Raw genomic sequence first — 144,179 nt, forward strand, 5'->3', positions numbered from 1 at the left:
TACCCTATGCCAAAATCTAGCTTTAACCCTAATCCTAACACCCAAAAAATAACCAGGGTTCAAAACTAACCCAAACTTCAACCAAAACTGAATCCTAAATTTACTGATAATCATAAGCCTAAACATGTTTAAACCTAATCACAACCCTATGATTAAAATTAATCCTAACACTAACCTTAACCCCAGCCCTACCTTAACCATAAGGATAACCCTAATCCCTAACCTAAACCCTAGCCATAACCCTAACCCTGAACCTAGTTATAACCCTAAATTTAACCTTAATTCTAGCCATAACCCTAGCTAAACCTAACCCTAACATTAAACCTAGCCATAACACTAATCCAGCCCTAATCCTAACTCTAATCCTAGCCATAACCTTTTTTTTCATATATGCAGTTTTTATTGTTCCTATTTTTCCATGATGCAGTTTAGTAGCTATAGGGATTCTGCTGCCCTTCTCCTGCACTGTATTCCTCTGTAGTGTTACAATAATATAGTCATATATTCTATTTTTTTTTATTAATTACACTTCATTATGTGACACAGTTTCATAGGCTCTGGGATTCTCCCAACCCCGCCCCGTCCCCTCCCACCATGCTAGATTCCTCCACCTTGCTGCAGTATTACAGTCCAAATTCAGTCAAGATTCTTTCTTTGCAAACATATACGAAGCATAAAGTCTAGCATCTTATTGTCCAGACAAATTTTAAATGATTTCTTGGGGAGACCGTCTCTGGTCTAAAGGTAGAGCTGGCAGAATATCATCCTGATCAATTGAAAGCCCCAGCACAACATCAACAACAATTTACAACAATTTGAAATTAATTGACATGCTATTGAGTAATCAATGTTAAAACCATGCAAGTTGTTAACCACATCCTGTGACTACTTTTGACATTTCAATTTTAGTTTATATACAAAACTGGCTGCTATACACTTTAAAGTGGCTATAGGGTACTATTCAGCCATCTCATGTCTATTTTCATTTTAGTATTTAGCAGTTTACAGTATTGAAGCATAATTTTGCTGAACTTGGTAGATTTTAGTCTGAATCTAACAAGGCATTTAGTCAACAGTTGAGGTGCAGATTAGTTTTAGGAGGGGTGTGCAGAGAAATCTTCAATACTGTAGCGAGGAGTAACTAATCTTTGTGTCCTACCTAGTAAGGATAAGTGGATCCACACTGATCCGTTTCCTGTCTGGTTCTACGCTTTCCTAGTTCTTCTCTGTCTATCTATTCTAATTTTTGAGGGGGGTGTGACTCCGGAACGACCCTGATGGTCATTGCAAGAGAGGGTGAGGATCCAAAGTTGGAACTAAGTAAGAACCAGAAAAGGCTCCTCTCCCTAGTCCCAAAGTAAATTTACTGCTCTTCTGTTTCTGCAGACCACTCAGGGCTCCTGGCTGTCGTTCCGATGACCTTGGATCCTGCGAGGAAGGATTTGGGCTTCTTCCATCCCATGTGGTACATCCAAATGGGGGGTGGATAACCTCAGAGTTCTTGGACTACGAATGCACTCAATTCCCCATGTTCTCTTTGCTAGCCATAACCTTAACTGAACCCTAAACATTAAACTAATCATTACACTAAACTTAGATGTAAACCTAACCCTAACCCTGAACCTAAAAAAATACTAATGCTATAATAAGCCTAACCCCATTTATAACCCTAAAACTAACCATACCACTGTCCTTAACACTAAATCAAATGCTAACATTAACCCTAAACCTATGCCTATGCCTAACCCTGGGCTTACTACTAAACATGATAATATACCTAACTGAGCTAGGTGTGACTAAGGAGCCTGCCATCAATCACAGGTAAAGGAACCCACAACAGTCTGGACTAGTTAAGGCAGCAGCAACTGAAGGTGCATTTTGAATAGGGTGTAGGGTGGGCTGTGCTGCAACGTTCACCAGCTCATACAAGGCCGGATGGAAGGCCAGACTGCGCCGGGCACTAGCCTAAACCCAATGGCATGTATGAGAACTGGGTCTGGGAGTGGATCAAGTGGAGGAACTTGAGAAACTCCCCTGGTGAGTCACAGCTCCCACTGGTGAGCATTTGGTCCAGACTTGGGGGTCGGACAAGCTGGGCAAAGTGGCTCCAACAGCTGGCCATTGTGTGAATTGGTAATGGAACAGGGTATACAGGGCAGGACTGAGCAAGCCTTGGCCCACAAGCAAAACTAGAAACCAGGAGGGAGTACAGGTAATGATGAGCTAGGCTCTTGCATCTACTGGTATGCATGGGGCAGGGACACTAAACCACAATGCCTAAGGCAGAGGTCGGGACAGGTGAGAGGCTAAACCAAGCTGACTTAGAGTAATCATTGGCATGCATGTGATCTATGGCTGGGAATAGGCCAGATTTGGAGGTATAAGGGGACATCCTAACTGGGTTGATGTTCCTACCAAGGGGCACATGGCCTGGAATGGGGACTGTGTTCTAATCAAGAAATGGTTGTAGTCTCCCTTGGCACAAGTGTGGCCTGGAACTGGATGCACCGACCCTGGCCAGACTCCAACACTGTCTAGTGTCCTGGAGGACCGAGGTAGATATGCGATGGACTAGGCAAGGTCTCCACCACTACTGAGCCGTGTATGAGCTGTAAGTGAGTATGGAGGAGCCATGGCTGGACTAAAATATCCAATAGTAAGAACCAGATTGGGTTGAAAACCAGTCAAGAAAAGCCACTGCTCCTGCTAGCACAGGAGGTGAATTGAATAGGGCTTGGCTCATGGACCCCATGGTATGTGCAACATCTGATATTGACAAAGGTTCTGATGGAGGAGCCTGACAACTCCTCTGGCAGGACACAGACCCGGCAGGTAAGTTCAAGAAACATGATAGGAATCAGCCCAGAATAGGCATGGAAAGTTTCCCACTGGCATACACATGGCATGGGTTAGGGGCAGACCAGGCTGAATCAGTTCACGTCATCCACTGTCAAATTTGAGCACCAGAACAGAGTGTGGGTTGAGCCGGGTTAGGTAACGACAAAAATCAGTGCACATAATGGAATGCCAAGGTGAGGCTGCCTGTACCAGATGTGACTTCAGCCCCCATCCAGCGTGTATGAGTGCCAGGAAGGGAGGGATTGGAGCCAGCAGGGGAATTATGGGGAGGTTCCCTTGCTGGACACATACTCCCGGTGGAGAGCATGAGCTGGGATGGGGGCAGACCAGACTAAGCAGGGCTACAACACCTATATGCTTCAAGTGGACTAGATCAGGGAAAAAACAGGCTGGGCTGATTGATCCTACTGGTGCAAACAAAATTAGAGTGGGTGAGGGTTGTTTGGGCTTAACCACAGCATCAGTTGGCAGAAGCTGGCACTGGGGGGCTAGTTTTGTCAAGTCAACCACAGAACCACCTGAAGAGTGCATAATCTGGGAGTGAGAGTCTTGGGATGGAAGTAGTGGGCTCCTCCTTCTTGGCTTAGCACTCCTATGGGTGAGCACAAAGCTGGGAAAGGGCCTGGGGTGGCTAGACAGAGAGACATCCAACAGCTATGTGTGGGCTGCATAGTTGAGCTGGTTAGATGGAACTAAGCTTCAATACCCATCTACATGTACGAGAGCCAAATGCGGTGTGGGACTGACTGGACTAGGCTTCTACACATACTGGCAAACCAGGGTAGGGGGTGGGCCTGGTGGGGTTATTGTGGGTTGCTCTGACTAGGCTGCAGCTCCCACTGGTTTATGCGAGGGCTGAGTATGTGCTGGGCAGAACCAGGCTGGATTGCAACACCCATTAATTCTAGTGGAAGTCAGGGCTGAAAACAGAACCAACCCAGCAATTGTAATCACCAGCTGATCCGGGAGATGGACTATGCTGAGCCCCGTACTTGCTAGCACATACAAGAATCTGGTTTGAGAACACCTCAGACCAAGTTGCTTTTGAGATCTCCCCAGTCAAAATACCGTACTTTGAACCCTAACCATGAAAAGACAGACAACAAAAGAAATCAATCAACCTCCTCAGATTTATGTTGACAGCAAACTACTGGGCAAATGGTGACTCTGATGGACTATGCTAATCAGTGAATTCTTTGATTACTTCATTGTGCTTGGCGTGGAAAGATTGGCAGGGATTCATAACTGGTGAACCATCAAAACCACTTGAGCAAGAATGTTGGATCATGCCCCACATCTGGGACCTGGGGTGGATGGGAAACTGGGTGTGGCTTCTCCCTTATTATCCCCCTTTAACTCAAATACATGAAAGAAACAGTATGGAATAATAGTCTTACCCACTTTCCTATAGCCCTTGAATCTTTTTAATTAACTGTGTAAAGATAGTCAAAAATATAATAAAAGAAGAAGAAAAATTGTCAATAAAGTAGTCACAGGTTGTAGTTAAGAACTTGCATTTTCTAACATATTGGTTACTCAATACCATGTCAATTAATTCCATAATGATATAAATTGTTGTTGATGTTACATTATGGCTTTTCATTGGATGGGATAATGTTCTGATACTTTGCTCTCAGACCACAGATGGTCTCCCTAAAAAACTGATGAATTTATCTGAACAATAAGATGCCAGACTCTATCCATGGTGCATGCTTGCAATGAAAGAATTATGACCTGATTTGAACTGTAACACTGCAACAAAGTACAGGAATCCACCATGAGGGGAGGGTAGCAGGATGGATTGGGAGAATGCCATAGGCTATGAAACTGTCATAAAATGAAAAAATTAAAAAAAGTAAACCTAATGCTCAAACTAGCCCTAACACTAACCCTAGACCTAAATTTAGCCCTAAACCTAACCCTAACCCAAATAATAGAAATAGTATTAGCCCTACCTACACCTTGAGCTAACTGTAACCCTAACCATAGCTCTTTTAAGCCTAGAAATAAAAAATCAAAGTACTAATCTGAAATTTACGAGAATACTAAGCCTAACCCTGAACCTAATAGTAAGCTTACCACTTGCCCTAAACTTACCCTAACCCTAAACCTAGATCTCACTCTAACCCAAGCAAAAAAGTTAATCCTAACCCTAATCCTAAAAATAACCAAAACCCTATCCCTAACTCTAAACATAAGAGTAGTCCTAAACTTAATGCTAGCCTTAATCCTAACCATAAGCCTAACCCAAACAGCAACTGTAGGGGTAACCCTCACCCTAACTATAGACCTAACCCTAAACCCAACCTTAACCTTAACAAAGGTCCTTTTGCCCAACCCTAGACCTAATTGTAATGCTAACCTTAACCCTAAGCCTAACACTAACCCTAAGCCTGAACCTAAACCCTAAATCTAAGCCTAACCATAAATGGAACAGTAAACATAACCTAATCCTATCTCAAACCTGATTTGAACCATACCATAACCCTAATTCTATCCCTACCCTAAACATAAATTTAGCCTTAATCTAGTCCTAATCTGAAGCCTAAACTTAATCATAACACTAACCCTCATCATAGATCCAATCCTAACTAAAACACTATCATAAGTCTAACCACAACCCTAATTCAGATACTATTCCTAACAGTAACACTAATTCTAACCCTAACGCTAACCCTAAAATAGTAATAAACCTAACCATAACCATGGCCTTAATCCTAACAGTTACTCTATTGCTAACCCAAACCATGTCCAGACCTAAACCTAAAAATATCCCTAACCTTAATCCTTAACATAAGCCTATGTCTAACCCTAGCCTTACCTTTGCCCCAACACTAACCCTAACCCTAAATCTAACCCTAACCCTAGCCCTAGCACTAACTCTAAACATAAGCCTAACCATACCAGTAACACTAACTCTAAAAGTAACCATAGCCTAACATTATTCAGAACCTAAGCTTAAACCGAACTCTAATGCTTTATCTAACCATAGCCCTAAGCCTAAACTTACCTCTAAGCCTAATATAATGCTAGCCCCAACTCTTACACTAAAGTAATCATAACTCTAACCCTAAAGCTAATACTAACCCTAAAGATAGCCACAAACCGAACCCTAACTCTAATCCTAACCTAAATATTAACCCTAATCCTAAATTTAACCCTAAGCCTAAGCCTAACACTAACCCTAAACCTAAGCATTACCAAAACCCCAACACTAGGGAGAAAATTATCAGTAACCATATACCTAACTCTAAACTCTAAGCATAGCCCTAAACCTAGCCCTAAAACTAAACCCAGCCCTAATTCTAATCCAAACACTAGCCATAATCTTAAACCTAAACCTTGACCTAATCCTAACCTGAACCCTAACCATAATCCTAATTCTAACACCAGTCTTAACTCTAACCGTGACACTAATCCTAACCCTAAAAATAAGAGTAAATCTAACCCTAACACTAACCCTAACGCTAGCCCTAACTCTAACCATAGATCAAACTCTAACATTAACCTTAATCCAAAACCTAGCCCTAAACCTAACCATAGCTGTAACTATAATCCTAACCCTAACCCTAAGCATAACACTAACCCTAACACTAACCCTAACACTAAGCATAGGCCTACCCTCAACATAAGCCTGACTCTAAACTTAACAGTAAACCTAAAGCTAGCACCAACCCTACTACTAACTCTAAGCATAATCCTAGCACTGCCCCTGGACCTAACACTAACCTTAAACCTAGCCCTAACTCTAATCCTAACCCTAGGCATAATCTTAACCCTAAGCCTTGACCTTAACCTAATGCGAATGCTAACCATGCCCTAACCCTAATTCTAATCCTAACACTCACACTAATCCTAACCCTGATCCATAACCTGATCATTGAACCTACCCCTAACCATAAGCCTAATCCTAACAATAACCCTGGTCCTAATCCTAATCAAAACATTAACCCTAACCCTAACACTAAAAAGAAGTGTGCTTATGGTTCTGCACAAAGAATGTTATAGATTCTAAGCTACACATGTTCAATTCTTTATCAAGAGGCAATTGGTTCAAGTGGTTTTCAGATAGCATAGGAAACAACCGATCTTTCGAGGAATTGTGCTGAATGCATGTTAAACATTGAGAAATTACAATGTTGGTGATTGCCACATTCTAGAATATATAGAATGCAAATTCTGATGGCAGAAGAACTCTATTTTGTGGTCTAATTTCAGCTAAAACATAGTTTGGGAGAGCATTCATTTCAACCACTTTTGTGGAGTATCCATCTAAATCAGAATTGTTGCAGCACAGAAAATGCTGTTGCATTCTATCAAAAATGCCCTTGGAAGTCACTCAGGGAATTGCACACGCCAACTGCATTCCTGGAGTTCAATTCCCTGACAAGGCTTTTTCTGCAGTTTTCATGTCAAGCATTCTGAATAAAAATTAGAATGTGATCTTGTATAGGAAAAAATTTGTGAAAATAAACATATCCACGGAGCCACACAGCAGAAAGCAGTAGATTCCCAAACTTACTATATATTCAGAACTATCTTCAGAGCCCAAGTGGTTTTCAAGTAACATTGGAAAGAGCTGCTCTTTCTCAAAGTCGTGATGAATGCATGTGACACATGAGAAAATCAGAGTAGTGATGAATACCACATTCTATTAGTAAATTTCAGAGCCCAAGTAGTTTTTATGTAGTATTGGAAACAACTGTTCTTTCCACATGTCATGTTGAATGCATGCTGCACATTGAGAAATCAGATCCTTGATAAATACCAGCTTATAGAAAATGCAGACAACATGCTATCATGGCCAAACAACTCTACTTGGAGCATGAATTTCAGCTGAAATCAGCTTTCAAATAGCATTTAATACAACCAAACTTTTTCAGAATTCATCTAAGGTTGGATTGAAGAAGCACAGAGAATGTTATTCTCTTTCAGTTTGCAAGATATGCAGATACTTGGAGGGCGGCACAACAGCTACAACCTGGACTTTAATTCACTCATAATGGCACTTTCATCTATTTTTCAGGGGAAGCATTCTGAATCAAGACAGAATGCCTCCTTTCGCATAGGCAACGCAGTCTGAAAATAATCACAAACATGGCTATTCCCTCTAGAAAATTGTACATTTTCTAGCAACTCATGGTCACCGATATCAGGAGAGAAATTTTCTTATCTTTCTTTTTTACATTTTATTATTATTATTATCATTTTATGATACAGTTCCATAGGCTCCTGGCATTTCTCTTATCCCCTCCCCAATTCACTCCCCCCAACCTAGTTCCTCTATATCATTACTAAAGTATAGTTCTTCATACACAGTCATATGTCCATCATTGTGGATATGGACAATGGCAGAGAGTCTAGCACCCTATTGTCAAGATATAGTAAACAATTTCATTGTAAATTCATCTTTGGAAGTAGAAATGTATACTATATTGTATCCTTACATCTGGTTGTTAGTCTCCACATTGTTTCCTCACAATTGGATGTTAGCCTCCATTTTACAGCTTCTGTACATCCCCTTAAATGAAAAGTCATAATACAAAATCAATAATAGAAAGAAAAATACAAAGTTACAATGCCATGAAGTTAGGAAGGTTTGGAAGAGGTAAATTCCTTTAACTTTTCTTTACTGTGAAAGAATTTTATTTCATTTTCAAAGACAATAGGAAGCTTTGCTGGATATGTTATCCTAGGCTGACAATTTTTTTCTTTTAGAATCTGGAATATGTCACTCGATTCTGTTCTTGCCTGTAGAGTTTCCTGTGAGAGATCTCCTGTGAATTTAATAGGCATTCCTTTATATGTCAACTGGTTTTTTTCATGTGCACCTTTCAGGATCTTTTCCTTAAGTTTGAATAAAGAGAGCTTAACGATCATGTGTCTTGGTGAAGATTGCTTTCAATCAAGCCTGTTGGGAGTTTTGTGGCCTTCCTGGATGTTGTTTGCCAATTCTTTCTCTAGATTAGGGAAATTTTCCTTTATTATTTCATTAAATATTTGTAAAATCAGCTTCTCTTTCTGCACTTTCTGGGACTCCTATGACTCTTATATTAGGCCTCTTAATAGTGTTTTTCAATTCTTGAATACTTTTTTGGCCTGATCCATCTCTACTTCCAGCTTTTTGTTTGCTTCCCCCTGGTGAAAGAAATATCTTCCAATCCTGAGAGTCTTTCTTCTGCTTGTTCCATTTTATTTTGGAGACTCTCCATTGTACTTTTAATTTGCTCTACTGTGTTCTTAATTTCTGATATATCAGCCTTGATTTGCCTTATTATTGCTATTTCATTTTTGAACTCTCGTTTGTGCTTCTCATTGTTGATCAGGTGCTTTATAATGAGTTTTCTGGATTCTAGTTTACCATGTTGTTGATGTCTTACTCAGAGAACTCTGAGGTTGGCATAGGGTTTTGCTCCTTTGCAGGGGAGTTTTCGATAATATTCATTGTGTCTTTGTCTGTTCTTTTGCTGTTGGTCATTGTACTTCTTATTAGGAAAGTCTTCCTCTAAGGGCAGGTTTCTCAGCTGTGTCATCCCCAGATCTACAATGCAATTTTACTTATTGCCATTGATACTTAGCTCTTTGCTTGCAGCCACTTGTGCCACTCCCTCCAGCGAGTTCCAGGTTTGGGTTTTTGTGATAGGTTTCCACCATGGTCTCCACAGCCTCAGCTCCTGGCTCACCACTCTCCACCTCCTGTAATATCATGCTAAGGTTGCAATGTTGACTCTGCAACCTTTCTCCCACTTCCAGTTGGAGCAGGTCCCAGGGTTAGAGAGACACCAGGTGTCCTTTATAGCTAGGTTGTTGTTGGTGCTGATCTTTTCAGAACCTGTTGGACATTAGGTCTGGGTCCACATGGAAGTTTTTTTGACTTGTACAATGCCACAGTTGGTATTATTTTCCTGTGGGACCAGTGCAATGCACAGAAATCAGTGAGTTCTCTTGAGCTCAGCACATGTGCAGTTCGCTGTTGTCCCCTGCAGTCCTAAAGCTTTTGCCACACTGTACAAAATGGCACCACAACTAGATTTCTTGATCTACTGGCCGTCAGATCTGAGGGCCGCCCAGAGCTGTCTTGGTTGGAACCTGTAGAATGCCACATTGCCTCAGTTCACTGAGTCAGAAATGAGTTCACTCCCAGCTCAGCCCAGTCCTTTTCCTTGCCTTTGCCTCTTACACAAAACGGTGCCCAGTTTAACCGTAGTGTCCTAACTGGGCTGCGAAATCCACCCTGTCCTCGCTGTCTGGAATCTGCTGCTCTTTCTCTGCTCCTGGTCAAATCAAACAGACCATCAGGATGGACAGTTCTTTGTCTGGATTCACCTCCCAAGCTCTCAGTGAAAGTCCCTTTCCACGTGGTTGCTGGTGGAGTTCCAGCTGCTGGTGGAGTTCAGACCACTATTAGCTGAATGTTGCTGCAGTATCAGTCACTGCAACACCACACTGCTGTGTCCATTGTTTTCTTGTGTCTGTCAGTCTCCAGGTACCCCTCTGCTATTGTTCTTTCATTTCCTATTTCCTGGAATGGGTCCTCTCTGCTTCATCCTGAAAATATATTTCTGTCCATTTAAATTTGCATTTACTCTATTCCTCCATCTTGATTCTCTTTCCAGAGGGAATTTCAGAGGCCAAGTGATGTTTCAAGTACCATTGGAAACAACTGCTCTTTGCACAAGTGCTGCTAACTGAGAACTACATATATGGAAATAACAACGTTGTTGATGGCAAATTTTAGAGGATGTGGATTGTATGTTCTGAGAACAAAGCAATATTATTATGAGCATGAACTTAAGCAACATTAATATTTTCAAAGAGTGCTAAAAGCAACCACTTCAGTAAACTAAATCTGTTAATCAATGACATGGTGTCATATAAACAGCACAGATATTACACTGGCAGAAATATTCCATTTGAGTCATTAAACTCATACACCATCAAGCGGACAAGAAATTTTCCTGGAAACCCAGTTTTGTCACATTTTGTCTAATGCCATTACAGAGTACTATATTGAAATGAAACATGATGAGCATCCCACACAAAACAGGCTTGTAGATTCTTGCTCAGATGCTCAGAACTCAACACTCAGAGAGACCATCAGTGAACAAGAGATTTTCAGCTGTCATTGCAAACAAATGCTCTGACACAATATATTTCAGAATATGCATTTCTTACCAAGAGAAATAAATATGTTGATGATTGCATAGTCTGTAAGGCTCACTGCAATGTTTCAGTGGCAGAATTATTCCATTGGTGTCACTAATGTCACATACCATCAGGCTTGCAAACAGCTCTCCTTGAAACCCTGTTTTGGCATGTTTGTCTACTGTCCATAGAGTACTGTATTGAAATGAAGCAATTTGAGCAGTGCACAAACTGCAAGGTAGTAGAATATTGATAAGTGCATTAAGAGCTCCACACTCAGAGAGAAAGTCAATGGATAAGTGATATTCAACTTGCATTGAAAGCAGCCACTGTGGAAGCAAATAATGCTGAATGTGCATGTGATACTTGTGAAATCATTTATTGGTTTTTGTAAGAGCTGCTTACAAGTTGAATGATGTGTGAAAGTGGTTTCCCGCACAAGAGTTGGTCTAGCACAAGAACCGCACTGCTGTTTGATCTTGAATATATCCTTCACCAACATGTTGAGTTCCCTATAGCTACTATGTACATAGTACAGTATGTGGTGCCAGAGGATTGATTTTAAAGGTTAGCTAAAAATTGCTTTTGTGCTGAAGTTCTCTCTGAATGCAATATTTGTAGCATGTGAATGAGCATCTACATCATTATTTTCTGTTGGATACTCAACAAGCTTCACTTCAATAGAGTGCTATTTGTGAAATTTACATAGATTGACAAAACTGGGATTCCTTGAGAGCTGCTTGTAAGCCTTATGGTGTGTGAAGTTAGTGGCCTAATGGCGCTGGTATATGATAAGTACCTCACTTCTGATTCACCTTGAATATGTCGTTCAACATCATGCTGAGTTACCTATACTTAAATTGTTCAACAGGAGTAAGTGGTGACAGAGCATTTGTTTTGAAGGCTCTAGCTGAAAATAGCTTTGGTCCTGAAGTTGTCACTGAATGTGGAGTTTGTAGCATGTTGAACTTCCAGCTACATAATCGCATTGTGTGGGATGCTCAACAAGCTTCATTTCAGTAGAGCACACTTGAAGGGCATTATGTGGAGAGTGATAAAACTGAGGTTCCATGAGAACTACTTGTAAACTGGATGGTGTGTAAAGTTAGTGACCAAAGCAGATTTTGTATACCATAACAACCAATCTGTTGATTATGCTTGAATAATGTGTTCATCAACATGCTGATTTAGATATATTTAATATTTAGATTCTATAATATGTGTTGCCAGAGCATTTGTTTTGAAGGATAGCTGAAAATGGCTTTGGTACTGAAGTTCTCACTGAATGTGTAGTTCATAGGGTTTTAAATGAGCAGCTCGGGCATTCATTTGTGTGGGAGGCTTAACAAGCTTCTTGTCAATACAATGCACTTTATTTGCATTATGTAGAGTGACATAGCTGTGTTCCATAACAGCTGTTGTAAGCCTGGTGGTGTGTGATGTTAGTTACCAAAATGGAGTTGTTCTGCCACTAGAACCACTGTTCTGCTTTACTTTGAATATGCCATTCACTTATATGATGAATTTCCTATGCTACTATGTACTTAGTGCAATATGGCATTGCCAGAGCATTTGTTTTGAAGGTTAGCTGAAAATTGCTTTGGCGCAGAAATTCTCTACTAATGAGCTGTTTGTAGCATGTCAACTGAGCTCCCATATCATTGCTTTGTTTGGGATGTTCACCAAGATTCATTTCAGTACAATGTGTGTAGGAAGTGGGAGCATAAGTAAACAAGGGAGTGGTTCACAAACTAGGGACACTTGTTCTTGTGTCTAACCTTGGAAGGTCAAGTGGCAGACCAAAATCCACAGAGTTATCTCTCCTTTGTGCTGCCTTCTTGTTTAAAATTATGGAAGAAAGCATCCCTGGCCTCAATGCCCTCTTTTCTTATTATTTCTTTTAGTTGTAAGTAACATACTATAGCATACAAAGCTGCTGTGTTAATGTCCTCTCTCTTTTTTTAATTTTTTCTAACATAAGAATAATTATTCTAAGAATTGCCAGCTTCACATAAGATAAGGACTAATGAAAGCCTTTTTGTAACTTCTGTGTTGGTTTGGGGTATAAAAGTCTCTGTATTCTAAAGTAAAGAGCATCATCCTGAAAGTGTGGATGATGGCTGCAGTATAGAATGATAGAATCATTTCTCTGTTAAGCTTCTTCATGTTGTCTGCTCAATTAATCCTGACATCTGGAGCCACAAACAGGGATCTGAAGAAAGCTGGGAGAAACTGAAAGGAAAATGGAACGCTCAAGTTAAGCAAGCTTTTAGATTATTATAAAGCAAGATTTTGGAATTTCATAATGGACAACTCATCTTTAGTTAGAAAGCAGTATATAGATCTGCTTCAAGGATTTGTTGCAGGAATAGGGGCTAAAGTCAACCGCAATACTTAAAGAAACCTTAGTTTGTGCTGAGTCATAATTGCTAACTGATTTCACCCTATAGGAAAATGTGTGCTTAGCTGCAAGATAGGATCTAAAATTTTGAGGGCTTAAACAAGGGAACAGCAGAGAGGAGAAATGATTCCTGTAAAAGTCTGGACTCTATGCTTTTTAATATCAATGGAGTCTTAAGTCTTAACTCTTTAATATCAATGGAGTCTTAAGTCTTTAAGTCTTTTTCTAGAAAAAATAAGAAAACAGTCAGATTCAGATGGGTCCAATGAGATTTTCACTGATATGGACCATAGACTGGAGTCTCCACAAGAAACAAAAATATGCTAATTCTCAGAAGAAAATGCAGAGAGAAAAAGAGAAGGCCGTTTCCTCTACTATCAAAGTTAGAGAAGAAAGGGAAAAAGAAAAGTGTGTCTAGCCTTGTGGTAGAACAGGAAGCCTCAAGTGTAAGCTCTGCATCACTCTCTTGTTTTATGGCAGTTCAGAAAGGGAGTCAGATATTATGCATTCTGATGATGACTCTGAAGGGGAGTCAGATATTGTGATTACTAAAGCTCAACATAAAAGTTTGCAAAAGTTAGAAAAGGAAATAAATCTGATATGCAAAAGAAAAAGAAATGGAAGCCTACAGCTACCGCAGATATTATGATTACTAAAGTGGAGTAGAAAAGTTTATTAAATAGATAAGAACATTAGCTGAAAGATTGGATAAAGTTGAAATACAAGAGAGGAAAATTCAGAGCCTATGGTTCATAGGTCAGTGAAAGCAGCAAATAAAGTTGACATCAGACAGAAAAAAGAACCAGTGCCTACAGTTCCACAGCCATCATGTATCCCTGCTGCTGCTGTCTCCTCCACCAGCTCTCCCCACCCCCTGCCTTGAAGCAAGTATCACATGCATACCCTGTAATGTCACATATGTACCCACAGCACAAGCTGATCCACAATACCCTAATGGAATTAATCAATATCAGTGGAATGAATGGGATATCAATACATTTAAGTGATTTAAGAAAGCCATATCTTCATATGAGATCCATTTCACCTATACTTGGTGATTGTCGGATAGACTGTTGCATGCTCAACAAACGGTCCCTTATGATTCGGAGTCTGTTAAAAACAGTACTTGAGTCGGGAGACTATATGCAATTTAAGACGTAGTGGGAGGAAGAAGCCAAAAAGTAGGCCAAGAAAAATTAAGAAAACAATATTGCAATTACCATGAAACAGTTGCTGGGGATTGGACAATGGCTGGGAGTTGAGGCACAGTTGATATATGATGATCAAGCTACTAATCAGGTCTGATAATGTTGCATGAGAGCCTGGGATGAGATTGAGAAAGCAGGAAAAGCTCATCATTCTTTTGTGAAGATGGTGCAAGGCCCTCAGTAACCTAATGTAGACTTTATCTCATATTTACAGGAGGCACTGCAGCAGGCCATTTCACACCCAGATGTCCAATAGCTCTTGATGCATACCTTAGCTTATGAGAATGCTAACCCTGATTGTTAGAGAGCCCTCTGATCTATTAAAGCAGCCAGTGGAAGCGTAGGTGATTATGTGAGGACATGTATAGATATTGGCTGTGAAGCATACAAGGCTAATTTTTTGGCTGCTGCGTTAAGCACTGGTTAAAGCAAAACATGCTCAAATGTTGCAACTGTGGCAGATTGGGACATATGCACAAAGATTGTCAGAAGTGAAACACATAGAGATCTGGTGAGCAGGGAAACCTTAACCAGATCAAAGACAGGAACTTATTGGACCTTGTCCAGTGTGTAGAAAAGGATTTCCCTGGACTAATGAGTGTCATTTCAGATTTGACATTATTGACCAACCTCTGAAGGGAAATGGGAACTGTGGGCCATCGCAAGGACCCCTTTAAAAAAATATCAATTCCTATCCTGAAGGCTTACCCAGTCAGCAATGGCTGGGAACAGACCCAACTGTTTCCAACCTGTGACATGCAACCAGAGGAAGTGCAGCATTATACCTGCCAATGAGGGAAAGGAGGACATTAAAGCCAGAGGAAGAAAGAGTAACTGTTCCTACATTAATATGTGGACCATTACCCTCTGAATCTGTGGGACTATTGTTGGGTTGATGAAGCATGATGATCGCTGGCCTGGTCATAGCTACTGATGTCATAGATGAAGACTGTAAATGTGAAGTTAAAATCATGGCTCATGCTGAAAGAGAAGTATGCTTGCTTCCTGCACAGTGTTTGCGGCACAATTGCTTTTACTGCCCTATAAAAAAGAAAAAGTAATTAATAAAGTGTGAATTGGGAAATTTTGAAGCATCAGTAAAAATATTTATTATCAGACCTGTATTCAGGAATGCCACCCTCAATTTACCTTGAATATTAATCAAAAGTGATTTAAGGAGCTTATTGACACTGGAGTAGATGTTTCTATTAAAGCATTGAATTTTTTTTTCAGCAGGGAGAAAATGCTTTATTTTTTAAAAATTTTTATTCATTTGTTTTAATTGTTATTAACATTGTATTATGTGATACAGTTTTATAGGCACTGGGGATTCCCCCCACCCCTCCCACAACCCTTCCCCCATAGCGGATTCCTCCACCTTGATGCATTACCACAGTTCAAGTTCAGTTGAGATTCCTTCATTGCAAGCATATACCTAGCATAAAGTCCAGCATCTTATTGTCCAGATATGTTCAGTGGCTTCTTGGAGAGACCTTCTCTGGTCTGAAGGTAGAGCTAACAGAGTAAAGTTCCGGTCAGTTAAAAGCTACACCAAAACATCAGCATCAATATACAATGTTATGGAATTAATTGACAGTATTGAGTAAACAATATGTTAAAAATAATGCAAGCTAATTCTTCAAAACACCTGGGTTGAAACAGTATCAATGACAGGTTCAAAAAGTAGCAAACAACCAAACAAAAGTTACAGGTTAAATCAAGGCAAACATGTGGTATCTAACCTTTTGGGATTCGCTCATTTCCCTTAGCATTATAGTTTCCAGTTGGGCGCATTTAGCCACAAAGAACTGCATTTTGTTTTTTTTTAATAGCTGAGTAGTATTCCATGGAGTAGATGAACCAAAGCTTTCTTATCCAATCTTCTGCTGATGGGCATTTTGGTTGCTTCCATGTTTTTGCAATTACTGATTGTGCTGCAATGAACATAGGGATGCATGTTGGTTTGTCGTGAAACAGGTGTTTTGGATATATTCCTAGGAGTGCTATTGCTGGGTCATATGGTATGCAGATTTTGAGTTGTTTGAGTGTTCTCCAGACTGATTTCCATAAAGGCTGTACCAATTTGCAGCTCCACCAGCAGTGGAGTATGGTTCCCTTTTCCCCACATCCTCGCCAACAAGTGTCGGTGTTCTTGTTTATGTGGACCAATCTTACTGGTATTAGGTGGTACCTCATTGTTGTCTTCATTTGGATTTCCCTTATTGCCAGGGAGCTGGAGCATTTTTTCATATGTTTGTTTGCCATTTGGACTTGTTCTTTTGTGAAATGTTTGCCCATTTCCCATGCCCATTTCTTGAGTGGCTTGTTTGTTTTGGTATTTTGTTTGTTTTGGAGTTCTTTGTATATCCTGGAGATTAGCCCACTATCTCCTACATAGTACACGAAGATCTTCTCCCATTCTGTGGGTTGCTTTTTTACTTTGCTGATTGTTTCCCCTGCTGTACAGAAGTTTCTTAGTTTGATGAGGTCCCATTTGTTTATTCTGTTCTCAACTGCTATTGATTTTGGTGTCCTTAGAAAGTCAGGACCTACTCCTAGGTCTTGTAGGGTATTTCCAACATTTTCTTCCAAGAGTTTGAAGGTTTCTGGATGTAGGTTTAGGTGTTTTATCCGTGTAGATTGGATCTTAGTGTATGGTGATAGATGTGCATCTCTTTTTGTGTCTGCAGGATACCAGACAGTTGTCCCAACAACATTTACTGAAGAGGCCTTCCCATTTGCTTGGACTACTGTTGGTGTTTTTGACAAAGATTAATTGGCTGTATCTGTGTGGGTTCCCTTTTGGTGCTTCTATTCTATTCCATTGATCTTCCTCTCTATCTTTGTGCCAGTACCAGGATGTTTTGATAACCACTGAACCACTGCTCTATAGTATGTCCAGAGGTAAGGAACTGTGATTCCCCCTGCTAATTTCTTGTTCTTTAGGATGGTTCTAGCTATTCGTGGTTTTTTGTGTTTCCCGATGAATTTTTGAATCATTGTGTCTAGTTCTATGAAGAATGTTTTGGGCAATTTGATTGGCATTGCGTTGAAAGTGTATATTGCTTGTGGTAGTATAGACATTTTTTTATTACATTGCATCATGAGACACAGTTTTACAGGCACTTTGATTCCCCCCTCCCCTCCCCAAAACCCGTTCCCCGCCCCCCTATGGTGGATTCTTCCATCTTGTTGCATTACCACAGATCAAATTCAGTTGAGATTTTTTTTCCATGCAAGCATCTACAAAACATAGAGTCCAGCATCTTATTGTGCAGATAAGTCCATCAGTTTCATGGGGATACAGTCTCTGGTCTGAAGGTACAGCCAAAAGAGTATCATCCCAATCAATTGAAAGCCCTGATATTACATTAGTAACAATTTATAACGTACCAGAATTAGTTGATATGATATTGTGTAGCCAGCATGTTCAAAGAGAGAGAGAGAAAACAACAACAACAACAACAAAAAAAAGAGTACAAGTTCTGAACCACATCCTATGACTTCTACATTGACATTACAATTATTAGTTTATATACAGCTGGGTTCTATACACCTTAAAATGGCTATAGATTACTACTCAGCTGTCTCATGTCTATTTTAATTTTACTATTTAGCAGTTCATAGTGTTGAAGCCTGATTTTGCAGAACCTGGCTGTTTTTCCGGTAGTCTAGCTCTATAACTGTAACAAGACATATGTCAACAGTTTAGGTGAACGGTTTTAGGAGGGGTGTGCAGAGAAATCCTCCATACCCTAGTGAGGAGCAACCAATCTTCCTGTCCCACCCAGGAGTTATAAGTGCATCCCCACTGCCAATTTGCTGTTTCTAAGCTTTCCTCGCTGTTCTCCATCTATTCTAGGTTTTTTTGTTGTTGTTGTTTATTTGTTTATTTGTTAATTTGTTTTGAGGGGTTTCTGGAGCAGTCCTGATGGTCATTATGAGACAGAGTGGGGACCCAAAATTAGAACCAGGCAAGAACCAGAGAAAGCTCCTCTCCCTAGTCCCGAAGAAAGTTTACTGTTTTGTTTCTGCGGACCGCTCAGTGCTCCTGGTTGTCGTTCCGATGACCTTGGATCCTGCAAGGCGGGGTATGGGCCTCTTCCATCCCATGTGGGAGACCCAAATGGAAATGGGTGACCTCAGAGTTCTCGGCCTCCGAAGGCACTCCAATTCCCCGTGGTCTCCTTGGCGATTGGGATGTAGTCCTCGGAACTCGTACTGATAGTCCTTGGTGAGGATCTAGGAGTCTTCAGAGTTGGGATACAAGCTTCCTCCTGTCTGCCTGCTCCACTCTGGTGTCCCCCCCTGCTCTGTGCATATGACCTCCTGTTAAGAGGTTGTTGGGATTGCTCCTGATTCCCCCCATATGCCTTCGTAGTTTTGCTATTGTCTAATGCTGATTTGAGTCTGTTGCCTATGAGTTACCAGTTATGATGCTGATAGGTTATACTTCCCATCTTCCTCACACCTTCTTGGGTGATGTAAGATTTCTCTGCTCTCCCTCCCCCTTTCCGAGTAGCATAGAGCCTTACAATTTTACAATTCTTTGATGTAGATCAGAAGCAGTTTCACTCATATTGATTATTGAGTCATTGATACTTCAAAATATCTTATTGCATAAGATACAGGCTGTTTGGGGTTGAAATAATATTACTGTTTCAGATTGACATCAATTCATAACAACCACATCAACAACAACAGCAACAACATCGACAACAAAGTATATCACCCTGAAAAAAGTAACATCACTGAATAGCCAACACATGCATGACAAAAAGGCAACCCAGAAGTCTCTTGGGAATAATGGTGCCAGCATATAATTCATAAGCACGTGATGAATTCTACTAGAGAATAGAGATTATTTGGAAGCAACCAAACTGAAATAAAAACATCAAAAAACCAGCATAGATTGGACTGTTGGAGTTACCCTTTCCATGTTGGCTTCCTTATATGGGAGAGAATATATGGTATTTGTTCTTTTGTGATTGACTCATTTCACTCAGCATAATGGTTTCTAGTTGGGACCACCTGGTTGTAAATAGAATAATTTTGTTTTTCTTAATAGCTGCATAATATTCCATGGGGTAGATATACCACAGTTTCTTTAACCACTCTTCTTTGAACGCACATCTGGTTTGTTTCCATGTCTTTGCTATTGTAGATTGTGCTGCTATAAATATAGAGTTACAGATCCCCTTCTCACATGCAGATTTCACTCCTTTTGGGTATATTTCTAGGAGCGGGATAGCTGGGTCATATGGCAGGTTTATTTGCAATTGTCCCAGCACGCTCCATACTGATTTCCACAGTGGTTGTACTAACCTACACAACCACCAGCAGTGAAGGAGGGTGCATTTTTCCGCGTATCCACACCAGCAGGTGTTGTTAGTTGAGTTCTGAATGTAGGCCAGCCTCACTGGAGTTAGGTGGTACCTCAATATGGTTTTCATTTGTATTTCTCTTATGGCTAGGGAGCCTGAGCATCTTTTCATATGTCTGTTAGCCATTTGAATCTGTTCTTTTCAGAAATGTCTGTTCATTTCTTTTGCCCATTTTGTTACAAGGTGTTTTTTTTTTTTCTCTGTCCCTGGGTTTCTGAAGCTCTTTGTAGATCCTGGATATTAGTCGCCTATCACTTGTGTAGTATGCAAAAGTTTTCTCCCATTCTGTTGGTCACTTCTTCACTTTATTAATTGTTTCCTTTGCTGTACAGATGCTTTTTAGTTTGATGTAGTCCCATTTGTTCATTTTGGATTTGATTGCCTTTGCTTTGGGCGTCTTTTCTAAGAAGTCTATCCCTGTTCCAATATCTTGGAGTGTGTTTCCTATGTTTTCCTGTAATAGTTTGATGGTATCTGGATGTAAATTTAGGTCCTTGAGCCAGTTAGAGCTGATTTTTGTATAATGCGACAGGTGTGGGTCTTGCTTCTTTATTCTGCAAGCTGCTATCCAGTTGTCCCAATAGCATTTGTTGAATAGACCAGGTATTTTACCTGGATTGTTTTCCGTTTTCTTGTCAAAGATTAGGTGAGTATACATGTGTGGATTTCCTTCTGGTGTTTCTATTCTGTTCCACTGATCTTCTCTGTTTCTGTACCAGTACCAGACTGTTTTGATAACCACTGCTCTGTAGTATGTCTTGAGGTCTGGAATTGTGATTCCTCCAGTTTGATTTCTACTTTTCAGGATAGCTTTAGCTATTCGTGGTCTTTTGTGATTCCAGAAGAACTTTTGTATCATGTTTTCTATTTCTGAGAAGAATGTTGTTGGGATTTTGATTGGGATTGCATTGAATCTGTATATTGCTTTTGATACTATGGTCATTTTGATAATGTTGATCCTGCCAATCCAAGAACATGGTAATGTTCTCCATTTTTCAAGGTCTGCTTCTATTTCCTTTTCAAATGATTTATAGTTTTCATCATAGAGGTCTTTAACGTATTTAGTTAGCTTAATTCCTAGGTATTTAAGATTCCTCTCCTCTATTTTAAAAGGGACAGTACTTACAATTTCCTTCTCAGCCGTGGAATTATTTGCATTCACTTGCGCCATCAATTTGTGTTCATTAATTTTGTATCCTGCCACTCTGCCAAAGTCTCTTATGAGTTCCAATAGTCTGTTGACTGAGTCTTTTGGCTCCCCTATGTAGAGAATCATGTTGTCTGCAAACAGCAATAATTTCAATTCATCATTTGCAATTTCTATTCCTTTAATTACTTTGTCTTGCCTAATAGCTCTGGCTAGGACTTCCAAAACTATATTGAAGAGTAGCAGTGACAGTGGACATCCTTGTCTAGTTCCAGAATTTAGCGGAAAGGCTTCCAATCTTTCCCCATTTAGTATGATGCTGGCATTGGGTTTTTCGTAAATTGCTTTGACTGTGTTGTAGAATGTTCCTTCTATGCCTATCTTATTTAGGGTTTTTAACACGAAGTGGTATTGGATTTTATCAAATGCCTTCTCTGCGTCTATTGAGAGGATCATATGGTTTTTATTTTTCAATTTGTTGATGTGGTGTATCACATTTATTGTTTTGCGAATGTTGAACCATCCCTGCATGCCTGGGATGAATCCCACCTGGTCCGGGTGAATGATCTGCCTGATGTGTTGTTGGATCCTATTGGCTAGTATTTTATTGAGGATCTTTGCATCTATGTTCATCAAGGATATTGGTCTGTAGTTCTCTTTTTCTGTTGTTTCTCTCTCTGGCTTTGGTATTAAGGTGATATTAGCTTCATAGAAAGAGCTTGGGAGGATTACCTCTTTTTCTATTGCTTGTAAAAGCTTGTGTAAGATTGGGGTAAGTTCCTCTTGGAATGTTTGGTAGAATTCAGCTGTGAAGCCAACTGGTCCAGGACTTTTCTTGGTTGGGAGGGCTTTAATTACTGATTCAATCTCAGTGAATGTTATTGGGCTGTTTAGATTGTTAATTGCTTCTTGATTCAATTTTGCTGGATTCTATGTGTTCAAGAATCTATCTGTCACGTCTAGGTTTTCTGATTTGTTTGCATATAGTTGCTTGTAATAGGTCCTGATGATTCTTTGTATTTCTGAGGTATCTGTTGTTATATCTCCTTTCTCATCTCTGATACTATTGATGCATATTTTCTCCCTCCTTTTTTTGATTAGTTGAGCTAGTGGAGAGTCTATTTTGTTGATTTTCTCAAAGAACCAGCTTTTTGATTGATTGATCTTGTGTATAGTTCTCTTGGTCTCTATTTGGTTTATTTCCTCCCGTATTTTGACAATTTCTTTTTTCCTACTAATCTTGGGATTCCTTTGTTGTTGAGTTTGTAGTTCTTTTAGTTGCAAGGTTAGCTGATTTACTTGGTGCTTTTCTAGTTTCTTGACATAAGCACTGATTGAAATGAACTTTCCCCTCAGCACTGCCTTGATTGTGTCCCATAAGTTTTGATAAGTTGTGTCAATGCCTTCATTTGTTTCAAGCATTTTTTTTTTTAATTTCCCCTCTGATTTCCTCTCTAACCCATTGCTCATTTAGTAACATATTATTCAGTCTCCACATGTTTGTAATTCTTCCTTGGTGTTTCGACTGCTTGGTCTCAAGCTTCACTCCTTGGTGGTCTGAGAAGATGAATGGTATGATTTCAACTTTTTAAAATTTGCTGAGGCTTGTTTTATGGCCTATCACATGATTAATTATGGAGAACGTTCCATGCACTGATGAGCAAAAAGTGTATTCTCTGTCTGTAGGATGAAAGGTTCGATAGATGTCAACTAAATCCATTTGCTCTAGAGTTTGGGTGAGTTCTATTGTTTCTTTGCTGAGTTTCTGGCTTTTTGATCTGTCCATTTGTGTTAATGGGGTATTCAGGGATCGTATTGTAGTTTATTTCTCCCTTTAAGTACATTAATATTTGTTTCACGTAGCTAGATGCTTTGGCATTTGGAGCGTAAACATTTAGTACGCTGATCTCTTCTTGCTGAAGGCATCCTTTGATCATTATTTGGTATCCTTCTTCATCTCTTTTGATGCTCTTTACGTCAAAGTCTATGTCATCTGAAATAAGAATGGCTACACTTGCACATCTTTCCTTACCATTTGCTTGGAATATCTTTTTCCATCCTTTCACTTTCAATTTTTTCTGGTCTTTGTTGGTGAGATGTGTCTCCTGTAAGCAGCACATAGTAAGGTTTTGGTTTTTGATCCAGTCCTCCAATCTATGGCGTTTGACTGATGAGTTTAAGCCATTTACATTCAGAGTTATTATGGATAAGGGGCAGTTTCGTCCTGTCATTTTGGCGATGTGTTGTTCTATAATTGAGTCGTTTGTTAGCCTTTTAGTGGGTTGTTCTCCACATTTTCCTTTGTTTCTGGTGGTTGCTATTTCTTTTTTCATTCATGGGAACATCCTTGAATATCATATTTAAGGCAGGTTTAGATGAGGCAAAATCTTGAAGTTTTTCTTTATTATGGAAGAATTTTATTTCATTTTCAAAGACAAAGGAGAGCTTTGCAGGGTAAGTTATTCTGGGCTGAAAATTTTTCTCTTTTAGGATCTGGAATATATCACTCCATTCTCTTCTGGCCTGTAGTGTTTCCTCTGAAAGGTCAGCTGTGAGTTTGATTGGAGCTCCCCTATAGGACACTTGATTTTTTTCCCGTGCACATTTAAGGATTTTTTTCTTTTTGTTCAACTGAAGAAAACTTGATTATCATGTGTCGCGGTTAAGTTCAGTTTTGGTCAACTCTGTTTGGAGTTCTGTGTCCCTCCTGTATATAATTTTCCAATTCTTTGCTCAGATTAGGAAAGTTTTTCTTTATTATTTCACTGAATACACCTCTAATGCCAACTTCTCTTTCTACACCCTCTGGAACTCCCATAACTCTTATGTTGGACCTTTTAATCATATCTTTTAATTCTTGGATACTTGTTTTAGCTTGACCTAGCTCTGCTTCCAGCTTTTTGCTGTTGCTTCATGGTGACAGGAAATATCTTCTAATTCTGATATTCTTTCTTCTGCTTCATTCATTCTGTTGTTGAGACTCTCCACTGTATTTTTAATTTGCTCTACTGTGTTCTTAATTTCTGATCTATCAGCCTTAATTTGATGTATTACTGCTATTTCTTCTTTGAACTCTTGTTTGTACTTCTCATTGTAGACCATCATCTTTGCAATGAGTTTTCTGAGTTCTTTGTCCCCCATTTTCTCAATGTCTTCCTCAGTTAACTCTGAGAGTGGGAGGAGATTTTGCTCTTTTGTTGGAGAGTCTTCAGTAACATTCACAGTACTTTTGTCTTGTCTTTTATCATTTGTAGTTGCTCATCTGTTTGACGAAATCATCTCTATGGTATATTACCTACAGGTCTATAAGTTGATTTTTATGTTCAATCAGTGCCCCAGATTTGGGAAACACAGCTGTCCTGACTAATTGCTTTGTCTGCAGTACTGATTTTTTTAGGCAGCACTGAGCTTGTCGCCCCCTGCTGGCCGATAAGTCAGAGTACCTCCTGGGGTTATTTTGGGTGGAGAGGGCGGTGTGCCTTGTATGGGCTGTTTTCCCTGTGGAGTCTGTGCAGTGCTCTAAGATGGTGGTATTTTTTTCCCCAGGTCAGTACTTGGGTGACTCAGCTGTCCTCCCTTCAGTGTAACAGTGTCTGGTCCAGTGACACTGTTATCTGAGAGCTGCTGAATTAACACATGCGCAGATTACCACTCCTCCTCTTGCAGCTTGTCAGTGTTTGGAGCACTTGCCACAGTGTCCAAGATGGCGCCCGTAGGGGCACCAGCAAAGTTGGGGGGGAGGCTGTCCGCCGTCAGCTCCAGGGACCACATCAACCCTGCAGGGAGCGAAGCTGGCGTTCCCCTCCCTGCGCAGATCAGTCCTGGATAAACATCCTGAAAGGAGCCTTTGTGTGGCTCTGTGCAGCTCTGTCAACTCCCCATTCTGTCTCTCCGCACAAGATGGCGTCCTGAGTCCCCTGCTCCATCTGCCTATTGCTGGTTCCAGTCACTCAGCTTGATTGTCAACGCTCGGACTATATTAACTTTCCTATCTCCCCACGTGGACCCAGGCTCTCACCTGGCGGTCACAATAGCGGTGTGGAGGCCACTGCTGGATGTTTGGTTGGCGCTGGAAACGGATTGCTAGAGCCTGGATCTCCAGGATCTGAGATACTACTCACCGAGTGCTGGTGGGTTCTTTGGTCCACTACAACACTGCTGTCCCATTTCCGCAGCTTCCCTGTGTCCAGGGGAGTTCCAGGTGCCCCCTGCTTACTGCCTGAGCCCTATTTTTTCCCTGAAATCTACTTATTGTACCTCTCCTTGCCTAAAGACTTTCCATTCCACCAAACGCGTCTGCACTCTCCGCCGCCATCTTAGAATCCCTCCGGTAGTACAGACATTTTAATGATGTTGAATTTACCTATCCAGGAGCATGGAATGTTATTCCATCTTTTGAGGTCTTGTTCAATTTCTTTTTTGAGTAGTTTGTAGTTTTCTTCAAATAGGTCTCCTACACTTTTAGTTAGATTTGTTCCCAGATACTTCATACTTTTCTCTACTAGTTTGAATGGTATCTTGTTGGTTAGGTCTTTTTCCATCTTGGGGCTGTTTGCATTCACAATGGCTGTTGATTTTTGTTTATTAATTTTGTACCCTGCCACTCTGCCATACTCTTGTATAAGTTCTAGCAGGTTTTGTATTGAGTCTCCTGGTTTTTCTATGTACAGGATCATGCCATCTGCATATAGTGAAAGCTTGACTTCTTCGTTCCCCATTTATAAAAGCATTGAATTTTTTACGTAAACAATAGGAAAAGGTCAAGGTGCCAGTTACATTTTCAGGAGTTGGACATTTTTTTTGAGTTTTGTAATATCTTTATTAAAGTAAGGCTCCTAAGTAGTAATGCAGCCAATTCCCTATAATGTAAAAGCATGTCCCTTTCCCCTAGCCACAGGTGTCCTTGTTTGTCACACTTAGCACAACGTGCCCTTGCCTGCCTTTTATCCAAAGGAATTCATTGACTTAATGCAGTGATCCCTAAAAGTCATTTGCTTTTCCATTTGATAAGAACTTTAATGGCCAGTGTTGTCCGGAAGGAAATCCTGTAACTACATTCAAGTAACTGCTGCCACCTGTCATTGGGCTGGAGCCCACCAGACCATCATAAATTGCCTGACCAGTTAGGAATCTTGAACATATGCCTTTCTCAGCCCCAATTTCTGTCCAGAAGAATATTCACCCCTGGCTATTTCGGGAGTCTGGGATTTAAGCAGTAGCTGCCTGGCTCCTTGCTCTTCTGCTGTGATAATGATCTATTGTCATTGATGGGCCTTCTGCTTGTTTGGTGAATAGACCCAGTTTAGGGGTTTCCCAATAATGCCTCCAACCAGGTTGGGGTGTCATTCAGCAACAGTAAGAGTCTTGTGGGTTACAACTTCAAGGGAACCTAGAAAGGGCTGTGATCTGCAAAAATGTTTCTACTAGCAAATTGAGACAGAGTTGAGAACTATAAAAACAGTCTTTTCTGAATACAGCAGCCAGAAAAGTAATCTTCAGCCATCATTAGCCAGATCTGTTGCTTAAGACTTTCTGTGACTTCTACTCTACTTCAAACAAACTCAAAATTCCTAGGGGATCCAGGAAGGTGATTTTGGTATGTCTTCTATCCTTCAGCTCATGGGATGTCTCTCTGGCTTTCTCACTTTGGTCCTGCCAGTTCTCTGATGACTCCTAACACTCAGCCTACTCTCCACTCTTCTGCATCTTCTCATATAACTATTTTTTCCCTTTCAGTTGGTTCATCTACCTGACTGCCTCTTGATCATCCTCTGTGCCTTGAATTAAAATTGTTTTCCTGTGAAAGGCCATCTTTGGCCAATCTATATTGTGAAAATTTCTCATCTTCAGAGGCTGTTTCTGCCTCCCCTACTGTTTTTATTTTATTTTTTTTTTATTACATCGCATTATGTGACAGAGTTGTAGGCACCAGGATTCCCCCACCCCTCCCCTACCCTCTCCCGCCATGGTAGATTCTTCCACCTTGCTGCATTACCACAGTTCAAGTTCAGTTGGGGTTCTTTCATTGCAAGCATATACCAAGCGTAGAGTCCAGCATCTCATTGTCCAGATAAGTTCAATAGCTTCTTGTGGAGACCATCTCTGGTCCACAGGCAGAGCAGGCACAGTGTCATCCCAACCAATCAAAAGCCCCAAAATAACATCAGCAACAATCTACAACATTATGGAATTAGTGGACATAGTACTGAGTAACACATATGTTAAGAAAAATAAAATAAAATTAAAAAATTACATTTTACAGGTACTATTTTTTAAATTGATGTCATTTCATCTTACATTCTTAAATTAAGGCAAACATGTGATATCTAACCTTTTCAGATTGGCTCATTTCCCTTAGCCTTATGGTTTCCAGTTGGGCCCATTTGGTCACAAAGAGCTGCATTTTGGATTTTTTAATACCTGAGTAGTATTCCATGGAGTAGAGGAACCAAAGCTTTCTTAACCAGTTTTCTGTTGATGGGCATTTTGGTTGCTTCCATGTTTTTCAGTTATTGATTGTGCTACTATAAACATAGGGGTGCATGTTTGTTTCTTGTGAAACAGGTGTTTTGGATATATTCCTAGGAGTGCTATTGCTGGGTCGTATGGTATGCAAATTTTGAGATGTTTGAGTGTTCTCCATACTGATTTCCATAGAGGCTGTATAAGCCTGCGTCCCCACCAGCAGTGGAGTATGGTTCCCTTTTCCCCACATCCTTGCCAACATGTGTTATTGGTGGTTTTTTTTTTTTTTATGTGGGCCAACCTTACTGGTGTTAGGTGATACCTCATTGTTGTTTTAATTTGAATTTCCCTTATTGCCAGGGAACTTGAGCGTTTTAATATATGGCGATGTAAACATGTATTTACAATTTTGAAGAACAAAAAGTAACCTTTTTGCCTTAAATAGCAGACATATGATTGACACTGTGTGGTTTAGATTTACTTCCTGAATTACATACATGTATTAACATAGGGGGAGGCTCATCTTCTTCAGCTTGGAGAATGCTGAGGTTCATGGGATATAAAGAAAGACAAGGATTAGGCAAATTTTTATCAGGGCCCACCGTTCTTTATCCCACAACAAAATAATGATCAAAGGAGAGGCCTTGGTTGGTCAAATTTAGAGTAAGAGTTAGTGTTCAATACACCTTAAAAATAAAATGGAAAACGAAGAAGCCTGTGTGAGCAGAGCAGTGGCCCCTTCCTCATAAGAAATTACAGGCCTTACAAACATTAGTACAAGAACAGCAAGATGCTGGACATATACAGGAATCCAGCAGTCTTTGGAATTCTCCCATTTTTATTATAAAAAAAGAAACCAGGAACGTGGAGAATGTTAACAGACCTGCACAAGGTTTTTTCTCTCTCTCTCTCTTTTTTTTTTTCAATTGTTGATAACATTGTATTATGTGATACAGTTTTATAGGTGCTTGGATTTCCCCCGCTCCTCCCACTACCCTCCCCCCATGGTGCATAAGCACAGTTCAAGTTCAGTTGAGATTCCTTCATTGCAAGCACATGCCCACTTTTAACTGACCGGGATTTTACTCTGTTAGCTTTGCCTTCAGACCAGGGAAGGCCTCCCCAAGAAGCCGTTAAATGTTATCAGGACAATAAAATGCTGACCTGCACAATGTTAACAAGTGCATTGAGCCCATGCGACCACTTCAGCCAGGTCTTCCAACACCTATGATATTTCCCCAAGGTTAGTAAATTATGATTATTGTTCTTAAAGATTGTTTTTTCATGATTCCTTTACATGCAGATGACAGAGTTATTTTTGCCTTTACCATACTTGTAGATAATCAGCTATCCAACTCCCCAATATCAGTGGACAATTCTTCCTCAAGGTATGCTTAATAGCCCTACCAAGTGTCAATATTATGTGAATCAGTCTTTGCAAAAATTGTGTGATGCTTTCCCTAAGTTTATGATAACTCATTTTATGGATGACATGATTTTTGCACAACTTGATGCTCATTTTGAAGTGATGATGAAACAGCTACTTGTATTTTTCAAAAATATGGCCTATGGTGGTCTCAGAAAATTCAATATGCAATTGCTTTTCAATATTTGGGATATAAATTACAGGAAACACAAGTGTTGCCTCAAAATCTCTCAATACACAGGGATAAATTAAAATGTTAAATAATTTCAAAAAAATGTTGGGAGACATTAATTGGCTTCTCTCCATGTTAGGTATATCTAATCATGATTTCTCTCACTTATTTCAGACATTACAAGATGATTAAGCACTTGATATTCCTCAATCCTTGGCACCACAAAGAGAGCAAGAGCAACAAATTATAGAACAACATTTTTCTATCCATTATTTAGATTGCTTGGATCCAACACAAAGTTTCCAGCTTATAATTAATCCTGCACAATATTCCCCCACTGTATATATTTTTAAACAACCTCAAATCATTACTGAGTGGGTTTTTTTTTTCACAATAAGTGTTCTAAGAAGCTTGTAATTTATGTAAAAAAAATTGCTATGTTAATTGGTAGAGCAAGGCTGAGACTACATCAGCTGTTTGGAGCTGATTTTTGTATGATAACTGTGCCTTTTTCTTTTACAACATGTGGAACTGTTTTTGTGTAGTAGCACTGAATGGCAAATTGCATGGAATTTTTACGCACTTTTGAAAATCAGTTTCCAAAGGACAAACGGATGCAATTTAAAAAAAAATCACTTCACTAATTTAGGCCCCATTATTTCACTATACCCTATTCCTAATTCTCTTACTTATTTTACAGATGCAACTAAGCAAGGGCAGATCAAATTTCTTTACCCTGGTCAACAAAAAATTGTACAAACAACTTATTCTTTCTGTTAACCAGGATGAGTTAGCAGCAATAATTTTTCTTTTACAGCATAATTCTTCTGCGCTCAACATTGCAACCAATTATCAATATTATGTTTTTGTAGTGCAACATATTTATATTGTTCTCATTTCTCCATCTTCCTTACCTGTTGATCAACTATTTATTTCTCTGCAGCAGATTTTATATGAAAGAGAGCATCCTCTTTATATCACACATATTAGAGCACATATTGATCTACCTGGTCCTTTATCTGAAGGAAATCATGCCACTGATCAAATGATTGCCACTTTGTATTCAGATGTCTTTGAATTTCATAATTACTCATATGCTAATTGGAGAGCTCTTAAAGCTTGGTTTAGTTTGACCACACAAGAAGCAAATGCTATTATATCACAGTATAACATTTAACAACAATTTAATACATCACATCCGCTTCAAAAAAGCCCTCAAGTCATTCATATTAATAGCATATTACAAATGGATGCTACTGATTTTCCTTCTTTCAGACATTTCCATAATGTCTTTCAGACATTTCCACCATTTCTGGCTTTCAATGAGCCACTCCCATTTCTTCTGAAAAAGCTGCTGCAGTTACTCAACATTTATATGAATGCTTTAAGGTAATGGGTCTTCCCTGTACTATTAAGACTGATAATGCTCCTGTTATCATAGCAATTCTTTTAAACAATTTTTACATCTTGTTAACATTAAACATGCTATTGGTATTCTTTACAATTCTCAAGGACAAGTCATAGTAGAATGATATCATCACATCTTAACCTTTAGTTATTTAAACTAAAAGGGGGAGACAGGAGCCCAAGGATGATTCTTAATAAAGCTCTATTCACTCTAATTATTTTTTAAATAAAAATCCAGAAAACCTTTCTCCTGCAGACATTCACTTCATTCTTCAGACCCAAATAGATACACATCCTATTTGGAATTGCCAGGAGCAAAAGGGAAATGGCAAGGTTTTGGGCAGAGTCTATGCTCTTGTCTTTCCAGATTCTCAGGAGCAGTGGTTACCAGATTGGTGGCTGTGATATCAACAGGAGCAAGAGGAAATGGCACAATCTGTAGCCATCAGAGGAGGAGATGAGAAAAATGACCATATCAACAAATGTAACTTGTCAGGCAACTAAAAAGGCAAAACTCCATACATGAGGTCAGCTAAAGAAGCTTACACAACTAGGTACAGATGTGGTGCAGAAGACAGGGCAAGACTTAACCCCTGAAACACTTTTCTGGCAATGTTAGTTATTACACTGGTGGCATCTACATCAGCTGACGTAATTATACATATGGGCTTATGTTCCACACCCTCCATTAAACAGGGCTACTACATGGTAGGATTCAGCTATACCTGTGTATGTTAATGATTCTAAATGGCTTCCATGTCTTTTTGATCAATGGGGGTCATTAATACCCTAAAAAGAGGTATAATTTCAGGAAAGTATGAATTAGAATATATATTACCAGGAAAATAGGAATTAGGCTCAGAAAGAATTCCAACAAGTATTGGGGCTGGAGATCATTGATTATAGCCTGAAAGAAGAGTGTGGATAACAACCTCAGAAACAAAACTAGTAAGAATACAGATAAAGTTCTTTTTCTTCTATCTGGTAGGGAGTTTGGTGGTACCATAATAAATGTCACTGGCTTGTAGGGAGTTCTGTGTAAAACAAGAATATTTAATTATGGCACTGATTGACTACAGTGGGTCTCTTGAACAGGTCCAGAAATCTGGCACATGATTATTATCTTTTATTATTATTATTATTATTTTAATTACATTGTATTATGTGACACAGTTTTATAGGCTCTGGGATTCCCCCAACCCCCTCCCGTCCCCTTCCCTTATGGTGAATTCTTCTACCTTGTTGCAATATTACAGTCCAAATTCAGTCAAGATTCTTTCTGTGCAAGCATAGAGTCCAGCATCTTATTGTCCAGACAAATTAAATGGTTTCTTGGTGAGGCCATCTGTGGTCTCAAGGCAGAGCTGGCAGAATATCATCCCGATCAATTAATATCAATAACATAGCATCAACAACAATTTACAACATTATGGAATTAATTGACATGGTATTGAGTAACCGATGTGTTAAAAAATGTAAGTTCTTAACCACATCCTGTGACTACTTCATTGACATTTCAATTTTAGTTTATATACAGAACTGGCTGCTATACACCTTAAAATGGCTATAGGGTACTATTCAGCTGTTTTGTGTCTGTTTTCTATTTAGTATTTAGCAGTTTATAGTGTTGAAACATAATTTTTCTGAACTTGGCAGATTTTAGGATAGTCTAAACTGGCTTATAACTCTAACAAAGCATATGTCAACAGTTGAAATGCAGAACAGTTTTAGGAGGGGTGTGCAGAGAAATCTTCAATACCTTAGTAAGGAATAAAAAATCTTTGTGTCCTGCCTAATAAGCTATGTGTGAGCCCAATTCCCCATGGCACTCCAATTCCCCATGGTCTCCTTGGCAGTTGGGATATAGTCATTGGTGATTGTACTGATAGTTCTTGGTGAGGATCCAGGAGTCTCCAGGGTTGGGATGCAAGCCTCCTCTTGTCCACTAGTTTCATTCTGGGGTCCCTCTCCCCCTACTTTCTGTGTATGACCTCCTGTTAAGAGGTTGTCAGGATTGCTCTTGATTCCCCTTGTATGTCTTTGTATTTTTGCTTTTGTATAATCCTGATTCCAGTCTGTTGTCTGTAAGTTATCTGTTATGATTCTGATAGGTTATACTTCACGTCTTCCTCACACATTCTAAGGAGATGGAAGATTTCTCTGTTCTCCCACCCCATTTCTCAGTAGCAAAGGGTCTTAAAAGTATATTAGGTTTTACAGTTCTTTGAAGTAGAACATAAAGTAGTCTGACTCACATTGATTCTTGTTTCATTAGTTACTTCACAATATCTTATTGCATGAGATATAGGTTGTTTGGGGTTGGTTGTAAATGGAATAACTTCATTCTTCTTAATAGCTGAATAATATTCAATAGAGTAGATAAACCACAGTTTCTTTAACCACTCTTCTTTGAACGCACATCTGGTTTGTTTCCATGTCTTTGTATTGTATATTGTGCTGCTGTAAATATAGAGTTACAGACCCCCTTCTCACATGGATATTTCACTTCTTTTGGGTATATTCCTAGGAATTGGATAGCTGGGTCATGTGGCAGATTTATTTGCAATTTTCCAACCACTCTCCATACAGATTTCTACAGCGGTTGTACTAGCCTACACAACCACCAGCAGTGAAGGAGGGTGCATTTTTCCGCGTATCCACACCAGCAGGTGTTGTTAGTTGAGCTCTGAATGTAGGCCAGCCTCACTGGAGTTAGGTGGTACCTCAATATGGTTTTCATTTGTATTTCTCTTATGGCTAGGGAGCCTGAGCATCTTTTCATATGTCTGTTAGCCATTTGAATCTGTTCTTTTCAGAAATGTCTGTTCATTTCTTTTGCCCATTTTGTTACAAGGTGTTTTTGTTTTGTTTTTTTTTTCTCTGTCCCTGGGTTTCTGAAGCTCTTTGTAGATCCTGGATATTAGTCGCCTATCACTTGTGTAGTATGCAAAAATTTTCTCCCATTCTGTTGGTCACTTCTTCCCTTTTAAAATTGTTTCCTTTGCTGTACAGATGCTTTTTTAGTTTGATGTAGTCCTGTTTATTCATGTTGGATTTGTTTGCCTTTGCTTTTGGTTTCTTTTATAAGAAGTCTTTCACTGTTTCTATATCTTGGAGTGTGCTTTGTATGTTTTCATTTAATAGCTTGATGGTTTCTGGTGTAGATTTAGGTCCTTGAGCCAGTTAGAGCTGATTTTTGTATAAGGCAACAGGTGTGGGTCTTGCTTCTTTATTCTGCATGCTGCTATCCAGTTGTCCCAATAGCATTTGTTGAAGAGACCAGGCTTTTAGCTGGATTGATTTCAGTTTTCTCATCAAAGATTAGTTGACTATACATGTGTAGATTCCCTTCTGGTGTTTCTAGTCCGTTCCACTGATTTTCTTCTCTGTTTCTGTACCAGTACCAGACTGTTTTGATAACCACTGCTCTGTAGTATGTCTTGAGGTCTGGAATTGTGATTCCTCCAGCTTGATTTCTACTTTTCAGGATAGCTTTAGCTATTCATGATCATTTGTGATTCCAGAAAAGTTTTTGTATCATCTTTTCTATTTCTGAGAAGAACGTTGTGAGATTTTGATTGGGATTGTGTTGAATCTGTATATTGCTTTTGATACTATGGTCATTTTGATAATGTTGATCCTGCCAATCCAAGAACATGGTCAGGTTATCCATTTTTCAAGGTCTGCTTCTATTTCCTTTTCAAATGATTTATAGTTTTCATCATAGAGGTCTTTCACATATTTAGTTAGCTTAAATCCTAGGTATTTAATATTTCTCTCCTCTATTTTAAATGGGACAGTACTTACAATATCTTCCTCACCATGAAATTATTTTCATATACTAGCGTATTAATTTGTGTTCTTTTATTTTGTATCCTGCTATTCTGCCAAAGTTTCTTATGAGTTCCAGTAGTCTCTTGACTGCGTCTTTTGGTTCTCCTCTGTAGAGAATCGTGTCATCAGCAAACAGCAATAATTTCAATTCATCATTTGCAATTTCTATTCCTTTAATTACTTTGTCTTGCCTAATAGCTCTGGCTAGGACTTCCAAAACTATATTGAAGAGTAGCGGTGATAGTGGACATCCTTGTCTAGTTCCAGATTTTTGGGGGAAGGTCCAATCTTTCCCCGTTTAGTATAATGCTGGCATTGGGTTTTTTGTAAATTGCTTTGACTGTGTTGTAGAATGTTCCTTCTATGCCTATCTTATTTAGGGTTTTTAACACGAAGTGGTATTGGATTTTATCAGATGCCTTCTGCATCTATTAAGAGGATTGTATGGTTTTTATTTTTCAATTTGTTGATTTGATGTATCACATGCATTTTTTTGATGATGTTGAACCACCCCTGTATGCCTGTGATGAATCCCACCTGGTCTGGGTGAATGGTCTGCCTGATGTGTTGTTGGATCCTATTGGCTAGTATTTTATTGAGGATCTTTGCATCTATGTTCATCAAGGATATTGGTCTGTAGTTCTCTTTTTCTGTGTTTCTCTTTCTGGCTTTGGTATTAAGGTGATATTAGCTTCATAGAAAGAGCTTGGAAGGATTGCCTCTCTTTCCATTGTTTGGAAAAGCTTGTGTAAGATTGGGGTAAGGTCCTCTTGAAACCTTGGTAGAATTCAGCAGTGAAGCTATCTGGCCCAGGACTTTTCTTGGTTGGGAGGGCTTTAATTACTGATTCAATCTCAGTGAATGTTATTGGGCTGTTTAGATTGTTAATTGCTTCTTGATTCAATTTTGCTGGATTCTATGTGTCCAAAAATTTATCTGTCACTTCTAGGTTTTCTGATTTGTTTGCATATAGTTGCTTGTAATAGGTCCTGATGATTCTTTGTATTTCTGAGGTATCTGTTGTTATATCTCCTTTCTCATCTCTGATACTATTGATACATATTTTCTCCCTCCTTTTTTTGATTAGTTGAGCTAGTGGAGAGTCTATTTTGTTGATTTTCTCAAAGAACCAGCTCTTCGATTGATTAATCTTATGTATAGTTCTCTTGGTCTCTATTAGGTATATTTCCTCCCTTAGTTTGATGATTTCTTTTTACTACTAATCTTGCGATCACTTTGTTGTTGTATTTCTAGTTCTTTCAGCTGTAAGGTTAGCTGATTTAATTGGTGCTTTCTAGCTTCTTGACATAAGCACTGATTGAGATGAACTTTCCTCTAGGCATTGCCTTGATTGTGTGCCATAAGGTTTGATATGTTGTGCTTTGATACCTTCATTTGTTTCAAGAAATTTTTTAGTTTCCCCTTTGATTTCCATTCTATCCCATTGTTCATTTGGTAACGTATTACTCAGTCTCCACATATGTTTGCAAGTCTTCCTTGGTGTTTCGACTGCTTGGTCTCGGTCTCAAGCTTCATTCCTTGATGGTCTGAGAAGATCCATGGTATGATTTCAACTTTTTAAAATTTGCTGAGGCTTGTTTTATGGCCTATAACATGATTAATTATGGAGAAAGTTCCATGCACTGATGGAAAAAAGTGTATTCTCTGTAGGATGAAAGGTTCGATAGATGTCAACTAAACCCATTTGCTCTAGAGTTTGGGTGAGTTCTATTGTTTCTTTGCTGAGTTTCTGGTTTTTTGATCTGTCCAATTGTGTTAATGGGGTATTAAGGTTTCCCACTATGATTGCATTGGAGTCTATTTCTCCCTGTAAGCCCGTTAATATTTGTTTCACGTAGCTAGATGCTTTGGCATTTGGAGCGTAAACATTTAGTACGCTGATCTCTTCTTGCTGAAGGCATCCTTTGATCATTATTTGGTATCCTTCTTCATCTCTTTTTATGCTCTTTACATCAAAATCTATGTCATCTGTTATAAGAATGGCTACACTTGCACATCTTTCCTTACCATTTGCTTGGAATATCTTTTTCTATCCTTTCACTTTCAGTTTTCTCTGATTTTTGTTGGTGAGATGTGTCTCTTGTAAGCAGCAGATAGTTGGGTTTTGTTTTCTGATCCAGTCCTCCAATCTATGGCATTTGACTGATGAATTTAAGCCATTTACATTCAGGGTTATTATGGATAAGAGGCAGCTTGGTCCTGTCATTTTGGCAGCATGTTGTTCTATGACTGATTCTTCTGTTAGCCTTTTAGTGGGGTGATCTCCACATTTGCCTTTTTTAGGTGGTTGCTATTTCTTTTTACTTTCAGGGGAACATCCTTGAGTATCGTTTGTAGGGCAGGTTTAGATGAGGCAAAATCTTGAAGTTTTTCTTTATTATGGAAGAATTGTATTTCATTTTCAAAGACAAAGGGAGCTTTGCAGGGTAAGTTATTCTGGGCTGAAAATTTTTCTCTTTTAGGATCTGGAATATATCACTCCATTCTCTTCTGGCCTGTAGTGTTTCCTCTGAAAGGTCAGCTGTGAGTTTGATTGGAGCTCCCCTATACGTCACTTGGTTTTTTTCATACGCACATTTGAGAATTTTTTCTTTTTGTTCAACTGTGTCATGGTTAAGTTCATATTTGGTCAACTCTGTTAGGAGTTCTGTGGCCTTCCTTATATTATTTTCCAATTCTTTGTTCAACTTAGGGAAGTTTTCCTTTATTATTTCACTGAATACACCTCTAATGCCAACTTCTCTTTCTGCACCCTCTGGAACTCCCATAACTCTTATGTTGGACCTTTTAGTCATATCTTTTAATTAATTTTTTGATGCTTTTCTTTTTTTTTTTTTTTAGCTTGACCTAGCTCTGCTTCCAGGTTTTTGTTTGTTTCTTCATGGTGACAAGAAATATCTTCTAATTCGGAAATTCTTTCTTCTGCTTGTTTCATTCTATTTTAGAGACTCTCCACTGTACTTTTAATTTGCTCTACTGTGTTCTTATTTTCTTATATATCCGCCTTGATTTGTCTTATTACTGCTATTTCTTCTTTGTACTCTTTTTTGTGCTTCTCATTGTTGACCAGCAGCTTTATAACAGGGTTTCTGAGTTCTTTGTCCCCCATTTTTCCAGTCTTCCCCAGTTATCTCTGAGTGTGGGTGAAGCTTTTGCTCCTTTGTTGGAGAATTTTCAGTAGCATTCATAGTGCCTTTTTCTCGTCTTTTACCTTTTGTAGTTGTCAATCTGTTTGACGAAATCATCTCTATGGTGTATTACCTACAAGTCTACAAGTTGATCTTTTTATGTTCAATCAGTGCCCTGGATTTGGAAAACACAGCTGTCCTGAATAATTGCTTTGTCTGCGGTACTGATTTTTTAGGCAGCACTGAGCTTGTCACTCTCTGCTGGCCATAAGTAAGTACCTCCTGGGGTTATTTTGGGTGGAGTTGGTGGCATGCCTTGTTTGGGCTGTTTTTTCCTGTGGAGCCTATGCAGTGCTCTAAGATGGTGGTGATACACAAAACAATTATCCCTTAATTGTGATTGGAATTTCACTTCAGTTTGTGTAACAACTGTCCCCTGGAATAAAAAAAAAAATTTTTTCCTTGGGATACAACTTAAAAAATCATGGCAATGTGACAGCTGAAATTGAACAATTACAGGTTTCAATTTCTGAAATTTTGACAAATAATAAAAAGAAATTTCAGGAGCTCATTTATTGGAAAGCATTGGCAAATGGTGTTTTAGACTTAGATCAATTTAATACAGTTAGTTATTGGGATTTGGTACTGCTATTTATACTTATACTAATTCTTGTTTGTTTATGATGTCTTTATCTAGTTTGGAGGTGGAGAAATCAAATGCAAACCATAACTTATCATCCAAATGCAGTCAATGTAATCGTACTTCAAAATATATTTTTAAGAATGAGGAAAATAAAGGGGCTGGGTGCATCAGTGGATAGGGGTTCAATTCTCAAGCAAGGAACACTTGGGCATCTGTCTAACCTTGGACCACCAACTGGCAATGTGTGTTGTCAGAGCATCTGTTTTGAGAGGCTAACTGAAAATGGCTTTGAAGCTGAAGTTCTCTCTGAATGTGGAGTTAAATGTGTTAAATGAGCAGCTACATCATTGCATTGTGTGGATGCTCAACCAGAGTGATATCCAAAAACTGCTTTAATTGCATTATGTGGAGATTGACAAAGCTGGGTTTCTGTGAGAGCTGCTTGTAAGCCTGATGATATGTGAAGTGAGTGAAACAAATGGAGCTTGTCTGCCACAAGAACCACTAGGCTGAATACGTCCTTCAGGAACATGCTGACTTACCTATAACACCAAGGTACATAGAGCAGTGTGTGCTGCCAGAATTTGATTTGAAGGTTAGAGGAAAGTCACTTTGGCATTGAAGAACTCTCTGAATGTGGAGTTTGTAGTTTGTGGAATGAGACACTACATCATTTCTTTGTTGGGATGCTCAGCAAGTTTCATTTCAGTATAGTGCACTTTATGTGAATTACTTGGGAAGTGACAAATCTGGGTTTCTGTGAGAGCTGCTTATAAGCCTGATGGTATGTAAAGTGAGTGAAACAAATGGAGTTGATCTATCACAAGAACCACTTGGCTGAATATGCCTTTCACAAACATGCTGAGTTTTCTACAGCATATATATATATGTATAGTGCCAGATCATCATTTAAAGGTTGCTAAAAATCACTTTGGCACTGAAGTTTTCTCTGAATATGGAGTTTGTGGAGTGTTGAATCAGCAACTATAGCATTGCTCTGTGTGTGCTGCTAAACATGGGTTGTTACAATACCATGCACTTTATGAACATTATGTTGAGAATGACAAAACAAGGTTTCTGTGAGAGCTGCTTGTAACGCTGGTGTTTTGCAAAGTGTGTGACCCAAATGGAGTTGGTCTAGGACAAGAACCATTCTGCAGATTCACCTTGAATATGCTCTTAAGCAGCATGCTGAGTTACCTGTGGCTAATACATGCCTGCAGCTGTATACAGTAATGGTAATTTTTTCTAAGGATAGCTGAAAATCATTTTGTTGCTGAAGTTCCCTCTGATTGAGGAGACTTAAGAGTGTCAAAAGAATAGCAAGAGCTTTGCTTTGTGTGGGATATTTAAAAAAAAAAACTGATTTCAATACAGTTTATTCTAAGGCTATTCCATGTAAAGTGCCAACATTGGTTTTCTCTGTGAGAGCTGCTGCTACGAATGATGGGGTTTGAACTTAGTGACCCAAAATCAGTTGATCTGCAAGAACCACTGTGATGTTTCATCTAGAATAAGCCCTTCGCTGACATAGTAAGAGAAAATATGTACATAGAGCTTAAGGTGTTGCCAGAGCCTTTGTTTTGAAGGATAGCTGAAAATGGCTCTGGCACTTAAGTTTCCTCTGAATGTGGACTTGGTAGCATGTGAAACCTGCAGTTGGAGGATTCATTTGGGTAGGATGTTCAACAAGTGTCATATCAATACAATGTGCTCAGGGGCATTACATGTAGAGTGACAAAACTGGGTTTCCTTGGGAGCTGCTTGTAAGCCTGATGATGTGTGAAGTTAGTGACCCAAATGGAGTTGTTCTATCACAGAAACCACTCTGCTGATTCATCTTGAATATGCTCTTCACCACCATGCTGTGTTACCTGTAGAAAATATGCACATGCATCGACACATGGTGCCAAAGCATTTATGTTGATGATGAAAATTGCTTTGGTGTTGACCTTTTCTCAGAATGTGGAGTTTTTGGTTGTTGAACATGCAAATGCAGCACTGATTTGTTTGGGATGCTCAGCAAGCTTCATTTCAATTTATTTTGCTCTGTGGGAATTATGCTTATAGTGATACACTGTGTTTCTGTGAGAGATGTTGAAAGCCTTGTAGTGTGCGAAATTTTTGACCCAAATGGATTTGTTTTGTCACATGAATCATTTTACTAATTCACCGTGAATATGCCCTTCACCTGCATGCTGAGTTAACTTTAGCTAATATGTATATGTAGCAGTATGTGTTACAACAGAGAGCATTTGTTTTGAATGCTAGCTGACAACTGAATTTGTCAATGAAGTTTTCTCTGAATGTCTAATTTTTTGAGTGTGAAATGATCAGCTTGAGCATTCGTTTGTGTGGGATGCTCAACAAGCTCTTCAATAGTTTGTTCTATGTACTTTAAGCTTAGAGTTTCAAACCTGGGTTTCTGTGAGAGCTGCCTCTAAGACTGATGGTGTGTGCCTTTAGTGATCCTAATAGACTACAGAAGAACTCTGCTGATTCGTCTTGAATATGTCCTTCATCTACATGCTATTTTACCTATAGCCAATATGTACATACAGCAGTATGTGGTGTCAGAGTATTTATTTTGAAGACTAAGTGAAAATCACTTTGACGCTGAAGTTCTCTCTGAATGTGGAGTTTGTAGCATGTGGAACAGCCAGCTACCACATTCGTTTATGTTGATGTAAGGGTAGATAATGAAGGCTTGTATCACATCCAAGCTTTGCCTAATTCACACAAACATGCACTTACAGATGCCCGTCTACTCCCTTGGGAGTTTGGTCAACTCCTTGGAAGGGGACCAGGAATCTTAAGCATGCTCCTGATAAAAATGAACAATCTGCAGCTGCATATCTTTCCTCCTGGGTCCCTGGGAATCTGGGTGGAGACATGCATAGCATGCAGGACAACTGGATTAGTGGTATGGCCTGTGGGGTGGACTGTCACCTTTGTTCAGAAATGGAAAAAAAAAAAAAGCCATTTCATCTAGCAAGCTATGTGCAAGTGCCTAACCTGTGGTTTGACTCGTGTAGATGAATGAGGAGATGAGCCCATGATATTTGGTAATGGCAGTTTCCTGATCCGTTGTTGAGATGTGGAGAGCCTAGTGGTAAATTTCCCCAGAAAGAGTCCCCAAGTCTGAGGAGACTCTCCTCTTTCATTCCTATCTCTGTCGTTTTGCTCTTAGTAAACTTTCTTTCTTTTTTTAATAAAATTTTATTTTGACGTTCTTTACATAGTTAATTAGGGTAAGAAGGTTCAAGGGCTACAGGAAAGTGGATAATACTATTATGTTTTCCATATTGTTACCTTCATGTTTAAAGGGGGGTATTAAGGGAGAAGGCCCACCCAATTTCCCACCCTCCCCAGGTTCCGGATGTAGGGCATGCTCTGAGGTTCTTGCTCAGGTGGTTTTGATATTTCAACAGTTGTGTATCGCTGCCAATCTTGTCACTCCAAGCACTATGAGGTCTTTGAAAAATCCACTGATTGACATAGTCCATCATAGCTGAGATAGTTGGTTGACCTGTTCTGTCTTCTCTCTTTTCTTGGTTAGGGTTCTGAGTCCAGCATTTTAATTGGGGAGATCTCCAAAGAAACTTCTTGTATGTGCTAACAAGTACAGGGCCTGGCACCGTCCATCGCTTCAATCAGCTGGTGGTTGCAATTGCTGGGTTGGTTCTGTTTTCACTCCCGACTTCCACTGGAAACAATGGGTGTTGCAGTCCAGCCTGGTTCTGCCCTGCACATACTTGGCCCTCACATAAACCAGTGGGAGCTACAGCCTAGTTGGAGTGACCCACAATAACCCCCACCAGGCCCACCCCCTACCCTGGCTTGCCAGTAAGTGTAGCAGTAGTCCAGTCTGTCCCACACCCCATTTCACCCCAGCCGCTATCTTAGTTTTATGTCCTCCTGTGGAAGTGGTAACCCAAGAGGGATGAGCCCACTATTTCCCTCCCAGGCCTCTCCCACTCCCAGAATCCAGCTGATGCTGCGTCTAAGCCCAAACCACCCTCGCCCACTTTAATTTTGTTTGCACCAGTAGGAATAATCCGCCCAGCCTGGCTTTTCCCTGATCTAGTCCACATGAGGCGCACAGGTGTGGTAGCTCTGCCTAATCTGGTCTGCCCCCATCCCAGCCTCTGCTCTCCTGCGGAAGTAGGTGTCCAGCAAAGGAACCCTCCCTTATTCCCCTGCCGGTTCTGCCCACTTCCTTTCTGGTTCTCAGGCTGGTTGGGCACTGCAGTCCCTTCCGGTACAGGCAACCTCACCTTGGCATTCTGTGTTGTGCACTAGTCTTTGTTGCGACCGAACCTGGGTCGACCCACACTGGTGCCTGGATTTGCCAGTGGATGATGTGGACAGATTCAGCCTGGTCTTGCCCCCACGTCTGCCAATCGTATGCCGATGTGTAGCTTTCCATGGCCTGTTCTGGGCTGTTTCCTATCATGTTTCTTGTGCTTACCTGCTGGGTCTGTGTCCTGCCAGAGGAGATGCCCAGGCTCCTCCATCAGAACCTCTCCCAATGCCAGGTTTCATGCTTACCAGTGGGTCCATGAGCCAACCCTACTCAGTCCACCTCCTGTCATAGCAGGAACTGTGGCTTTTCCTGATTGGCCTTCCACCCAATCTGGTTCTTGCTGCTGGATGTTCCAGCCCAGCCATGGTTTGTCCATACCCACACGTATGGCTCACACATGGCTCAGTAGTGGTTTGAGACCTTGCCTAGTCCATCGCACATCTGCCCTAGTACTCCAGGACACCAGGGGGTTTTGGGGTCCGGCCCAGTTTTCTGTATCCAATCCCAGTCCACACTTGTGCCAAGGGAGACTACAACTGTTTCCAGATCAGAACGCAGCCCCTCTTCCAGGCCGAATGGCTGGACCCGAATAAAGTGTTTTGAAGATATGAAAGTAACAACAACAAATCAAAATCCATGAGATAAAATTTCTGCTGATTTTGTTGGTGAAATGTGTCTCCTGTAGGCAACAAACAGATGGGTTTTGCTTTTTAATCTAGTTTAGTAATCTATGACGTTTGATTGAGCTTGAGCATTTACATTCAGGGTTAATATACATGGATGGTAATTTGGTCCTGTCATTTTAGCAATGGGTTTTTCATTGATTTAGTCTCCTGTTGTTATTTTATTGTGATGTTCTTCACATTTGCCTTTGATTCTATTTCTCTTATCTGTCAAAAGAACATCTTGAAGTATCATTTGTAGGGCAGATTTGGAAGAGGCATATTCTCTTAACTTTTCATGACTGCGGAAGAATTTTATTTCATTTTCAAAGACAAAAGGAAGCTTTGCTATATATGTTATCCTGGGCCTATAATTTGTTTTCTTTTAGAATCTAGAATATGTCACTCCATTTTTTTCTTGCCTGTAGAGTTTCCTGTGAGAGGTCTCCTGTGAATTTAATAGGTATTTCTTTATATGTCAACTGATTTTTTTTTCACGTGCACATTTCAGCATCTTTTCCTTATGTTTGATTGAAGAGAGCTTAATGATCATGTGTCATGGTGAAGATCGCTTTTGATCAAGCCTGTTGGGAGTTTTGTGGCCTTCCTGGATGTTGTTTGAATATTCTTTCTCTAGATTAGGGAATTTTTATCTTGTTATTTCATTAAATATTTGTAAAACTAGTTTTCTTTCTGTACCCTCTGGGACTCCCATGACTCTTATATTAGGCCTCTTAATAGTGTTTTTCAATTCTTGAATACTTCTTTTGGCTTCCAGCTTTTTGTTTGCTTCCCCCTAATGACAGGAAATATCTTCCAATCCTGAGTGTCTTTCTTCTGCTTGTTCCATTTTATTTTGGAGACTCTCCATTGTACTTTTAATTTGCTGCACTGTGCTCTTAATTTCTGATTACAGCCTTGATTTGCTTTATTTCTGCTATTTCCTCTTTAACATATTCCTTAAATTATTTGAACTCTCACATGAGCTTCTCATTGTTGATCAGGTGCTTTATAATGAGTTATCTGAATTCTGTGTTTACCATTTTCTCAATATCTTACTCAGTGAACTCTAAGGTTGCCATAAGGTTTTGCTCCTTTGCAGGGGAGTTTTTGATAATATTCGTTGTGTCTTTGTCTGTTCTTTTGCTGTTGGTCATTGTACTTCTTATTAGGAAAGTCTTCCTCTAGGGGCAGTTTTCTAAGCTGTGTCATCCCCAGATCTACAATGCAATTTTACTTATTGCTGTTTGTACACAACTTTTTGCTTGCAGCCACTTGTGCCACTCCCTCCAGCGAGTTCCAGGTTTGGGTTCTTGTGATAGGTTTCCACCATGGTCTCCACAGCCTCAGCTCCTGGCTCACCACTCTCCACCTCCTGTAATATCATGCTAAGGTTGCAATGTTGACTCTGCAACCTTTCTCCCACTTCCAGTTGGAGCAGGTCCCAGGGTTAGAGAGACACCAGGTGTCCTTTATAGCTAGGTTGTTGTTGGTGCTGATCTTTTCAGAACCTGTTGGACATTAGGTCTGGGTCCACATGGAAGTTTTTTTGACTTGTACAATGCCACAGTTGGTATTATTTTCCTGTGGGACCAGTGCAATGCACAGAAATCAGTGAGTTCTCTTGAGCTCAGCACATGTGCAGTTCGCTGTTGTCCCCTGCAGTCCTAAAGCTATTGCCACACTGTACAAAATGGCACCTGATGTGCCACTACTAGATTTCTTGATCTGCTATCTGTCAGATCTGAAGACTACCCACACCTGTCTTGGTTGGAACCTGTAGAATGCCACGTTGCTGCAGTTCACTAAGTCAGAAAATTGTTGACTCCAAGCTCAGTGTATGCTTAGACATTTCCCTAGCCTTTGTGACCTTACACAAAATGGTGATTAATTCAGCTCAGGAAGGCCAGATTGGGCTGTGAAATGCAAAGCCATTTGCAGCTACCCTTCAAAACAAAGGCTCTGGATGCACATATGGGTCTATGTGGATATTTGGTCTAGCCAACACAGCATGTTGGTGACAGGCATACTACAGAAGAATCACCTGAGTGCTTCTTGTGTGAGAACAACCGCATTTGGACAACTTCACATACCATCAGGCTTATAAGCACCACTCAAGGAAACCCAGTTTTCTAAACTTGGGTGTAATTCCAGTGAGCCATTTGTACTAAAATTAAGCTTGATGAGCATCTCACACAAAAGAAAGCTCCACATGTGTGTTTCAATGCTACAGACACCGCGTTCAGAGATGACTTGAGCACCAAAGGCATTTTAAGCTACACATCAAAGCAAAGGGTCTGGAAGCACATATTTGTCTGTGGAAGCACATAATTAGTCAAGGCAACAGCATGTTGGTGAAGGGCATATTGAAAGGCTTAGTGTTGGTGCTCAACCTCCTTGATTACATTATACTTGATACATGGCCTTGGATGAGAAGTAACCAAACAGGTTTTCCAGGAGATCTGCAAGAGAATGTGAGGGTATGTGAAGTTAATGATCCAAGTGGAGTAGTTTTAGCACTGAAAAACCTATGCTGTGCCTTTCTGAAGTTGCCATTGACCGACTCAAATAGGCCCAAGGTTTCACTTTGACTTTCAGGCATAAGTCCGTCCAGTGCAGTTGGTTTCAATGAGGCTGAAAATGGCATGGGCACTGAACTTCTCTCTGGATGTGGAGATCTTAGCACCTTGAGTGAGGATCTACATCCTTGTTTTCTGTAGGTGCTCAACATGATGTATTTCATCACAAAGAATTCAATGGGCAATGGACGCGAAGTGAAAGAACAAGGATTCAAGGAGATCTGCTGCAAAACCCAAGGTTTTAGTTTATGAACCAAGTGAAGTCATTTTGTCCCTGGAAACCTGGCCTGCCTCTTTTGGAAGGTGCCATTCACCAAAACACTGAGTGCCTTGGTATCACAAACACTTCCAGCAGTGTGTGCTGCCAGAGCAGTTGTTTTCATTTGGAGCTGAGAATGGCCTGGGCAATGAACTTATCACTGGATGTAAAGTTCTATGCATTTGGAGTGAGGATCTACATTGTTGTTATGAGTGTTTGATCACCGTGTTGGATTTCATCATACTTGCTTTATGGGTATGGGAAGAAAAACTGTCCTGACACTTTCCTAATTTCCATTTACCAACACACTAACCACGTAAGAATGTTATACACTTTCTTGCATATGTGCTGCCACTGCAGTTGTTTACACTGGTAACTGAAAATGGCTAGGACACTAAACTTGACTCTTGATGTGGAATTCTTAGCACCTAGAGTGAGGATATACATCATTGTTTTGTGGGTGCTCAACATGCTTGATGTCATCATAGAGGGTTCAATGTGCATTGGATACGAAGTGACCAACAAGGGTTTTCAGATGTTATGCTCAAAAAGCTGAGGTTTTAAGAAGTTAATTTGACTAAAGAGTAGTTTTAGGCATATGAAAGAACCGTGCTGCCCCTTTTGACAGTTACCATTCACCAACACACTCTGTGCCCTTGGTATCACATACAATTTGACGAACAGGTAATGCAAGAGTAGTTGTTTTCCATGGTAGCTGAACGTGGCCTGAGCTGAACTTGAATCTGAATGTGGAGTTCTTAGCACCTGGACTGAGGATCTGCATCCATGTTTTGTGTCATTGCTCAATATGTTTAATTTCTTCATACTAGGCTCAAGGCCATGGCACATGAAGTAGCCAAACACCGTTTCCAGGATATATGTTGTAAAAGTTGATATTATGTGAAGTTGATGAACAAAGTGGAGTAGTTTGGGCAATGCAAGAACTTTGTTGCCACTTTGAGAAGTTGCTATTCACCAACACACTCAGTTCCCTAGCTATCATATACATTTTCATGCATATGTGCCAGAGCGGTTGTTTCCAATGGCAGCTGAAAAGGCTTTGGGCATTAAATTTCCCTCTGGATGTGGAGTCTTAGCGTCTGGAGTAAGGATCTACATCCTTGTATTGTGTGCTGGCTCAACGTAATTGATTTCATTATAGTTGCTCAATCTTCAGTAGATCAGAAGTGACAAAACAGGGTTTGTAAGAGATCTGCTTGAAAAGATAACGGAATGTGAAAACCTAGGCTGAGATGATTTGGCAATGAATCACCTGTGGTGAAGATTTCCAAAGATGCCATTCACCTCACACTGAGTGTCGGTGTTTCAAATACACTTTCATCCTTATGTGCTGCTGAAGGAGTTGTTTCCAATGGTACCTGAAAAGGGCTTAGGCACTGTACTTCTCTCTGGATGTTGAGTTCAAAGCACCTGGAGTAATGATTTTATCCTTGTTTTATATGGGTGCTCTACGTGCTTGATTTCTTCATACTTGATGAAAGGGCATTGGATGAGGAGTGACCAAACAGTGTTTCCAGGAGATCTGCTACAAAAGCTGCTGGTATGTGACATAAATGAATCCAGTGGCATAGTTCTGGGAGATGGAATAACTGTACTGCACCTTTTGGAATTTGTCATTCACCAACAAACTGAGTGCCCGGTTTATCATTTAGTGTTTCAAACATACATGGTAGCAGAGTAGTTGTATTCAATGGCAGCTAAAAATGTCTTCAGTGCTGAATTTGTTTCTGGATGTGGAGCTCCTAGCGCATAGATGAGAATGTACACATTTCCTTTGTGGGAGTGCTCAGCATGCTTGATTTCATTAAACCTGATTAAAGGACATTGAACAAGAAGTGGCCAACCAAGGATTCCAGGAGTTCCATTTAAAAAACTGATGAAATGTGAAGTTAATGTCCCAAGTGCTGTAGTTGTGGCAACGGAGGACCTATGCAGTCTCTTCCAGAAGTTGCCATTCACCAACATACTAAATTCCCGAGATTTCATGAACACTGTAAGGCATATGTGCTGGCAGAGCAGTGGTTTTCCATGGTAGCTGAAAATGGCTTGGGCGCTGAACTTGTCTCTGGATGTGGAGTTGTTAGTTCCTGGAATGAAGATCTACATCGTTGTTTTGTGTGGGTGCTCAACATGCTTGATTTCATCATCCTGGTTACAACAGGCATTGGACAAGAAGTGACCAAACATGGTTTCCAATAATACTGCTCCAAGAGATGGCAGTATGTGAAGTTAATAAGCCAGGTGGAGTTGTTTTGGCACTGGAAGGCTTGTGCTGCCTATTTAAGAAATTGCCATTCTCCAACACACTGTGTTAGAGAGATAGAACATAAAGTTTCATTCATATGTGCTGCCAGAGCATTTGTTTTCTATGGTATCTGAAAATGGTTTTGATACTGAACTTCTCTCTGGATGTGGAGTTCTTAGTGATTGGAGTTAATATCTACAACCTTGTTTTTTTGTGGATTTTCAACATGCTTGTTTTTATAATCCCTTGCTGCAGGATATTTCAATGAGAAATGACTAAAGAATGTTTCCCAGATATGTTCTCAAAAAGCTGGTGATATGTGAAGTTAATGAACCAAGCAGAATATTTTTGGCACTGGAAGACCTGTGTTGCTCCTTTTAGAATGTTTCTATTCAGCAACAAAATGAATTCCAATGCATCAAATGTATTTTTACGTATTTGTTATGACAGAGCAGATGTTTTATATCATAGCTTGGATGCTGAAATTCTCTTTCCATTCAGTACTTAGCGCAGCTTGTGAGGACCTACATCCTTGTTTTGTGTTGGTGCTGATCACGGTTGATTTCATGTCCTGGGCTCAACCATCATCTGACAAGAAGTGACCAAACAACCATCCCTAGAGATCTGCATGAAAACCTAATGGTATTTGAAGCTAATGAACTAAGTGGAGTAGTTTTACCACTGGACGCCCTGTGCCATCCCTTTTTTAAGTTGATATTAACGAACACAGTCACTCAGTGAGGTATTAAAGAAACGTAGGCATGTATGCTGCCAGAGCAGTTGTTTTCCATGGCAATTGAAAATGGATTGGGCACTGAACTTCCCCCTGTGTGTTGAGTTAATAGTGCCTGGATTGAGGATCTACATCCCTGTTTTGAGTGGGTGCTCAACATTCTGTATATCTTCATCCTGGACTCCATGAACTTTGGACCAGAAGTGACCAAACAGGGTTTCTTGGAGAACTGTTTGAAAAACTGATGATATGGGAAGTTATGAGCTAAGTAGAGCAGTTTTAAAAGTGGAAGTCCTGTGCTGAGCCTTTTGAATGTTACTATTGAGCAACACACTCAGTTCCCCAGCCTTAAAACTCAGGTTCAGACATATATGCTGCCAGAGCAAATGTTTTCCATGGTAGCTGAAAATGGCTTTGGTGATGGACTTCTCTCTGGATGTGGAGTTCTTAGTGCCTGAAGTGAGGTTCTGCATCCTTGCTTTGTGTTGGTGCTGCACATGCTTAATTTCATCATCTTGGGCCCCATGGGCTTTGGACAAACAGTGAGCAAACCTAGTTTCCCGGAAATCATCAGAAAAGCTGATGATATGTGAACTGAATGAGCCAAGTGAAGACCTTTTGGCACTGGAATACCTGTGCTGCCCATTTTGGAAATTGTCATTGACCAGCACCCTCAGCTAGTCAGGTGTCACATACATTTTAAGGCATATGTTCTACCAGGGCACTTTTTTTCCATGGTAGCTAAAAATGGCTTGGGAACTGATCTTCTCTGTGGATGTGGAGTTGTTAGCGCCTGGACTGTCAATCTACGTCCTTGTTTTTTGTGTGCACAACATGCTTCAACTCATCATCCTGGGCTCCTTGGGCTTTGGATGAGATATGGCAAAATAGGGTTTCCAGGAGATCTTCTAAGAAAGCTGATGGTATGTTTAGTTAATTAGCGATGTGGATTAGTTTTGGCACTCGAAGACCTGTGCTGCCCCTTTTGGAATTTGACATTCAGGCACAAAATGAGGTACCCATTGCCCTAGTTACTTTCAGTCATATGTGCTGCCAGGGTGTCCAGTCCTGCAGTACTGTCAATGATCGTTGCAACCCACCTAAGAGAGTATGGGGGATAGAAGTCACAAGAAAGTGACAGCAAGACAGTATGTCTGATCAAGCTGACCAAGCCTTTATTTTTTACACAAGGTTTATAATCTGTGAGACATAATCTATGGTGTGGGGAAAGAGGAAATATGCTCAAGCTTATGGTTTCACAACTCTATCTGGGTAGCTTTTTCCCAGACCCCATTATGCTCACAACAAGATGACAGCAGACATGGCATATGCCAACATCTGTCATGAGCACCAAGGGTGATCAGAGCAGGGTGAGTTACTAAATGTCTTGTAAACCACAGGGTATCTTAAAACTTGGTTTCTCTTGCACTTTGTTAGCTGGTGGTTTCCACTGATAATTTTCTATATTGAATATGACTTCAATATTCCTTGATGATATGGCTCCCAACATCTCCCCCGATTCTCTAATTAATCAAAGGAAATTAAAAGTAATAATCCAGCTAGGGGTCCTAAAATGGTGGGCAATAAGGTAATTAGTCAAGGAGAAGAGGAAATCCAACTTTTATACCAACACTCTTCTTTCTCTCTCTCTCTCTTTCATTTTTCAAGACCTTCACAGACCTTTTTCATGCTTTCTTTAACTATATCTGTTTCATTCACATAAAAACAACATTCCTCTTTAAGGGTGGCACAAAGACTTCCTTGTTGGAGAAATACCAAATCTAAACCATGGCGATTCTGTAACACAACTTCAGCTATGGAGGAAAGAGAAACTGTTAAATCATCAATACCATGTTGTAAATGCTGTACATCCTCATCAATGGCTGCACTCAATCCAGCATAGTGATTTTGGGAAAGAACAAGAGAGGAAATGCTTGTGCTGGCACCAACAGCACTAAGTCCCAAAAGAACCGAAACAGTAAGGGCAGTAATTGGCTCATGCTTGGAGTGGGAGGGGGAAATAGGACAAGGTTCCCAAAACTGCAAAAATTCTTCAGAGGCATAATAGGACAAGCGAAGGACTAGCTGGACTGAAATACAAAATTCCTTATAATATAAAAAAAAAAAAAACTTGATAGGAAAGGCAGGGGGTGAGGCTGCCGGTGCAAGCCCACCAAGCGTCGCTGTGGGGAAGAAGGTATTGGGAATGGGCTTCTGGAATAATGGTGGAATTACATAAATAGGAACAGGAATCTAAATGGGAGGAACTATGGGAGGTAATCAAGCAAAGACCTAAACCAACCAATCAACACTGATCCACCTACCAGGGGAAGAGGAATTGGAATAGTAAAAAACATCAATCAATGCTATACCTTTATAAAACGGGGGACGGGCATTTGTGCAAAGCCAACAATCATTCATCAATTCATGTGAGGATTTCCGAACCATCAAGACAGTCTGATTAACCAAGGTTAGAATGAGATTTTTGGGAAGAAGGGCAGGGGGGTCAGGATGTGGGGAAGGAGACAATGGAAGGAATGGGGAGGGAGAATTAGAAGGAGATGGGGTAGGTTGAGGGATCGAGGGAGGAATGGGAGATTGGATAGGAGGTTTTGGTAAAGGGGACTTATATGCAATTACATTATTTGGTCCAATATTGACAGGATGTTCGGCATTAACAGGCTCTTTTAACAATTTGATAAAAAACAACACACCAGTATCTGTTCCTGTTTCATACAATCTAAATCCCCAATCACCGCCTCTCATCCACAACTCCTCTGTATCTCTGTATAGAGCTCTAGCTCGGGGAGTGAGGTGGATTTCTAGGGGGAGACACCAACCCTTTGTAACAGGGTTTTCTGCTTTACAAATTGCTACACTTTGGGCAGAATGTATGGGAGAATACAGATGACTCACAGAAACACTAAAGGGCATAGAAATGGAGGGGATTTCCACAGTGGGGTGACTGAAATTCTTTTTCACAGTTATAAAGTCCCATTCTGCTGGGGGCAAATTGCAAAGCCAATAGAGAGTACCCATAGTTTCACATCCCCAAGAAATGCAAAAGTAGTCAGCAGAACCGCCACACTTGTGGAGTAGGCAGCAGTCGCGATGACTCCCTGGGCACACATAAAAATCAATTTCTTGAAGATGATTTTGCCATTGGAAATTGTGGCACCCTGAGGTGTTTGGCTGGTTAGACAGTTCTGGAGCAACAGAAAGTCTAAGGAGATTACTAAGACTCCACCACTTGGTGGCTCCAAGGGCAAGCTTACACAAGTCCGGGGTGAAGACTTTTGGCCACCACATTCAAGAAGTAATCTGAGATGTTGACCAAATGACATCACGTCGCTCAGACAGCACAACCCAGGTATAATTCCATGGCTGATGAGGATTATGAGGCTGGGGCTTGAGACTGATGGCAATTATTGGTGAATACTGGATCAGACTCCACAGACTCCACAGGATCCACAGGTATAGGAGCAGCATCATCTGGAACAGAAGAAGAAGGTGTCTCAGAGAGGGAGTTGGCCTCCTTTCTGGACGGTGGTGAGTTAAAGGCTCTAAGAAGCTGCTCTGGCAGCCAGCGTGGCACTGCATTTTCTCTGTCCTACACGCAGGTGAAGCCTCGTCTCCAGATAAGCACTGGCTCTGGTCCTTTCCATGTTCCTGTGCAGGGATCCTTCCACATAGCTAAGGGATGTGAATCTTGGGTTGTGGAATGCAAATGTCGACCAGCAGCAGATCGATTATTATTATCTAAGGTTAAAAAATTTATAATAAAAAGGGCATGATTTAGTCTATTCCTAGGAGTGGGTGTCACAGATAAATCTGTGGAGAATTCTAACTTCTTGAGCATATTTTTTTAAGGTCTGATGTGTCCTTTAAATAAGTCCTTGTGGATTATAAGAAATGCCAATAACATGTTTAATTCCTAGTTGAGAGCAAAATTGTCAAAACTTACCTCCTGAATACCCTGGGCCATTATCAGTTTTAAGGCTGTTAGGTTTGCCCGTAACTGAGATGCTTTGTAGTGTGTGGGTAATAACATCTTTGGAGGTTTCTCCTGTAAGTTCTGTGGCATGGATGAACTCACTATAGATGTCCACTGTTACATGGACATATTTGAGTCTGCCAAAAAAAAATGGAAAATGTGTGACTTCCATCTGCCATCTATCCTTTGGAATCAAGCCTCGGGGATTAACTCCTAAATGAGATACGGGAGAACACTGAGCACAGGAGTTGCAACTTTTGACAATCTCTCTAGCTTGCTCTCTGGTAATTTTAAACATCTGGTGAAGTGTGAGCGCATTCAAGTGGTGTAAGGCATGTGCTCGGTGGGCCTCAGACACAGAGGGATTTAGGGTTAGGAATACCAGCTGCGTGGCAGCGTCTGCGTGGGCATTGCCTTCAGCCAAGTGTCCTTTGAGTCCTGTATGGGCTCTCAAATATCCTATTAAAAAGAGATCTCTTCTTTCTCTAATTAAGGATTGTATCTGAACAAAAAGCTGAAAAGCTGTGGAAGTGGTCTTAATATATGAAACTGTCTCTAATAAAGGAATGGAATGGGCTATATAAGCACTATCCATATACAAATTAAAATGGCTGTTGGAAACGTTTTAAAACCTGAAGCACAGCAAACAATTCAACTAATTGAGCAAACACATAAGGGGATTTTATTGGGAAAGATTGGCCGTGAATGACATAAGCAGCCATTCCATTTGAGAAACCATCTATAAAAATTCAAATTTCTTCTTTCAGGGGCTATTTGAGGTGACTTTGGAGAAAATTAAGGAATGATCCCTCACAAATTGTATTAAAGGGTCATTTGGATAATGGTTATCTATGGAGCCAGCAAAGGATGCAAAAGCAACACCCCATTCATTGTTTTGTTTTTTATTGTTGTTTACATTGTATTATGTGGTACAGTTTTATAGGCACTGGGGATTCTCCCACCCCTCCCATACCCCTCCCCCCATGGTGGATTCCTCCACCTTGTTGCATAACCACAGTTCAAGTTCAGTTGAGATTCGTTCCTTGCAAACACATGCCTAGCATAAAGTCCAGCGTCTTATTGTCCAGATAAGTTCAGTGGCCTCTTGGGGAGACCTTCTATGGTCTGAAGATAGGTCTAACAGAGTAAAGATCCGGTCAGTTAAAAGCCCCAACAAAGCCTCAGTATCAATATACAACATTATGGAATTAATTGACATAGTATTGGGTAAACAATATGTTAAAAATAATGCAAGTTCCATTCTTCGAAACATCTGGGTTGAGACAGTATCAATGACAGGTTCAAAAAATAACAAACAACCAAACAAAAAATTACAGGTTAAATCAAGGCAAACATGTGGTATCTAATCTTTTGGGATTCGCTCATTTCCCTTAGCATTATAGTTTCCAGTTGTGCCCATTTAGCCACAAAGAACTGCATTTTGTTTTTTTTAATAGCTGAGTAGTATTCCATGGAGTAGATGAACCAAAGCTTTCTTATCCAATCTTCTGCTGATGGGCATTTCGGTTGCTTCCATGTTTTTGCAATTACTGATTGTGCTGCAATGAACATAGGGATGCATGTTGGTTTGTCGTAAAACAGGTGTTTTGGATATATTCCTAGGAGTGCTATTGCTGGGTCATATGGTATGCAGATTTTGAGTTGTTTGAGTGTTCTCCAGACTGATTTCCATAAAGGCTGTACCAATTTGCAGCTCCACCAGCAGTGGAGTAGGGTTCCCTTTTCCCCGCATCCTCGCCAGCAAGCGTCGTTGGTGTTCTTGTTTATGTGGGCCAATCTTACTGGTGTTAGGTGGTACCTCATCGATGTTTTAATTTGGATTTCCCTTATTGCTAGGGAGCTGGAACATTTTTTCATATGTTTGTTTGCCATTTGGACTTGTTCCTTTGTGAAATGTTTGCCCATTTCCCGTGCCCATTTCTTGAGTGGCTTGTTTGTTTTGGTTTTTTGGTTGTTTTGAAGTTCTTTGTATATCCTGGAAATTAGCCCCCTATCGCCTATATCGTGTGCAAAGATCTTCTCCCACTCTGTGGGTTGCTTTTTTACTTTGTTGATTGTTTCCCTTGCTGTACAGAAGCTTCTTAGTTTGATGAGGTCCCATTTGTTTATTCTGTTCTCAACTGCTATTGCTTTTGGTGTCCTTCTTAGAAAGTCGGACCTACTCCTAGGTCTTGCAGGGTATTTCCTACATTTTCTTGCAAGAGTTTGAAGGTTTCTGGATGTAGGTTTAGGTCTTTTATCCATGTAGATTGGATCTTAGTGTATGGTGATAGATGTGGGTCTATCTTTTTGTTTCTACAGGCTATCAGCCAGTTGTCCCAACAACATTTACTAAAGAGGCCTTCCCACTTGCTTGAGCTGTCATTGGTCTTTTTGTCAAAGATTAATTGGCTGTATCTGTGTGGGTTCCCTTTTGGTGCTTCTATTCTATTCCATTGATCTTCCTTTCTGTCTTTGTGCCAGTACCAGGCTGTTTTGATAACCACTGCTCTATAGTATGTCCAGAGGTCCGGGATTGTGATTCCCCCTGCTAACTTCTTATTTTTCAGGATGGTTCTAGCTATTCGTGGTTTTTTGTGTTTCCAGATGAACTTTTGAATCATTGTATCCAGTTCCGTGAAGAATGTTTTGGGCAATTTGATTGGAATTGCGTTGAAAATGTATATTGCTTGTGGTAGTATAGACATTTTAATGATATTGATTTTGCCTATCCAGGAGCACGGGATGTTATTCCATCTTTTGAGGTTTTGTTCAATTTCCTTTTTAAATAGTTTGTAGTTTTCTTCGAATAGGTCTCCTACGCTTTTGGTTAGATTTATTCCCAAATACTTCATACTTCTCTCTGCTATTTTGAATGGTATCCTGTTGGTTAGATCTTCTTCCATCTTGGTGTTATTTGCGTACACTATGGCTGTTGATTTTCGTTCGTTAATTTTGTACCCTGCCACTCTGCCAAACTCTCGTATAAGTTCTAGCAGTTTCTGTATTGAGTCTCCTGGTTTTTCTATGTATAGGATTATGTCATCTGCATATAGTGAAAGCTTGACTTCTTCGTTTCCTATACGTATGCCTTTGATTTCTTTTTCTTGTCTTATGGCCTCTGCAAGTACCTCTAGGACTATGTTGAATAGCAGTGGTGATAGCGGGCACCCTTGTCTTGTTCCAGATCTGCAGTGGGAAGGGTTCTAGCTTTTCTCCATTCAGTATGATACTGGCGTTGGGTTTTTCATAAATTGCTTTGATTATGTTGTGGATTTTCCCATCTATGCCTACTTTGGCTAGAGTTTTTAGCATGAAGAGGTGTTGGATTTTGTCGAAAGCTTTTTCTGCATCTATTGAAACTATTATGTGGTTCTTGTTTTGCAGTTTTTGGATATGGTTTATAACATTTATGGATTTCCGAATGTTGAACCATCCCTGCATTCCAGGGATGAATCCTACTTGATCCGGATGAATGATCTGTCTGATGATTTTTTGAATTCTATTGGCTAGGATTTTGTTGAGAATTTTAGCATCAATGTTCATCAGAGAAATAGGTCTGTAGTTTTCCTTCTCTGATGGTTCTCTGTCCGGTTTTGGGATTAAGGTGATGTTGGCTTCATAGAATGAGTTTGGGAGGGTTGCTTCCTCCTCTATTGTTTTGAAGAGCTTGTAGAGGATTGGGGTTAGTTCTGTTCGGAATGTTTTGTAGAATTCTGTAGTGAAGCCGTCTGGGCCTGGGCTTTTTTTCGTTGGGAGATCCTTGATGACTGTTTCAATCTCTACCTCGGTTATGGGTTTATTTAATTCTGCAGTTGCCTCCGGACTGAGTTTTGGTAAGTGGTGGGAGTCCAAGAACTTTTCTATTTCTTGGTGGTCCTCAAATTTGTGGGAGTACAGTTCTTTGTAGTAATTTCTAATTATTTTCTTAATGATTGCAGTGTCTGTTGTTATGTTGCCTTTTTCATCTTTAATGCTATTGATTCTCACTTTCTCTTGTTTTTTTTTGGTCAATCGGGCCAGTGGAGTGTCTATTTTGTTTATTTTCTCAAAAAACCAACTTTTTGATTTGTTGATTTTATGTATAGTTTTTTTGATTTCTATTTGGTTTATCTCCTCCCTTGTTTTGATGATTTCTTGTTTCCTATTGTGCGTGGGACTCTTCTGCTGCTGTTTTTCCAGATCCTGGAGGTGTGTGGTTAGTTCCTGTATTTGGCGTCTTTCTTGGGCCTTGACATGGGCTCCGATTGCGATGAATCTACCTCGTAGCACTGCTTTGGCGGTGTCCCACAAGTTTTGGAATGTTGTATCAGAGTTTTCATTGGTTTCCATAAATTTTTTGATCTCATCTTTAATTTCTTCTCTGACCCATTGTTCGTTTAATAGCATATTGTTCAATTTCCAAGAGTGCCTATACTTCCTGGGGAGTTTTGAGTTGTTGATTTCCAGTTTCATCCCATGGTGGTCTGAGAGGGTACATGGTATGATACTAATGTTTTGGAAGTTGTTTAGATTCGCTTTATGTCCTATCATGTGGTCGATTCTGGAGAAGGTGCCATGCACCGCTGAGAAGAATGTATAGTCTGTGGCCTTAGGATAAAAAGTTCTATATATGTCTACTAAGTCCAGTTGTTCTATTGTTTGTGTGAGCTCTGTTGTTTCTTTGTTGAGTTTTTGTTTCGTAGACCGGTCCATTGTTGTTAGAGGTGTGTTGAGATCGCCTACAAGAATTGTGCGGGTGTCTATGTCTTCCCTTAAGTCTGTAAGTAATTGCTTTACGTAACTAGGTGCATTAAGATTCGGTGCATAAACATTAATGATGGTGATTGCTTCTTGATGGATCATTCCTTTCACCAGTATAAAATGGCCTTCCCTGTCTCTTTTGATGTTAGTTAGAATGAAATCTATCTCGTCTGAAATTAGGATAGCTACCCCAGCTTTTTTTTCTCGTCTATTGGCGTGAAATATCTTTTTCCATCCCTTCACTTTCAGTTTCTTTGCATCCTTTCTGGTTAGATGTGTTTCTTGTAGGCAACAGATGGTTGGGTCTTGTTTGATGATCCATTCTATTAATCTCTGTCTTTTGATTGGTGAATTTAGACCATTTGTGTTGAGAGTTAAAATTGAGAGGTTGCAATTTTGCCCTGCCATGTGATTGTGTTGTGTGTGTGTTGTTGCCTATGTAATTGTCTTGTTTGTGCGGCTTTAGTTTGGAGACCTTCTTATTTGCCAACTTTGTTTGTGATTTGCCTCCTTTTTGTCCGGGACTAGCGCATTTCTAAGGAGACTTTGCAGAGCTGGTTTTGTGTAGACATATTCTTCTAGTTTTTCTTTGCTATTGAAGTATCTGATTTCGTTCTCATATACAAATGAGATCTTTGCTGGGTAGATTATTTTTGGTTGACAGTTGTTTTGTTTCAGGACTTGGAAGATCTTTGTCCATTCTCTCCTTGCTTGTAGGGTCTCTTCGGAGAAGTCAGCAGTGATTCTGATGGGTTTTCCCCTGTATGTGATCTTTTCTCTACTTCGTACTTGTCTCAGGATTCCTTCTTTGTCTTCATTGGAGTAGAACTTGAGCACCGTGTGTCTGGGTGAAGATCTCTTTGGATCATGTCTGTTGGGAGTTCTCTGTCCATCCTGTATGCGGGGTGGATTCGTGTTCCAAGTGTTTTGGAAGTTTTCCTGTATAATTTCGTCAAGCACTGCTTGCATTCCTGATTCTCTTTCTACTCCCTCGGGGAGGCCGATGATCCGAATATTCAATTTTCTAAGGTAATCCTTCATCTCTTGCATCATTTTATTAGTTTTGCTGAGGTTTGTCTCCAGCTGTTTAATTCGCTGGGCACCTTCATTTTGTGTGTCTTCTGTTTCAGAGATCCTTTCCTCTGCCGCATTTATTCTGTTGATCAGGCTTTCAATTTTATGCTCCTGGGCGTCCAGTTTGGTTTTGATTTGTTGTATTTCGGTGATTATGCGGTTCTTGAAGTCTTCCAGCTTTGTGTCCACGTCTCTGATAAATTTTAGCATTATTTTCATCAATTCCTTTTCTGGTAACTCTTCCATGTCTTCATCTCGCATCGCCGATATTGATAATGGCTTTTGGCCCTTGTTCGGTGGGGTGCTGGCTCTTTCATCTGGAGCACAACTCTTTCTGGTGGTTTTTCCCATTGCGTTGGTGTATTTTGGTGAGGCCAATGGACCCGTGTGTTGAGGGGCTGTCAGGTGCTTTCCTGTAGAGATTGGAGCCTGCAGGCGTGGTGTTGCAGGGTGTGGTAATTTTCAAGGCACCGTTGGTGCGTTCTCAGGGCCCGGGGCTGTAGAGTACCACCTTGGGGGCCCAGTGGATTCCAGGCACACTCTGGGCACCTCTTCTACAAGTGTGACACCCCAGGGCGTGGAGGGATGGAGGCGCTCTCTGGGTGTGCCCCCTGCATGGGAATCCACAGGGCGTAGAAGGTTTTATGTGCTTTCTCCCTGCATTCTCCGTGTCAGGGACTGCAGGGTTTTTCAGAGCCCACCTGGTGTGTCTCCCACACACGGGACTGTGGGTGAGGCACTTTCTGGGCATGGCTCTTGTGCAGTGATTCCACCACTCATGTTCTGTGGGTGTTCAGAACCCCCGCCCCCATGTGGCTCCCCCACACAGGACCGTAATGAAGGAGTGTCCCAGGCGCCCTGTTATAATGACTTCTCGGTGGGTTCGCACAGTGTCAGTGTGGCGCAGGAGTTTTCAGAGCTCTCCTGGTGGGTCGCCCACACTCAGAACTGTGGGGTGGGAGGCGAGGAGTGGGCAAGTCACACTGTGGGAGTGGCACCTGTGTGTCAGGGACACATAGCGCTACCCTTCCCAGTGTTCAGAGCCCCCAGACACCTGCGCTGCGGAGGCGGTTGCTGCAGGCGGGGCCGCCCAGCCTGCCCGGCGTGGAGTTCAGAGTCCTCCTGATGTTGTCGCCCACCCACCGGGTATCAGGGTGTGGGGGATTCCAGACCCTCACCGGCAGCCTCTGCGCACCGAGATGCACTGGCCCACTCAGCGCAGGAATATTTGGAGCGATTTCCCGGTGCCTTCTCAACCCCCAAGACCACTGTGCGCTGCTCCCAAGGCACAGACCTGGCAGTTTCAAGGCGCTTGCCCTGTGTTCTCAGAGGCTGGAGCCTCTGCAGGAGGGGAGGAATGTAGAGGCTGTTAACCCCTAGCTCACCGAACCTCCGGCTGCTGCAGTCTGCCTCTGCTGCTGTTGAAGACCTTTGCCGGCGACGATCCCTCCCGATTTCCTTGTCTCTGAGTCGGGTGAGTCTCGGGCCGTTCTCAAAAGTGACTCAGCAGGTCTGGAGTGGGATGTCAGCTTCTCTACCTTTGCCCTGCTTCGTTCTCATTGTTCTTCCGAGTTGTGTGGATCTTTTTGGCTCCACACTGTCCAGGGAGCTTCACGCACCTCCCCCATTCATTGTTAATTTGGACTAGCCAATTTACCTGCTTTGAGGTATAAGGCAGAATGATGGTATCCAGATCTTTTCCAAAATATTTTATGGCTAATTTTCTTGCCTTTAAAATTAAGGCAGCTACAAGGGAATAATAGATGGCAAGAACCTTAACTGGTTTTGACTGTAGGGGCACCCACATTAGGGGGTGTCCTGAAGGGGACTTATTCATTTCCTTTTGTCAAAAAACTCCTAGGGGGCATGCGCCGTGGCACACACAATAAAACCTAATGGGAGACGGGGATCAAACTGAAAAATAATTTGGGAGGAAATGGCATCACTTAGTATCTTAATAGACTCTCTCGCTGCTAATATAAGGGTGCGAGATGAAAAGGGATGAGGGTGTCCAATCAACAAATCATGAAGGGGCAAAAGAATTTCAGGTGCAATCTTTAAATATGGCCTTAGGAATTGTAAATTACCTAAAAGGGATTGAAAATGATGGAGGGTTTTTAGGGCAGATAAATCCAGACTAATTTTGGGTGTATAAATTTTCCCTTGATTTAATTGATATCCTAAAAAATTATAAGGATATTTGACCTGAACTTTCTCTACTAACAATCCATTATTTTGAAGAACATATGGCATCTGTTCAAAACAGGAGAAGGCGGCTGCCTCGATGAGCACTGCAAATTTTAGGCCATTTATTTCTTACGGGTTTAAGGGTTTGAGCAACATATTTTTGGGCTAGGGTAGGGCTGTTTGCCATGCCTTAAGGAAGGACTTGCCACTGATAGCAGTCCATGGGTCCCTTAAAATTTATTTGAGGAATGCTAAAGGCAAAATGTGGGCAATCATCTGGGTGCAAGGGATGCTAAAAAGCAATCTATAAGATCAATAATCAGTTTAAATAAATTGCTGAGAATTGCTATGGGGGCCAGGAGGCCAGGCTGTAAGGCTCCCATAGGCACCATGGCTTTATTTTTATTTTTTTTTTTAAAGATTTATTTTTTATTATTTTTCATTGGAAAGGCGATATACAGAGAGGAGAGACAGAGAGGAAGATCTTCCGTCCGATGATTCACTCCCCAAGTGAGCCCAACGGGCCGATACTATGTCGATCCAAAGCCAGGAGCCTCTTCCGGGTCTCTCACGCGGGCGCAGGTTCCCAAAGCTTTGGGCCATCCTCGACTGCTTTCCCAGGCCACAGGCAGGGAGCTGGAAGGGAAGCGGGGCTGCTGGGATTAGAACCGGCGCCCATATGGGATCCCGGGCGTGCAAGGCGAGGACCTTTAACCACTTGCGCCACTGCGCCGGGCCCGGCACCATGGCTTTATTAACCATTCTTAGATCTTGTAATAATCTTCACTTCCCAGACTTTTTCTTGATAACAAATATGGGAGTATTCCAGAGGGAAGAAGATGGCTCAATATGTCCTGTGGCGAGCTGTTCCTGCACCAGCTTTCTGGTCACAGTAAGTTTCTCTTGATTTAGCAGCCACTGGTCAACCCAGACAGGCACACTAGTATTTCATGAGATTTTCTCAGCATGTCTGGATGGGGCAGGACTGACAGTGGTCATTAGGAAAAATTTTGCATACTCTCATCGGATGAAATCGAAAAGCCTAAGCCTGTCTTATCAAATTTCTGGGTAACCTGTATAGGCTATGTGATTCCTTGATACTACTTTCCCAAGCCCTGGCCAGGGAGAAAACCCTTTTTAAGCATCTGTTTTGGAATAACTTTATTAGGGCTGCACATGATAACATTCATATCTCTCCCCCAAAGATTAACAGGCAATTCTGAAACAACATGTGGTGTTACAATGCCTGAGTTCCCTTCTGGATTGATCCATGTCAAGGCTTGTCAAGGCTTACTAGGGGGCTATTAGTCTGTCCAATGCCTTGAAGATAGGTAACTGAATTTGTTAAGGGGCAGGCATTTGGCCAAAACTTTGAAGAAATAACCGTAGCATCAGCGCCAGAATCAAGAAGGCCTGTAAAGGCTTTGCCATTTAACTTAAGAGTTAGGATTGGCCAAGTATGAGGAGAAATTTTATGTGCCCAAAAGCCTCGGCTACATTTGTTTCATTACTCTTTCGAGAAGATTGATAGTAAGAATTGGAAAAATTCAGGCAAACTGGCAAAAGAATTAACTGTGCCAATGGGAAACATGGGGTGATAACTAAAGCGCCTTCAAAAATTCTAGTGAGAACTTTTAATTTTCCAGTAAATATTGGCTCAATTGGGGTAGGAATTATATGAAGGCCCTTAATTGCCAATGTAAATTGACCCACTACTAACCCAAATGTATTGGGAGGGAGAGGACCAAAAACACCTGAGGATATAGCCTGTACACCGTCCTCCAGTTTTAATATTGTCCTGGAGGAGGAACAGAGGTCCAACCCTGGGCTTCCTTTTGTTTTTCTCCATAATTGGGAAACATATTTTCTGTCTGAGCTGCTGACTGTGGTGGGTAGGCAGTTTGGTATGGGATGAACCTCACACCTCCAGGGTTCATCCGAGGAAAGAGGGCCAGGAGCTGCCCCCATTGGGAGTTTCCCAAATGGTGGGGAGTGAGAGGATGCCCGTGGATGTCAATGCAAGAGCGGCATTCATTAGCTCAACGGCGGCCTTTGCGGCAGCGAGGACACAAATTTATTGGAAATCCTTTGGGAGCTACCTGAGGACGCATTTGGGGTCCGATAGGGCCTTTCTTTTGAGGGCATTCTCTCTGAAAATGGCCAGGTTGCTTACACTTATAGCAAATCTTAGATGTATTAGCAGCTCCTGCTTTTTGCAGCGCTGCGCCTATGGCAAGACGATTGCTATTAGCTCCTGAACAGAGGCGAATGTCTTGGCGAATGCCAAAATCTTGTTACAATGATGTTTAAAAATATCTTGGCAAGTGGCATTGACATTTTCAAAAGCAAGTTGTTTAAGAAATGGGCTATCTAATTCCTGGGTGCCAAATAGACATTCTGCCACCTGTGTTCAGCGATTTATAAAGGAGCTGTAGGGCTCATCTGGATCCTGTATAATTATAGTAAGTTTAGATGATGAACCCACTTTATCAGGCAATCTTTCCAGGCTGTGAGACAAACCTGGCAGACCTGGGAGAGCAGCCCGGTAGGAAATTGCATTTGTGCTTCTAAGGTGTTAAAGGGCTCTTTTCCCAGGATTTGTCTGGCTGTCCAGTCTTGGGATTCAGGATGCTGATGATTTTTCGCCTCTTTTTCTTGGGCTGCATCAGCCACCACGATTTCCACAAAATCTCCTCCACAAAGAGTGGGTTTAGCTAACTGCATAAACTCCTTAGGTGCTAACCAACACTCACTATAAGATTCTAATAGTGCTAAACTAAAAGGGGCAACTGGGCCATAGGTAGTAACTGCCACTTTCAATCCCTCCAAGATCTTTACATCCAGGTGTTGATAATCATAAGGTGAAAGGGAAGAACGCCTGTGTGCCTGAACTTGTCTGCGTGCCAGAAATCTGGCTCTCAAATCTCTTGCCTCAGTGCCCCATGGGTGTCTGGCTCATGGCTTTCTACTGGACTTCATCCTCTATGCTGCCCTCACTTATTTCCTCTATGCTTCTAGGTGGGCTCTCTTCCCTTGGAGGAGAAGAAGGATCTCTAGGGATTCTAGTTCCACTATGGAGGGACAAGGGGAAGGCTAGAACTTTTGAATTAACATCACCTTTTGGTTTAAATTTAAGATTTACCAATCTGCTTTGTAAAACCTGCAATGTTTCTGTGAGCTCATCCTGCTTTTCTCGGGCTTCCACCATTTGGTATAGAGAAGTGACTTCATCTACCATTTCTTGGAGCTCAGAAGAAACTGGGGGCTGATTATAAGCTGATGGAGGGAGGAACAAAGGCATCTGCCTCTCCCCTCGGGCACCTGGCAGCAGGGCATTAAATAATATTGGTGGGTCATGGCATTGATCAAATTCATACCAAATTCATGCCTTGTCCTCCAGAGAAGCCTCCTCAGAGGGAGAGAGGCTGTCAGGGGAAAGGCCACGAATGGTGGTGAGAGATGGGTAGAGGTGTTGTGACTCTTTCTTTCCTTGAGAGCGCTCACCAGTGGGCGTGGATTGTGGAAGATCAGGGGGCTTAATCTCTGACTCTGTCTCCATATTTATAATGACAGAGGATGTGTGAGACTTATGAGCCTCATCTTCAGTCATCATAGGTGCTGAAGCAGGTGAGGGGGTGGGATTAGACAATCAAGAGCGACTCTTTCTAAGTGACCGTTCTCCTGCAGACTCTAGTCGCTGCAGCTCCAGCCATTGAGACTTAGTCTTAAATATATCATAAATCATGGTCCAATAACTCAAGGTATTAGTAGGGATGTTTTCAGGCCCAAAAACATCAAAATAATCTTTGAAACAATCACCAACCCTACGCCAGGTTCTCTCATAAAGAGCCTTCCTGTGGATACAATGACAGACATTACCAACAAAATCTAAACAACCTTTTAAAATATTTTTTCTTTACCTGAATTGAGTGAGTCTTTGAGACACTGCAAGAACAATTCTTGTGGTGATGATGCTTGTCCAATCTTATCTTGACTGCGTAAGATTTGCACCATGAGTGTTTCCATTGAGCATGAATTCCAGAAGTTCAGCTGTGAAACTGCTCACCTGGTATTCAGTTCAACACCACGAGAGGCCTCTCCAACAATGATGGCATGGCGTTCTCTCTGTTGGTGGTCTGCATGTATCACATTGAGTCCCAATTGTAAAGTCAAACAGGACAGTCAACGAGGGTTGCAACCCACATAGGAGAGAATGGGGGACAAGCGACACAAGATACTGAGAGCAAGACAGTATGTCTGATCAAGCTGACCAAGCTTTTATTTTTTACACAAAGCTTTATAGTCTGCAAAACATGATATATGGGTGTAGGGTAAAATAAAACATGCTCAGGGTATGGTTTCACAACGCTATCTGGGTAGCATTTTCCCAGACCACATTATGCTCACAACAGGTTGCCAGCAGACAAGGCATATGCCAACATTATGTCATGAGCACCAAGGGTGATAGGAGAAGGGTAAGATGCGTATGACTTGTAAACCACAGGGTATCTTAAAACATGGTTTTTCTTGCACTTTGCTAGCTGGTGGTTTCCAATGACATTTCTCTATATTCAAAATGACTTAAATATTTCTAGATGATATGGTTACCAACAGCAGAGCACTGGTTTTCCATGGTAGCTGACAATGGCTTGGGCGCTGAACTTGTCTCTGGATGTGGAGTTGTTAGCGCCTGACTGAGGATCTGCATCCGGTTTGTGTGGGTGCTCAACATGCTTGATTGCATCATCCTGGGCTCCATGGACATTGGACAAGAAGTGACCAAACAGGGTTTCCCTCTAGATCTGCTCCACAAGCTGATGGTATGTGAAGTGAATGAGCCAAGTGGAGTCGTTTTGGCACTGGAAGACTTGTGCTGCCCCTTTCGAATGTTGCCATTCACCAACACACTCAGTTCCCCAGGGATCACAGACACTTTCAGGCATATATGTTGAACAGGCATTTGTTTTCCTTGGTAGCTGAAAATGGCTTGGGTGCTGAACTTCTCTCTGGATGTGGAGCTGTTAGTGCCTGGAGTGAGGATCTAAATATTTATTTGGTGTAGGTACTCATGATTGTTTCCATCATTCGGGACTCCAAAGGCATTGAATGAGAAGTGACGAATCAAAGGTTCCTGGAGATGTGCTAAAAAAGCTGATGGTATGTGAATTTAATGAGCAAAATAGAGAACATATGGCACTGGAACACCTGTGCTGTCCCATTTGAATGTTGCCTTGGACCCACACACTCAGTTCCCCAGGGATCACATACACTTTCAGGCATATGTGCTGCCAGAGCCATCATGTTGCATGGGAGCTGAAATTGGCTTGGGCGCTGACCTTGTCTCTGGATGTGGAGTTGTTAGCGCCTGGAGTGGGGATTGACATCATTGTTTAGTGTGGGTGCTCAACATGCTTGATTTCATCATCGTGGGCTCCATGGGCATTGGGCGAGAAGTGACCAAACAGGGTTTCCCGAAGATTTACTCAAAAACCTGATGGTTTGTGTAGTTAATCAGCAAGGTGGAGTAGTTTTTGCATTGCCAGACCTGTGCTGCCGCTTTCGGAAGGTGTCATTCACAACAAAATGTGGTACATATTGCAATAATTACTGTCAGGCATATGTGCTGCCAAAGAACTTGTTTTCCATGGTAGCTGCAAATGGATTGGCTGCTGAAATATTTTCTGGTATGGAGTGGTTAGCTCCTGGAGTAAGGATCTACATTGTTGTTTTCTGTGGGTGATCAACATGCTTGATTTTAATGGCCTGGGCTTCACGGACATTGAGCGAAGAGTGACTAAAGAGTGTATTCAAGAAATCTGCTTGGGAGAGAGCGAAGATGGCCGACGTAGGAGGAAGGCTGTGAGGGAGCGTCTAGTGAGAGAGGGATAGAACGCTACAGAAGCAGCAAAGAGGAACAGCAGGGAACCGCAGGGAGAGGTCCGTGAAGCTCCCTGGGACAGTGTGGAGCCAAAAAGATCCACACAACTCGGAAGAACAACGAGAACGGAGCAGGGCAAAGTCAGAGAAACCAACATCCCACTCTAGACCTGCTGAGTCACTTTTGAAAACGGCCTGACGGGAGACGCGGCCAGCTCGGAGGCAGGGAGATCAGGGGGATCGTCGCTGGCGGGAGGCCTTCGGCAGCGGTGGAGGCAGACTGCAGCAGCCGGACGTTTGGTGAGCTCGGGGTTGACGTGGCAGCCTCCGCATTTCTCGCCCCCTGCTGAGATTCCAGCCTCTGAGAAGGCGGAGCAGGCGGCCGAAACTGTTGGGTCTGTGTGGAACTACGCACAGTGGTGTTGTGTTGGTGGCTGAGGGGGGCCGCGGGAAGGCGCCTCGGAAGTTCCTGCGCTGAGGGGACCAGTGCGGCTCGGTGCGCAGAGGCAGCTGGCGAGGGTCTGGAGTCCCCCACATCCTGCCTGGTGAGTGCACGAAACCACCGAGCGCACTGGTGAGTGCGCGCCGCACCGAGCGGGCTGGGCGCCCCGCCTGCAGCAGCAGCACCTCCGCAGCGCAGGTGTCAGGTGTCAGGAGAGCTCAGATTTGGGAAGTGTAGCGCTGTGTGTCCCTGACACGCAGGTACCACTCCCATAGAGTGAACTGCTCACTTCTCGCCTCCCACCCTGCAGTTCTGAGCGTGGGCGACCCACCAGGAGAGCCCTGAAAACTCCTGCACCAAACTGACACGGTGCGAACCTGCCGTGAAGTCATTATAACAGGGCGCCTGGGTCACTCCTCCGCTAAGGGCCTGTGTGGGGGAGCCACACGGGAGCAGGGGCTCTGAACACCCACACACCACGAGTGGTGGATTCACTGCACAAGAGCCACGCCTGGAAAGTGCCTCACCCACAGTCCCGTGTGTGGGAGACGCACCAGGTGGGCTCTGAAAAACCCTGCAGTCCCTGACACGGAGAACGCAGGGAGAAAGCACATAAAACCTTCTACGCCCTGCGGATTCCCGTGAAGGGGGCACACCCAGAGAGCGCCTCCATCCCTCCACGCCCTGGGGTGTCACACCTGTAGAAGAGGTGCCCAGAGTGTGCCTGGAATCCACTGGGCCCCCAAGGTGGTGCTCTACAGCCCCGGGCCCTGAGAACGCACCAACGGTGCCTTGAAAATAACCACGCCCGGCAACACCACGCCTGCAGGCTCCAATCTCTACAGGAAAGCACCTGACAGCCCCTCAACACACGGGTCCATTTGCCTCACCAGAATACACCAACGCAATGGGAAAAACCACCAGAAAGAGTTGTGCTCCAGATGAAAGAGCCAGCACCCCACCAAACAAGGGCCAAAAGCCATTATCAATATCGACGATACGAGATGAAGACATGGAAGTGTTACCAGCAAAGGAATTGATGAAAATAATGCTAAAATTTCTCAGAGACGTGGACACAAAGCTGGAAGACTACCAGAACCGCATAATCACCGAAATACAACAAATCAAAACCAAACTGGACGCCCAAGATAATAAGATTGAAAGCCTCATCAACAGAATAAATGCGGCAGAGGAAAGGATCTCTGAAACAGAAGACACACAAAATGAAAGTGCCCAGCGAATCAAACAGCTGGAGACAAACCTCAGCAAAACTAATAAAATGATGCAAGAGATGAAGGATTACCTTAGAAAATTGAATATTCGGATCATCGGCCTCCCCGAGGGAGTAGAAAGAGAATCTGGGATGCAAGCAGTGCTCGATGAAATTATACAGGAAAACTTCCAAAACACTTGGAACACGAATCCACCCCGCATACAGGATGGACAGAGAACTCCCAACAGACATGATCCAAAGAGATCTTCACCCAGACACACGGTGCTCAAGTTCTACTCCAATGAAGACAAAGAAGGAATCCTGAGACAAGTACGAAGTAGAGAAAAGATCACATACAGGGGAAAACCCATCAGAATCACTGCTGACTTCTCCGAAGAGACCCTACAAGCAAGGAGAGAATGGACAAAGATCTTCCAAGTCCTGAAACAAAACAACTGTCAACCAAAAATAATCTACCCAGCAAAGATCTCATTTGTATATGAGAACGAAATCAGATACTTCAATAGCAAAGAAAAACTAGAAGAATATGTCTACACAAAACCAGCTCTGCAAAGTCTCCTTAGAAATGCGCTAGTCCCGGACAAAAAGGAGGCAAATCACAAACAAAGTTGGCAAATAAGAAGGTCTCCAAACTAAAGGCCGCACAAACAAGACAATTACATAGGCAACAACACACACACAACACAATCACATGGCAGGGCAAAATTGCAACCTCTCAATTTTAACTCTCAACACAAATGGTCTAAATTCACCAATCAAACGACAGAGATTAATAGAATGGATCATCAAACAAGACCCAACCATCTGTTGCCTACAAGAAACGCATCTAACCAGAAAGGATGCAAAGAAACTGAAAGTGAAGGGATGGAAAAAGATATTCCACGCCAATAGACGAGAAAAAAAAGCTGGGGTAGCTATCCTAATTTCAGACGAGATAGATTTCATTCTAACTAACATCAAAAGAGACAGGGAAGGCCATTTTATACTGGTGAAAGGAATGATCCATCAAGAAGCAATCACCATCATTAATGTTTATGCACCGAATCTTAATGCACCTACTTACGTAAAGCAATTACTTACAGACTTAAGGGAAGACATAGACACCCGCACAATTCTTGTAGGCGATCTCAACACACCTCTAACAACAATGGACCGGTCTACGAAACAAAAACTCAACAAAGAAACAACAGAGCTCACACAAACAATAGAACAACTGGACTTAGTAGACATATATAGAACTTTTTATCCTAAGGCCACAGACTATACATTCTTCTCAGCGGTGCATGGCACCTTCTCCAGAATCGACCACATGATAGGACATAAAGCGAATCTAAACAACTTCCAAAACATTAGTATCATACCATGTACCCTCTCAGACCACCATGGGATGAAACTGGTAATCAACAACTCAAAACTCCCCAGGAAGTATAGGCACTCTTGGAAATTGAACAATATGCTATTAAACGAACAATGGGTCAGAGAAGAAATTAAAGATGAGATCAAAAAATTCATGGAAACCAATGAAAACTCTGATACAACATTCCAAAACTTGTGGGACACCGCCAAAGCAGTGCTACGAGGTAGATTCATCGCAATCGGAGCGCATGTCAAGGCCCAAGAAAGACGCCAAATACAGGAACTAACCTCACACCTCCAGGATCTGGAAAAACAGCAGCAGAAGAGTCCCACGCACAATAGGAAACAAGAAATCATCAAAACAAGGGAGGAGATAAACCAAATAGAAATCAAAAAAACTATACATAAAATCAACAAATCAAAAAGTTGGTTTTTTGAGAAAATAAACAAAATAGACACTCCACTGGCCCGATTGACCAAAAAAAAACAAGAGAAAGTGAGAATCAACAGCATTAAAGATGAAAAAGGCAACATAACAACAGACACTGCAATCATTAAGAAAATAATTAGAAATTACTACAAAGAACTGTACTCCCACAAATTTGAGGACCACCAAGAAATAGAAAAGTTCTTGGACTCCCACCATTTACCAAAACTCAGTCCGGAGGCAACTGCAGAATTAAATAAACCCATAACCGAGGTAGAGATTGAAACAGTCATCAAGGATCTCCCAACGAAAAAAAGCCCAGGCCCAGACGGCTTCACTACAGAATTCTACAAAACATTCCGAACAGAACTAACCCCAATCCTCTACAAGCTCTTCAAAACAATAGAGGAGGAAGCAACCCTCCCAAACTCATTCTATGAAGCCAACATCACCTTAATCCCAAAACCGGATAGAGAACCATCAGAGAAGGAAAACTACAGACCTATTTCTCTGATGAACATTGATGCTAAAATTCTCAACAAAATCCTAGCCAATAGAATTCAAAAAATCATCAGACAGATCATTCATCCGGATCAAGTAGGATTCATCCCTGGAATGCAGGGATGGTTCAACATTCGGAAATCCATAAATGTTATAAACCATATCCAAAAACTGCAAAACAAGAACCACATAATAGTTTCAATAGATGCAGAAAAAGCTTTCGACAAAATCCAACACCTCTTCATGCTAAAAACTCTAGCCAAAGTAGGCATAGATGGGAAAATCCACAACATAATCAAAGCAATTTATGAAAAACCCAACGCCAGTATCATACTGAATGGAGAAAAGCTAGAACCCTTCCCACTGAGATCTGGAACAAGACAAGGGTGCCCGCTATCACCACTGCTATTCAACATAGTCCTAGAGGTACTTGCAGAGGCCATAAGACAAGAAAAAGAAATCAAAGGCATACGTATAGGAAACGAAGAAGTCAAGCTTTCACTATATGCAGATGACATAATCCTATACATAGAAAAACCAGGAGACTCAATACAGAAACTGCTAGAACTTATACGAGAGTTTGGCAGAGTGGCGGGGTACAAAATTAACGAACGAAAATCAACAGCCATAGTGTACGCAAATAACACCAAGATGGAAGAAGATCTAACCAACAGGATACCATTCAAAATAGCAGAGAGAAGTATGAAGTATTTGGGAATAAATCTAACCAAAAGTGTAGGAGACCTATTCGAAGAAAACTACAAACTATTTAAAAAGGAAATTGAACAAAACCTCAAAAGATGGAATAACATCCCGTGCTCCTGGATAGGCAAAATCAATATCATTAAAATGTCTATACTACCACAAGCAATATACATTTTCAACGCAATTCCAATCAAATTGCCCAAAACATTCTTCACGGAACTGGATACAATGATTCAACAGTTCATCTGGAAACACAAAAAACCACGAATAGCTAGAACCATCCTGAAAAATAAGAAATTAGCAGGGGGAATCACAATCCCGGACCTCTGGACATACTATAGAGCAGTGGTAATCAAAACAGCCTGGTACTGGCACAAAGACAGAAAGGAAGATCAATGGAATAGAATAGAAGCACCAAAAGGGAATCCACACAGATACAGCCAATTAATCTTTGACAAAAAGACTAATGACAGCTTAAGCAAGTGGGAAGGACTCTTTAGTAAATGTTGTTGGGACAACTGGCTGATCGCCTGTAGAAACAAAAAGATAGACCCACATCTATCACCATACACTAAGATCCAATCTACATGGATAAAAGACCTAAACCTACATCCAGAAACCTTCAAACTCTTGCAAGAAAATTTTGGAAATACCCTGCAAGACCTAGGAGTAGGTCCCGACTTTCTAAGAAGGACACCAAAAGCAATAGCAGTTGAGAACAGAATAAACAAATGGGACCTCATCAAACTAAGAAGCTTCTGTACAGCAAGGGAAACAATCAACAAAGTAAAAAAGCAACCCACAGAGTGGGAGAAGATCTTTGCACACGATATAGGCGATAGGGGGCTAATTTCCAGGATATACAAAGAACTTCAAAACAACCAAAAAACCAAAACAAACAAGCCACTCAAGAAATGGGCACGGGAAATGGGCAAACATTTCACAAAGGAACAAGTCCAAATGGCAAACAAACATATGAAAAAATGTTCCAGCTCCCTAGCAATAAGGGAAATCCAAATTAAAACATCGATGAGGTACCACCTAACACCAGTAAGATTGGCCCACATAAACAAGAACACCAACGACGCTTGCTGGCGAGGATGCGGGGAAAAGGGAACCCTACTCCACTGCTGGTGGAGCTGCAAATTGGTACAGCCTTTATGGAAATCAGTCTGGAGAACACTCAAACAACTCAAAATCTGCATACCATATGACCCAGCAATAGCACTCCTAGGAATATATCCAAAACACCTGTTTTACGACAAACCAACATGCATCCCTATGTTCATTGCAGCACAATCAGTAATTGCAAAAACATGGAAGCAACCGAAATGCCCATCAGCAGAAGATTGGATAAGAAAGCTTTGGTTCATCTACTCCATGGAATACTACTCAGCTATTAAAAAAAACAAAATGCAGTTCTTTGTGGCTAAATGGGCACAACTGGAAACTATAATGCTAAGGGAAATGAGCGAATCCCAAAAGATTAGATACCACATGTTTGCCTTGATTTAACCTGTAATTTTTTGTTTGGTTGTTTGTTATTTTTTGAACCTGTCATTGATACTGTCTCAACCCAGATGTTTCGAAGAATGGAACTTGCATTATTTTTAACATATTGTTTACCCAATACTATGTCAATTAATTCCATAATGTTGTATAATGATACTGAGGCCTTGTTGGGGCTTTTAACTGACTGGATCTTTACTCTGTTAGACCTATCTTCAGACCATAGAAGGTCTCCCCAAGAGGCTACTGAACTTATCTGGACAATAAGACGCTGAACTTTATGCTAGGCAGGTGTTTGCAAGCAATGAATCTCAACTGAACTTGAACTATGGTTATGCAACAAGGTGGAGGAATCCACCATGGGGGGAGGGGTATGGGAGGGGTGGGGGGGATCCCCAGCGCCTAAAAAACTGTACTACATAATATAATGTAAGCAACAATAAAAAAAAAATAAAAATAAAAAAAAAAAACAAAAAACAAACAAACAAAAAAAAAAAGAAATCTGCTTGAAACACTGATGGTTGTAAAGTTAATGAGATAAGTGGAATAGGTTTAGCACTGGAAGACCTGTGTTGTCCCTTTCTGAATTTGATATTCACCAACACATTCAGTTAGCCAGACAGCACGTATACTTTCAGGCACATGTGCTGCCAGAACAGTTGTTTTTCATTTTAGTTGCAAGTAGTTTGGACACTGAACTTGTCTCTATATTTGGAGTTGTTAAAATCTGGACTGAGCATCTACATCCTTGCTTTGTGTAGGTTCTGGACATAATTGATTTCATTATTCTCGGCTACATTGGCATTGGACGAGAAGTGTCCAAAGTGGGTTTCCTGGAGATCTGCTAGAAAATCTAATGGCATGTGAACTAAATAGGCCACATGGAGTAGTTTTGGCACTGCAGGAACTGTGCTGTGCCTATCAAAATTTGCTATTCACCAACACACTCAGCCAGATGTCACATAAACTTTCAGGTACATGTGCTGCCAGAGCAATTGTTTTGCATGGTACCTGAAAATGGTTTGTGCTCTGAACTTACCTATATATGTGGGGTTCTTAGCACCTTGACTGAGGATCTACATCATTGTTTTGTTGGTTGCTCAATATCCTTGATTTCATTATTCTGGTATTACCAGCATTTGAATGAGAAGAGACCAAACACTGATTCCCAGAGATATGCTGAAAAGAGCAGATGGTATGTGAAGTTAATGAGCCACCTGGAATAGTTTTGGCACTGGAATACCTGTGCTGCCCCTTCGGAAGTTCACATTCACCAATATACTCAGGTAGCCAGGTATCAGATACACTTCAAGCATAGGTACTGGCAGAAGAGTTGTTTTCCATGGTAGCTGAAATTGGCTTGGGCGATGAACTTCATTCTTTTTTTTTTTTCTTTTTTACCATATATTTACTTACTGATGTTATGCTGTCACCATCCCCCCGCCTTGGGTCTTCCAGTAGGGTTAAAATTTCCATTAAGTCTGACCCACACCCCCCCATTCAATACAGATCCCGATATGGCTATCAAGCACTAGATAATGTCATGGCTCTGCCCACTGTGGCCGTTCTGTTGATCCATCATTCAGGTAGGTAATGGGAGAATTCTGCTGGGTGTGCCTGGAATCTGTGATTTTGAATGAACTGTTATCCGGTATTCAGCATTATTAAATAGTTGACGTTCTTCAGAGGAGGATTTGCTGTAATTGAGAATGTTTAGAACTGATTAATTGCTCCCAAGCATTGTGGATTCAGCATGGAGCTACCTATGCAGCACATCAGGGAACCAAAATTACAAAGCTCCCCTGCGGGGCGGCCAGCAGGCACAGCCTGGCGCACAAAGGCGCACTGGCCTCCCAGAGCGGCCTACCTCATGCACGAGGTGGACAGTGCGTGCAAAGCAGGAATGAGATGACCTGTGTGTCTCTTTGGGGCCTCTGTAGCTTGGCAGCTATGGGTGGATAACTTCCCAGGACTCCAGGCTCCCTCCATCCTAAGCCATCCCCCCAGCTCAAGCTTCCACGAGTAGTAGGAGAGGCCCAGTCTGCCTAACAGAGCTGGTCTCTGAGAGCCCAGCTCCCACAGGCAGGCCCGGAGCGGCCTATCACATGCACGACACAGCTGGTGTGCGCAAAGCAGGAATGAGATGACCTGTGTGTGAACTTCATTCTTGATGTGGAGTTCTTACCACCTCGAGTGAGGATGTACATCCTTTTTTGTGTGGGTTCTCAACGTACTTGATTTCATCCTCCTTGGCTCCATGGGCATTGGACAAGGTCTGCGAAATCAAGGGATACCAGAGATGTGCTCGATAACCTGATGGTATGCGAAATTAATGAGACAAGTGGAGTTGTTTTGGCACTGGAAGATCTGTGATGCTCATTTGGAGAGTTGCCATTAACGAACACTCTCAGTAAGGCAGGTATTACATACACTTTCAGGGATATGTGCTGCCAAAGCAGATGATTTCTATGGTAGCTGAAAATGACGTTGGTATAGAATTTCTCTCTGGATATGGAGTGCAAAGCATCTGGAGTGAAGATTTACACATTTGTTTTGCATTGGTGCTCAACAAGCTTATTATTATTATTTTGGGTTCCATGTGCTTTTCTCGGATAGGGGATGAATAACAGCTTCCTGGATATCTGCTCAAAAAACCGATGGTATATGAAGTTAATGAGCCAACTGGAGTGGCTCTGGCAAAGGAAGACATTATCGGCAATTTCCGAAGTTGTTAATCACTAAAAAATTTTCGTTCCTATTGCTATATTAAGTTTCAGTTATATGTGCAGCCAGAGCAGTTTGTATCCGAGTTAGCTGAAGTTGGCTTAGGTGCTGAGTTTCACTCTGGTTCTAGTTATTAGCTACTGGAGTGAGGATCTACATTCCTGTATTCTGAGGGTGTTCAGCATGAGGATTTCTTTATCATGGGCTGCATGAACATTGGATGAGTAGTGACCACAGAAGTTTTCCCGCAGATCTGCTCAAAAAGCTCATGGTATGTGATATGAATCAGCCAAGTGGATCCGTTTTGCCAATGGAAGTCCTGTGCTGCCCCTTTCTGAAGTAGTCAGTGACCAAAACACTAAGTTAGCCCAGTATAATGTACACATCCAAGCACACGTCTTGCAAGAGTAGTTTTCCATGGTAGCTGAAAATGGCTTGGGTGCAGAACTTCTCTCTGCATGTGGAGTTGTTACTGTCTGAAGCGAAGATCTCCATCATTGTTTTGTGTGGGTACTCAACATGCACGATTTCATCACCCTGGGCAAAATGGGCATTGGATGAGAGGTGACCAAACACAGTTTCATGGAGATCTGCTCAAAAAGCTGATGGTATGTGAAGTTAATGTGCCACGTGGAGTCGTTTTGCGCCGGAAGCACTGTGCAGCAACATTTGGTACTTGCCATTCACCCATTAAATAAGATCTCTTGGTATCATATACACTTTCAGGCATACATGCTGCCAGAACACTGGTTTTCCAGGGTAGTTGCAAATGGCTTGGGTGCAGAACTTCTCTCTGGATGTGGAGTTGTTAGCACCTGGACTGAGAATCTACATCCTTCTCTTCTGTGAGTATGTAATATAACTATTTTCATCATTCTGTGGTTGTTTTTATTGGACGAGAAGTGATGAAACAGATGTTTAATGATCTGATTAAAAAGCTGATGGTGGGCCCGGCGTGGTGGCGCAAGTGGTTAAAGGTCCTCGCCTTGCACGCCCGGGATCCCATATGGGCGCCGGTTCTAATCCCGGCAGCCCCGCTTCCCTTCCAGCTCCCTGCCTGTGGCCCGGGAAAGCAGTTGAGGATGGCCCAAAGCTTTGGGACCCTGCACCCACGTGGGAGACCCGGAAGAGGCTCCTGGCTTTGGATCGACATAGTATCGGCCCGTTGGGCTCACTTGGGGAGTGAATCATCGGATGGAAGATCTTCCTCTCTGTCTCTCCTCTCTATATATCCGCCTTTCCAATGAAAAAATAATAAAAATAAATCTTTAAAAAAAAAAAAAGCTGATGGTATGTGAAGCTAATGAGCCAAGTAGAGTAGTTTTCACATTGGAAGATTTGTGCTGCAAACCTGAGAAGATGCCATTTACCAATATTCTTAGATCAATTGGTTTCAAAAATAATTTCAGTCATATGTTATCAGAGAAATTGCACTAAAAAGTACCTAACAATGATGGTGTGTTGAAATTCTCTCTGGATGTAAAATTTTAGCAAAAGGGGTGAGGATATAGCTTCTTCCTTTGTGTCGGTGTTCAACATGCTTGATTTCGTGAGTCTGAACACAATGTTCATTGGACAAGAGGTGAGCACAAAAGGTATTCCGATGATGTGCTCCAAAAGCTGATGGTGTGTGAAATGAATAAGCCAAGTGGAGATGTTTGGGTATTTGAGGAAATGTGCTGCCCATTTCTGGTGTTGCTATTCGTGAACACACTCAGTTCCCTTGGTATTACATAAACTTTCAGGCATATGTGCTGCCACAGCAGTGGTTTTGCATGGTAGCTGAAAATGGCTTGGGCACTGAACTTTTCTCTGTATGTGGAGTTGTTAGTGCCTGGAGTGAGGATCTACAGACTTGTTTTGTGTGGGTGCTCAACAATTTTCATCATTCTGAGCTCCATTGGCATTGGACGTTAAGTGACCAAACAGGGTTTCCCGCAGATGTGCTCGAAAAGCTGATGGCATGTAAAGTTAATGATCCATATTGAGTTGTTTTGCACTGGAAGAACTGTGCTGCCCCTTTCCAAACTTGCCATTGAGCAACACACTCAGTTCCCAGGGATCACATACACATTCAGGAATATGTGCCTCCAGACACTCATTTTACATGGGGGAAGAAAAAGGCTTTAGCGCTGACTTCTCTCGAAATGTGGAAATGTTAGCATCTAAAGTAGGATCTACATCATTTTTCTGTGTGGGTGCTCAACATGCTTGATTCAAATTCAAATGTGATTCCTTCATTGCATTCACATACCCAGCATTCTGTCCAGCATCTTATTGTACTGATAACCTTTAATGGCATTTTGGGGAGGCCTTCCCTGGTCTGAAGGGAAAGCTAACAGAGCAAAATCCCGGTCACTTAAAAGCCCCAATAAAACATCAGGAACAATATAAAATGTTTTGGATTTGATTGACACAGTATTTAGTAAACCATATGTTACAAATATTGCAAGTTCATTTTTTCGAAACTCATGTGTTGAGACAGTATCAACGACAGGATCAAAAAATTAAAAAAAAATACAGGTTAAATTAAGACAAACGTGTGGTATGTAACCTTTTGGAATTCGCTCATTTCCCTTAGCATTATAGTTTCCAGTTGGGCCCATTTAGCCACAAAGAACTGCATTTTGCTTTTTTTAATAGCTGAGTAGTATTCCATCGAATAGATGAACCAAAGCTTTCTTATCCAATCTTCTGCTAATGAGCATTTTGGTTTCTTCCAAGTTTTTGCAATTACTGATTGTGCTGCTATGAACATAGGGGTGCATGTTGGTTTGTCGTGAAACAGGTGCTTTGGATACATTCCTAGGTGTGCTATTGTTGGATCATATGGTATGCAGATTTTGAGTTATTTAAGTGTTCTCCAGACTGGTTTCCATAAAGGCTGTAGTAACCTGCAGCCCCACCAGCAGTGGAGTAGGGTTCCCTTTTCCCCGCATCCTCGCCAACAAGTGTCGTTGGTATTCTTGTTTATGTGGGCCAATCTTACTGGTGTTAGGTGGTACCTCATTGATGTCTTAATTTGGATTTCCCTTTTTGCCAGGGAACTGGAGCATTTTTTCATATGTTTGTTTGCCATTTGGACTTGTTCCTTTGTGAAATGTTTGCCCATTTCCCATGCCCATTTCTTGAGTGGTTTGTTTGTTTTGGTTTTTTGGTTGTTTTGAAATTCTTTGTGTATCCTGGAGATTAGCCCCCTATCACCTATGTAGTGTGCAAAGATCTTTTCCCACTCTGTGGGTTGCTTTTTTTACTTTGCTGATTGTTTCCCTTGCTGTACAGAAGTTTCTTAGTTTGATGAGTTCCCATTTGTTTATTCTGTTCTCAACTGCTATTGCTTTTGGTGTCCTTCTTAGAATGTCAGGACCTACTCCTAGGTCTTGCAGGGTATTTCCAAAATTTTCTTGCAAGAGTTTGAAGGTTTCTGGATGTAGGTTTAGGTCTTTTATCCATGTGGATTGGATCTTAGTGTATGGTGATAGATGTGGGTCTATCTTTTTGTTTCTACAGGCGATCAGCCAGTTGTCCCAACAACATTTACTAAAGAGGCCTTCCCACTTGCTTAGACTGTCGTTGGACTTTTGTGAAAGATTAATTGGCTGTATCTGTGTGGGTTCCCTTTTGGTGCTTCTATTCTATTCCATTGATCTTCCCTTCTGTCTTTGTGCCAGTACCAGGCTGTTTTGATAACCACTGCTCTATAGTATGTCCAGAGGTCCGGGATTGTGATTCCCCCTGCTAACTTCTTATTTTTCAGGATGGTTCTAGCTATTCGTGGTTTTTTGTGTTTCCAGATGAACTTTTGAATCATTGTATCCAGTTCCTAAAGAATGTTTTGGGCAATTTGATTGGAATTTCATTGAAAATGTATACTGCTTTTTGTAGTATAGACATTTTAATGATACTGATTTTGCATATCCAGAAGCATAGGATATTATTCCATCTTTTGAGGTCTTGTTCAATTTCTTTTTTGAGTTGTTTGTCCTCGAATAGGTTTCCTACACTTTTGGTTAGATGGATTCCCAGGTACTTCATACTTTTTTCTGTTGTTTTAAATGGTATCTTGCTGGTTAGGTCTTTTTCCATCTTGGGGCTGTTTGTGTACACTATGGCTGTTGAATTTCGTTCATTAACTTTATACCCTGCCACTCTGCCAAACTCTCATATAAGTTCTAGTAGTTTCTGTATTGAGTCTCCTGGTTTTTCTATGTACAGGATTATGTCATCTGCATATAGTGAAAGTTTGACCTCTTTGTTTCCCATTCGTATGCCTTTGATTTATTTTTCTTGTCTTATGGCCTCTGCAAGTATCCCTAGGACTATTTTGAATAACAGTGGTGATAGCGGGCACCCTTGTCTTGTTCCAGATCTCAATGGGAAGGATTCTAGCTTTTCTCCAGTATGATGCTCGCATTGAGTTTTTCATAAATTGCTTTGATTATGTTGTGGATTTTTCCATCTATGCCTACTTTGGCTAGAGTTTTTAGCATGAAGAGGTGTTGGATTTTGTCGAAAGCTTTTTCTACATCTATTGAAACTATTATGTGGTTCTTGTTTTTCAGTTTTTGGATGTGGTTTATGACATTTATGGATTTCCGAATGTTGAACCATCCCTGCATTCCCTGGATGAATCCTACTTGGTCTGGATGAATGATCTGTCTGATGATTTTTTGAATTCTATTGGCTAGGATTTTGTTGAGAATCTTAGCATCAATGTTCATCAGAGAAATTGGTCTATAGTTTTCTTTCTCTGATGGTTCTCTATCCGGTTTTGGGATTAAGGTGATGTTGGCTTTATAGATTGAGTTTGGAAGGTTTGCTTCCTCCTCTATTGTTTTGAAGAGCTTGTAGAGGATTGGGGTTAGATCTGTTCAGAATGTTTTGTAGAATTCTGTAGTGAAGCCGTCTGGGCCTGGGGTTTCTTTGTTGGGAGATTGTTGATGACTGCTTCAATCTCTGTCTCAGATTTGGGTTTATTTAGTTCTTCTGTTGCCTCTGGACTAAGTTTTGGTAAGTGGTGGTAGTCTAAGAACTTTTCCATTTCTTTATAGTCTTCACATTTACTGGAGTGCAGTTCTTTGTAGTAATTTCTAATGATTTTCTTAATGATTGCAGTGTCTGTAGTTATGTTGCCTTTTTCACCTTTATTGCTGGTAATTCTGGCTTTCTCTTGTTTGTTTTTTGTTTTTTTTGTTTGGTTGGTTTTTTTTTTTTGGTCAATCGTGTCAGTGGAGTGTCTAACTTGTTTATTTTCTCAAAATACCAAATTTTTGATTGGTTGATTTTTTAAAAAAAAATTTTTTTAAAGATTTATTTTTATTATTTTTCCATTGGAAAGGCGGATATACAGAGAGGAGAGCCAGAGAGGAAGATCTTCCATCCGATGATTCACTCCCCAAGTGAGCCCAATGGGCCAATACTATGTCGATCCAAAGCCAGGAGCCTCTTCTGGGTCTTCCACGCGGGTGCAGGTTCCCAAAGCTTTGGGCCGTCCTCAACTGCTTACCCAGGCCACAGGCAGGGAGCTGGAAGGGAAGCGGGGCTGCCGGGATTAGAAACGGTGCCCATATGGGTTCCCGGGCATGCAAGGCGAGGACCTTTAACCACTTGCGCCACAGCGCCGGGCCTGATTGGTTGATTTTATGTATAGTTTTTTTAATTTCAATTTGGTTTATCTCCTCCCTTGTTTTGATGATTTCTTGTTTCCTATTGTGTGTGGGGCTAATCTACTGCTGTTTTTCCAGTTCCTGGATATATGTGGTTAGTTCCTGCATTTGGAGTCTTTCTTGTGCCTTGACGTGGGCTCTGATTGTGATGAGTTTACCCTGTAGCACTGCTTTGGCTGTGTCCCACAAGTTTTGGAATGTTGTATCAGAGTTTTCATTGGTTTCCATAATTTTTTTATCTCATCTTTAATTTCTTCTCTGACCCATTGTTCCTTTAATATCATATTGTTCAACTTCCAAGAGTGTCTATATTTCCTTTGGAGTTTTAAGTTGCTGATTTCCAGTTTCATTCCATGGTGACCTGAGAGGGTACATGGTATGATACTAATGTTTTGGAAGTTATTTAGATTTGCTTTGTGTCCTATCATATGGTCGATTCTAGAAAAGGTGCCATGCACCTCTGAAAAAAAAATGTAGTCTGTGGCCTTAGGATAAAAAGTTCTATATATGTCTACTAAGTCCAGTTGTTCTATTGTTTGTGTGAGCTCTGTTGTTTCTTTGCTGAGTTTTTGTTTTGTAGACCTGTCCATTGATGTTAAAGGTGATTGAGATCACCTACAAATATTGTGTTTATTTATGTCTCTCCTTAAGTCTGTAAGTAATTGCTTCACATAAGTAAGTGCGTTGGAATTTGATGCATAAACATTAACGATGGTGATTGCTTCTTGATGGATCATTCCTTTCACCAATATAAACTGGCCTTCCCTGTCTCTTTTGATGTTAGTTACATTGAAGTCTCTATCATCTGAAACTAGGACAGCTTCCCCAGCTTTGTTTTTTCTCGTCCATTGGCATGAAATATGTTTTTCTATCCCTTCACTTTCAGTTTCTTTGTATCTTTTCTGGTTAGATGTGTTTCTTGTAGGCAACAGATAGTTGGGTCTTGTTTGATGATCCACTCCATTATCTCTGTCTTTTGATTGGTGAATTTAGACCATTTGTGTTAAGAATTAAAATTGAGAGGTTGCAATTTTGCCCTGCCATGCGATTGTGTTTTGTGGGTATTGTTATCTGTGAAATTGCCCTTCTTTGTGTGGGCTTTAGTTTGGAGACCTTCCTGTTTGCCATCTTTGTTTATAGTTTGCCTCCTTTTTTTTCCGGAATTAGCGCAATTCTATGGAGATTTTGCAGAGCTGGTTTTGTATTGACATATTCTTCTAGTTTTTCTTTGCTATTGAAGTATCTGATTTCGTTCTCATATACAAATGAGATCTTTGCTGGGTAGATTATTCTTGGTTGACAGTTGTGTTGTTTCACGACTTGGAAGATCTTTGTCCATTCTCTCCTTGCTTGTAGGGTCTCTTCAGAGAAGTCAGCAGTGATTCTGATGGGTTTCCCCCTGTATGTGATTTTTTATCTGCTTCTTACTTGTCTCAGGATTCTTTCTTTGTCTTCATTGGAGTAGAACTTGAGCATCATGTGTCTGGGTGAAGATCTCTTTGGATCATGTCTGCTGGGAGTTCTCTGTCCATCCTGTATGCGGGGTGGATTCGTGTTCCAAGTGTTTTGGAACTTTTCCTGTATAATTTCGTTGAGCACTCTTTGCATTCTTGATTCTCTTTCTACTCCCTCGGGGAGGCCGATGATCCGAATATTCGATTTTGTAAGGTGAGCTTTCATTCCTTTTATCATTTTACTAGGTTTGCTGAGGCATGTCTCCAGCTTTTTAACTAGCTGGGTATCTTCATTTTGTGTGTCTTCCTTTTCAGAGATCCTTTCCTCTGCCGTATTTATTCTGTTTTGAATTCCAGGTCAGCCATTTTGATTTTGACTTATATTTCTGTGACTATGTGGTTCTTGAAATCTTCCCACTTCTTCTTGTTTTAAATTTCTTGTCTGGTAAATCTTCCATGTCTTCATCTCACATCTCTGATATTGATAATGGCTTTTGGCCCTTATTTGGTGGGGTGCTGGCTCTCTCATCTGAGTTGTTGCTTTTTCTGATGTTTTTTCTCATTGTGTTATTTTTTCCATGTTCTGGCTGGGTTGTTGTGTTCCCTGCTTACTTTCTCTGGATTCCTTCCAAGTTGCGTGATTCTTCTTGGTTGCTTGGTGTTCAGGGACACTTCAAACACTCTTCTCTGCAGGTTTCTGGTCTGCTGCTCTTCCCTCAGCTATCTTTCATCCCTCTTTTACCATGTTCTCCTCTATGCCTGCCCTTCTCGGTCAGCCTCCTTCTTTTTCCTCGGTTAGGTATTGTCTTGTGTGTGCCAACCTGGATAGAGTGTGGAGGAGAGACTTTGTAGCCTTGGGTTTCTTCTCTCTGCTCTGGGTAGATATAGAGCATGCAGTTCCACACACTACTACACTCTCACAAATGTGCTCCCCTGTTGGGAAACACGCTGCTATGGCCTGCTTGGCTGTGCCTCCATCCAGGTTAGCAGGCTCTGTTGAGCAGTGCCCCCTTCTGGGGTTGGAGCTTAGCACAGCAGGGGGTTCTGCTCCAGTCTCCAGCCACCTGCTGCTATTTCCGTCCCTGAGTTGGGTCAAAAGGCTCTATGGGCAGGCCCTAGTGAGAGGATGCTCTACCTGTTACACTTTCTCAAAGGCGCTGTCCCACTGTGAGCCAAACTGTTGTGTCCCTGCAAGCCCGTGCCTCTGTCCGGGTCAGTAGACTCTGTTGAGTGGTGCCCTGCATCTGGGGTAGGAGCTGAGCACAGCAAGGGGATTCTGCACTAGCCTTCAGCTGTCTGCGGCTTGGAGTCCAGCTTTGCATACACAGCCCCAAGCTGGGTTAGGGAAGCTTGGCGCGCTCAGGCATAGTGAGGCTCCCTGTTGCACTCTCTCACAGGTGCTGTCCCACTGTGAGACACACTGCCGTGTCCCTGCTAGCTCACACCTCTGCCCAGATCATTCGACTTGATTGAGTGGTGCCCCGCCTGTGGGGTTGGAGCTGAGCACAGCAGGGTTTCTGCCCCAGTCTCCAGCCTCCTGCTGCTCTTTCCATCCCTGTGTTGGTTCTGAAGGCTCTGTGGGCCTGGCCCTAGTGAGAGACTATTCTACCTGTTACATTCTCTCAAAGGCACTGTCCCACTGTGAGACATACTGTTGTGTCCCTGAAGCCGGATAGCCTGTAACCCTGCCCAGGTCAGCAAGCTGTGTGGAGCAGTGCGGCTCCACATCTGACAATGGGACTGAGCACAGCAGGAGGTTCCATCCGAATTCAGCTGCCTGTGGTTCTGAATTCACAGCACTGAGCTGAATTGGGAGAACTTGGCGTGAACCAGACTAGTGAGGATCCCTATTGCACTTTCTCAGAGGCGCTGTCCCACTGTGAGACACACTGTTGTGGTCCTGCTAGTCCGCGAATCCTTCCAGATCAGTGGGACTGATTTAGTGGTGCCCAGCCTCTGGGGTTGAGTCTCAGCACAGCATGGGGTTCTGCTCCAGTCTGCAGCCACCTGCTCTTTACGTCCCTGAGTTGGTTCTGAAGACTCTGTGGGCCTGGGCCTAGGGAGGGGCTGCTCTACCTGTTACATTCTCTCAAAGGCGCTGTCCCACAGTGAGACACCGTCGTGTCCCCCAAGCCATTTTCAGATACCATGGAAAACAAATGCTCTGGCAGCACATATGCCTGAAACTGTCTGTGATTCCTGGGGAACAGATTGTGTTGCTGAATAGCAACATTCGTTAGGGGCACCACAGGATTTTAAATGATACAATGATTCAACTTGGCTTCTTGACTTCACATACAATCAGCTTTTCAAACAGATCTCCAGGAAACCCTGTTTGGTCACTTCTCGTCCAATGTCCATGGAGCCCAGGATGATGAAATCAAGCATGTTGAGCACCCACACAAAATAAGGCTGCAGATCCTCAACCTAGGCAATAACGCCTCCATAATTGAGGAAAGCTCAGCACCCAAGCCATTTTCAGCTACCATGGAAAACCACTGCTCTGGCAGCACATATGCCTGGATTTGTATGCGATACCTGGTGAATTGAGTGTGTTGGTGAATGGCAACATTCGAAAGGGGCAGCACAGTCCTTCCAGTGCCAAAATGATTCCGTGCGGCTCATTAACGTCACATAGCATCAGCTATTCAAACAGATCTAAAAGAAACCCTGTTTGGTCACTCCTCATCCAATGCGCATGGAGCCCAGGAAGATGAAAACAAACATATTGAGCACAAACACAATACAACAATGGAGATCCTCACTTCAGGCAATAACTCCACATCCAGAGAGAAGTTCAGCGCCCAAGCCATTTTCAGCTACCATGGAAAACAATGGCTCTCGCAGCACATATGCCTGAAAGTGTATATGATACTTGGGGAACAGATTGTGTTGCTGAATGGCAACATTCGTTAGGGGCAGCACAGGATTTTAAATGTTACAATGACTCCACTTGTCTTCTTGACCTAACATACCAGGATGATGCAATCAAGCATGTTGAGCACCCACACCAAACAAGGCTGCAGATCCTCAACCTAGGCAATAACACCACCATAACCTGAGGGAATTTCAGCACCCTAGCCATTTTCAGCTACCATGGAAAACAAGAGGTTTTGATGCATACAAGCCTGAAAGTGTATTTGATAAATGGGAACTGAGTTTGTTGCTCAATGGCAACATTCGAAAGAGGAAGCACAGCCTTTCAAATGCTAAAACTACTCCATGTGGATCATTAACATACAACCAGGTTTCCAAGCAGATCTGGAAGAAAACTCTGTTTGGTCACTTCTCGTTAAATGCCTAGAGACCAGGAGGATGAAATCCAGCATGTTGACTAAATACAAAACAAGAATATAGAACCTAACCCCAGGCGCTAACAACTCCATATCCACAGCTGGTTTGGAAAACCACTGCTCTGGCAGCACATATTTCGGAAAATGTATGTGATACCTGGGGAACTGAATGTTTTGGTGAATGGCAACATTTAAAATGGACAGCATAGGCTTCCCAGTGCCAAAATGATTGCACGTGGCTCATTCACTTCACATACCATCAGCGTCTCAAGCAGATCTCTGGGAAACACTGTTTGGTCAATTCTCGTCAAATGCCCATGGAGCCCAGGATGATACAATCAAAAATGTTGAGCACCCACACAAAACAACAATGTAAAGCCATACTCCAGGTGCTAACAACTCCACATCCAGAGAAAATTTAAGTCACCAAGCCATTTTCCTCTACAATTGAGAACCAGTGCTCTGGCAGCACATATGCCTGAAAGTGTATGTGATTCCTGAGGAACTGAGGATACAGCTGAATGGGAACATACGAAAAGGGCAGCGTAGGCTTTCAAATGCTAAAATGACTCGACTTAAATATTTCACTTCACATACCATCAGCTTGTCGAGCAGAATTCCTGGTAACCCTGTTTGGTCACTTCTTGTCCAATGTCCATGGAGCCCAGAATGATGAAAACAAGCATGTAGAGCACCCATGTTGGACAACGATGCAGATCCTCACTCCAAGTGCTAACAACTCCTCATCTAGAGACAAGTTCAGCGCCCAAGCCGTTTTCTGCTACCACGTAAAACAAGTGCTCTGGCAGCACATACATCTGAAAGTATATGTGATCCTTGAGGACTGAGAGTGCTGCTCAATATCAACATTCATAAGTGGCAGCACCGGTCTTCAAGTGACAAAAACAAAATGACTGCACTTGGCTAATGCACTTCACATACCATCAGCTCTTTGAGTAGATCTCCGGACAATCCTGTTTGGTCACCTCTTGTTCAAAGTCCATGGAGCCCAGGAGGATGAAATCAAGCATGCTGAGAACACACAGAAAGCAACGATGCTGATCCTCAATCCAGGGTCGAACATCTCCACATTCAGAGAGAAGTTCAGCGCCCAAGCCATTTTCAGCTGCCAAGGAAAATGACGTCACCGGAAGCACATATGCCTGAGAGTGTCTGTGATCCCTGGGGTACTGAGTGTGTTGGTGAATGGCAACATTCGAATGGGGCAGCACAAGCCTTAAAGTGCCAAAACTACTCCAAGCAGTTCATTACTTCACCTACCATCAGTTTCTTGAGCAGATCTCTGAGAAAACCTGTTAGGTCACTTCTTCCCCAAGGCCCATTTAGCCTTGGATGATCAAATCAAGCATGTTGAGCACGGACACAAGACAGTAATGGAGATCCTCAATCAAGGTGCTAACAACACTACATCCAGAGAGAAGTTCATCGCCAAAGACATTTTCAGCTATAGTAGAAAACAGGTACTCTAGCAGCACATAAGCCTGAAAGTGTCTGTGATCCCTGGGGAACTGAGTGTGTTGATGAATGGCAACATTCGAAAGGGGCATCACAGGTGTTCTAGTGCCAAAATGACTCGACATTGCTTATTAACATCAATAACCATCAGTTTTTCGAGCAGGTCCCCGAGAAACCCTGTTTGTTCACCCCTCGTGCAATGCCCATGGAGCGCAGGATGATGCAATCAAGCATGTTGAGCACCCACACAAAACAAGGAGTATATCCTGACTCCAAGCCCTAATAACGTCACACCCAGGGAGACGTTCAGCGCCCAAGCCATTTTTTAGATACCATGGATAACAAGTACCGTGGCAGCACATATGCCTGAAAGTGTATGTGATACCTGGGAGACTGATTTTGTTGGTGAATAGGAACATATGAAAGGGGGAGCACAGGTCTTCCAGTACCAAAATGACTCCACTTGGCTCATTAACTTCACATACCATCAGCTTTTCGAGCAGATCTAGAAGGAAACCCTGTTGCGTCACTTTTCACCCAATGTCCATTGTGGGAATCCGTGCTGTTCATCAAATGGCACGGGTTTGTAATGGGTACCTCTCCTCAGTTAGCAAGGCTGTGAGGAGTTTTTGGCTACAAGACAAAGACCTGCAGAATGTCTCTATTCACCTCATTGCTGCCTCACCCCATTGCATTGAACTCAATCATCTCTCTGATGTTTCATTGAATTATTCTGAGGGTGTTGTTGTTGTTTTTCTGTTAATGTGAAGTGATTCCTGTAACTGGTGTGGCACCTGAAATTGATCAAACTTGTTATGATAAAAACACCTTTAGTAATGAATTGTGCCCAGTATGTTTCCAAACATCCTGCTCTGTGCCCACTTTTGTCCTGAAGTTTGCCCTAGGATAAGTAATGTTTTGCTTAAAAAATGGCTTGATATTATTTTGCAACACATGGCAATCATGGAGGTACGAAGAGTTTGTTTACCATAGATTTTAAACTGTTACAACACATGATTTGACACAATTTAGTTTCTTACCACAAAAAAGCAAAAATATACAGGGCATCTTCTAAAAGGAAACAAAACAAAACCCCTGCAAAATGGCTTAAAATTTCAATCTTATAGTGGCACTTATATTAGAGAAAGAAAACAATTTATAGAAATTTCTATCTTATATTGGCATTTATATTTATTGAAAAAAATAGTTCTTACACATGAAAGGAAGTTTCTTGTAAAGGCCCTCTCTTTTTAGATTAACTGAATTGCCTTGATCCCTTTCACTGCCCTTTAAAAAAGGAATGAAAAACAATTGAATCCGCACTAGGTGAAGGTGAAACAACCAAAAAACTAAAACAAACAAGCCACTCAAGAAATGGGCACGGGAAATGGGCAAACATTTCACAAAAGAACAAGTCCAAATGGCAAACAAACATATGTAAAAATGCTCCAGCTCCCTGGCAATAAGGGAAATCCAAATTAAGACATCGATGAGGTACCACCTAATGCCAGTAAGATTGGCCCACATAAACAAGAACACCAACGACGCTTGTTGGCGAGGTTGCGGGGAAAAGGGAACCCTACTCCACTGCTGGTGGAGCTGCAAATTGGTACAGCCTTTATGGAAATCAGTCTGGAGAACACTCAAACAACTCAAAATCTGCATACCATATGACCCAGCAATAGCACTCCTAGGAATATATCCAAAACACCTGTTTCACGACAAACCAACATGCATCCCTATGTTCATTGCAGCACAATCAGTAATTGCAAAAACATGGAAGCAACTGAAATGCCCATCAGCAGAAGATTGGATAAGAAAGCTTTGGTTCATCTACTCCATGGAATACTACTCAGCTATTAAAAAAAACAAAATGCAGTTCTTTGTGGCTAAATGGGCCCAACTGAAAACTATAATGCTAAGGGAAATGAGCGAATCCCAAAAGGTTAGATACCACATGTTTGCCTTGATTTAACCTGTAATTTTTTGTTTGGTTGTTTATTATTTTTTTGAACCTCTCATTGATACTGTCTCAACCCAGATGTTTTGAAGAATGGAACTTACATTATCTTTAACATATTGTTTACCCAATACTATGTCAATTAATTCCATAATGTTGTATATTGATACTGAGGTTTTGTTGGGGATTTTATATGACCGGATCTTTACTTTGTTAGCCCTACCTTCAGACCAGAGAAGGTTTCCCCAAGAGGCCACTGAACTTATCTGGACAATAAGACGCTGAACTTTATGCTAGGCATGTGTTTGCAAGGAATGAATCTCAACTGAACTTGAACTATGGTTATGCAGCAAGGTGGAGGAATCCACCACTATGGGGGGAGGGGTATGGGAGGGGTGGGGGGAATCCCCAGCGCCTATAAAACTGTACCACATAATACAATGTAAACAACAATTAAAAAAAAAAAGCCATTCACAATAACCAGCTCATGATTTGAAAGTGCTGAAAGGCTGTTTTCCAGGTTTTACTCTTTTACTGAAATAATTAAGTTGCCCCACCAACGATGAAGCTGCTGCCTAGTACTTCAGTGTTCTTCAGTTTTGTGTCTTTTTCTTTCTTTTTTTTTTTTTTGATTTATTTTTATCATTTTTTATTGGAAAGGCGGATATGCAGGAGGATCCTCCGTCCGATGATTCACTCCCCAAGTGAGCGCAGTAGCCAATGCTATGCCGATCTGAAGCCAGGAGCCTCTTCAGGGTCTCCCATGCGGGTGCAGGGTCCCATTGCTTTGGGCTGTCTTTGACTGCTTTCCTGGGCCACGGGCGGGGAGCTGGAAGGGAAGCAGGGCTGCTGGGATAGAACCCGCGCCCCTATGGGAACCCCGGGCGTGCAGGGCGAGGACCTTAACCACTGTGCCACCGTGCCAGGCCCTGTGTATTTTTCAATCATTACTTTGCTCAGCTGTTTCAAACAGGCTAGACTGATACTTACCAAATCATTAAATAACACTTGGAGTTTTCAGTAAGTTGAATGTATCTTTAATAACTGGTTTCTATTTTCAGCAATATGTGTGCTAATTGCAGGTGACTATTAGAGATAATTCTTAGGATCTTACAGTATGTATATCTCTATATATCTATGTAAGTTCTATATATCTTATATCTATAATTTATACAGATACATATATCTTTATATATATATATATAGATATATATATATATCTTACTTTAATGCTGTAAATTTAGCCCGGTTTGAGGAAATCAGAATTATTTGTAAGTTTATTTGCAGTTGTAATAGATTAAATTACTAGGAATTTGACGTATGAGTATAATTGGTATTTGTGGAAATGGAATTAAAAGATAATTTATGTTAGTATGAAAAAGTTTTGTTTTCCATGCATACCAGGATCTTTGGAAAGTTTGTGGAAATATGTCTTATGAAAATACTGTGTGTGGACTTCAGGGTTTTCTCCCCCATGGGTACTAAAATAAAATTTCGATTCCCTTTTCTGTGAAAAAAAAATGTATTATTTGATTATAAGATTTAGCAAAGAATCTATGTTACATGCTTTTATAGAATCCTTTCATTTATGATCTTTTAATTCTGTACTCTTAATTTTTAGGCAATATTAGTTTGATTGTGTTTAATAAAAAATTGATTTTGAGTAGAAGTAATCAATTTGTTACTATGTAACTGCATGAGCTAACACCCTTGCAGTTCCTGTCTTCAGCCAGGTGATTGCAGGTTTCAATGAGTAACGGTTTATAGAAAATCTTTTCCTTCAGATTGTTTATTCCATTTTCATACCCATGATGTAAGAAAAAATGAAGCAATTGGATGTTGTGCAAAAGCTTGAGATAATTTATGTATAAATAAAGAAGACAACTTTTCTGAGTTGTTTACTATGAGCATCAGGTAATAGTGGTCCATATCTTATTTCTTCCTATCATCTCACAGATTCACACATCTTTTGCAACTTCTCAGTCAGCTGGAGCAGGTCTCTCGCAGGTCACTTCCAGGCCAAACCCCATGGAGCCCAGGAATGAAATCAAGCATGTTGAGCAACCACACAAAACAACAATGTAGATCCTTACTCAGGGCACTAACAACAACACATCCAGGGAGAGGTTCAGTGCCCAAGCCATTTTCAGCTACCATGGAGAACAAGTGCTCTGGAATCATATATGCCTGAAAGAGTATGTGATGCCTGGGGAACTGAGTGTGTTGGTGAATGGCAACATTCCAATTGATATCACAGGCGTTCCTCATTCCAGGCTCTAAAACTCCACATCCAGAGAGAAGTGCAGCGCCAAAGCGTTTTTAGCTACCATGGAAAACAAGTGCTCTGGGAGCACATATACCTAAAATTGCATATGACAGATGAGGAACAGAGTATTACTGAATTGCAACATTCCAAATGGTCAGCACAGGTCTATCAGTGCTTAAACGACTCCACTTGGCTCATTAACTACATATATCATCAGCTTTTAAATTAGATCTGTTTGAAAACTTGTTTGGTAGCTTCTCGTCCAATGCCCATTAAGCCCAGGATGATGAAATGAAGCATGTGGAGCACCAACACAAAACAAGCATGAGGATCCTCATTGCAGGCGCTAAAAACTCCACATCCAGAGACAAGTTCAGCTCCCAAGCCATTTTCAGCTACCATGAAAAACAAGTGCTCTGGCAGCACATATTTTTGAAAGTGTATGTGATAGGTTTGACCTGAGTGTTTTGCTGAATGGCAACATTCAAATTGGCAGTACAGGACTTCCAGTTCCAAAATGAATTCACGTGGCTATTTAACCTCACACACCATCAGCTTTTTCATCAAATCTCCGGGAAACCCTGTGTGGTCACACCTCGCCAATGTCCATGGACTCCAAGCATGATGAAGTCAAGCATGTTGAGCATCCACACAAAGCAACAATTCAGATCCTCAGTCCAGGTGCTAACAACTCCACATCCAGAGAGAAGTTAAATGGCAAAGTAATTTTCAGGCCATGGAAAACCACTGCTCTGGCAGCACATATGCCTGAAAATGTGCGTGATCCCTAGGAAACTGAGTGTGTTGGTCAATGGCAGCATTCGAACTCGGCAGCCCAATCTTCCAGTGCCAGAATGAGTCCACTTGGCTTATTAACTTCACATACCATCATCCTTTTGAGCAGATCTCTGGCAAACCCTGTTTAGTCACTTCTCGCCCAGAGCACATGGAGCCCAGTACGATGAAATCAAGCATGTTGAGAACCCAGACAAAACCACCATGTAAATCTTCACTACAGATGCTAACTATTGCACATCTAGGGAGAAGTCCAGCAACCAAGCCACTTTCAGCTACCATGGAAAACAAGTGCTCTTGAAGCACATATACGTGAAAATGTATTTGATATCTGGGGAACTGAGTGTGTTGGTGAATGGCAACATTTGAAAGAGGAAGCACACACCTTCCAGTGTCAAAATGACTCCAAGCGGCTCATGAACATCACATGCCATCAGTTTCTTCAGCAGATCTAGAGGGAAACCCTGTTTGGTCATTTCTCGTCCAATGCCCGTGGAGCCCACGATGATGATATCAAGCATGTTGAGCACTCATAAAAAAAAGGATTCAGATCCTCAGTCTAGGGGCATACAACACCACATCTACTGAGAAGTTCAGCGCCCAACCCATTTTCAGCTGCCATGGAAAACATGTGCTCTGGCAGCACATATGCCTGAAAGTGTATGTGAAACCTGGGGAACTGAGTATGTTAGGAATGGGAAAAAATGAAAGGTGCAGCACAGATCTTTCAGTGCCTAAAAGACTCCATGTGGCTCATTCACTTCACATACCATCAGCTTTTAAATTAGATTGAGAAGGGAAACCCTGTTTGGTCACTTCTCGCCCAGACACATGGAGCCCAGGATGATGAAATCAAGCATGTTGTGACCCACACAAAAAAAAGATGCAGATCCTAACTCCAGGCGCTAACAACTCCACATTCAGAAAGAAGTTCAGCACCCAAGCCAATTTCAGCTACCATTAAGAACAAGTGCTCTGGAAGCACATAAACCTGAATTTGTATGTGATCCCTGGGGGAACTGATTGTGTTGATGAATGGCAACATTAAAAAGAGGCAGCACCAGTGTTCCAGTGGAAAAACGACTCCACTTCACTCATTCACTTCACATACCATCAGTGTTTCGGGCAGATCTGCCTGAAAACCTGTCTGGTCACTTCTCGTCCAATGTCCATGGAGCCTATGACGATGAAATCAAGCATGTTGAGCACCCACACAGAACAAGTCAGTAGATCATCACTCCAGGAGCTAACAACTCCACATCCAGGGAGTAGTCAATTTCTCAGCCATTTTCAGCTTCTACGCAGAACAAGTGATCTGGCAGCAAATATGCCTTAAAATATATGTGATTCCTGGTGAGCTGAGTATGTTGCCGAGTGGCAATTTTTGAAAGGGTCAGGACAGTTGTTCTACTGCCAAAACGACTTCTCTTGCCTGAATAACCTCACATTCCATCAACCTTTCTAGCTATTCTCCGGGAATCCCTGTTTGGTCACTTCTCATCCAATGCTAATGGAGCACAGGATGATGAAATCATCACGTTGAGCACCCACACAAAACAAGGATGCCGATCCTCAGTTCAGTTGTTAATATCTCCACATCCAGAGAGAATTTCAGTGGTGAAGTAACTTCCAGCTACCATGACAAACAAGTGCACTGGAAGCACATATGCCTGAAATTGTTTGTGATACCTGGGGAACTGAGTGTGTTGCTCAATGTAAACATTCGAAGTTAAGCCTGAAAGCCATTTAGAGCTTCCTTGGAAAACCACTGTTATGGCAGCACATATGCCTGAAAGTGTATGTGATCCTTGGGGAACTGAGTGTGTTGCTGAGTGGAAATTTTTGAAAGGGTCAGTACAAGAGATCCAGTGCCAAAATGACTCCACCTGCCTGAATAACTTCGCATGCCATCAACTTTTATAACAGATCAGCGGGAAAGCCTGTTTGGTCACGTCTTGTCCAATGCCCATGGAGCCCAGGATGATGCAATCAAGCATGTTGAGTATCCACAATAAACAATTTTGTAGATCCTCACTCTAGGCACTAACTACTACATGTCCAGATGGAAGTTCATCGCCCAAGCCATTTTTCAGCTACCATGGAAAACCTGGCAGCATATATGCCGTAAAGTGTATGGGATATTTGAGGAACTGAACGTTTTGCTCAATGGCAACATTCAAAATGGCAGCTTAGCCCTTCCAGTTACTAAGAGACTCCACTTGTTTGCTTGACTTAACAAACCATCAGCTTTACAGCAGATTTACATTAAACCCTGTTGGTTTCCTGTTGTCCAATACCCATGGATCACAGGATGATGAAATCAAGCATGTTGAGCACCCACAAAAAACAAGGATGGAGAACTTCACTGCTGGAGCTAACAACTCCACAGCCTGTGAGAAATTCAACGCCCAAGTCATTTTCAGCTACCATTTAAAACAAGTGCTCTATCAGCTAAAATGGAAGAAAGGGTATCTGGTACTGCTGGACTGAGAGTGTTGCTGAAGTGCTATTTTCGAATGGGTCAGTACAGATCATCCAGTGCCATAACGATTCCACGTTGTTGGTTAAATTCACATACCATCAGATTTTGAGCAGATCTCAGGGAAACCCTATTTGGCCACTTCGAGTCCAAATTCCATGGAGCCAATGATGATGAATTCAAGCACGTGGAGCAACCACAAAAAACAATTCTGTAGATCCTCACTCCATGAGCTAACAACTCCACGACTAGAGAAATTTAGTGAACTGAAGTGTTGCTCTATTCATTTTGATTTGTTAGCCAGTGGAATGAGGATCTTTTGATGTTTTGTGATGTTGCTCAACATGCTTGATTTCATCATTCTGGGCTCCATGGACTTTGGACGAGAAGTGACCTACAGGGATTCCTTCTAGATCTGCTCGAAATGCTGATGGTATGTGAAGTGAATGAGCCAAGTGGAGCCATTTTGGTTCTGGAAGACCTGTACTGCCCCTTATGAATGTTGCCATTCAGCGAGACATTCAGTTCCCTATGGATTACATACAGTTTCTAACATATGTGCTGCTAGAACTATTGTTTCCCATGGTTGTTGAAAATCGCCTCGGCACTGAACTTCTCTCTGGATGTGAAGTTGTTAGTCCCATGAGTGAGGATCTGCATCCGTGTTTTGAGTGGGTGCTCAACATGCTTGATTTCATCATGCTGGGCTCCACGAACATTGGACGAGAAGTGACCAAACAGGGTTTCCTTTCAGATCTAATCCAAAGCTGATGATATATGAAATGAATAAGCAAACTGCAGTCATTTTCGCACTTCTCGATCTAATTTAAAAGCTGATGGTATGTGAAGTTAATGAGCCACTTGGAAACTTTTTAGCACTGAAATACCACAGTTTTGAGGATCTATCAGGAAATTCTGGTATTGGGAGGGGTCTGTCCTCCTCCTCCAATATTTCCTTGATGGTGATGAATCTTTCAGGAAGAGTTTGTGAAGCTGTCTTGCTGCAGGCGCTTCCTCCAGTGAATATAGTCCAGGACTTTACGATTAGGCATCCACACAGGCTTTAGCTCGGTTTCTGGGAAAATAGGCATATCCTCTTCCCACAGTTAGCAAGGGGTCAGGACCTCTACACTTGTGAGTGGCTAGGTCCCTCCATCGAACCAAATTCATCTGCGTTGGGCCTGCAAACCGCCTCTAGTAATGCAGAGCTGCTGCTCAGCAGAAGGCAAAATCTGAAGAAAATTTAAGGTGAATAAGACCAAATTAATGCATGCACAGGGGTAGCATATTCCCCCCTCTGCTTTTATTATTCTCGACCAAACTTAGTAGTAGTGTTCACCAGAAACATCTAAGTGAAATGATATTAAATCAATAATCTTGAACGAAGAAACTCAGTGAAAAACATTGATCACCGCTAAGAAATTTCTCAATCAATCTAAAAATGCAAATTTCAGTCTTCCCAGTAATATAGGCATCCTAAGATTACATAGTTAATAACCAGATACTATTTAAAGCTAAATCATTAAAAGCATGCAAACTAAAATTCAAACCTTCACAATTCCATGGAAGCTTACAATATTTTGACACAATAAAATTTTACTCCATTTTGCATTTGGCAATAATCTTAATATAATTCAATAGCCTGGTCAACTGTCTCCACAAAACAGGAGATAGATCTGTTGGCATTCTTGAGGCCTCTTAAGAATACCAAGGGAAGCCCTAGGATTTGAAAACTTTGAATACTTAAATGCTTTTTTAAAGGTAGCTGAAAATATCTGAAAGATTTGTTGTTGAAGTTAGCATGACACATTATACATTACAATTGGTTATTGCTGTGAGAACATCACTCAAATATCTTTAAAACAAATACAAAACTGGGCCCGGCATGGTGGCGCAAGTGGTTAAGGTCCTCGCCTTGCATGCCCTGGATCCCATATGGGTGGTGATTCTAATCCCGGCAGCCCCGCTTCCCTTCCAGCTCCCCGCCTGTGGCCCGGGAAATTAGTCGAGGACAGCCCAAAGCTTTGGGACCCTGCACCCGCGTGGGAGACCCGGAAGAGGCTCCTGGCTTCGGAACGGCATAGCATCGGCCGTTGCGCTCACTTGGGGAGTGAATCATCGGACAGAAGATCTTCCTCTCTGTCTCTCCTCTCTGTATATCCGCCTCTCCAATGAAAAAATAATAAAAATATATCTTAAAAAAAAAAGAAAAAACAAATACAAAACCTTGACACATTAAAGGCAGTGAGAGATTTGATAACTAGCCAAAAACACGAGAATTACATTAATATATGCACTTTGTAGACAACGAATATCACATTAATTTAACTTATAGCTTGAAATAATCTAACAGTGTGTTACAGTTCAATTCTATACCAAAATTACGATAAAACTTCACCCCCTTTTTTTTTCAATGTCCCCCCAAAAACCCTCAAGATTTACAAAAGCCCAGTCTTTTCTTTGAGTTCCAAGTTCCCAAAAGTTGCAATGGATATGCAGAAGAAATCAGTTAGCTAAACATTTATCACAACAAAAGACCTTGAAATTGATCAATATTGTGAAATATAGCCGTTATACTGAAGGCCTTATATCCCAGTTTTCTTGTATTCCAGTGTCCTCAGCATTATAAAATATTCCAAAAGACATGCAGTTACAACCTGGGTACATTAACACAAAAAACAGCAAACTTTCACCTTATAATGATATAATGCCGTCACCCAAATACTCCTTAAAGCAAGAGCATCACTTTGTTAATTTTAAACAATAAGAACTTAATGAGACAGAGAACATAACTTAATATAAAAGCTTGTACTTAAAATTGGCCTACATGGTTAAGCAATGCTGTATAGAAAAAGTGCTATATGAATAACATGCATTCACCACAATTGATTGGAATTTCAGCTTCCAGGATTTACTTGCTGGCTGTTTTAAGTTTGAAGCTTCTCTGCAGGCACAAATTGAATAGGATGTTTCTGTTTTGTAAACCTCTGAATGTTTGGGACCTGGGGCTGGCTTCTCCAGGAGTCTTCTGGCCACAGGCGTCTGCCACCATGATCAAATTTAGATTTACATTCCTTTTTCCAGTGCTGGCCTCTTTGGCACTTAGGACATATTCCTGGGGAGTGACTGTTAGAAGTATCAGCGTGGTATCTTTGAGTTGTAGGAAGCATCTGGCAATTTTTTCTCAGGTGTCCTGGCTTGCCACAGTTAAAACATTTAGCATTAATTTGCTTTGGAATGGCAAAAATTTCAAGTGCTGCTAGGCCGGCACGGTGTTTAAATGTGCCTATGTTATGACAGGCTTTCAGGTAACCCAGAAGATCCTTTTTTTCTTTTATAGGACGAATAACAGCCTGGCAGTCCTCATTTGCATTCTCAAAAGCCAGTTGCTTTAATAACAATTTCATAGTGCCTTCTCCTCTAACTTGTTTTACTATGAAGTCTGTCAAACGCCTTACAAAATCAGCATAAGATTCTCTGGCTCCTTGAATGACTTTTGTATAACTGCCTGCAAATTCAGACCCAGCTTCAATTTTCTCCCATGCCCACAATGCTACATCTCATATATGAATGAGCGCAGCTTGAGGTAGCAGTATCTGTTGTTCTGTAGTAACCCACTGTCCATCTCCGACTAACATATCATAAATCAATTGCCCCCCTCCAGGGAGTTGGTGACCTGATGCTCCTAACGATCGCAATTTTTCCTTAGATATATCACTTCTCCACATTTTCCATTGTAAATATTGAGAAGGAGAAAGTCCTATTTTTGCTATTACTTCAAAATCATAAGGAATCCAATTTGCTCCCTTGCTCCAGCCATTTAAATATTCCCACACATATGAAAAAGTAGGTCTGTAGGACACGCAAGAATTTTTAAAAGCTGTGATGGCATTAACATGTAGGCTTTCATAGGTAGGTTGATGGTTTTCTTGACTAAGTATGATTGGAAAAAGCAATCGGAATTCATGAGGTCTCCGGGCAACATCAGACATTTGGAAACGTCTTTGATCAGATTTAAGAGTGAGATGGCATCAGCTGGTATTTAACTCTTCCATTATCCTATTCTTGTTTACCTCACTAGAGAAATCCTGTGGTTTAACACTAAAAATTTTTAGCATCTAGGAGGGTCTCTCACATGTTCTTTTTCATCTTCATCTGTAGTATAAGCCATTTCTTTCCTAGCCACGTTAAGGTGGCGTCTCCCATTAGGGAAATCTCTCACAGGCTGCTCTTTGCCATCCTCCTCATCTGTACAATGAGACGTTTCTTTTTTAGAAATATTACGGTAGCCTTTCCTGTTAGGTGAACCTCTTAAGAGCTCCCTTTTCCTTTCTTCCTTGTCCGAATTATGAAACACTTCATTTTTGGCTACATTTTGGGGGTGTCTCCTCTTAAAGGAGTTTCTTGCACATTCCCCCTCTAAAATTATAATAACAGCTCTAATTAAAGCTGATATAATCCAAAAACTAACTTGAATATCTTCTATCCTTCCGGCCTTTTCAGCATTTTTCTGAGTAAAATTCTTAAACCCAGTTTCTAGTGTCCATTCATCTGGAGACCAACGATTATATTCACCAATAAGCTCTAAATAAGAATGCAATTGCTGCCTAGTTACCTTTGCTCCACTTTTCACTAAAAAATTGTGCATAAGAGAGATAAACGACTGTGTTCTACACTGCTTCTGGCCCACTCACCACTTTCTGTAGGGGTCTCCGCTGCACTTTCTCTTCTTTCAAGTACCTGTTCAGACGCCACTTGTCGCTGTCCCACAGCGACAGACTTGGTGCACAGAGCCGATAATAACGCATGTGGACCCTGACTGATGGTCAAAGCCAAAGTTTATTAGGGGAATCAGACTTTATACACTGAGAGTCCCTATAGGGTAGGGGAGGAAGTATTGAGCTTAACAAACACATCAACTGTTATCACACTCTAGATTGGAATTCCTTTTGTTTTGTGTATCACACCAGGTGTTCTCATTTACATGCTGTTTATACCAAACGTAGCCATTTGGTTGTTGTCATGCAAATAGAATCCAATGAACTGCAAACCTGTGCTCCCTGAACTTCCAGGGTCAAAATGTCCTCCCACACCTAAACATATCACTACCCCTAACACTAAATCTAAGGCTAACCCTAACCATAACCAAAATGCAAGCACATTATGCATACTTTGAGAAAACAAGGTTATTGTGATAGCTGGAGGTCACCACAAAGGAGTGTGAGGTCAGTGACATGAATGGAGCTGATCTCACAAAAGAATCTCTTAGCCAATTTCTGTTGAGCAGAAGAATTATCGCATGCAGATTATTGTTCCTAAAGCTAACTTGTAGTTACTGCCATAGCTGGTGCCAGTGCCTTGGTTTTCAAAGTTGGCTGAAAATTGCTTTGGCGCTGGCATTCTCTCTGAATGTGGAGATGTCTGCATTTCAAAGGAGCAGCTAGAGCATTATGTTTTACGGTATACTCCTTAAGATCTAGCCCTAACCTAAACAAGTCCCAGCCCTATTCCTAACTCTAACTCTAACTCTAACTCTAAACTAACCCTAACCCCTAACCTAATGCTAACCCTAACCCTAACAAAAAGCCTAACCCCAACCGGAAGGCTAACCCTAACCCTAACCCTCAACCTAATGCTAACCCTAACCCTAACACTAACCCTAACACTAACGATAACCTTAATCCTTACGTTAACCAAATGCTAACCCTAACAATAACGCTAACCCCAGCCCTAACCATAACCATAACGCAAACATATTATGCATATTTTGAGAAAACATGGTTACTGCAATAGCTGAGTGTAATCACGAAAGGGTGTGAAGTGAATAACCTGAATGGAGTTGGTCTCACACAAGAATCACTGTGCCCATTCATGTTGAGTAGAAGTATTCTCATGTGCTGAGATTTCTTACTATAGCTAACATGTACTTAGGGCTGTAGCTGGTGCCAGAGCCTTGGATTTCAAAACTAGCTGAAAATTGCTTTGGCGCTGAAGTTCTCTCTGAATGTGGAGTTGTCTGCATTTCAAAGGAGCAGCTAGAGCATTATGTTTAACGAAATACTCAGTAAGATCTAGCCCTAACCGAGATTATAGCCAACCCTAACCCTAAACCTAACTCTAACCCTAACGCAAAAAATATTATGCATACTTAGCAAAAACATGGTTAATGTGACAGCTGAGTGTCATCACGAAGGTGTGTGAATCAGTCATCTGAACAGAGTTGGTAACACACAAGAATCATTTTGCCCATTCCTGTTGAGCAGAAGAATTTTCACATGCTGAGTTTCATTCCTACAGCTAACATGTACCTAGTTGCTTAGCTGGTGCCAGAGCCTTGATTTTCAAGTTTGGCTGAAAATTGCTTAAGGACTAATGTTCTCTCTGAGTGTGGAGTTGTCTGTATTTCTTTTTTTTTTAAAAGATTTATTTTTATTATTGTTTTTATTGGAAAGGCGGATATACAGAGAGGAGAGACAGAGAGGAAGATCTTCTGTCCGATGACTCACTCCCCAAGTGAGCACAACGGCCGATGCTATGCCGTTCCGAAGCCAGGAGCCTCTTCTGGGTCTCCCACGCGGGTGCAGGGTCCCAAAGCTTTGGGCTGTCCTCAACTAATTTCCCGGGCCACAGGCAGAAAGCTGGAAGCGAAGCGAGGCCACTGGGATAGAACCGGCACCCATATGGGATCCAGGGCATGCAAGGAAAGGACCTTAACCACTGCGCCACCATGCCGGGCGCATGTTGTCTGCATTTCAAAGGACCAGCTCGAGATCCTTACGAAATACTCAGTAAGCTCTAGCCCAAACCTAAACAATTCACATCCCGAAAACTAATACTAACTCTAATGCAAACCCTAACCATAACACTAACCTTAATGCTAACGCTAACCCTAACCCTAACTCAAACTGTAACCATAACCCAAACTCTAACACAAACCCTAACAATAAACATAACGCTAAAACTAAAACTAACCCTAACCCAAAAACTAATCCTAAACCTATTCCTAAATATATTCCAACACTAACATTAACATTTAACCTAACATTAAAAATAACATTAACCCAAACCCTAAAATTAACCTTAATAATAAGGACATGACTAACCCTAATGTTAACACTAACCCTAACCCTAACACAGTAACTATCCCTAACGCTAACCGAAGAGATATCACTAACCCTAACTCTAAACATAAGATTAACCCTTACCTAACGCTAACCCTAATGCTAACCATATCCAAAACTCTAATGCTAACTCTAACACTAACACTACGCTAACAGTTATGCTAACCTTAACCCAAACCCTAACGCTAAAATAACCCTAAACCTAACATTAATGCTAACGCTAACCGTAACCTTAACCCTAATCCTAAACCTAACAGCTAACCCTTAGAGAAACCCTAACCTTACCCTAACGCTAACCCTAATGATAACCCTAACCCTAACCCTAATGCTAACCAGAACCCTAACCCTAACAGTAACCCTAAACCTATCCGTAACCCTATCACTAACCCTAACACCAACCCTAACACTAACACTAACCCTAACCATAACCCTAACTCTAACCCTAATGCAAACACATTATGCATATTTTGAGAAAACATGGTTATTGTGATAGCTGGTTTTCATCACGATGGTACTAGAAGTCAGTGACCTGAATGGCATTGGTCTCAAACAAGAATCACTCTGCCCATTAATGTTGAGTAGAAGCATTTTCACATGCTGAATATTGGTCCTATAGCTAACATGTACTTAGTGCAGTAGCTGGTGCCAGAGCCTTGGTTTTCAAGGCAATCAGAAAATTGCTTTGGCACAGACATTCTCTATGAAAGTGGAGTTGTCTGCATTTCAAAGGAGCAGCTAGAGCATTGCATTTAACGAAATACTAAGTAAGCTCTAGCCCAAACCTAAACAATCAACAAAACTAACCCTCAGCCTAACTCAAACCCTAAACATAACACTAACCATATCCCTAATGATAGCCGTAACCCTAAACCTGACAATAACACTAACACTAAAATTAACCGTAACAATATCCCTAATGCTAAACCAAACCCATTTTCTAAACTTATTCCTACCAGTAACCCTAACCCTAAACCTAATGCTAAACTTAAAACTAAACCAAAGGCTAAAATTAACTTTAACTATAAGTCCAACCATAACCCTAATGCTAAAACTAACCCTAAACCTAAGGCAGTACCTATCTCTAACCCTTACAATAACGCTAACGTGAAATCTAAATCTAAACCTAAACCTCACCTAACCCTATCGCTAAACTGAGTGCTAACAGTAACCCTGCTAACCCTAACCCTAACACTAAAGCTAACACTTACGCTAACCCTAATCCTAACACTAACTATAGCGTAACCCTAACCCTAAAACTAACCATAATACTAACGCTAACACTAACCTTAACCCTAATGCAAAACCTAACCCTAACGCTAACCCTAACCATAACCCTAACCCTATCCCGAACCCTACCACTAACGCTAACCCTAACCATAACAACAACCCGAACACTGACACCAACCATAATCCTAACCCTAATGCTAACCCTAGCCCTAACCCAAACCCTATAATGCAAACACAGTATGCATACTTTGAGAAAACATGGTTATTGTGATAGCTGGTTGTCATTACGATGGTGCTAGAAGTAAGTGACCTGAATGACACTGGTCTCACACAAGAATCATTCTGCCTATTCATGTTGAGCAGAAGCAATTTCACATGCTGAGTTTCGTTATTATAGCTAAGATGTAGTTAGTGCAGCAGCTGGTGCTAGAGCCTTGGATTACAAGGCTGGCTGAAAATTGCTTTGGCACAGATGTTCTCTCTGAATGTAGAGTTGTGTGCAATTCAAAGGAGCAGCTAGAGCATTACGTTTAAAGAAATACTAAGTAAGCTCTAGCTATTAAATAATCAACCGCCAACCCTAACCCTCAGCCTAACACTAACCCTAAATCTAATGCTAACCCTGACTCTTACCCTAATGGTAAACCTAACCAAAAGCCTAACCCAAACCCTAATGCTAACCGTCACACTGATGCTGACCCTAACCCTAACCCTAAACGTAATTCTAACCCTAACCTAACCCTAAAATTAACCCTAACGTTAACACTAATCATAACAATAATCCTAACCTAAACTTAATGCAAACACTAACCCTAAACTTAATGGTAACCCTAATTTATGCTAACCCTAACCTTAACCCTAACAATACCCCGAATGCTAATACTGTCAGTAACCCTTATGCTAACACTAACCCTAACACTAAAACTAACCCTAACACTAAGCTTAAACCAAACCCTAACCCTAACCCTAATGCTAACCCTAGGATTACCTCTAACCATAACGCTAACGCTAACTATAAACCTAACCCTAACGCTAACACTAAACCTAACGCTAACCCTAACCCTAACAGTAACATTATCGCTAATTCTAACACTAAACCCAATCCTAACCCTAACCCTAAACCTAACGCTATTTCTAAACTTAACCCAAACACTAAAAAACAATAAACCTAACCCTACTATTAACACCAACCCTAACCCTAACACTCTATCCAACCCTAACCCTAACCCTAAACCTAATGCAAACACTGCATGCATACTTTCAGAAAATATGGTTATTGTGATAGCTGGTTGTCATCACGATGGAGTGTGAAGTCAGTGCCCTGAATGGCATTGGTCGCACACAAGAATCACTTTGCCCATTCATGTTCAGTAGAAGCATTTTCACATGCTGAGTTTCGTTCCTAAAGTTAACATGTACTTAGTGCCATAACTGGTGCCAGAACCTTGGTTTTCAATTTTGGCTGAAAATTGCTTTGGCACTGACGATCTCTTTGAATGTGGAGTTGTCTGCATTTCAAAGCAGCAGCAAGAGCATTATGTTTTACGGAATAATCAGTAAGCTCTAGCCCTAACCTAAACTACCGCCAAACCTAACGCTAACGCTAACACTAACGCTAACCCTTATCCTAAACCTAAAATTAACACCAATCTTAACCCTAACCCTAATGCAAACACGTTAGGCATACTTAGAGAAAACATGGTTTGTGTAATAGCTGGGTATCATCAGGAAGAAGTGTGACGTCAGTCACCTGAATGGAGTTGGTCCACACAAGAACCACTTTGCCCATTTGTGTTGAGCAGAAGCATTTTTACATCCTGAGTTTTGCTCCTATAGCTAACATGTACTTAATGCTGTAGCTGGTGCCAGAGCCTTGGTTTTCAAGGCAAGCTGAAAATTACTTTGGCGCTAAAGTTCTCTCTGAACGTGGAGTTGTGTGCATTTCAAAGGAGCCGCTAGAGTATTGCTTTCTGTGGATTACTTAATAAGCTGCATTTCTATACATTGTGTTTAACTGCCATTGCGCACAATGTGACACAATTGGGATTTTGTTTGAAGTGGGGTATGCACTTGTGAATATGAGTTTTCTCATCACCCTGAATGGTGTTGGTCTCACACAAGAACCACTGTGCCAATTTGTGTTGAGCAGAAGAATTTTCACATGCTGACTTTCATTCCCATAGCTAACATGTACTTAGTGCTGTAGCTGGTGCCAGAGCCTTGGTTTTCAAGGTTGGCTGAAAACTGCTTACTGGCACTGGAAGACCTATGCACCCCTTTTGATTGTTGCAATTCAGCAACACACTCAATTACCCAGCAATTACATACACTTTCATGCATATTTGCTGCAAGAGCACTGGTTCCTATGGTAGCTGAAAATGAGTTGGGCACATATCTTCCCTTTCAATGTGGAGTTGTCAGCACCGGGATTGAGGATCTACATTACTGTTTTGTGTGGGTGCTCAACATGCATAATTTCATCAATCTGTGCTCCATGGGCATTAGATGAGTAGTGACCAAAAAGGATTTCCCGTAGATCGGTTCGCAAAGTTGATGATATGTGCAGTTAATGAGCCATGTTTAGTTGTTTTGGCACTGGAAGACCTATGCTGCCCCTTTCGAATGTTGCCAGCCAGAAACAAACTCTGTTCCCCAAGGTTCATATACTCTTTCAAGCATAAATGCTGCCAGAGCACGTGTTTACCATGTTAGATGAGAATTGTTTTGGGCACTCAACCTCTCTCTGATTGTGGATTTTTAAGCGCGTGGAGTGAGGATATTCATCTTTTTTCTGTGTAGGTGCTCAACATGCTTAATTTCATCATCCTCGAATCAAGGGGCGTTGGACAAGAAGTGACTAAACAGGGTTTCCCGCATTCTGTTTAAAAAAGTGATGTCAAAGGAAGTTAAAGAGCAAAGTGAAGTCATTTTGGCCCTGGAAGACCTGTGCTGCCACTCTGAATGTTGCTATTCAGCAAAACACTCAGTTCCCCAGGGATTAGGTACACTTTCAGGAATATATGCTTCCAGAGCAAAGGTTTTCCATGGTAGCTGAAAATGGCTTGGGCCCTGAACTTGTCTCTGGATGTGGAGATGTTAGTGCCTGGAGTGAGGATCATCATCGTTGTTTTGTGTGGGTGCTCAACATGCTTGATTGCATCATCCTGGGCTCCATTGGCATTGGACAAGAAGTGAACAAACACTGTTTCGCCGAGATCTGCACAAAGCTGAGAGTATGTGAAGTTAATGAGCCAAGTGGATTCATTTTGAAATTGGACCACCTGTGCTGACTATTTTGAATATAGCCATGCAGCAAAACACTCAGTTCCAGAGATATTGCATACACTTTCAGGCATATGTGCTGCCAGAGCACTTATTTTCCATAGTAGCTGAAAATGCATACGACACTGAACATCTCTCTGGGTGTGAATACTTTAGAGTGTTGAGTGAGGATTTAAGGACTTGTTTTGTGTGGGTGGTCAACATGCTTGATTTCATTGCCCTGGTTTCCATGTGCATTGGACGAGAAGAAACCAAACAGAGTTTACCGGAGAGCTGCTCAAAAAGCTGATGGTATGTGTAGTTCATGAGCCACACATAGTTGTTTTGGCACTGGAACAAATGTGCTGCCACTTTTGAGTGTGCCATTCAGCAACACCCTAAGTTCCCCACGGATCACATACACTTTGAGTCATATGTGCTGCCAGAGCGCTTGTTCTCCATGGTAGCTGAAAATGTCATGGGCGCTGAACTTCTCTCTTGATGTGGAGTTGTTAGTGACTGGGGTGAGGATCCACTCCTTGTTTTGTTTGTTTGCTGAACATGCATGATTTCATCAATATGGGGTTTCCCCAAGATCTGCTGGAAAATCTGATGGTATGTGAAATTAATGAGCCAAGAGGAGTTGTTTTGGCACTGGAAGACCTGTGTTGCCCCTTTGGAATATGAACATTCACCAACAAACTCAGTTCGCCAGTGATCACATACACTTTCAGGCATATTTTTTGTCAGGGCACATGTTTTCAACAGTAGCTGAAAATTGCTTGGGCGCTTAACCTCGGTCTGGATTTGGAGTAGTTAGTGACTGGACCGAGGATCTGCATCGTTTCTTTGTGTGGGTGCTCAACATGCTTAATTACATCATCCTGGGCTCCATGGGCTGTGGTCAACAAGTGACCAAAGAGGGTTTCCTTCTCGATCTGCTCAAAAAGCTGGTGGTATGTGAAGGTCATTAGCCAACTGGAGTCGTTTTGGTACTGGAAGACCTGTTCCAACCCTTTTCAGTATTGCCATTCAGCAAAACCTTCCATTCTTCTTGGTTCACATACAATTTCAGCATATGTGCTGCCAGTTCACATGTTCTCCATGGAACCTGAAATTGACTTCGACGCTGAACTTCTCTCTGGATGTGGAGTTGTTAGTGTCTGGACTGTGAATCGGCATCCTTGTTTTGTGTGGGTGCTCAACATGTTTGATTTCATCATCCTGGGCTCCATGACTATTAGGCAAGAAGTGCCCAAACAGGGGTTCCCGACGATATGCTCGAAATGTTCCTGCTATGTGAAGTGAGTGATCCACGTGGAGTTTTTTTGCACTAGAATACCTGTGCTGCTGCTTTCAAATGTTGCCATTCATCAACACACTCAGTTCCCCATGTATCACTTACACTTTCAGGAATATGTGCTGCCAGAAACCGTATTTTTCCATGGCAGCTGTAAATTGCTTGGGAGCTGAAATTCTCTCTGAATGCGGAGTTATTAATGCCTGGACTGAGGATCTGCATCCTTGTTTTGTGTGGGTGCTCAACATTCTTGGTTTCATTTTCCTATACTCCATGTTCATTGGAAGAGAAATGACCAGTGTTCTCTCTGAATGTGGAGTTGTCTGCAGTTCAAAGCTGCAGCTAGAGCATTACATTTTACTGAAAAATCCTTAAGCTCTAGCTCTAAATGAAACTGAACCAATCCTAATTCTAACCATAACCCTAACCCTAACACTAATCATAAACCTAACCCTAACCTTACCCTAAACCCAACCCTAACCCTAACGCAAACACTATGCATACTTTGAGAAAACGTGACTACTGTGATAGCTGGGCATCATCACAAAGGTGTGTCAAGTCTGTGCCCTGAATGGAATGCATTTCAAAGGAGCAGCTAGAGGATGGCTTTCTGTGGAATACTCAACAATCATCATTTCTGTAAATTGTGTTTTATTGCCTTTGCGTACAATGTGACAATACTGGGATTTCGTTTGAAGCTGATTATGCATTTGTGAAGGTGTGTTTTCTCAGTTCCTGAGTGAAGTTGTTCTCACTCAAGAACCACTGTGTCCATTAGCATTGAACACAAGCATTCTCACATGCTGAATTTTCTTCCTATAGCTAATATGTACTTAGTGCTGTAGCTGATGCCAGAGCCTTGGTTTTCAAGGCAATCTGAAAATTGCTTTGGCGCTGACGTTATCTCTGAACCAGGAGTTGTGTGCATTTCAAAGGAGCAGCTAGAGCATTGCTTTCTGTAGAATACTCAGTAAGCTGCATTTCAATACATTGTATTCTACTGCCATTGCGCACAGTTTGGCACAATTGGGATTTCGTTCGATACGAGTTACGCATTTGTGAAGCTGTGTTTCCTCAGTGTCCTGAATGAAGTTGTTCTCACAAAAGAACCATTGTGTCCATTAGTATTGAGCACAAGCATTCTCACAACCTGAGTTTCCCTGGTATAGTTAACATGTACTTAGTGCTGTAGTTGGTGCCAGAGCCCTGGTTACCAAAGTTGTCTGACAATTGCTTTGGCAATGACATTCTCTGTGAATGTACAGTTGTCTGCATTTCAAAGGAGAGGATAGAGCATTATGTTTGATGGAATAACCAGTAATCTCTAGCCTGATCCTAAAATACCAGCAAACTGAACCCTAGCCTAACTGTAACAAAACACTACGGTACGGCTAATGCTAACCCAATTCTAACCCTAAACCTAACAATAACCACAATCCTACACTAAACCTAACCCTAACCCTAACGCTAACCCTAACCCTATTCATAATGCTAAACGGAACTCTAACACTAACACTAATCCTAATGCTAAATCTAATGCTAACCCTAAACCTAAACCTAACCCTAACCCTAACCATAATCCTATACCGAATGCTAACATTAACGCTAACGCTAACCCTAACCCATAACCTAACCCTAATTCTAATGCTAAACTAAGGCTAAAATCGAAACCAAACCCTAATGATAACACTAAGGCTAACAGTAACGCTAACACGAACAATAACCTTAATTCTAACAATAACCCTAACGATAACACCAAACCGAAATCTAATCCTAACCATAACGATAACGCTAACCGTAACAATAACAATAACCCTAATGCAAATGCTAATCCTAACCTAACCTTAACGCTAACCCTACTGCTAACACTAACCTTAACAACAACGCTAACACTAATCATAACCATAACCCAAATGCTAACCCTAACCAAAAACATAATGATAAAGGCAACCCTAACAGTAACCATAACCCTAACCCAAATTCTAACCTAACCCTAACTGAAACGCTAACCCTAACAAAAACACAAAATTAACCCTAACCCTAATGCTAAACCTAACCATAACCCAAACCCGAATGTGAAACCTAACCCTAACGCAAATTATAACCCTAAAATTAACCACTACCCTAACCCTAATGCTAACCCTAACTCTAACCCTAATGGTAACCCTAACCCTAAACTTAACCCGAACCCTAACCCTTACATAAACACATTATGCCTACTTTGAGAAAACATGATTACTGTGAAGGCTGAGTGTAATCACGAAGGTGTGAAGTCAGGGACCTGAATGGTGTGGGTCTCACACAAGAATCACTCCGCCCATTCGTCGTGAGCAGAAGCATTCTAACATGCTGAGTTTCGTTCCAATAGCTAACACGTACTTAGTGCTGTAGCTGCTGCCAAAGCCTTGGTTTTCAATGTTGGCTGAAAATGCATTTGCATTGACATTCTCTCTGAATGTTGAGTTGTCTGCATTTCAAAGGAGAAGCTAGAGCATTATGTTTATGGAATAATCAGTAAGCTTAAGCCCTAACCTAAATTACTGTCAAACCTAACCCTAAACCTCACCCGAACCATAACCCAATCCTACCCCTAATACTAACACTAAGGCTAACCATATCGCTAATGCTAACCCTAACCCTAACGCTAATGCACATCATAACCCTAACCCTAACACAAACACATTATGCATACTTTGAGAAAACATGATTACTGTGAAGGCTGAATGTAATCACGACTGTGTGTGAAGACAGGGACCTGAACAGAGCTGGTCTCACACAAGAAACATTCTGCCCATTCATGTTGAGCAGAAGCATTATCACATGCTGAGTTTCATTCCTATAGTTATCATGTACTTAGTGGTTTAGCTTAAGCCAGAGCCTTGGTTTTCAAGGTTGGCTGAAAATTTCTTTGCATTGACTTTCACTCTGAATGTTGAGTTGTCTGCATTTCATAATCAGTAAGATCTAACCCTAACCTAAAAAATCGCCAACCCCAGCAGTAACCCTTACTGTAATCCAACACAAACCTAACAATATCGCTAACCCTAACCCTAACCCTATTCCTAATGCTAAACCTAATCCTAGCAATAACCCTAAGCTGAATGCTAACCCTAATGTTAACAGTAACCCTAACTCTAATGCTATCCCTAACCATAACCAAATCCCAAATGCTAACCCTAACTCTAACGAAAACGCTAACCCTAACCTTAAAAATAACACTAACCCTAACACTAAAAGTAGCGCTAATCCTTACCCTAACCTGAACCCTAATGCTAACCTTAACATAAACACTAACCCTAACCCTAACGAAAACTCCAACCCTAACCATAACGATAACGGAAATGCTAACCATAACCCCAACCCTAAAGATAACGCTAACCCTAATCTTAACGCTAACAAAAACCCAAACCCTAAACCAAATGCTAACCTAAGGCTAACCCTAACCCTAAAGCCAACGCTAAACCTAACACTATCCCTAACGATAACCCTAACACTTTCGTTAACAATAATGCTAATCCTAATGCTAAACCTAACTATAACTCTACAAACCAGAACACTAACGCTAACGCATACACATTATGCATACTTTGAGAAAACATGGTTAATATGATAGCTGAGCGTAAACACAAAGGTGTGTGAAGTCAGAGACCTGAATAATGTTGATCTCACACAAGAATCACTAGGCCAAATCCAGTTGAGCAGAAGCATTTTCAAATGCTAAGTTCCATTCTTAAGCTAACATGTACTTAGTACCGTAACTAGTTTTTCAAGTTTGGCTGAAAATTGCTTTGACACTGACATCTCTCTGAATGTGGAGTTGTGTGCTTTTCAAAGGAGCGGCTAGAGGATTACATTTTGCGAAATACTCAGTAAGCTCTAGCCCTAACATAAACTACCGCCAACCCTAACCCTAAAGTTAACCCTAACACTAACCCTAAACCTAACCCTAAGCCTAAACCTAACCCTAATCCTAACAATAAATCTAATGCTAAAACTAACACTAACCCTATCCCAATACTTAAACTAAAACTAACCCTAACCCTAACACTAACCCAAAATCTAATGCGAATGCGAACCCTAACACTAAACCTAACCCTAAAGAAAGCCCTAAGAGCAATCCTAAACCTAACCCTAAACTTAACCTTAACACCAACGATAACACTACACTAACCCTAACCCTAACCCTATCCCTAACCATAACCCTAAACCTAGCCTAACCTTAAGCCTAACCCTAAAACTATCCCTAACCCTAAACCTAACCCTAACCTTAATCCCAACCCTAACCATAATCCTAAGGCAAACACATTATGCATACTTTGAGAAAACATGGTTACTGTGATAGCTGGTTGTCATCACGAAGGTGTGTGAAGTCAGTAACCTGATTGGAGTTGATCACACACAAGAATCACTTTGCTGATTCATGTTGAGTTGAAGCATTTTCACATGCTGAGTTTTGTTCCTAAAGCTAACGTGTACTTAGTGCTACAGCTGTTGGCAGAGCCTTGGTTTTCAAGTTTGGCTGAAAATTGCATTGTCACTGACATTCTCTCGGAATGTGGAATTGTCTACCTTTCAAAGGAGCAGCTAGAGCATTACGTTATATGAAACAGTAAGCTCCAGCATAACTTAAACTACTGCCAACCCTAATGCTACCACTAACCTTAACCCTAAACCAAAAACTAACCCCAATCCTAACCCTAAATGTAAAGCTAAACCAAACCATAACGTTAAGTGTAACACTAACACTAACACTAATAATAACCATAACTCTAGCGCTAACGCTAACACTAACCTAACCCTAACCCGAATGCTAAAGCTAACCCCAACAATAATGCTAACCCTAACCCTAACGCTAACCCCAAACCAAACTCTAACCATAACCCTAAACCTAATGCTAACCCTAACGCTAATCCTAACACTAAACTTAACCCTAACCCTAACCCCAAACCAACCATAGCCATAATGCTAATCCAAACCATAATGGCAACGCTAACCTTAACTGTATCCGTAACCCTAACCCTAACTCTAACGCTAATGCTAATGCTCACACTAACCTTAACCCTAACCGAATGCTAAACCTAGCACATACATTAATGCTAACCCTAACCCTAAAGCTAACACTAAACCAAACTCTTACCATAACCCTAAACCTAATGATAATCCTAACGCTAATCCTAACACTAACTTTAATACAAACACTAACCAAAACCCAACCATAACCCTTACGCTAACCCTAAACCTAACCCTAACGCTAACTCTAACCCTAATGGAATCCTAACCCCTACCCTAACCTTAAACCAAATGCGAAAAATAAACATAATCCTAACCCTAATGCTAACCCTAACCCTAACCCTAACACTCACCCAAAACCTAAAACTAACCCTGACGCTAATCCTAACGATTACGCTAACCATAAACCTAACATTAACGCTAACCTTAAGCCCATTCATAATGCTAAACCTAACTGTAACCCTAACCTAACTCTAACGCTAAACATAACCCTAAGCCTAAACTCAAACCTAAACCTAAACCTAACATTTATGCTAACCATAATCCAAACCCTAAACCTAACCCAAACCCTAATCCTAGCACTAACCTAACCCTAACGCTAACAGAACAACATTTTGCATACTTTCAGAAAACAGGGATACTATGATAGCTGGGTGTCATCATGAAGGTGTGTGAAGTCAGTGACCTGATTGGAGTTGATCTCACACAAGAATCACTCTGCCCATTCGTGTTGAGCAGAAGCAATCTAACATGCTGAGTTTCATTCCTAAAGCTCACATGTACGTAGTGTCATAGCTGGTGCCAGAGCCTTGGTTTCCAAGTTTGGCTGAAAATTGCTTTGGCACTGAAAATCAGTGAATGTGGAGTTGTCTGCATTTCAAAGGAGCAGCTAGAGCATTACGTTTTATGGAATACTCAGTAAGTTCTAGTGCTAAGCTAAATTACCACCAACCCTAACCTAGCCCTAAATTTAAGAGTAACCCTAATCCTAACCCTAAACCTAATGCTAAAGTTAACAATATCACTAACAATAACCAACCTATAACACTTATCCTAAACATAATGTTAAACCTAAAGCTAACCCGAACGCTAACACTAAACCTAACGCTAACCCTAACAGTAATCCCAATGCACACACTAATGCTAATGCTAACCCTAACCCTAATATTAACTCTAACCCTAACCATAACCCTGACACAAAAGCTAACATTAACCCTATCCCTAAACCTAACCCTAACGCTAAAACTAATCCTAACCCTAATGCTAAATCTAACCCTAACCCAAACCCTAACGCTAACGCATACACACCATGCATACTGTGAGAAAACAAGGTTACTATGATAGCTGAGTGCAATCACAAAGGTGTGTGAAGTCAGCCACCTGAATGCTGTTGGTGTAACACAAGAATCACTTTGCCGAATCATGTTGAGCAGAAGCATTTTCACATATTGAGTTTTGTTCCTATAGCTAACATGTACTTAGTGCCATAACTGGTGCCAGAACCTGGGATTTCAAGTTTGGCTGAAAATTGCTTTCGCACTGACATTCTCTCTGAACGTGGAGTTATGTGCATTAAAACGGAGCAGATAGAGCATTACAATTTACGGAATAATCAGTAAGATTCAGGGCTAACCTAAACAACCGCCAACATGAAACCTAGCACTAAACCAAACCTAAAACCAACACTAACACTTAACCCTAACCCTAAAGCTAACCCTAACCCATTCACTAACCCTAACCCTAATGCTAAATCTAACACTAATCTTAACCCTAACACTTAACCTAACCCTAACCTGAACGCTAACCCAAGATCCAATCCTAATCATAATGCTAAACCTAAACCCAACCCTAAACGTAACCCGCATGTTAACCCTAACAAAAATGCTAATGCAAATCCTAATACTAACCTGAGGCTTAACATAACCCTAACCCTAACCCTATCCCTAACCCTAACGCTATCCATAACGCTAATGCTAACCCTAAACAAACACCTAACCCTAAGCCTAACCCTAATGCTAACCCTAACCCTTTAGCAAACCTAAAGCCTAACCCTAACCCAAATGCTAACAGTAAGCCTAACCCTAACCTTATCTCTAATGCTAACACTAACCCTAACCCTAAGCCTAACTCTAATGCTAACGCTAACCCTAGCCCTAAGCCTAACCATAACCAAAACCCGAATGTTAATCCTAACCCTAATCCTAATGCTAATGCCAACTGTAACACAAACCCAAATGCTAACCCTAAACTTACCACTAACCCTATCCCTAACCCTAATTCTAACCCTAACGCTAACACTAACCCAAAAGCCTAACCCTAAGGCTAATGATGACACAAACGAATTATGCATACTCTCAGAAAACACGGTTACTGTAATAGCTGAGTGTAAGCACTAAGGTGTGTGAAAACAGTATCCTCAATGGAGTTGGTCTCAAAAAGAACCACTGTGCCCATTCATGTTGAGCAGAAGCATTCTCACAAGCTGAGATTTGTTCTTACAGCTAATATGTATTAAGTGCTGTAGCTGGTGCGAGAGCCTTGTTTCTCAAGGCTAGGTGAAAATTGTTTTGTCGCTGACGTTTTCACTAAAGGCGCACTTCTCTGCATTCAAAAGGAGCAGCTAAGTATTATGTTTTACTGAATAATCAGGGAGCTCTAGCTTTAACCTAAACAACAGCCAACGCTAACTATAACCTAAACCCTAACCCTAAGCCTAAATTTAACCCTAACCCTAATTCTAACGCTAACCCAAATGCTAACACTAATGCTAATACTAACTCTAACCATAAAACTAACCCTAACCCAAACCTAACTCTAACACTAACGCTTACCCTAAACCTAACCCTATTCCTAAAGCTAAACCAAACCTAACCCTAACCCAAAACCTAACACAAACCCTAACCCTAACCCTAACACTATCCCTAACCCTAACGCTAACTGTAACCATAATCTTAACCCTAACCATAACCCTAAAGCAAACATTATGCAAACATTGAGAAAACAAGGTTACTGTGATAGCTGGTTGTCATCACAAAGGTGTGTGAAGTCAGTGACCTGAATGAACCTGGTCTCACACAAGAATAACTCTGCCAATTGATATTGAGCAGAAGCATTATAACATACTGAGTTTCATTCATATAGCTAACATGTAACATAAACTACCAACAACCCTAACCATAACTCTAAACCTAACCATAAACATAAAACTAAACCTAAACGAACCCTAACCCTAATGCTAACCCTAAACTAAATCATAACCCTAACCCTAAAACTAATGCTAAAACTAACCCTAACCAACAACCTAACCCTAATGCTAAACCTAACCCTAACCCTAATGCTATCCTTAACCCTATCCCTATTCCAAATCCTAATGCTAAACCTAACCCTAACCCTGATGCTAAACATAACCCTAACCCTAATGCTACATATTATGCATACTTTGAGAAAACATGGTTACTGTGAGAGCTGAGTGTAATTATGAATGTGTGTGAATCAGTCTCCTGAATGTAGTTGGTCTCACACAAGAAAATTTTGCCCAATTCTCCTGAGCAGAAGCATTTTCACATGATGAGTTTCTTTCATATGGCTAACATGTACTTAGTGCCATAACTGGTACTATAGCCTTGGTTTGCATGTTTAGCTGAAAATTGTTTTAGCACTGACATTCTCTCTGAATGTTGAGTTGTGTGCATTTCAAAGGAGCAGTTAGAGCATTATGTTTATGGAATACTCTAAGCTCTAGCCCTAGCTTAAATTACCGGAAACCTAACCCTAACCCTAAACGTAAAAGTAGAGCTAAACCTAACCCTAACCCTAAACTTAAAAGTGAACCTAATCCTAACACAAACTCCAATGCCAACCCTAACCCTAACCCTAACCCTAATGCTAACATTAACTCTAACCCTAAACCTAATGCTAAGGCAAACGCGAACCCTAACTTTAGGCCTAAAGCTCACCCTAACCCTAACCCTAACCCTAATGCTAAGAATAACGCTAACCCTAAGCCAAACCCTAACCCTATCCCTACCTATGATAGTTGAGTGTAATCACGAAGGTGTGTGAAGTCAGTCAACTGAATGAAGTTGGTCTCACACAAGAATATCTCTGCCCAATACTGTTGAGCAGAAGCATTTTAACATGCTGAGTTTCATTCCTATAGGTAACATGTACTTAGTATTGTAGCTGTTGCCAGAGCTTTTGTTTCCAAGGCTAGCTGAAAATTGCTTTTGCGCTGATGTTCTCTCTGAAAATCTAGTTGTCTGCATTTCAAAGGAGCTAATAGAGCATTGCTTTCTGTGGAATACTCAATAAGCTGCATTTCTATACATTGTGTTTTACTGCCATTGCCCAAAATGTGACAAAATTCGAATTTATTTGAAGCCGATTATGATTTTCTGAAGGTGTGTTTTCGAATGTCCTGAATGGAGTTGGTCTCACACAAGAATGACTCTGATCATTTGTGTTGAGAAGAAGCATTTTCACATGCTGAGTTTCATTCCTATAAAAAGCATGTACTTAGTGTTGTAGCTGGTGCAGAGCCTTGGTTTTCAAGGCTACCTGAAAATTGTTTACTGGCACTGAAAGACCTGTGCTGCCCCTTTTGATTGTTGCAATTCACCAACACACTCAGTTCCCCAGGTACCTCACACACTTTCACGAATATGTAAGCCAGAGCAGTGGTATTGCATGGTAGCTGAAAATGGCTGAGGTGCTAAATTTCTCTCTAGATTTTGAGTTGTTAGCGCCTGCACTGAGGATCTGCATCCTTGTCTTGTGTGGGTGCTCAAAATGCATGATTTCATCATTCTGAGCACCATGACAATTGGACTAGAGGTGACCAAACAGGGTTTCTCAGAGAACTGCTTGGAAAGCTGATCGTATGTGAAGTGAAAGAGCCAAGTGGAGTAGATTGGGCAGGGGAAGACCTGTGCTGTCCCTTTTGAATGTTGCCATTCACCAACACACTCAGTTCCAAGGGATCACAGACACTTTCAGGCATATGTGCTGACATAGCAGTGGTTTTCCATGGTTGCTGAAAATGTCTTGGGCGCTGAACATCTTTCTGGAAAGGGAGATGTCAGCGCCTGATTGGGTGCTCAATCTGTTTGAATTCAACATAAGGGGATTATGAGCATGGAACGAGAAGAGACCAAACAGGGTTTCCCGGAGCTCTGCTCGAAAAGTCTATTGCTTTGTGAATTAAATGAGCCAAGTGGAGTCGTTTTAGCACAGGAATATCTGTGCTGCTCATTTTGAATGTTGCCATTCACCAGCATATTCAGTTCACCAGGTATCAAATACATTTTCAGACAAATGAGCTGGCACAGCTCTTGTACTCTATGGTAGCTGAAATTGGCTTGCGCACTGCACTCCTGTGTGGATGTGGAGTTATTTGTGCCTGGACTGAGGATCTGCTTCCTTGATTTGTGTGGGTGCTCAATACGCATGATTTCATCATCCTGAGCTCCATGGACATTTGACGAGAAGTGACCAAACATGGATTCCTTCAGAGCTGCTAAAATGCACAGGCTATGTGAAGTGAAAGAGCCAGATGTAGGCCTGTTGTCACGGGAAGGCCTGTGCTACCACTGTGGAATGTTGCATTCTGCGAAACAATTAGTTATGCAGTTATCACTCACAATTTCAGAAAAATTTGCGATCAGTGCACATATTTTACATGGGAGCTGAAAATGGCTTGGGCACTGAACATCTCTCTGGATGTGGATTTGTTATTGCCTGAGTGAGGATCATCATTTTTGTTTTGTGTGGGTGCTAACCATGCTTGATTTCATCTACTGAACTCCATGGACATTGGACGAGATGTGACCAAACAGGGTTTCCTTCTAGATCTGCTCGAAAAGCTGATGGTATGTGAAGTGAATGAGCCAAGTGGAGTCGTTTTGGCTCTGGAAGTTTATGCGCTGCCCATTTTGAATGTTGCGATTCACACACAGACTCAGTTCCCCAGGTATTACACACACTTTAAGGGATATGTGCTACAAGAGCCGTGGTTTTCCTTGGCAGCTGAAAATGGCTTGGGCACTGAACTTCTCTCTGGATGTGGAGTTGTTTGTGACTGGACAGAGAATCTGCATCCTTGTTTTGTGTGGGTGCTCAACATGCTTGATTGCATCATCCTGGGCTCCATGGACATTGGATGAGAAGTGGCCAAACAGGTTTCTTATAGACCAGTTCAAAAAGCTGATGGTATGTGAAATGAAAGAGCCACGTGGTAGCTTTGGCACGGATGACTTATGCTGCACTTTCAAATGTTGCCATTCACCAACACACTCAGTTCTAAGGGATCACAGGTACTTTCAGGCATATGTGCTGTAAGAGCAGGGGTTTTCCTTGGTAGCTGAAAATGTGTTGGCCGCTGAACGTCTCTTTGAATGTCGAATTCTGAGTGCCAATACTAAAGAACTGCATGCTTGGTTTGTTTGGGTGCTCAACATGCTTGATTTCATCATCCTGGGCTCCATATATATTGGATGAAAAGTGACCAAACATGGTTTCCTGGAGATCTGCTGGAAAAGCTGATGGTATGTGAAGTGAATGAGCCACGTGGAGTCGTTTTGACACTGGAAGACCTGTGCTGCCTCTTTCGAATGTTGCCATTCAACAACACACTCAGTTCCCCAGGGATCACAGACATTTTCAGGCATATTTGCGGCCAGAACATTGGTTTTACATGTTATCCGAGAATGGCTTGGGTGCTGTACATGTCTCTGGTTGTGGAGTTGTTAGCGCCTGGTGTGAGGATCGGCATCCTTGCATTGTGAGGTTGCTCACCATGCTTGATTTCTTCATCCTGGGCTCAAAGATGAGAAGTGACTAAGCTGGGTTTCCTTCTAGAATTGCTCAAAAAACTGATGCGTTTTGAAGTGAATGAGGCAAGTGCAGTTGTTTGTGCGTTGGAAGACCTGTGCTGCCACTTTTGAAAGTTCCCATTCACCAACACTCTCAGTTCCTCAGGGATCACAGACATTTTCAGGCATATGTCCTTCAAGAGCAATGGTTTTCCATGGCAGCTGAATATGTCTTAGACAATGAACTTGTCTCTGGATGTGGAGTTGTTAGCGCCTGGACTGAGGATCTGAATTGTGGAAGGCCTGCGCTGCCTTTTTCAAATATTGGTGTCAACGAACACACTCAGTTCCCCACGTACTGCAGATAAATTCTGGCATATGTGCTGTGAAAGCAGTGGTTTTCTTGGTTGCTAAAAATGGCTTAGGCGCTGAACTTCTCTCTGGATGTGGAGTTGTTTGCGCCCGGACTGAGTATCTGCATCCTTGTTTTATGTGGGTGCACACCATGCTTGCTTTCATCATCCTGGGCTCCATGGACATTGGAAGAGAAGTGACCAATCAGCGTTTTCTTCTGGATCTGGTCTAAAAGATGATGGTATGTGATGTAAATGAATATCATGGAGTCGTCTTGCACTGAAAGAACTTTCCTGCCCATTTCGAATGTTGTTATTCACCAACACACTCATTTCCTGATGCATCAGAGATATTTTCAGCAATATGTGCTGCCAGCGCTGTGTTTTCCACTGTACCTGAATCAGGTTTTTGCGTAGAAATTCTCTCTGGATGTGGAGTTGTTAGCGCTTCACTGAGTATCTGCATGCTTTTTTTGTGTGGTTGCTCAACATGCTTAATTTCATCATTCTGGACTCCATGGATATTTTACAAAAAGTGACCAAACATGGTTTCCTTCTTGATGTTTACGAAATGCATATGGTACTTGAAGTCAATGACCCAAGTAATTTCATTTTGGCATTGGAAAACCTGGGCTGCCCCTTTCAAATGCCATTCACCAACACACTCAGATCTTAAGGGATCACATACTGTTTCAGGCATATGTGCTGAAAAAGTCAATATTTTCTAATGTAACTGAAAATTGCTTGCGCGCTGAACTTCGTTCTCTATGTGGAGTTGTTAGCGCCTGGACTGAGGATCTGCATCCTTGTTTTGTGTGGGTGCTCAACATGCTTGATTGCATCATCCTGGGCTCCATGGACATTGGACAAGAAGTGACCAAACAGGGTTTCCCTCTAGATCTGCTCCACAAGCTGATGGTATGTGAAGTGAATGAGCCAAGTGGAATCGTTTTGGCATTGGAAGACCTATGCTGCCCCTTTCAAATGTTGCCATTCACCAACACACTCAGTTCCCCAGGCATCACATGCTCTTTCAGGCATATGTGCAACTAGAGACAACGTATTCCATGGCGGCTGAAAATGGCTTGGGTGCTGAACTTGTCTCTGGATGTGGAGTTGTTAGCGCCTGGACTGAGGATCGGCATCCTTGTTTTGTGTGGGTGCTCAACATGTTTGATCGCGTCATGCTGGGCTCCATGGATTTTGGACCAGTAGTTGCCAAACAGGGTTTCCTTCTAGATCTGCTCGAAAAGCTGATGGTATGTGAAGTGAATGAGCCAAGTGGAGTCGTTTTGGCACAGGAAGACCCATGCTGCCCCTTTCGAATGTTGCCATTCACCAACGCAATCTTTTCCACAGACATCAGATACACTTTCAGGCATATGTGCTATAGAGACAACATTTTCCATGGCAGCTGAAAATGGCTTGGGCGCTGAACTTCTCTCTGGGTGTGGAGTTGTTAGGGCTTGGACTGAGGATCGGCATCCATGTTTTGTGGGGGTGCTCAACATGCTTGATTTCATCATCCTGGGCTCCATGGACATTGGATGAGAAATGACCAAACAGGGTTTCTTTCTAGATCTGCTCTAGAAGCTTATGGTATTTGAAGTGAATGAGCCAAGTTAAATCATTTTGGCACTGGAAGACCTCTGCTGCCCCTTTCGAATGTTGCCATTCATCAACAAACTCAGTTCCCTAGACATCACATATACTTTACGGATTATGTGCTACTAGAGACAAAGTTTTCCATGGCAGCTGAAAATGGTTTGGGTGCTGAATCTCTCTCTGGATGTGGAGTTGTTAGCGCCTGCTTAATGATCGGCATCCTTGTTTTGTGTGGGTGCTCAACATGTTTGGTTTCATCATCCTGGGCTCCATGGACATTGGATGAGAAATAATGAAGCTGGGTTCAGTTCTATAGATCTGCTCGAAAAGCTGATGGTAGTGAAATGAATGAGCCAAGTGGAGTCATTTTGGCAGGGGAAGCCCTTTGCTGCCCCTTTCGAACGTTGCCTTTCACGAACAACTCAGTACCCAAGGCATCACATATACTTTCCTGGTTATATGCTACTAGTGACAACGTTTTGCATGGTAGCTGAAAATGGCTTGGGCGCTGAAATTCTGTCTGGATGTTTATTTGTTAGCGCCTGGATTGAGGATCTGCATCCTTGTTTTGTGGGGGTGCTCAACATGCTTTGTTTCATCATTCTTGGCTCCTTGGACATTGGATGAGAATGATCACACACTTTTTTCCTTAGATCTGCTCGAAACGTGATGGTATGTGAAGTGAATGAGCCAAGGGGAGTTTTTTGAACATCAAAACCTGCACTACCCTTTCGAATGTTGCCATTCACCAACACACTCAGTTCCCCAGACATCATATATTGTTTCCTGCTTATGTGCTTCTAGAGACAAAGATTTCAATGGTAGCTGAAAATGTCTTGGGCGCTGAACTTCTCTTCGGATGTGGAGTTGAAAGCGCCTGGAGTGAGGATCGGCATCCTTGTTTTGTGTGGGTGCTCAACATGCTTGATTTCATCATACTGGGCTCCATGGACATTGGAGGAGAAGTGACCAAACAGAGTTTCCTCTAGATCTGCTCGAAAAGCTGATGGTTTGTGAAGTGAATGAGCCAAGTGGAGTCATTTTGGCACTGGAAGACCTGTGCTGCCCCTTTCGAGTGTTGCCATTCACCAACACACTCAGTTCCCCAGGGATCACATACACTTTCCGGCATATGTAATATTAGAGATTAAGTTTTCCATGGCAGCTGAATATGGGATGGGCGCTTAGCTTCTCTACGGATGTGGAGTTGTTAGCGCCTGGACTGAGGATCGGCATCCTTGTTTTGTGTGGGTGCTCAACATGCTTGATTGCATCATCCTGGGCTCCATGGACATTGGTTGAGTAGTGACCAAGCAGGGTTAGCTTCTATATCTGCTCGAAAAGCTGAGGGTATGTGAAGTGAATGAGCCAAGTGGAGTCGTTTTATCTCTGAAAGTTTTTATGCTGATCATTTCGAATGTTGCCATTCATCAAAACCGTCAGTTCCACAGACATAACATACACATTCCGGCTTATGTAATAATAGAGACAAAGTTTTCCATGTCAGCTGAAAATGGTTTGGGCGCTGAACTTGTCTCTGGATATGGAGTTGTTAGTGCCTGGACTGAGGATCGGCCTTCTTGTTTTTTGTGGGTGTTCAACATGCTTGTTTTCATCATTCTGGGATCCATGGACATTGGACGAGAAGTGACACACACTTTTTTGTTTATATCTGCTCGAGAAGCTGATGTTATGCGAAGTGAATGAACCAAGTGGAGTCATTTTGGCACTCGAAGTCCTGTGCTTTCCCTTTCGAATGTTGCCATTCACCAACACACTCAGTTCCACAGCCATCACATACTCTTTCAGGCATATATGACACCAGAGACAAAGTTTTCCATGGCAGCTGAAACAGGCTTGGTTGCTGAACTTGTCTCTGGAAGTGGCGTTGTTAGCGCCTGGCCCGAGGATCTGCATCCTTGTTTTGTGTGGGTGCTCAACATGCTTGATTTCATCATCGTGGTCTCCATGGACATTGGATGAGAAGTTACCACACTTTTTTCCTCTAGATCTGCTCCACAAGCTGATGGTATGTGAAGTGAATGAGCCAAGTGGAGTCATTTTGGCACTGGAAGACCTGTGCTGCCGCTTTTGAATGTTGCCATTCACCAACACACTCATTTCCACAGGCATCACATACTCTTTCAGGCATATGTGCTGCAAAAGCAGTGGTTTTCCATGGCAGCTGAAAATGGCTTGGGCTTTGAAATTGTCTCTGGATGTGGAGTTGTTAGCGCCTGGACTGAGGATCTGCATCCTTGTTTTGTGTGGGTGTTCAACATGCTTGATTTCATCATCCTGGGCTCCATGTACATTGGTTGAGTTGTGACCAAGCATGGTTACCTTCTAGTTCTGCTCCACAAGCTGATGGTATGTGAAGTGTAGGAGCCAAGTGGAGTCGTTTTATCCCTGAAAGTTTTTGTGCTGCCCCTTTCGAATGTTGCCATTCATCAAAACACTCAGTTCCCCAGGGATCACATACACTTTCAGGCATATGTGCTGCCAGAGCCATTGTCTTCCATGGTAGCTGAAAATGGCTTGGGCGCTGAACTTCTCTCTGGATATGTAGTTGTTAGCGCCTGAACTGAGGATCGGCCTTCTTCTTATGTGTGGGGGCTCAACATGCTTGATTGCATCATCCTGGGCTCCAGGGACATTGGACGAGAAGTGACCAAACAGGGTTTCCTTCCAGATCTGATCGAAAAGCAGATGGTATGTGAAGTGAATGAGCCAAGTGGAGTCATTTGGGCCGGGAAATCTGTGCTGCCTCTTACGAATGTTGCCATTCACCAACACACTCATTTCCCCTGGCATCACATACTCTTTCAGCCATATGTGCTGCAAAAGCAATGGTTTTCCATGGTAGCTGAAAATGCCTTGGGCACTGAACTTGTCTCTGGATGTGGAGTTATTAGCGCCTGGACTGAGGATCGGCATCCTTGTTTTGTGTGGGTGCTCAACATGCTTGATTTCTTCATCCTAGGCTCCATGGTCATTGGTTGAGTAGTGACCAAGCAGCGTTTCCTTCTAGATCTGCTCGAAAAGCTGATGGTATGTGAAGTGACTGAGCCAAGTGGAGTCATTTTGGCACTGGAAATCCTGTGCTGCCCCTAAAATGTTGCCATTCACCAACACACTCAGTTCCACAAGCATTACATACACTTTTAGGCATGTGTGTCCCAGAGACAAAGTTTTCCATGGCTCCATGAACATTGGATGAGAGTGACCACACACTTTTTTCCTCTAGATCTGCTCGAAAAGCTGAGGGTTGGTGAAGTGAATGAGGCAAGTGGAGTCATTTTGGCGCTGTAAGTTTTTTGTGCTGCCTCTTTCGAATATGCCATTCACCAACACACTCAGTTCCCCAGGGATCACATACACTTTCAGGCATATGTAATACGAGAGATAAAGTTTTCCATGGTAGCTGAATATTGCTTGGGCACTTAGCTTCTCCCTGGAGGTGGAGTTGTTAGCGCCTGGACTGAGGATCTGCATCCTTGTTTTGTGTGGGTGCTCAACATGCTTGATTGCATCATCCTGGGCTCCATTGAGATTGGACAAGAAGTGACCAAACAGGGTTTCCCTCTAGATCTGCTCGACCATCTGATGGTATGTGAAGGGAATGAGCCAAGTGGAGTCGTTTTATCACTGGAAGACCTGTGCTGCCTCTTACGAATGTTGTCAATCACCAACAAACTGGGTTCCCCAGGGATCACATACACTTTCAGGCATATGTGCTGAAAAAGCAGCGGTTTTTATGGTAGCTGGAAATGGCTTGGGCGCTGAACTTGTCTCTGGATGTGGAGTTGTTAGCGCCTGGACTGAGGATCGACATCCTTGTTTTGTGTGGGTGCTCAACATGCTTGATTTCAAAATCCTGTGATCCATGGACATTGGATGAGAAATGACCACAACGTTTTCCTTTAGATCTGTTCAAAAAGCTGATGGTACTTGATGTCAATGAGCCAAGTGGTGTTGTTTTAGCACTGGAAAACCTGTGCTGCCCCTTTCGAATGTTGCCATTCCCAACACACTCAGTTCCACTGAAGTTACATACTCTTTCAGGCATATGTGCTACTAGAGACAAAGTTTTCCATTGCAGCTGAAAATGGCTTGGGCGCTGAACCTCTGTCTGGATGTGGAGTTGTTAGCACCTGGACTGAGTATCGGCATCCTGGTTTTGTGTGGGTGCTCAACATGCTTGATTGCATCATCCGGTGCTCCATTGACATTGGATGAGAAGTGACCAAGCAAGGTTTCCTTCTAGATATGCTCGAAAAGCTGATGGTATGTGAAGTAAATCAGTCAAGTGGAGTTGTTTTGGCATTGGAAGACATGTGCTGCCCCTTTCGAATGTTGTCATTCACCAACACACTCAGTTCCCCAGGGATCACATACACTTTCAGGCATATGTGCTACAAAAGCAGTGGTTTTCATGGTTGATGAAAATGGCTTGGGCGCTGAACTTGTCTCTGGATGTGGAGTTGTTAGCGCCTGGACTGAGGATCGGCCTTCTTGTTTTGTGTGGGTGCTAAACATGCTTGATTTCATCATCCTGGGCTCCATGGACATTGAAGGGGACGTGACCACACTTTTTACCTCTAGATCTGCTCGAAAAACTGATGATATGTGAAGTGATTGAGAAAAGTGAAGTCACTTTGGCACAGGAAGACCTGTGTTGCCCCTTTCGAATTTTACCATTCACCACCACACTCAGTCCCACAACCATCACATACTCTTTCAGGCATATGTGCTGCCTAAGCAGTGGGTTAACATGGCAGCTGAAATTGGCTTGGGCGCTGAACTTCTCTCCGGATGAGGAGTTGATAGTGCCTGGAGTGAGGATCGGTATCCTTGTTTTGTGTGGGTGCTCAACATGCTTGATTGCATCATCATGTGCTCCATGGAATTTGGAGGAGAAGTTAACACACTTTTTTCCTCTAGATCTGCACGAAAAGCTGATGGTATGTGAAGTGAATGATCCAAGTGGAGTCATTTTGGCACTGGAAAACCTGTGCTGCCCCTTTCGAATGTTGCCATTCACCAACACACTCATTTCCCCAGGCATCACATACTCTTTCAGGCATATGTGCTACTAGAGACAAAGTTTTCCATTGCAGTTGAAAATGGCTTGGGCGCGGAACCTCTGTCTGGATATGGAGCTGTTAGCACCTGGACTGAGTAACGGCATCCTTGTTTTGTGTGGGTGCTCAACATGCTTGATTGCATCATCCTGGGCTCCATGGACATTGGATCAGAAGTCATCACATACTTTTTCCTCTAGATCTGTTCGAAAAGCTGATGGTACGTGAAGTGAATGTGCCAAGTGGAGTCATTTTTTCACAGTAAAACCTGTGCTTACCCTTTCGAATGTTGCCATTCATCAACACACTCAGTTCCCCAGGGATCACATACACTTTCAGGCATATGTGCTGACAGAGCCATCATATTGCATGGTAGCTGAAAATGGCTTGGGCGCTGAAGTTGTCTCTGGATGTGGAGTTGTTAGCGCCTGGACTGAGGATCTGCATCCTTGTTTTGTGTGGGTGCTCAACATGCTTGATTGCATCATCCTGGTCTCCAAGGACATTAGACAAGAAGTGACCAAACAGAGTTTCCCTCTAGATTTGCTACACAAAATCATGGTATGTGAAGTGAATGAGCCAAGTGGAGTCGTATTGGCACGGGAAAATCAATGCTGTCCCTTTCCAATGTTGCCATTCACCAACACACTCAGTTCCCCAGGGAACACACACACTTTCAGGCCTATGTGCTGCCAGAGCCATTGTTTCCCATGGTAGCTGAAAATGGCTTGGGCGCTGAACTTGTCTATGGATGTGGAGTTGTTAGCGCCTGGACTGAGGATCTGCATCTTTTTTTAATTGTGTGGGTGCTCAACATGCTTGATTGCATCATCCTGGTCTCCATGGACATTAGACAAGAAGTGACCAAACAGGGTTTCCCTCTAGATCTGCTCGACCAGCTGATGGTATGTGAAGTGAATGAGCCAAGTGGAGTCGTTTTGGCACTGGAAGACCCATGCTGGCCAAGTCGAATGTTGCCATTCAGCCACACACTCAGTTCCCCAGGGATCACATACACTTTCAGGCATATGTGCTGCCTGAGCCATCATGTTGCATGGTAGCTGAAAATGGCTTGGGCGCTGAACTTGTCTCTGGATGTGGAGTTGTTAGCGCCTGGACTGAGGATCTGCATCCTTGTTTTGTGTGGGTGCTCAACATGCTTGATTGCATCATCCTGGGCTCCATGGACATTGGACAAGAAGTGACCAAACAGGGTTTCCCTCTAGATCTGCTCCACAAGCTGATGGTATGTGAAGTGAATGAGCCAAGTGGAGTCGTTTTGGCACTGGAAGACCCATGCTGGCCAATTCGAATGTTGCCATTCAGCCACACACTCAGTTCCCCAGGGATCACATACACTTTCAGGCATATGTGCTGCCAGAGCCATCATGTTGTCATGGTAGCTGAAAATGGCTTGGGCGCTGAACTTGTCTCTGGATGTGGAGTTGTTAGCGCCTGGACTGAGGATCTGCATCCTTGTTTTGTGTGGGTGCTCAACATGCTTGATTGCATCATCCTGGGCTCCATGGACATTGGACAAGAAGTGACCAAACAGGGTTTCCCTCTAGATCTGCTCCACAAGCTGATGGTATGTGAAGTGAATGAGCCAAGTGGAGTCGTTTTGGCACTGGAAGACCCATGCTGGCCCTTTCAAATGTTGCCATTCACCCACACACTCAGTTCCCCAGGGATCACATACACTTTCAGGCATATGTGCTGCCAGAGCCATCTGTTTGCATGGTAGCTGAAAATGGCTTGGGCGCTGAACTTGTCTCTGGATGTGGAGTTGTTAGCGCCTGGACTGAGGATCTGCATCCTTGTTTTGTGTGGGTGCTCAACATGCTTGATTGCATCATCCTGGGCTCCATGGACATTGGACAAGAAGTGACCAAACAGGGTTTCCCTCTAGATCTGCTCGACAAGCTGATGGTATGTGAAGTGAATGAGCCAAGTGGAGTCGTTTTGGCACTGGAAGACCCCTGCTGGCCAATTCGAATATTGCCATTCACCAACACACTCAGTTCCCCAGGGATCACATACACTTTCAGGCATATGTGCTGCCAGAGCCATCATGTTGCATGGTAGCTGAAAATGGCTTGGGCGCTGAACTTGTCTCTGGATGTGGAGTTGTTAGCGCCTGGACTGAGGATCTGCATCCTTGTTTTGTGTGGGTGCTCAACATGCTTGATTGCATCATCCTGGGCTCCATGGACATTGGACAAGAAGTGACCAAACAGGGTTTCCCTCTAGATCTGCTCCACAAGCTGATGGTATGTGAAGTGAATGAGCCAAGTGGAGTCGTTTTGGCACTGGAAGACCCCTGCTGGCCAATTCGAATATTGCCATTCACCACACACTCAGTTCCCCAGGGATCACATACACTTTCAGGCATATGTGCTGCCAGAGCCATCATGTTGCATGGTAGCTGAAATTGGCTTGGGCGCTGAACTTGTCTCTGGATGTGGAGTTGTTAGCGCCTGGACTGAGGATCTGCATCCTTGTTTTGTGTGGGTGCTCAACATGCTTGATTGCATCATCCTGGGCTCCATGGACATTGGACAAGAAGTGACCAAACAGGGTTTCCCTCTAGATTTGCTCCACAAGCTGATGGTATGTGAAGTGAATGAGCCAAGTGGAGTCGTTTTGGCACTGGAAGACCCCTGCTGGCCAATTCGAATATTGCCATTCACCAACACACTCAGTTCCCCAGGGATCACATACACTTTCAGGCATATGTGCTGCCTGAGCCATCATGTTGCATGGTAGCTGAAAATGGCTTGGGCGCTGAACTTGTCTCTGGATGTGGAGTTGTTAGCGCCTGGACTGAGGATCTGCATCCTTGTTTTGTGTGGGTGCTCAACATGCTTGATTGCATCATCCTGGGCTCCATGGACATTGGACAAGAAGTGACCAAACAGGGTTTCCCTCTAGATCTGCTCGACAAGCTGATGGTATGTGAAGTGAATGAGCCAAGTGGAGTCGTTTTGGCACTGGAAGACCCCTGCTGGCCAATTCGAATATTGCCATTCACCCACACACTCAGTTCCCCAGGATCACATACACTTTCAGGCATATGTGCTGCCAGAGCCATCATGTTGCATGGTAGCTGAAAATGGCTTGGGCGCTGAACTTGTCTCTGGATGTGGAGTTGTTAGCGCCTGGACTGAGGATCTGCATCCTTGTTTTGTGTGGGTGCTCAACATGCTTGATTGCATCATCCTGGGCTCCATGGACATTGGACAAGAAGTGACCAAACAGGGTTTCCCTCTAGATCTGCTCGACAAGCTGATGGTATGTGAAGTGAATGAGCCAAGTGGAGTCGTTTTGGCACTGGAAGACCCATGCTGGCCAATTCGAATATTGCCATTCACCCACACACTCAGTTCCCCAGGGATCACATACACTTTCAGGCATATGTGCTGCCAGAGCCATCATGTTGCATGGTAGCTGAAAATGGCTTGGGCGCTGAACTTGTCTCTGGATGTGGAGTTGTTAGCGCCTGGACTGAGGATCTGCATCCTTGTTTTGTGTGGGTGCTCAACATGCTTGATTGCATCATCCTGGGCTCCATGGACATTGGACAAGAAGTGACCAAACAGGGTTTCCCTCTAGATCTGCTCCACAAGCTGATGGTATGTGAAGTGAATGAGCCAAGTGGAGTCGTTTTGGCACTGGAAGACCCATGCTGGCCAATTCGAATATTGCCATTCACCCACACACTCAGTTCCCCAGGGATCACATACACTTTCAGGCATATGTGCTGCCAGAGCCATCATGTTGCATGGTAGCTGAAAATGGCTTGGGCGCTGAACTTGTCTCTGGATGTGGAGTTGTTAGCGCCTGGACTGAGGATCTGCATCCTTGTTTTGTGTGGGTGCTCAACATGCTTGATTGCATCATCCTGGGCTCCATGGACATTGGACAAGAAGTGACCAAACAGGGTTTCCCTCTAGATCTGCTCCACAAGCTGATGGTATGTGAAGTGAATGAGCCAAGTGGAGTCGTTTTGGCACTGGAAGACCCTGCTGGCCAATTCGAATGTTGCCATTCACCCACACACTCAGTTCCCCAGGGATCACATACACTTTCAGGCATATGTGCTGCCAGAGCCATCATGTTGCATGGTAGCTGAAAATGGCTTGGGCGCTGAACTTGTCTCTGGATGTGGAGTTGTTAGCGCCTGGACTGAGGATCTGCATCCTTGTTTTGTGTGGGTGCTCAACATGCTTGATTGCATCATCCTGGGCTCCATGGACATTGGACAAGAAGTGACCAAACAGGGTTTCCCTCTAGATCTGCTCCACAAGCTGATGGTATGTGAAGTGAATGAGCCAAGTGGAGTCGTTTTGGCACTGGAAGACCCATGCTGGCCATTTCGATATTGCCATTCACCAACACACTCAGTTCCCCAGGGATCACATACACTTTCAGGCATATGTGCTGCCAGAGCCATCATGTTTGCATGGTAGCTGAAAATGGCTTGGGCGCTGAACTTGTCTCTGGATGTGGAGTTGTTAGCGCCTGGACTGAGGATCTGCATCCTTGTTTTGTGTGGGTGCTCAACATGCTTGATTGCATCATCCTGGGCTCCATGGACATTGGACAAGAAGTGACCAAACAGGGTTTCCCTCTAGATCTGCTCCACAAGCTGATGGTATGTGAAGTGAATGAGCCAAGTGGAGTCGTTTTGGCACTGGAAGACCCATGCTGGCCAATTCGAATGTTGCCATTCACCCACACACTCAGTTCCCCAGGGATCACATACACTTTCAGGCATATGTGCTGCCAGAGCCATCATGTTGCATGGTAGCTGAAAATGGCTTGGGCGCTGAACTTGTCTCTGGATGTGGAGTTGTTAGCGCCTGGACTGAGGATCTGCATCCTTGTTTTGTGTGGGTGCTCAACATGCTTGATTGCATCATCCTGGGCTCCATGGACATTGGACAAGAAGTGACCAAACAGGGTTTCCCTCTAGATCTGCTCCACAAGCTGATGGTATGTGAAGTGAATGAGCCAAGTGGAGTCGTTTTGGCACTGGAAGACCCATGCTGGCCTTTCAAATGTTGCCATTCACCACACACTCAGTTCCCCAGGGATCACATACACTTTCAGGCATATGTGCTGCCAGAGCCATCATGTTGCATGGTAGCTGAAAATGGCTTGGGCGCTGAACTTGTCTCTGGATGTGGAGTTGTTAGCGCCTGGACTGAGGATCTGCATCCTTGTTTTGTGTGGGTGCTCAACATGCTTGATTGCATCATCCTGGGCTCCATGGACATTGGACAAGAAGTGACCACACAGGGTTTCCCTCTAGATCTGCTCCACAAGCTGATGGTATGTGAAGTGAATGAGCCAAGTGGAGTCGTTTTGGCACTGGAAGATCCCTGCTGGCCAATTCGAATGTTGCCATTCAGCCACACACTCAGTTCCCCAGGGATCACATACACTTTCAGGCATATGTGCTGCCTGAGCCATCATGTTGCATGGTAGCTGAAAATGGCTTGGGCGCTGAACTTGTCTCTGGATGTGGAGTTGTTAGCGCCTGGACTGAGGATCTGCATCCTTGTTTTGTGTGGGTGCTCAACATGCTTGATTGCATCATCCTGGGCTCCATGGACATTGGACAAGAAGTGACCAAACAGGGTTTCCCTCTAGATCTGCTCCACAAGCTGATGGTATGTGAAGTGAATGAGCCAAGTGGAGTCGTTTTGGCACTGGAAGACCCATGCTGGCCGTTTCAAATGTTGCCATTCACCGACACACTCAGTTCCCCAGGGATCACATACACTTTCAGGCATATGTGCTGCCAGAGCCATCATGTTGCATGGTAGCTGAAAATGGCTTGGGCGCTGAACTTGTCTCTGGATGTGGAGTTGTTAGCGCCTGGACTGAGGATCTGCATCCTTGTTTTGTGTGGGTGCTCAACATGCTTGATTGCATCATCCTGGGCTCCATGGACATTGGACAAGAAGTGACCAAACAGGGTTTCCCTCGAGATCTGCTCCACAAGCTGATGGTATGTGAAGTGAATGAGCCAAGTGGAGTTGTTTTGGCACTGGAAGACCCATGCTGGACTTTCGAATATTGCCATTTTGCCACACACTCAGTTCCCAGGGATCACATACACTTTCAGGCATATGTGCTGCCAGAGCCATCATGTTGCATGGTAGCTGAAAATGGCTTGGGCGCTGAACTTGTCTCTGGATGTGGAGTTGTTAGCGCCTGGACTGAGGATCTGCATCCTTGTTTTGTGTGGGTGCTCAACATGCTTGATTGCATCATCCTGGGCTCCATGGACATTGGACAAGAAGTGACCAAACAGGGTTTCCCTCTAGATCTGCTCCACAAGCTGATGGTATGTGAAGTGAATGAGCCAAGTGGAATCGTTTTGGCACTGAAAGACCCATGCTGGCCCTTTCAAATATTGCCATTCACCAACAAACTCAGTTTCCCAGGGATCACATACACTTTCAGGCATATGTGCTGCCTGAGCCATCATTTTGCATGGTAGCTGAAAATGGCTTGGGCGCTGAACTTGTCTCTGGATGTGGAGTTGTTAGCGCCTGGACTGAGGATCTGCATCCTTGTTTTGTGTGGGTGCTCAACATGCTTGATTGCATCATCCTGGGCTCCATGGACATTGGACAAGAAGTGACCAAACAGGGTTTCCCTCTAGATCTGCTCCACAAGCTGATGGTATGTGAAGTGAATGAGCCAAGTGGAGTCGTTTTGGCACTGGAAGACCCATGCTGGCCCTTTCGAATGTTGCCATTCACCAACACACTCAGTTCCCCAGGGATCACATACACTTTCAGGCATATGTGCTGCCAGAGCCATCATGTTGCATGGTAGCTGAAAATGGCTTGGGCGCTGAACTTGTCTCTGGATGTGGAGTTGTTAGCGCCTGGACTGAGGATCTGCATCCTTGTTTTGTGTGGGTGCTCAACATGCTTGATTGCATCATCCTGGGCTCCATGGACATTGGACAAGAAGTGACCAAACAGGGTTTCCCTCTAGATCTGCTCCACAAGCTGATGGTATGTGAAGTGAATGAGCCAAGTGGAGTCGTTTTGGCACGGGAAGACCCATGCTGGCAATTCGAATATTGCCATTCACCAAACACTCAGTTCCCCAGGGATCACATACACTTTCAGGCATATGTGCTGCCAGAGCCATCATGTTGCATGGTAGCTGAAAATGGCTTGGGCGCTGAACTTGTCTCTGGATGTGGAGTTGTTAGCGCCTGGACTGAGGATCTGCATCCTTGTTTTGTGTGGGTGCTCAACATGCTTGATTGCATCATCCTGGGCTCCATGGACATTGGACAAGAAGTGACCAAACAGGGTTTCCCTCTAGATCTGCTCGACAAGCTCATGGTATGTGAAGTGAATGAGCCAAGTGGAGTCGTTTTGGCACTGAAGACCCATGCTGGCCAATTCGAATGTTGCCATTCAGCCACACACTCAGTTCCCAGGGATCACATACACTTTCAGGCATATGTGCTGCCAGAGCCATTGTTTTTCATGGTAGCTGAAAATGGCTTGGGCGCTGAACTTGTCTCTGGATGTGGAGTTGTTAGCGCCTGGACTGAGGATCTGCATCCTTGTTTTGTGTGGGTGCTCAACATGCTTGATTGCATCATCCTGGGCTCCATGGACATTGGACATGTAGTGACCAAACAGTGTTTCCCTCTAGATCTGCTCAACAAGCTGATGGTATGTGAAGTGAATGAGCCAAGTGGAGTCGTTTTGGCACTGGAAGACCCATGCTGGCCCTTTCAAATGTTGCCATTCACCAACAAACTCAGTTTCCCAGGGATCACATACACTTTCAGGCATATGTGCTGCCTGAGCCATCTGTTTTCCATGGTAGCTGAAAATGGCTTGGGCGCTGAACTTGTCTCTGGATGTGGAGTTGTTAGCGCCTGGACTGAGGATCTGCATCCTTGTTTTGTGTGGGTGCTCAACATGCTTGATTGCATCATCGTGGGCTCCATGGACATTGGACAAGAAGTGACCAAACAGGGTTTCCCTCTAGATCTGCTAGACCAGCTCATGGTATGTGAAGTGAATGAGCCAAGTGGAGTCGTTTTGGCACTCGAAGACCCATGCTGGCCCTTTCGTATGTAGCCATTCAGCAACACACTCAGTTCCCCAGGGATCACATACACTTTCAGGCATATGTGCTGCCAGAGCCATCATGTTGCATGGTAGCTGAAAATGGCTTGGGCGCTGAACTTGTCTCTGGATGTGGAGTTGTTAGCGCCTGGACTGAGGATCTACATCCTTGTTTTGTGTGGGTGCTCAACATGCTTGATTGCATCATCCTGGGCTTCATGGACATTGGACAAGAAGTGACCAAACAGGGTTTCCCTCTAGATCTGCTCGAACAAGCTGATGGTATGTGAAGTGAATGAGCCAAGTGGAGTCGTTTTGGCACTGGAAGACCCATGCTGGCCCTTTCAAATGTTGCCATTCACTAACAAACTCAGTTTCCCAGGGATCACATACACTTTCAGGCATATGTGCTGCCAGAGCCATCATGTTGCATGGTAGCTGAAATTGGCTTGGGCGCTGAACTTGTGTCTGGATGTGGAGTTGTTAGCGCCTGGACTGAGGATCTGCATCCTTGTTTTGTGTGGGTGCTCAACATGCTTGATTGCATCATCCTGGGCTCCATGGACATTGGACAAGAAGTGACCAAACAGGGTTTCCCTCTAGATCTGCTCGACCAGCTGATGGTATGTGAAGTGAATGAGCCAAGTGGAGTCGTTTTTGCACTGGAAGACCCCTGCTGGCCATTTCGAAATGTTGCCATTCACCAACACACTCAGTTTCCCAGGGATCACATACACTTTCAGGCATATGTGCTGCCAGAGCCATCATGTTGCATGGTAGCTGAAATTGGCTTGGGTGCTGAACTTGTCTCTGGATGTGGAGTTGTTAGCGCCTGGACTGAGGATCTGCATCCTTGTTTTGTGTGGGTGCTCAACATGCTTGATTGCATCATCGTGGGCTCCATGGACATTGGACAAGAAGTGACCAAACAGGGTTTCCCTCTAGATCTGCTCCACAAGCTGATGGTATGTGAAGTGAATGAGACAAGTGGAATCGTTTTGGCACTGGAAGACCCATGCTGGCCCTTTCAAATGTTGCCATTCAGCAACACACTCAGTTCCCCAGGGATCACATACAGTTTCAGGCATATGTGCTGCCAGAGCCATTGTTTTCCTTGGTAGCTGAAAATGGCTTGGGCGCTGAACTTGTCTCTGGATGTGGAGTTGTTAGCGCCTGGACTGAGGATCTGCATCCTTGTTTTGTGTGGGTGCTCAACATGCTTGATTGCATCATCGTGGGCTCCATGGACATTGGACAAGAAGTGACCAAACAGGGTTTCCCTCTAGATGTGCTCGACAAGCTAATGGTATGTGAAGTGAATGAGCCAAGTGGAGTCGTTTTAGCACGGGAAGACCCATGCTGGCGCTTTCAAATGTTGCCACTCACCAACAAACTCAGTTTCCCAGGGATCACATACACTTTCAGGCATATGTGCTGCGAGAGCCGTCATGGTGCATGGTAGCTGAAAATGGCTTGGGCGCTGAACTTGTCTCTGGATGTGGAGTTATTAGCGCCTGGACTGAGGATCGGCATCCTTGTTTTGTGTGGGTGCTCAACATGCTTGATTTCTTCATCCTAGGCTCCATGGTCATTGGTTGAGTAGTGACCAAGCAGCGTTTCCTTCTAGATCTGCTCGAACAAGCTGATGGTATGTGAAGTGACTGAGCCAAGTGGAGTCGTTTTGGCACTGGAAATCCTGCTGGCCCATTCAAATGTTGCCATTCACCAACACACTCAGTTCCACAGGCATCACATACACTTTTAGGCATGTGTGTCCCAGAGACAAAGTTTTCCATGGCTCCATGAACATTGGATGAGAGTGACCACACACTTTTTTCCTCTAGATCTGCTCGAAAAGCTGATGGTTGTGAAGTGAATGAGGCAAGTGGAGTCATTTTGGCGCTGTAAGTTTCTTGTGCTGCCTCTTTCGAATATGCCATTCACCAACACACTCAGTTCCCCAGGGATCACATACACTTTCAGGCATATGTAATGCCAGAGCATAATGTTTTCCATGGTAGCTGAATATGGCTTGGGCTCTGAACTTCTCCCTGGAGGTGGAGTTGTTAGCGCCTGGACTGAGGATCTGCATCCTTGTTTTGTGTGGGTGCTCAACATGCTTGATTGCATCATCGTGGGCTCCATGGACATTGGACAAGAAGTGACCAAACAGGGTTTCCCTCTAGATCTGCTCGAAAAGCTGATGGTATGTGAAGGGAATGAGCCAAGTGGAGTCGTTTTAGCCCTGGAAGACCTGTGCTGGCCTCTTCGAATGTTGCCATTCACCAACACACTCGGTTCCCCAGGGATCACATACACTTTCAGGCATATGTGCTGCAAAAGCAGCGGTTTTCATGGTAGCTGGAAATGGCTTGGGCGCTGAACTTGTCTCTGGATGTGGAGTTGTTAGCGCCTGGACTGAGGATCGACATCCTTGTTTTGTGTGGGTGCTCAACATGCTTGATTCCATCATCCTGTGATCCATGGACATTGGATGAGAAGTGACCACAACAGGTTTTCCTTCTAGATCTGTTCAACAAGCTGATGGTACTGTGATGTCAATGAGCCAAGTGGTGTTGTTTTAGCACTGGAAAACCTGTGCTGGCCCTTTCGAATGTTGCCATTCCCAACACACTCAGTTCCACTGAAGTTACATACTCTTTCAGGCATATGTGCTGCTAGAGACGTCGTTTTCCATGGCAGCTGAAAATGGCTTGGGCGCTGAACTCTGTCTGGATGTGGAGTTGTTAGCACCTGGACTGAGTATCGGCATCCTGGTTTTGTGTGGGTGCTCAACATGCTTGATTGCATCATCCGGTGCTCCATTGACATTGGATGAGAAGTGACCAAGCAAGGTTTCCTTCTAGATCTGCTCGAAAAGCTGATGGTATGTGAAGTAAATCAGTCAAGTGGAGTTGTTTTGGCACTGGAAGACCTGTGCTGGCCCCTTCAAATGTTGTCATTCACCAACACACTCAGTTCCCCAGGGATCACATACACTTTCAGGCATATGTGCTACAAAAGCAGTGGTTTTCATGGTTGATGAAAATGGCTTGGGCGCTGAACTTGTCTCTGGATGTGGAGTTGTTAGCGCCTGGACTGAGGATCGGCCTCTTGTTTTGTGTGGGTGCTCAACAAGCTTGATTGCATCATCCTGGGCTCCATGGACATTGAAGGGACGTGACCACACGGTTTTACCTCTAGATCTGCTCGACAAACTGATGATATGTGAAGTGAATGAGACAACTGGAAGTCATTTTGGCACAGGAAGACCCTGTGTTGCCCTTTCGAATTTTACCATTCACCACCACACTCAGTTCCCCAACCATCACATACTCTTTCAGGCATATGTGCTGCCTAAGCAGTTGGTTAACATGGCAGCTGAAATTGGCTTGGGCGCTGAACTTCTCTCCGGATGAGGAGTTGATTAGTGCCTGGACTGAGGATCTGTATCCTTGTTTTGTGTGGGTGCTCAACATGCTTGATTGCATAATCATGTGCTCCATGGAATTGGAGGAGAAGTTACCACACTGTTTTCCTCTAGATCTGCACGAAAAGCTGATGGTATGTGAAGTGAATGATCCAAGTGGAGTCATTTTGGCACTGGAAAACCTGTGCTGCCCCTTTCGAATGTTGCCATTCACCAACACACTCATTTCCCTAGGCATCACATACTCTTTCAGGCATATGTGCTACTAGAGACAAAGTTTTCCATTGCAGTTGAAAATGGCTTGGGCGCGGAACTCTGTCTGGATGTGGAGTTGTTAGCACCTGGACTGAGTAATGCATCCTTGTTTTGTGTGGGTGCTCAACATGCTTGATTGCATCATCCTGGGCTCCATGGACATTGGATCAGAAGTCATCACATACTTTTTCCTCTAGATCTGTTCGAAAAGCTGATGGTACGTGAAGTGAATGTGCCAAGTGGAGTCATTTTTTCACAGTAAAACCTGTGCTTACCCTTTCGAATGTTGCCATTCATCAACACACTCAGTTCCCCAGGGATCACATACACTTTCAGGCATATGTGCTGACAGAGCCATCATATTGCATGGTAGCTGAAAATGGCTTGGGCGCTGAAGTTGTCTCTGGATGTGGAGTTGTTAGCGCCTGGACTGAGGATCTGCATCCTTGTTTTGTGTGGGTGCTCAACATGCTTGATTGCATCATCCTGGTCTCCATGGACATTAGACAAGAAGTGACCAAACAGGGTTTCCCTCTAGATTTGCTACACAAGCTCATGGTATGTGAAGTGAATGAGCCAAGTGGAGTCGTTTTGGCACTGGAAAATCCATGCTGTCCCTTTCCAATGTTGCCATTCACCAACACACTCAGTTCCCCAGGGATCACACACACTTTCAGGCATATGTGCTGCCAGAGCCGTCCTTTTCCATGGTAGCTGAAAATGGCTTGGGCGCTGAACTTGTCTCTGGATGTGGAGTTGTTAGCGCCTGGACTGAGGATTTGCATCTTTGTTTTTGTGTGGGTGCTCAACATGCTTGATTGCATCATCCTGGGCTCCATGGACATTGGACAAGAAGTGACCAAACAGGGTTTCCCTCTAGATCTGCTCGACAAGCTGATGGTATGTGAAGTGAATGAGCCAAGTGGAGTCGTTTTGGCACTGAAAGACCCATGCTGGCCCTTTCAAATGTTGCCACTCACCAACAAACTCAGTTTTCCAGGGATCACATACACTTTCAGGCATATGTGCTGCGAGAGCCGTCATGGTGCATGGTAGCTGAAAATGGCTTGGGCGCTGAACTTGTCTCTGGATGTGGAGTTGTTAGCACCTGGACTGAGGATCTGCATCCTTGTTTTGTGTGGGTGCTCAACATGCTTGATTTCATCATCCTGGGCTCCATGGACATTGCACAAGAAGTGACCACACAGGGTTTCCCTCTAGATCTGCTCCACAAGCTGATGGTATGTGAAGTGAATGAGCCAAGTGGAGTCGTTTTGGCACTGGAAGATCCATGCTGGCCAATTCGAATGTTGCCATTCAGCCACACACTCAGTTCCCCAGGGATCACATACACTTTCAGGCATATGTGCTGCCAGAGCCATCATGTTGCATGGTAGCAGAAATTGGCTTGGGCGCTGAACTTGTCTCTGGAAGTGGAGTTGTTAGCGCCTGGACTGAGGATCTGCATCCTTGTTTTGCGTGGGTGCTCAACATTCTTGATTGCATCATCGTGGGCTCCATGGACATTGGACAAGAAGTGACCAAACAGGGTTTCCCTCTAGATTTGCTCCACAAGCTGATGGTATGTGAAGTGAATGAGCCAAGTGGAGTCGTTTTGGCACTGGAAGACCCATGCTGGCCCTTTCGTATGTAGCCATTCAGCAACACACTCAGTTCCCCAGGGATCACATACACTTTCAGGCATATGTGCTGCCAGAGCCATCATGTTGCATGGTAGCTGAAAATGGCTTGGGCGCTGAACTTGTCTCTGGATGTGGAGTTGTTAGCGCCTGGACTGAGGATCTGCATCCTTGTTTTGTGTGGGTGCTCAACATGCTTGATTGCATCATCGTGGGCTCCATGGACATTGGACAAGAAGTGACCAAACAGGGTTTCCCTCTAGATCTGCTCCACAAGCTGATGGTATGTGAAGTGAATGAGCCAAGTGGAATCGTTTTGGCACTGAAAGACCCATGCTGGCCCTTTCAAATGTTGCCATTCACCAACACGCTCAGTTTCCCAGGGATCACATACACTTTCAGGCATATGTGCTGCCAGAGCCGTTGTTTTCCTTGGTAGCTGAAAATGGCTTGGGCGCTGAACTTGTCTCTGGATGTGGAGTTGTTAGCGCCTGGACTGAGGATCTGCATCCTTGTTTTGTGTGGGTGCTCAACATGCTTGATTGCATCATCCTGGGCTCCATGGACATTGGACAAGAAGTGACCAAACAGGGTTTCCCTCTAGATCTGCTCCACAAGCTGATGGTATGTGAAGTGAATGAGCCACGTGGAGTCGTTTTGGCACTGGAAGACCCATGCTGGCCAATTCGAATGTTGCCATTCAGCCACACACTCAGTTCCCCAGGGATCACATACACTTTCAGGCATATGTGCTGCCAGAGCCATCATGTTGCATGGTAGCTGAAAATGGCTTGGGCGCTGAACTTGTCTCTGGATGTGGAGTTGTTAGCGCCTGGACTGAGGATCTGCATCCTTGTTTTGTGTGGGTGCTCAACATGCTTGATTGCATCATCCTGGGCTCCATGGACATTGGACAAGAAGTGACCAAACAGGGTTTCCCTCTAGATCTGCTCCACAAGCTGATGGTATGTGAAGTGAATGAGCCAAGTGGAGTCGTTTTGGCACTGGAAGACCCATGCTGGACTTTCGAATATTGCCATTTTGCCACACACTCAGTTCCCCAGGGATCACATACACTTTCAGGCATATGTGCTGCCTGAGCCATCATGTTGCATGGTAGCTGAAAATGGCTTGGGCACTGAACTTGTCTCTGGATGTGGAGTTGTTAGCGCCTGGACTGAGGATCTGCATCCTTGTTTTGTGTGGGTGCTCAACATGCTTGATTGCATCATCCTGGGCTCCATGGACATTGGACAAGAAGTGACCAAACAGGGTTTCCCTCTAGATTTGCTCCACAAGCTGATGGTATGTGAAGTGAATGAGCCAAGTGGAGTCGTTTTGGCACTGGAAGACCCTGCTGGCCAATTCGAATGTTGCCATTCACCCACACACTCAGTTCCCCAGGGATCACATACACTTTCAGGCATATGTGCTGCCAGAGCCATCTGTTTCCATGGTAGCTGAAAATGGCTTGGGCGCTGAACTTGTCTCTGGATGTGGAGTTGTTAGCGCCTGGACTGAGGATCTGCATCCTTGTTTTGTGTGGGTGCTCAACATGCTTGATTGCATCATCCTGGGTTCCATGGACATTGGGACAAGAAGTGACCAAACAGGGTTTCCCTCTAGATCTGCTCCACAAGCTGATGGTATGTGAAGTGAATGAGCCAAGTGGAGTCGTTTTGGCACTGGAAGACCCCTGCTGGCCATTTCGAATATTGCCATTCACCGACACACTCAGTTCCCCAGGGATCACATACACTTTCAGGCATATGTGCTGCCAGAGCCATCATGTTGCATGGTAGCTGAAAATGGCTTGGGCGCTGAACTTGTCTCTGGATGTGGAGTTGTTAGCGCCTGGACTGAGGATCTGCATCCTTGTTTTGTGTGGGTGCTCAACATGCTTGATTGCATCATCCTGGGCTCCATGGACATTGGACAAGAAGTGACCAAACAGGGTTTCCCTCTAGATCTGCTCGACAAGCTGATGGTATGTGAAGTGAATGAGCCAAGTGGAGTCGTTTTGGCACTGGAAGACCCCTGCTGGCCATTTCGAATATTGCCATTCACCACACACTCAGTTCCCCAGGGATCACATACACTTTCAGGCATATGTGCTGCCAGAGCCATCATGTTGCATGGTAGCTGAAAATGGCTTGGGCGCTGAACTTGTCTCTGGATGTGGAGTTGTTAGCGCCTGGACTGAGGATCTGCATCCTTGTTTTGTGTGGGTGCTCAACATGCTTGATTGCATCATCCTGGGCTCCATGGACATTGGACAAGAAGTGACCAAACAGGGTTTCCCTCTAGATCTGCTCCACAAGCTGATGGTATGTGAAGTGAATGAGCCAAGTGGAGTCGTTTTGGCACTGGAAGACCCTGCTGGCCAATTCGAATATTGCCATTCACCCACACACTCAGTTCCCCAGGGATCACATACACTTTCAGGCATATGTGCTGCCAGAGCCATCATGTTGCATGGTAGCTGAAAATGGCTTGGGCGCTGAACTTGTCTCTGGATGTGGAGTTGTTAGCGCCTGGACTGAGGATCTGCATCCTTGTTTTGTGTGGGTGCTCAACATGCTTGATTGCATCATCCTGGGCTCCATGGACATTGGACAAGAAGTGACCAAACAGGGTTTCCCTCTAGATCTGCTCCACAAGCTGATGGTATGTGAAGTGAATGAGCCAAGTGGAGTCGTTTTGGCACTGGAAGACCCATGCTGGCCATTTCAAATGTTGCCATTCACCAACACACTCAGTTCCCCAGGGATCACATACACTTTCAGGCATATGTGCTGCCAGAGCCATCATGTTGCATGGTAGCTGAAAATGGCTTGGGCGCTGAACTTGTCTCTGGATGTGGAGTTGTTAGCGCCTGGACTGAGGATCTGCATCCTTGTTTTGTGTGGGTGCTCAACATGCTTGATTGCATCATCCTGGGCTCCATGGACATTGGACAAGAAGTGACCAAACAGGGTTTCCCTCTAGATCTGCTCCACAAGCTGATGGTATGTGAAGTGAATGAGCCAAGTGGAGTCGTTTTGGCACTGGAAGACCTATGCTGGCACATTAGAATATTGCACTTCACCAAAAAGCTCAGTTCCCCAGGGATCACATACACTTTCAGGCATATGTGCTGCCAGAGCCGTCATGTTGCATGGTAGCTGAAAATGGCTTGGGCGCTGAACTTGTGTCTGGATGTGGAGTTGTTAGCGCCTGGACTGAGGATCTGCATCCTTGTTTTGTGTGGGTGCTCAACATGCTTGATTGCATCATCCTGGGCTCCATGGACATTGGACAAGAAGTGACCAAACAGGGTTTCCCTCTAGATCTGCTCGACAAGCTGATGGTATGTGAAGTGAATGAGCCAAGTGGAGTTGTTTTGGCACTGGAAGACCCATGCTGGCCAATTCGAATGTTGCCATTCACCAACACACTCAGTTCCCCAGGGATCACATACACTTTCAGGCATATGTGCTGCCAGAGCCATTGTTTTCCATGGTAGCTGAAAATGGCTTGGGTGCTGAACTTGTCTCTGGATGTGGAGTTGTTAGCGCCTGGACTGAGGATCTGCATCCTTGTTTTGTGTGGGTGCTCAACATGCTTGATTGCATCATCCTGGGCTCCATGGACATTGGACATGTAGTGATCAAACAATGTTTCCCTCTAGATCACTCAACAAGCTGATGGTATGTGATGTGAATGAGCCAAGTGGAGTCGTTTTGGCACTGGAAGACCCATGCTGGCCCTTTCAAATGTT

Source organism: Ochotona curzoniae, unplaced genomic scaffold, assembly GCF_017591425.1.
Source record: "Ochotona curzoniae isolate NIBS_2020 unplaced genomic scaffold, NIBS_Ocur_1.0 contig_2699, whole genome shotgun sequence".
Lineage (NCBI taxonomy): Eukaryota > Metazoa > Chordata > Mammalia > Lagomorpha > Ochotonidae > Ochotona > Ochotona curzoniae.